Raw genomic sequence first — 133,603 nt, 5'->3', positions numbered from 1 at the left:
ACGGCTGCGTGGTCCCATGGTGTTTATTCTTGCGTACTATTGATTGTACAGATGAAAGTGGTACCTTCAGGCGCTTGGAAATTTCTCCCAAGGATGAACCAAACTTGTGGAGGTCTACAAATTATTTTCTGAGGTCTAGGTTGATTTCTTTTGATTTTCTCATGATGTCAAGCAAAGAGGAACTGAGTTTGAAGGTAGGACTTGAAATACATCCACAGGTACACCTCCAATTGACTCAAATGATGTCAATTAGCCTATCAGAAGCTTCTAAAGCCATTATATAATTCAATGGAATATTCCAAGCTGATTAAAGGTACAGTCAACTTAGTGTATGTAAACTTTTGACCCAGTGGAATTGTGTTACAGTGAATTAATTATAAGTGAAATAATCTGTCTGTAAACAATTGTTAGAAAAATGACTTGTGTCGTGCACAAAGTAGATGTCCTAACCGACTTGCCAAGACTATAGTTTGTTAACAAGAAATATTTGGAGTGTTTGAAAAACGAGTTTTAATTACTCCAACCTAAGTGTATGTAAACTTCCGACTTCAACTGTATAGTTAGAATACATGATTGGGGGCAATGGGGCACAAGGAAGGCAATGGTATGAAGGAAAGTTTGCTATTCTGGTTAGAGTACAGTATAGCCAATTAATAATCGCAAGAATATTGGTTTAAATCCACAAAATGTATACTGTGGTAGCTATAGATCATACAGCCAAAATGCTATGCACCTTGCTGTTAGGGAAAGCCATGTTAAATCATATAGGCCTAATATGGTCCTTTGGACGGTGAAGCATGCGAGAGAATAATACCGGATTTTGGTGAGAGAATTGCTGTATGCTACAAAATATTCACCATAGCTTTACAAGGCCTTTTCTGTGTGAGCAATATTTGAGATGTGCATGAGGCATTACACGACTGTTCAATCACTGGGCACTAAAGGTCTTTTTTTCTTTTTCTTACTTAATTTGCTTTAAAAGAAGTGGTATTATATTTGATTACTGAGATGCCTTAAAGTTTTTCTGCACCTATTTAATAATCTTTTGGAAACCATATTGATTATACTAATAAAGTATTTATTGTGGATCTATCTCTTGGCTCATGAATGAAGTGAGACGTAAGCCAATATCGCCCCTATGTGGTCGAAAAAGGATAAAACACGCATATTCATTTTGAAGGTAATTACTACACTTTTTGCTGTGATTACTATTTCCTATGAACATTTTTCCTGTTGTCAACATTTTCAATTGTGTTTCAAATCATTTCAATTCAAATTATGATCATCAAATGTGCTAAGGTCTATATTAGGTTATTAGGCTACCAACAATCAAACCTTCAATTATAGTGATTAAAAGGAAGGGGGGCAAGGAGTCCATAGAGAAAGCAAGAACAAGATGGGTGTCAGGAGTGGGGCAGCAGTATTATCATAAGGAGACTTATACTTGGAAAACTGAGGAGGAATAGAGGGAAAAAGAGAGGGAGAGAGGTCTAAGAGAGAGAGGGAAGAAGAGGGTGAGCTTGAGTCGGATAAAAATGGTGGGAAAAAGGGAGATGGTTTGTTGAAGAAGAATGGTAGAAAGTGTAAGCATATGGAGCTGAAGACAGGAGGAGAAAAGGAAGTGAATGAGGGTGAAGTATCGGAGGTGGTAGGTGCTGTGAAGTTATCGGAAACCGAGGTACCAACCGAGGATCAGGAAAAAGAAGAGTCTGTGACAGTAGGAGTGAAGTTTATTGTTAAAAGTGGACTCTTGCCTTTTGGCTGATCCATTTGCGGTTTCATGGTGGGTGAAAAAAGAGTTGGGTCATGTGGAATCGATGAGGGTAACCAGAAGTGGTCTAATGATAATTGTTAGTGTTTCTGTTGGGCAGAGGGAGAATGCGCTCGTAGTAAAACGAATGGGGGCAAGAAAAGTGACTTGTTTTGTTCTCAAGATAAGGGCACCAATGAAAGGGGTAATAACTTGGGTAGCAGTAAATATAAAAGTTGATCAGCTGAGGGGAAAGATTCCCGGTGTATGTAATGCTCATCGTTTGATGTGACGCAGACAGGGTGGCAAGAGTGGGGAAACAGAAGAGTCATTGTCTGTTCTTTTGAGTTTTGAAGTTGAGTCTTTGCCCGACAAAGTGAAGTTAGGATATATGTTATCCTATACAAGTGTATGTCCCGAATACATTACGATGTTACAGGTGTCAAGCTTATGGGCATGTGGCAGCAGTGTGTAAGAGGGAGGGTCCAATGTGTGAGAAACGCACAGAAGGGCATGAGACAAAGGAATGTGTAGTATTGGGGAAAGTAGTGGAATGTAGAGGTCGACCGTTTATGATTTTTCACCGCCGATACCGATTATTGGAGGACCAAAAAAAGCCGATACCGATTAATCGGACGATTTTTATATATATATATATATGTAATAATGACAATTACAACAATACTGAATGAACATTTTTATTTTAACTTAATAAATACATAAATAAAATCAATTTGGTCAAAAAAATAATAATGAAACAATTTGGTTTAATAATGCAAAAACAGTGTGGAGAAGAAAGTAAAAGTGCAATATATGCCATGTAAAAAAGCTAACGTTTAAGTTCCTTGCTCAGAACATGAGAACATATGAAAGCTGGTGGTTCCTTTTAACATTGTCTTCAATATTCCCAGTTAAGAAGTTTTAGGCTGTAGTTATTATAGGAATTTGTAAGACTATTTATCTCTATACCATTTGTATTTCATATACCTTTGACTATTGGATGTTCTTATAGCCACTGTAGTATTGCCAGCCTAATCTCAGGAGTTGATAGGCTTGAAGTCATAAACAGCGCTGTGCTTCAAGCATTACGAAGAGCTGCTGGCAAACGCAGGAAAGTGCTGTTTGAATGAATGCTAACGAGCCTGCTGCTGCCTACCACCACTCAGTCAGACTGCTCTATTAAATATCAAATCAGAACTAATTCTAATATAATAAACACACAGAAATATGAGCCGTAGGTCATTGATATGGTCAAATGCGGAAACTATCATTTCAAAAACAAAACGCTTATTCTTTCAGTGAAATACAGAACCCTTCCGTATTTTATCAAACGGGTGGCATCCATAAGTCTAAATATTGCTGTTACATTTCACAACCTTGTATGTTATGTCATAATTATTTAAAATTCTGGCAAATTAATTTGCAACGAGCCAGACGGCCCAAACTGTTGCATATACCCTGACTCTGCATGCAATGAACGCAAGAGAAGTGACATAATTTCCCTAGTTAATATTGCCTGCTAACATGAATTTATTTTAACTAAATATGCTGGTTTTAAAAAAAAATACTTCTGTGTATTGATTTTAAGAAAAGCATTGATGTTTATGGTCAGGTACATTCATGCAACGATTGAGCTTTTGTTAAATCATCACCCGTTCAGCAAAGTAGGCTGTGATTCGATGATAAATTAACAGGCACCGCATTGATTATATGCAACGCAGGACAAGCTAGTTAAACTAGTAATATCATCAACCATATGTAGTTCACTAGTGATTATGTTAAGATTGATTGTTTTTTCATAAGATAAGTTTAATGCTAGCTAACAACTTACCTTGGCTCCTTGCTGCACTCGCGTAACAGGTGGTCAGCCTGCCACGCAGTTTCCTCATGGAATGCAATGTAATCGGGCCATAATTGGCGTACAAAAATGCCGATTACCGATTGTTATGAAAACTTGAAATCGGCCATGCCAATTAATCGATCAACTTCTAGTGGTATGTGTTAATTGTAAGGGTGCCCATGGAGCTCGAGATCAGAAATGTCTCGTGCGAGAGAGGCAGATTGAGATTTACAGGGTTAGAGTAGAGCAGAAGCTGTCATATGTTGAGGCAGTGAAGAAAGTAGAGGAAGATGGGTTAAGGGGGAGGAGTGGTGAGAGTAGTAGAGACATACCAGTACAGAGGGATAGGCCAAAAAGTGATATAAGTTTCAGTAAGATTGGATTTTTAGCATTTATATTAATGGTTATCAACTGTACTGCAGGGCTGGATCAGAAGTCTCAGAATATTGAGATTGTGGTGGCAGCTGCAGAGAGGTATTTGGGTGTGTTAAGTGGTGATGTCCCACCCTTTCAGGATGATGGCATGAGGTAGGAATAAATACATTTAATTAGAGGAGTAGGGTGGTGTTCATTTTATTTCATAGAATTTTGAAATTAGTGAGTGTAGTGTTAGATGGTAGCGTATTTACTTAGTACATTTCTTTTTTCAAGCAAAGTATTAGGGAGTTGTACTCAAGTCTAGTAGGTGGCAGTAATGCAACAAATTAGATGCCAACCGCCGTTAAAACTCATAGAAGAAGAAGATAGTAATTAAAAGTTCTGTGCCAAACGAACTGGTTCGAACAACACCTGTTGATATACAGGTAACTGACTAAATTAAGGAAACACCAAGTGTCTTAATAGGGCGTTGGGCCACCACGAGCAAGAACAGCTTCAATACACCTTGGCATTGATTCTATAAGTGTCTGGAACTCTATTGGAAGGATTCAACACCATTCCTCCACGAACAATTCCATAATTTGGTCGTTTGCTCATGGTGGTGGAAAATGCTGTCTCAGGTGCCACTCCAGAATCTCCCTTAATTGTTCAACTGAGTTGAGATCTGAGATGGCCATGGCATATGGTTTATATCATTTTCATGCTCATCAAACCATTCAGTGACCACTAATGCCCTGGGATTGGGTGAATCCTATGGCAGCAAAGCCATGGTAGCCAAAATAATGGCCTTCCCAGCATTTTATACATGACCCTAAGCATGATGGGATGTTAATTTCTTAATTAACTCAGGAACCACACCTGTTTGGAAGCACCTGCTTTCAATATACTTTGTATCCCTCATTTCCTCAAATGTTTCCACTATTTTGGCATTTACCTGTTAAACCAACTGTCGTGAAAGTGCGCCCACTTAATTAGGCGTGTCGCAGTCTATCTGTATGACCTTATAGCCTACCTGTGGACGGGGGTGTTTGGTACGAGCAACTTGGATCTTTCCTCTTCATTTTCCCCCGCTTTTTTGTACAGGCGGACTGTGTGTCTCTACTCCGTTTTTTTTTTTGTGATAACAGCTCGGGGAACTGGCAGATAGTCCTACCGCGAGCAAGAGATGGGGAACACGGTAACGAGGGATGACTTCGAGTGGGTATATACGGAGCAACCGCACTGTAGTCGGAGGAAGCAGATATTAGGTAAGCAGCCCATTCTCTGTCTGTTTCAATCGCCTACTGCTCAAAAATACATTGGCCAAAGGAATGTCATTTTGTTGTCTTGTCGAATGGCATAAATGCTTGTTTACTCCTGTAAAGTCCAACAGATGCTTCCTTAGGCTTAGCCATATAGTCTAACTAGGCTATATACATTTCACAATATGGATAAGACTTTACATAGTCTCTAACTTTTTTTTAAATTAATCACTTTTTCTTTAACCATTGGTTATGCATGTTTTCACTGATTTACTCTTAATTCAATTAAGCCTAATCATATTGTACCACCAGAAAGATGCCGTTCCCATGCAATGATGAGTGATCACCATCATTCACATCCTACATCAATAACCTATACTTTATCAGTCAAGTAGTCATCAGGTATTTTGATTTCTTGGGACATGACATCCTACTATTTGTGTATTCCTCCTGTTATCTATAGCCTAGTAAATATTATCTTAGAGGCACAGGATATAGTCAAGACCGAAACTGGTGTAACCACCTGTTTGACAGGTAAGACAAGTTTTCCTTGCTAAGTAGTTGGAAACTTGGGTTCAAGGTGAGGAAAGGCAGATACTACTTTTGAATGGGAGCTTCTTTATTTGAATTATTGTGGCCATCTTGCTCTGAGGCGCTACAGACAAATATTCATACTATTAGTTAGCTTTAAGTTTATTTCCTAAATTGCAGTCCCATAATTTTGATTTGAGTGTAGCCCAATGGACAAGTCATTGTATGATTCTGTTGGCCAGTGTTAAACCTCCAATGAAATGTATTTGTATTTATGAAGCCCTTTTTACATCAGCAGTTGTCACAAAGTGCTTATACAGAAACCCAGCCTAAAACCCCAAACAGCAAGCGATGTAGAAGCACAGTGGCAAGGAAAAACTCAATAGAAAGTCAGAAACCTAGGTAGGAACCAGGCTCTGAGGGGTGGCCAGTCCTCTTCAGGCTGTGCCGGGTGGAGATTCTGAGAGTACATGGCCATTTAAGGCCAGATTGTTCTTCAAGATGTTGAAAGGTTCATCGATGACCAGCAGGGTCAAATAATAATCAGTGGTTGTAGCGAGTGCAACAGGTCAGCATCTCGGGAGTAAATGTCAGTTTGCTTTTCATAGACATGCATTCAGAGGTCGAGACAGTAGGGAGAGTTGAAAACAGCAGGTCCGGGACAAGGTAGCACGTCCAGTGAACAGGTCAGGGTTTCATTGCTGCAGACAGAACAGTTGACACTGGAGCAGCAGCACAACCAGGTGGACTGGGGACAGCCAGGAGTCAAAGGGCTGTTCAATATCCAAATAACATTTTATTTGTCACACACACTGTTAGCAGATGTTAATGCGAGTGTTGCGAAATGCTTGTGCTTCTTGTTCCGACAGTGCAGTAATATCCAACAATTCCCTAATACACACATCTAAAGGGGTGAATGAGAATATGTATATCTAAGTATTAGAGGTCGACCTATTAATCTGTATGGCCGATTTAATTGGGGCCGATTTCAAGTTTTCATAACCGGTAATCAACATTTTTTTGGGGCGCTGATTACGTTGCACTCCACGGGGACACTGGGTGGCAGGCTGACCACCTATTACATGAGTGCAGCAAGGAGCCAAGGTAAGTTGCTAGCTAGCGTTAAACTTATCTTATTAAAAAAAACAATCAATCTTAACATAATCACTAGTTAACTACACATGGTTGATGATATTACTAGTTTAACTAGCTTGTCCTGCGTTGCAAATAATCAATGCATTGCCTGTTAATTTATCATCGAATCACAGCCTACTTTGCCGAAAGGGTGTTTTTTATTTTTTATATATATATATATAAATAAAACAAGCGCATTCGCTAAAAAAGCACTGTTGCACCAATGTACTTGACCATAAACATCAATGCCTTTCTTAAAATCAATACACAAGTGTAATGTTAGCAGGCAATATTAACTAAGGAAGTTGTCACTTCTCTTGCGTTCTGGGTATACAGCAGTTTGGGCCGCCTGGCTCGTTGCAAACTGTGAAGACCATTTCTTCCTAACAAAGACCACAATGAATTTTACATAAATATGACACAACATTGAATGTTGTGCAATGTAACTGCAATATTTATACTTCTGGATGCCACCCGTTTGATAAAGTATGGAATGGTTCTGTATTTCACTGAAAGAATAAGTGGTTTGTTTTTGAAATGACAGTTTCCGCATTTGACCATATCAATGACCTACGGCTCATATTTCTGTGTGTTTATTATATTAGAATTAGTTCTGATTTGATATTTAATAGAGCAGTCTGACTGAGTGGTGGTAGGCAGCAGCAGGCTCGTTAGCATTCATTCAAACAGCACTTTCCTGCATTTGCCAGCAGCTCTTCGCAATGCTTGAAGCACAGCGCTGTTTATGACTTCAAGCCTATCAACTCCTGAGATTAGGCTGGCAATACTACAGTGGCTATAAGAACATCCAATAGTCAAAGGTATATGAAATACAAATGGTATAGAGAGAAATAGTCCTAATAACAACAACCTAAAACTTCTTAACTGGGAATATTGAAGACAATGTTAAAAGGAACCACCAGCTTTCATATGTTCTCATGTTCTGAGCAAGGAACTTAAACGTTAGCTTTTTTACATGGCATATATTGCACTTTTACTTCTCCACACTGTTTTTTGCATTATTAAAACCAAATTGAACATGTTTATTTATTTGAGACTAAATATATTTTTATTTGTATTATATTTAGTTAAAATAAGTGTTCATTCAGTATTGCTGTAATTGTCATTATTACAAACATATTAAAAAAATTGTCAGATTAATCGGTATCTGCTTTTTTTTGGTCCTCCAATAATCGGTATCGGTGTTGAAAAATCATAATCGGTCGACCTCTAAGTATATGGATGAGCGATGGCCGAGCAGCATAGGCAATGTGCAATAGATGGAATAAAATACAGTATATGCATGAGTAATGTAATATGTGGCATTGTATAAAGTGACTAGTGATCTATTAAAGTGGCCAGTGATTGGGTCTCAATGTAGGTAGCAGCCTCTGAATTAGTGATTGCTGTTTAGTAGTCTGACCTTGAGGTTGAAAAACAGCTTCTGTCTCTCGGTCCCAGCTTTGCTGCACCTGTACTGACCTCGCCTTCTGGATGGTAGCCGGGGGAACAGGCAGTGGCTCAGGTGGTTGATGTCCTTGATCTTTTTGGCCTTCCTGTAACATTGGGTGCTGTAAGTGTCATGGAGGGCAGGTAGTTTGCCCCCAGTGATGCGTTGTGCAGACTGCACCACCCTCTGGAGAGCCTTGCGGTTGAGTGCGGTGCAGTTGCCGTACCATGCTGTGATACAGCCTGACAGGATGCTCTCGATTGTCCATCTGTAAAAGTTTGTCAGGATTTTAGGTGACACGCCAAATTTCTTCAGCCTCCTGAGGTTGAAGAGGCGCTGTTGCGCCTTCACCACACTCTCTGAGTGGACCATTTTCAGTTTGCCTGTGACAAGTTCCTTGGCATACACAACTTTCCACGTTATCCACTGCTGTCCCTTCAATGTTGGTCCTGGAGGGGCAAAGCACATCTGGTTTTCCTTCTTTTCTTATAAGGGACTAATTTCTGGTCATACAAACCAGGTGAGTGCAATTAACTGACTGGTAGAAACAAACCAGAAGTGCTTTTGCCTTCCTGGACAGGAATTGAACCGCTCTGTTTAGATGTCATAACACTCTAAGGAATCAATAACTATTTACATCTGAAATCAGCTGCATTATAATATTAAGTCTGTCACGAGAGACCAGTGTAAAAGTAATACTGTGCCTCAATTTATTTTTATTTTTTTCCCTCCCTCTCCACAGCCAAGCACCCAGAGATCAAGTCTTTGATGGGCCCTGACCCCCAGCTTAAGTGGGTGGTGACAGCCATGGTCCTAACCCAGGTGCTCTGCTGCTTCCTGGTACGTGACCTCAGCTGGAAGTGGCTAATCTTCTGGGCCTACATGTTCGGCGGTTGCATCAACCACTCCCTCACGCTCGCCATCCACGACATCTCGCACAATGTGGCCTTTGGGAATAAGGACGCTATGTGCAACCGCCTCTTTGGCATCTTCGCCAACCTACCAATTGGCGTGCCCTACTCCATCAGCTTCAAGAAGTACCATGTGGACCACCACCGTTACCTGGGTGGCCATGGACTCGACGTGGACGTCCCGACCCACCTGGAGGCTCATCTCTTCAGCTCCCCCGCACGCAAGATCCTGTGGCTCTTCCTGCAGCCGCTATTCTACGCGCTTCGTCCCCTGGTGGTCAACCCTAAACCTGTAGGCAGGCTCGAGCTGTTGAATTTAATGGTGCAGCTAGCATTCAATGCTTTCATAGTGTACCTCTGGGGGCTTAAGCCTCTGGTCTACCTGATAGCAGGTTCGCTGTTGTGTATGGGACTGCACCCGATCTCGGGGCATTTTATCGCCGAACACTATATGTACCTGAGCGGGATCGAGACGTACTCGTACTACGGGCCGCTGAACTATATCACCTTTAATGTGGGCTACCACATGGAGCACCATGACTTTCCCAGCATCCCCGGCAGCCGGCTCCCTCAGGTAACTCACTTTTCATGAAGGATAAACTGATTGTTTAGGATGAAGGTGATTTGTAAGATATTAACTAGACTTGGTTCAAATACTTAAAATCTTTCGTTACTTTGAGTGTTTGCTTGAGTCTGCCCGGAGTGCCAGATGGGCAGGGTTTGACTTTTTTTTTTCTATTTGTTTAATATGCCAGACCACATCAAATGGGCACAGATAAAGTATTTGAATTGATTTCAAAGTAACCCTGGATTGGATGTGAATTGTGATATAGGATGTGAACTTGTGTAGGATATCAATGGTGAAATGTAGCCACAGTTGTTTTCTGTTGACTAATGTGCCCTCAGTATCATTCCGTTTAGGGTAAACCCCTGGCCCTAATGATCGCTGAATCACACCAGTCACATGGCATTCAACTCTAAACCTTGCTGGCATTCCACTGACAATTGTGAAAGATTCAAGGCCCATATTCATAGTGTCTCAGACACGGAGTAAGTCACCTGTCCATATCTTATTTATATGATCTAAAAAGCTAAACTGATCCCAGATCAGCATTGACAAAGGGCAATGCTGACGGACTGACATCAAAGGGACGATGGATACCGAAAAAGTTACTGCAGTGGTGTGGTGAAACAGAACACAGATGGCTTCATCTTGACTGCTGTTATGGGTGGAAGCACAACGCTGAGCAATTAGCTGTGTGTGTGGCTAACACTATGAATAGGAGCTAAGGTCTGTATTGTTTGTGTACAGCAGTCATTAGGGAGGACTGGTGACACACAAAACAACAGTTAATGAGAACCTCGGTCTTTGTAGAGATAGTAAAAGTTGTTAGCTTCCAGTATCACAGGATCATAAGGTATAAGGAGCAATAAAGCAGTTATGGTTGTGATTAATGTCTTTTCAAATAAACTATCTCACCTAGCATAGTGGCAGAAAGTAGTGGTACTGAGGGTGCTGCAGCACCCACTGAAAACAGAGTAAATAAGAAATGTTTTTAAATGTTTCTTTGGGAGGCCTTTATTACTCCTGTATGCGTGGACAAAAATAGTCCTCAGCAGTGTAGGGAGAATATCATCAAGTTACTTATTTGTATACTTACCTTGAAAGCAGTCTATGGACAAGGAGAGACTGCAATCCACGCTTAAGGCTTGTTTACCTAGCCACTGCCAGCAGCTGTGCTAATAACAGTAAAATAAACATTTTGAACCAAGTCATTGAGCTTCACTATCTTTCAGACTGACTATCTTTCACATTGCTTTGACTTTTGTGGTTATAAAATGCAATGGGAACAAATAAGTTCACCCAAAGTACAAAGTAACTATCTCTTCAAGCAAAATAAAATGTTATAAAACTTCAGTTATGGAACAAATCCCATGATGCCTCACAACGAGCCTCTAGATATGAGTTTCAGTCATAAACTGTGGAGGAATGCTGCAGGCCCACCCCTATGTTTTCTCGCCTGGCCATAGTGGTGTTCCTATTCTGTCAATACAGTATCTAAAGCCTTGTTCAAACTGCAGAACGTAATGCTCTTTTTCAGATACGTTTTGGAATACTGACTGTCCAAACAAAGTTACAAGTGACAAAATGGGATTTTTGTGTTCAGACAGCAGTCATTTTCTGACATGGCTACTTCAGTCATGGTAGTGATGGGATGTGTGCACAGTGGTGTAGGTTGATTGGTGCTTGTGCTTCATATCACCCACAAGTTAAGGTGAACAATGCCAGCCATTGACGTTGCTCTGAATGTTCAAAATCATATCGTAAGAACACTTTTAAAGCTTCAAAGGATAAGATGATCCAACTTTCAAAAGAGGTCCTTATTGGCTAGCCAAGGCAGTCAACAAGCTAGCTCTTTAGCGTTGTAGCACATTCACAAATTTGTTTTGTAAACCATTAACAAGCTAGATGGTTTGAAATTGATCAGATTCCATTTGATTTCTGGCTGTTCAGACTGCAGGAAAATGAACAATCGGCTAGGCAATTATTTTATTTGAGTCACTTCAAACTGCCAATGTGAACATGGTTTAATAACTTGTAGGCCTACTTGTCAGACGGTCCTTTGTCTTGTCTTATGACAGTTAGACAAGACAAAGGCAGAGGCAGACAGAAATGCTAGAATGACAGGGTGACATAAGCCTCCTTATGGAAGAGCTGATCTGGTTGGTCTAGTTCTATCTTGACTTGATGACGTAGTTTGACAGCTTATACCATATTTTAGGATTGTTCACGTTAAAGTTCTGAATTTCATTCTTGTTAGGAGTGGACATTTTTAGTTTTCTGGTTACAGGCATGTAATTACATACATAAATTAAACAACTGACAGGACACAAGCGGTAATGTGTTTTGAACAATGTTCTCCTGTTATGTTTTACCCCATTTATTACTTTTGTTACTATGGGTACAGGGATATTTCACAACCTGTTTGACACGTTTTATGTTTCAGTCTCACTTTTCCTCAAACTATTGGCATCTTGAAATGACCTAGTCTCTCCCACTGGTCAAGCTAATCAAATTTAATTTGTATACTAGTTCTTTGTACAGATGGCCTTAAAAAAAACATGTATCCCACACTCTGAGTAAGCTTTGTTTAGGCCCTTCTACCTGGGGTCATGATATAAAGATATACTGAACAAAAATGTAACTGCATCATGCAACAATTTCAAAGATTTTACTGCGTTAGTTCATAGAAGGAAATCAGTCCATTGTAATGCATTAATTTAGGCCTAATCTATAGATTTCACATGACTGGGCAGGAGCGCAGCCACCTGTGTGCCCACCCACTTGGGAGCCAGGCCAAGCTAATCAGTGAGGTGTGGGTTTTTTTGTTGTTTTTTTTGCCTCAGTAGACAGACTAGCCATAGATAAGGGGCCAGTATTCATAGAGTAGGAGTGCTGATCTAGGATCAGCCCCTGTCCCGTCCATGTAATCTTATTTATTATCATCTAAAAGGCCAAACTGATCAGAACTTACTGAAATGCTTTGTGAATATTGGCTGTGTACTTGTCTGTACACTAATGGATCCGTTGATTATCATCCTCTGTGTGAGTTCTCATTGCTGTGCTATTTACTCTCATCCCTTCACATTGTAATTAAAATGAACTTTATCTCGCTCCCTCTTTTGTCCAGGTGAAACGGATGGCTCCAGAGTTCTATGATGATTTACCACAGCATGACTCATGGACACGGGTGCTCTGGGACTTTGTGTTTTGTGATTCGCTTGGACCTTACTCCAGAATTAAACGCACCTTCCCATTGGCTAAGCAAGACTAAGAGCCCATGCTCTTGATCTTCTGACCAATGATCTTCCACAAAAGTGGCTTGACAACCCAGCTGGCGGGGAGTGAAAGGCTTCTCAGTTCTTGTCCAGATCTTTTACTCTGCAGACAAGACTGGTGTGCTGGTGTCACATTCAACTCGCCAGCATGAGAAGACTCTTAACACTTTTGAATGTTATGTTACCTTAGAGATACTGTAAACTATGCAATCCAGATTTATTGTATATACTGGGTAGAATAAAAGGTACTCGGCTGATTGTGATGAATAATTGATCATAAACTTTATGGCTGTGATGGTAAATCTAAAAAGTTGCAGTTGTGCCCCCAGTAAAGTATCCTATTTGTACATTAATTTCCTGGGTCATGTTCTTTATGCACCAAATGGGATGAACTACCTGAACTTGTCCAATAACAAATATTATTTTTATTGTTCCCTAAATCCCATCTTGGATTAATGATTCACGCAGACTTCTCATTCCTAACTCACAATATTGAACTAACTTGTTATAGTATTTAGTAATTGTTATGGCTTACTGGCTTGATCTTCTAGAGTACAAATGTTACCATTTTTCCCTGATCTGTGTTGCAATAAGTAAATATGTGCCTAAGTTACAATCTGTTTCAGCTGGCTGCGCCTCAGAGAAATATGGTTGTTGACATACAATGATAAGCAAACACTAAAATCCTTTAGGCTCTTGTTTACATAATGCACTTCTCTCGTACCCTGCTTTAGAGTATTGCAGAAAGCAAATACTATTGAATAATGAGATTAAGATTGTGTAGAAAGGCCAAGCTATAGAGCACCATGAGATTGGCTCACACCAAAGTTCTAAAACCTAGAGGGGTGCAGCTATCGTTTCCATTTATTGCTTTTGTGATGACACAAGGTAGCACAATGGAGGGCTGTGGCCAGAAGTCAATTCTAATTATGTGGCTCTATACAGGGTAGGCTGTCATGGTAAATACAATTAAGACATATTTTTTTAACTGACTTGCCTAGTTTAAATAAAGCAACAAAAAAATTGTTTAATACTGTGTGTCCCAAATGGCACCCTATTACCTATATAGTGCACTACTTTTAACCATATCCTTATGGGTCTCGGTCAACAGTAGTGCACTTTATTAGGGACATGACCCAAGTGGAACTTCACCTCCAAGGTGACCCTCTCTGTTAACAGGGCTGTGTTCAGTGAGGTGAAATGTTAGAAACAATGTATAGAGTTAGTGATTCCCAATTCTACTGGACATACAAATATGTTGAACATGATACGTTTTAAACATTTTGAACGTTTCACCTCACTGAACACAGCCCTGGTAACGTCGCATAACATTCAGATAGAAAGCAGATAGGCAATCATTGTTCTATACAAGGTATTTCTGATGGGTCTGTAATGTTGCACCCTCCTGAACACAGCCCTGGTAACATACAGTATTATACAGTATCACATGCCATTCCATGTATTGAAATTAGGATTAAAATGACTTTATTATCCTGAGATTGGAACATTTATTTGGTATTTTATGCGGCACATCTTTAAAACACAATATCATAATGAAACGTCAAACATGCAGCAGCAATACACCATGCAAATAAATAAGAAGCAAGTCAATATAACATGGGATAGTTGTAACTGTACAGGTGGGAGGATGGGTGGCAAGGAGAGGAGGGACAGGCATGTGTGCCAGGGATACCATTTATTTTGAAGGACACATCAATAAGTCACCACTCCACAAAAACATACCTTTAATCAACATTGACCGTAGTTGACTATTGACCAGACACACCCTCTCCTTAATCTCTCTGCATTACCTAAAGTGGACACCAGGAGGTGGTGTTTTTAAAATAGCCACACCAATGCTGATGATTTTCAATGTTATTTTGGCCTACTGGCCAGGCACTGACTGGGTGGGGAATAACCCCAAACATATTGTCCATTCACCTTACTGTAAAATTGATGTGTTAGCGTTGATACTAGCCTGTTTCTGCTCTGTGGCAAGGTTACAACGAAGGAATTGACTAAGGCAGAAACCGAAAAGCACACTTGAATGTCATTAGCGAATCTTCACCCAGGAGTTTAAATCAACCCACATAGTACCCAGTGGGATACATCAAGAAGGGACTGAGTTTGTGTTCGGCAGGCACGTTGTTGGTGCCCTCGTGTGCCTGGCGACGGTAGTAGCGCCGCAGGGCGGGGCTGCCCGGGTGGCACTGGCGCACGTGGAGGAAGTACTCTTCGGGACGGTTGGACGTGTAGCCACAGTCCTCGCACACAAAGATCTTGGAGCGGCGCTGGCGGTAGGCGTACTGCTGGCGCACGCCATGGATCTTCCTCAGGTGGGATTCAAGGGAGCAGCGCTGTGTGAAGGCCTTGTCACATAGCTCACAACGGTACGGACGGATACCTGGTGGGAGGGGAGAAAGGGTGAGGAGAGAGTGTGGGGGGGGGGTCAAGACTGAGCAGTGTGTGTGTCTGTGTTTTCACACCTCACCTGTGTGTGTGCGCATGTGCCTCTTGAGGTCGAAGGTGTCGTTGAATCCCTTGCCACAGTAGCGGCAGGGGTGTCTCTTCACCATGCTGTGGCACTTGAGGTGACGCGTCAACATGCGTTGCAGGGGAAACACCTTGTGACACACCGAACACAGGAAGTCACCCGAGCTGGGGGGTACACGGGGGCGGGGCTGAGTGAGAGAAGGGACGCGGAGGTTAAGACACAGACACTGCTTCAATTTACTGTCAGCTCTTTCATAAGGGACTCTAGGACACATTCAGTCAAACATGGTTTTTCATGAGTTGTGAACCTCCTTTTACAGCATATCACTAAGTTTTCCAGGTTTCCTCTGAGTGATGAACACGACTTGGAAGGATGGCATTCCGAGACTATCTACCTATACATAACTGTGTTTCACAGCAACCAACAGACACCTCATAGACACCAATGTCTCATAGAAATGCAGTGGAAGTTTACCTTGGCTCGGGATGCCAGTGCCAGTGTAGCAGGGTGGTAGAAATGACGCTGGTGCTGGCCCATGGTCCGGGACAGGAGATTGGACCAATCTTGGCCCCTGTCTGGTCCAACCTCTGGTCCTTCCCCTGGTACTAGTCCTGATACTGAGGAGGGGGTAGCTGGCTCAGGCAGAACCACAGGTTTAGGGAAGTCAGGGCAGGTGACTGTTGTAGACTGCACCTCAGCATTCTCACACACTGAAAAGGTAAGAGACACACACTCAAAACACGCCTAGAAATTCATAAGAAATAACCAACATATGAGGCAACACCAGTATCAAACTGCCTGTGAGGCTATTCTATAATATTCTGTCCTCTGACAAAAACAAACCTGTAACTTCCCTACAAATGACAACAATACAACTCAAACTAAATGCAAATATGGATTGTCTGTATAAATTAATATATTATTATTATTAGGGTTTATTGAACAAAAATTATATGTTGTAATAAATACAGTAATGATCAAACAAAATAACAATGCTCCAACACACCGGAAGTCCTACAATTCAGACATCTGTGGCATTGTGTTGTGTGACAAAACGGCACATTTTAGAGTGGTCTTTTATTGTCCCAGAACAAGGTGACCTGTATAACGATCATGCTATTTATTCAGCTTATTGATATGCCACACCTGTCAGGTGGAAGGATTATCTTGGCGAAGGAGAAATGCTCATTAACAGGGATGTAAACAAATTTGTTCCAACATGTTGCATTTGTATTTTTGTTCAGTGGTTTCTCTTTCCCTTTTTTTGTACACATTTACTATTTTCTCAGATACTACTATTTACAACAGTAGTAGAAGAAGAAGAAAAATAAGAAGAATCCTTGTCTTCTTGAACAATATGAATAAACATATCCTGAACTGACCTGTTCTGTTGTCCTCTTTCCAGTCTGTCTGCTCTGGGTCTCTCCACTTCCATCCTCCACATGCCCCCTGTTTCTTCTTTTTCTTATTCAGTAGGAACGACCGTGGCATCCTCTCTCTCTCTCTCTCTCTCTCTCTCGTCTCTGTATGAATCTGCTACTTTCTGACTCTGAGGCTACTGTCAAATGCTCCTGCGTCCCACCACTTTGGTTTTGTGTTCAGCTACAGGACCATGTATCACTTTACACCCCCCTCCCCCTCCCCCCCCACTCACCGTTGGCCATCCCCTCACCATCGTGCCAATACCCTCTATCCAACCTCTGTCCAGGTAGCTCAAGAAAATCACAGCGCTCATTTCCATAACACTCATTTAGATGGTTGGGGCGGGGTGGGGTTGCGGAGGGGGGAGGCTTTTTTACTGGTGCACACCTGCGTTGACTGTGCGCGTGCGCCTCTTTTAACTGGTCCCCCACTGGTTTTGCATGCCAGGCAGTGAGAATCTGGCCTCCACATTCAAGTGGACCCTGTCATGCAAATGTGGACCCGGCTGTGCCTGGACAGAGGGCCCGGTCGGAGTAACAGGAGCACGCACAGAAGAGCCACAGCCTTTTCTTCTCCCCCCTGCTCGGATTGTCTGGTGGATTTTGGTCTCAGACAATGGCCATTTAAATGCAATAGAAAGGGCTAACTCCTCTACTGTTTGTCCTCCGTTGACTGCTCGGTTTAGAGAAACTAATAACACTTGTAAGCGTTCCATCCCCACTCATGGCTGTTGATTTATTGAGTGAATTATTCTGTAAATAGACAGGTGAATGTGGCAGGTGAATGCACAGATATTCCTCCATTCAAACCACCTCCATTCAAACTGCCATTCAGAATTCACTGGAAACAAACTGTCATTGGAATGAATGATGGAACTGAAAGGAAATTATTGGTATAAGAAATATGTTGAAAACTCCACCTAATCTACACCTTCACTAATCAAAAAAGCTTCATAAAGCTTTTACACTTATGGGAAGTAGTGAACGAGTGCACACTTCAGGAGAAATGTGATATTATTGGCACGCACCCAGTGTGTCCACCCATGTGTTAGGCTACCTTTTTCTATGTTATTGGTATCTACATATTAAGCCTAGTCCTGGACCAAAAAGTATTTCAGGGAGAGAGAGAGAGACATGGGGAGAGAGAGACAAGGGGAGAGAGAGACAAGGGGAGAGAGAGACAAGGAGAGAGAGAGACAAGGAGAGAGAGAGAGACAAGGAGAGAGAGAGAAGGGGGAGAGAGAGAGAGAGAGAGAAGGGGGGAGAGAGAGAGAGAGAGAGAGAGAGGAGGGGTAAGAGAGACAAGGGGAGAGAGAGAGAGAGAGACGGACAAGGGGAGAGAGAGACAAGGGGAGAGAGCGAGAGAGAGAGACAGCGGGAGAGAGAGAGAGACAGGGAGAGAGGGAGCGAGCGAGCGAGAGAGAGAGAGGGAAAGAGAGAGAGAGAGAGAGAGAGAGAGAGAGAGAGAGAGAGAGAGACAAGGGGAGAGAGAGACAAGGAGAGAGAGAGAGAGGGGGGGGGGAGAGAGAGACAGACAAGGGGAGAGAGAGAGAGAGAGACAGACAGACACGGGGAGAGAGAGAGAGAGAGAGAGACAGGGAGAGAGAGAGACAGGGAGAGAGAGAGAGGGAGAGAGAGAGATAGGGAGAGAGAGAGAGAGAGAGAGAGAGAGAGACAGGGAGAGAGAGAAACTTCCACAAAGCTGTGAACGATCTGAGAGACAAGGCAAGAAGGGCATTCTATGCCATCAAAAGGAACATACATTTCAACATACCAATTAGGATTTGGCTAAAAATACTTGAATCAGTCATAGAGCCCATTGCCCTTTATGGTTGTGAGGTCTGGGGTCCGCTCACCAACCAAGACTTCACAAAATGGGACAAACACCAAATTGAGACTCTGCACGCAGAATTCTTCAAAAATATCCTCCGTGTTACACGTAGAACACCAAATAATGCATGCAGAGCAGAATGTGCATGTGTCTGCTCAAACGGTCAGAAACAGACTCCATGAGGGTGGTATGAGGGCCCTACGTCCACAGGTGGGGGTTGTGCTTACAGCCCAACACCGTGCAGGACGTTTGGCATTTGCCAGAGAACACCAAGATTGGCAAATTCTCCACTGGCGCCCTGTGCTCTTCACAGATGAAAGCAGGTTCACACTGAGCACATGTGACAGACGTGACAGAGTCTGGAGACGCCGTGGAGAACGTTCTGCTGCCTGCAACATCCTCCAGCTTGACCGGTTTGGCGGTGGGTCAGTCATGGTGTGGGGTGGCATTTCTTTGGGGGGCCATACAGCCCTCCATGTGCTCGCCAGAGGTAGCCTGACTGCCATTAGGTACCGAGATGAGCTCCTCAGACCCCTTGTGAGACCATATGCTGGTGCGGTTGTCCCTGGGTTCCTCCTAATGCAAGACAATGCTAGACCTCATGTGGCTGGAGTGTGTCAGCAGGTCCTGCAAGAGGAAGGCATTGATGCTATGGACTGGCCCGCCCCTTCCCCAGACCTGAATCCAATTGAGCACATCTGGGACATCATGTCTCGCTCCATCCACCAACGCCATGTTGCACCACAGACTGTCCAGGAGTTGGCAGATGCTTTAGTCCAGGTCTGGGAGGAGATCCCTCAGGAGACCATCCGCCACCTCATCAGGAGCACGCCCAGGCGTTGTAGGGAGGTCATACAGGCACGTGGAGGCTACACACTACTGAGCCTCATTTTGACTTGTTTTAAGGACATTACATCAAAGTTGGATCAGCCTGTAGTGTGGTTTTCCACTTTAATTTTGAGTGTCACTCCAAATCCAGACCTCCATGGGTTGATAAATTTGATTTCCATTGATAATTTTTGTGTGATTTTGTTGTCAGCACATTCAACTATGTAAAGAAAAAAGTATTTCATAAGAATATTTAATTCATTCAGATCTAGGATGTATTATTTTAGTGTTCCCTTTACTTTTTTGAGCAGTGTATATCAACGAATTGTCGAGGGCACTAGAACAGTCTGCAGCACATGGCCTCACCGTACTAGAATCTGAAGTCAAATGTCTACTGTTTTCTGATGATCTGGTGCTTCTGTCACCAGCCAAGGAGGGCCTACAGCAGCATCTAGATCTTCTGCACAGATTCTGCCAGACCTGGGCCCCGACAGTAAATCTCAAAAGGTCCAAAAAAGGTCCAGTCGCCAGGGCCACAAATACAAATTCTTTCTAGACACTGTTGCCCTAGAGCACACAAAAAACGGCACATACCTTGCCATAAACATCAGCGCCACAGCTAACGATCTGAGAGACAAGGCAAGAAGGGCATTCTATGCCATCAAAAGGAACATAAATTCAACATACCAATTGGGATCTGGCTGAAAATACTTGAATCAGTTATAAAACCCATTGCCCTTTATGGTTGTGAGGTCTGGGGTCCGCTCACAAACCAAGAATTCACAAAATGGGACAAACTCCAAATTGAATTTCTGCATGCAGAATTCTGCAAAAATATCCTCTGGGTACAACGTAAAACACTTAATAATGCATGCAGAGCAGAATTAGACCAGTACCCGCTAATTATCAAATCCAGAAAAGAGACGTTAAATTCTATAACCACCTAAAAGGAAGCGATTCCCAAACCTTCCATAACAAAGCCATCACCTACAGAGAGATGAACCTGGAGAAGGGTCCCCTAAGCCAGCTGATCCTGGGGCTCTGTTCACAAACACAAACAGAACACACAGAGCCCCAGGACAGCAACACAATTAGACCCAACCAAATAATGAGAAAACAAAAAGATAATTACTTCACACATTGGAAAGAATTAACAAAAAAACAGATCAAACTAGAACACTATTTGGCTCCAAACAAAGAGTACATAGTGTCAGAATACCTGACCACTGTGAGTGACCCACACTTAAGGAAAGCTATGTCTATGTACAGACAGTGAGCATAGTCTTGCTATTGAGAGAGGCCGCCGTAGGCAGACCTGGCTCGCAAGAGAAGACAGGCTATGTGCACACTGCCCACAAAATTAGGTGGAAACTGAGCTGCACTTCCTAGCCTCCTGCCAAATGTATGACTATATTAGAGACACATATTTCCCTCAGATTACACAGATCCACAAAGAATTAGAAAACAAACCCGATTTTGATAAACTCCCATATCTACTGGGGGAAATTCCACAGTGTGCCATCACAGCAGCAATATGTGTGACCTGTTACAACAAGAAAAAGGTCAACCAGTGAAGAACAAACACCACTGTAAATACAACCCATATTTATGTTGATTTATTTTCCCTTTTGTACTTTAACCATTTGCACATCATGACAACACTGTATATATACATAATATGACATTAGTCATGTCATTATTCTTTTGGAACTTCTGTGAGTGTAATATTTACTGTTTATTTTATTGTTCATTTCACTTTTGTATATTATCTACCTCACTTGTGTTGGCAATGTTAACATACGTTTCCCATGCCAATAAAGCCCCTTGAATTGAATTTGAGAGAGGGAGAGAGAAAAAAAAAGTTATTGTGAGAAAGAGAGAGTGTGAGAGAGAGAGAGTGTGAGAGAGAGAGAGAAACAGAACTCTGTTTGGCTCATTTCACTGGACTCTGAATGGCAAATACAGCTGCAGCAGCCAGACACGAAACCCCAACATGCAAATGCCATAGAGGTCAACAGAAAAACATCCCAACACCAGAGCAAGAGAATCCTTCACCTTAGAAAGGTTTTCAATTGTCTTCACAAACTGTCAGTAGCAGAATGGGGCTAAAGAAAAAGTGTAAGCCTCAGAGGTTGCTTCAGTAAGGCAGGGGTGTCAAACTCATTCCATAGACATCCGACTGTCTGCTGTTTTTTGCTTTTTCATTTCAAATAAGCCCTAGACAACCAGATGAGGGGAGTTCCTTACTAATTAGTGACCTTAATTAATCAATCAAGTACAAAAAAGGAGCGAAAACTCGTCCCTCCGTGGAATGAGTTCGACACGTGCTGTAAACAGTGGTGGAAAAAGTACCTCAATTGTCATACTTGAGTAAAAGTAATAGAAAATTACTTAATAGAAAATTACTGAAATAAAAGTGAAAGTCACCCAGTATAATTCTACTTGAGGAAAAGTGTAAAAGTATTTGGTTTTAAATATGCTTGAGTATCAAAAGTAAATGGAATTGCTAAAATATAGTTAAGTATCAAAAGTAAAAGTATAAGTAATTTCAAATTCCTTATATTAATCAAACCAGACGGCACAATTTTCTTGTTTTTTATTTACGGATAGCCAGGGGCACACTCCAACACTCAGACATAATTTACAAACTAAGCATTTGTGTTTAGTGAGTCCACCAGAACATAGGCAGTAAGGATGACCAGGGATGTTTTCTTGAAAAGTGTTTGAATTGGACAATTTTCATGCCAAAATGTAACGAGTACTTTGGGTGTCAAGGAAAATGTAAAAAGTACATTGTTTTCTTTAGGAATGTAGTGAAGTAAAAGTAAAAGTCGGCAAAAATGTAAATCCTAAAGTAAAGTACACATACCAACAAAAACGACTTACGTCATACTTTAAAGTATTTTTTTGAAACATTCACATAATGGTTGTACAACAGTCATCATGCCTGACTTTATGTATGTGTGAGAGAAAAAAAATGTTCCATGTAGTTGAATATGTCATTCCTACAGGCTCCTGTAGACAGGTTTGACAGACATTCCACTGGGCACAGACGTAAATTCAACGTCAAATTTCTATTTAGGCCTACGTTTGATTGGACATTTCCGAAACTTCTTTACGTTGATGACTTCTTTCAAATCAAATCACTTTTCCACTTTGATTCAACATCATCAGAAGGAAAAATCTAGATTTGTTTTGTTAAAATGACGGTGAAACAAAGTTGATTGAAAAGGTTTGCGGGGATGGCTGCCTCTTTCAGACAACCAGAAGACTGTTGACTGTACTGTGTCCTGATGTCCTCCAGAGCTGCGCTGTAACTGTATGCAAATGTGTGATGCAGCATGCAAATCAATAGGAGATCCACACCAGAGGGAGAGAGAGAAATAAATCCACTGAAACTGATTGCTCTAAAATGCATTTGAAAATGTTGCCATATTTCCTATTTCAATTCCATTATTAATCAATTAAATTATTAAACTTGTATGACACTTTTGTGTGAGAACAAGCCTACTACTGCTACATAGCCTCAATCAGGCAGAGATCACACATGCACTGCATTTGCACGTCAGTAGATCGTCTCGTGTGTGAGATGTGTGGACCAAGTCGGTTTAAACTTATTGGTGACGATGAAAGACATAAAAGACTCAAAGAACCAGCACAGATACGCAGATACTACACTAGGTCTTATTTGCATAGTTAAATTTGCGCTGACCAGTCTGAACACGAAGGAAAGAGAGGGCATGTTTGACTGTTAAATATCTGTGTCTGCGGTGTGAGCCACGCCCGTAGCTAATTATTTTACTGAAAGGGATGAGAAAGAGAACTACATAGGTGACACCAGAGAGTGTGTGTGTGTGTGTGTGTGTGTGTGTGTGTGTGTGTGTGTGTGTGTGTGTGTGTGTGTGTGTGTGTGTGTGTGTGTGTGTGTGTGTGTGTGTGTGTGTGTGTGTGTGTGTGTGTGTGTGTGTGTATCACCATTTCAAAAGACATGCCAAAGAATGATGGTGCCTATGTTGTCAACTTTGTATCTGTAAAAGCGTTTTTTTAAATAAGAGTTCACAATACTTCTTATATCTTGTTCAGTTAATCATGATCATAGGGATGGATTACCACAAGATGAGTAGTCACAATGACATGCAATTTTCAGTACAATGCTAACCATAGGGCAAGGAAGGGTGACTGCAAAAACGGTTATGCTACCCATTGTTGCTATTTTGAGATCAATACGATACAAAACCTTAATTGACATGTATATCTCAATCAATACCTGAAATATATTTGGGGAGAAATGAATGAATGAGCTGTAGTGTAGTAGCATTTATACTCCTTGCCAGTAGATGCCGCCACATTGTGTCCATTGTTAGGACTGCAGAGGAGCCTTTCATTTACCCGGAAGTATTTGGTATTTTTCGCGCAACGTTTTCAGTCCGAAAGAATTTTCTCCTCATTCATTCAGAACACAAATAACACCAATTCACAAACATGTAAGTTCAAGAGTGCAGTTGAGTATTCATTTAATGTATCAACTAAATGCGTTTGTTTTGCAATGTGTGCTGGGATTTGGTTGTAATGAGCTTGCTCAAAGTTTACTGAATCGTTCTTATACAGGCTAGCTAGCTAACGTTAGTGTGCTTGAATCTGAATTGCTCACGTTAGCTGCAAGTTATAGAGAGCTAGCTCGCTAACCATTATTGATAGCTAAACAAAATAATGAGTTAAGGTTTAACTTTGTTACTCTTTCCCTTTGACCTCATCATTATGCAGTTTTTTTGTTTAGTCTGATGTATTTTCTACAATTATTTATCGACTTTGGGTCCTTGAAAAGAGCTATATAAATCCCATGTTATTAATATTTTGCACATTTGAGTTACCTAACTAATACCTATAGCTAGGTTTTAGATTATGCGTTTGACACATGTTATTTGGTCTTTGTAGGAGTTTGCTGAATAAACCCAAGTCTGAGATGACTCCAGAAGAGTTGCAGAAACGAGAGGAGGAAGAATTCAACACTGGACCACTGTCTGTGCTCACCCAGTCCGTGAAAAGCAACACACAAGTCCTCGTCAACTGCCGCAACAACAAAAAGCTACTTGGACGAGTCAAAGCCTTCGACAGGTAATGAATTGAATGAATAACTGAAAATGGCAGAAAATAAACTACTTTTCCATCACCTTCCAGATCATGACCTCATGTCTTGTTTGGATTATTCGATTACTTGGTTCCCAAAACCCATTTCAATTAGCGTGTACACTGAACAAAAATATAAATGCAACATGTAAAGTGTTGGTGCCATGTTTCATGGGCTAAAATAAAAATCCCAGAAATGTTGTAGGTGCAACTAAAAGTGTATTTCAATCAAATTTTGTGGAGAAGTTTGTTTACATCCCTCTTAGTAAGCATTTCTTCTTATTCAAGATATTCCATCCACCTGACAGGTGTGGCATATCAATAAGCTGATTTAACACACTCATTACATAGGTGCACCTTGTGCTGGGGACAAGGCCTCTTTAGAATGTGCAGTTGTCACAACACAATGCCACATATGTTTAAAGTTTTGGGGGAGCATGCAATTGGCATGCTGACTACAGGAATTTCCACCAGAGCTGTTGCCAGAGAATTTAATGTTAATTTCTCTACCATAAGCTGCCTCCAACGTTGTTGTCAGTACGTCCAACCAGCCTCACAACCGCAGACCACGTGTAACCACGCCAGCCCAGGACCTCCACATCTGGCTTCTTCAACTGCGGGAGGGTGCTGGGGAGTTTCTGTCTAAAGCCATTTTGTGTGGAAAAACTCATTCTGATTGGCTGGGTCTGGCTACCAAGTGGGTGGGCCTATGCCCTCAAAGGTCGACCCATGGCTGCACCCATGCCCATTCATGTGAAATCCTTAGATTGGGGCTTAATGAAGTGGCCCTAAAATAAAGGGCCTTTATATAAACTGTAACTAAATTGTTGCCTGTTGCGCTTTATATTTTTGTTCGGTATAATTTCACATTGTCTTCTCTCTATGTAGGCACTGCAACATGGTGTTGGAGAATGTGAAGGAGATGTGGACAGAGGTCCCGAAGAGTGGCAAGGGGAAAAAGAAGTCCAAGCCAGTGAACAAGGACCGGTACATCTCTAAGATGTTTCTGAGAGGGGACTCTGTCATTGTTGTGTTGAGGAACCCTCTTATCACTGGGACTGGGGGGAAGTAGACTGACATCTCACCCAAAGTTTGTACCACACTGGGTCATAATAATTAGTACACACCGTCCCGCCCCGTTTTGGTCAGTTTTCTTCTGTTTGGTTTCTAATGAATACTACCCTGCTTTAGCTGAGAAACTGCAAGAGCAGGGCCATGTTCATCAGGGCACAATGTTGTGGAATGTTCAAGCCCCTTTTTAGAATGAGCAATCGCATCAATCTAAAATGTTCCACAGCATTTGTCAAGTACATGAGATTGTTTTAGTCACTCGGTCTTTTCAATCTGTTTGCTCTCCACACCAGGGCTGCGTTCAACAGGCCACAATGTTGTGGAACATTTAGATATAAATCTACAATGTGGAACAAACATGCGTCTCTGACATCTAGAATAAGGAATCACGTCAGCTCTATTCATTACATTTCTATATTAAACGTTCCACAATGTTTGACTACTAAACGTGGCCCTGGGTCAAGTTCTGTAGGCATGACATGGAGAAACTTTTTTAGTAGTAGTGGTGGTATTTCTCGAACACTTTGTTTTCCATTTTTAAGTCTTATATATTTCTGCTTACTGAATTTGGCTCAGAACTCGATTAATCATGGATATTGGATCTCTTTCAGTAAGGCCCAAGTTTTCAAAAAGTGCTCTGCAACAGGACATCAACTAAATCAGAATTTATTTCTTCCAACCTGTTAGAGCTGAGAGATTAGTTTGACCATATGTGACCTTAAGTTGCCCTTTTGAACATGACCCCTCTGTTTATGTTATGATTTAATATTGTTTGATATGATTCCAACATCCAACACACATAATGGAGACAAATTAATATTATTGGCTGATCTTGTCATAGTTTTTCAAACTGCTGAATTTTGTACTCAAAGCTCCAATCTGATATCGGCCTGTTTTATTATTGAGGCGGTGATAAAATTCCTACAAGGAACATATTGTTTTTTTCTCTTTGTTTAATATTTTAATAAACAAATGTTTTTGTTCTATATCTCTGAAAGCCATGCATTTAATGTAAATGAAGAAAACCTGCAAAACTAGCCATCTTGTGTGGAAGTCGCTTGATGGCCATGCTAGAAAGGACAAAATGGTTAAGTACACAGTGTACAAAACATTAGGAACACTTGCTCTTTCCATTAGACTGACCAGGTGAAGGCTATGATCCCTTATTGAGGTAACCTGTTGAGTTCACTTCAATCAGTGTAGATGAAGTGGAGGATACGGGTTAAAGGATTTGTAAGCCTTGAGACATGAATTGTGTATGTATGCCATTCAGAGGGTGAATGGGCAAGACAAAATATAAGTGCATTTTACCAGGTATGGTAGTAAGTGCCAGGTGCAATGGTTTGATTGAGTCAAGAACTGCAACACTGCTGTGTGTTTCACTAAACAGTTTCCTGTGTGTATGAAGGAGATATTGACAACTGTGGGAAGTACTGGAGTCAACATGGCCAGCATCCCTGTGGAACGCGTTCGACACCTTGTAGTCCTTGCCCCAACGAATTGAGGCTGTTCTGAGGGCGAAGGGGGCTGCAACTCAATATTAGGAAGGTGTTCCTAATGATTTGTACACTATATAGAGTCTAAACTGTTGTAGGGAATGTTTAACGTTATTGGTTAACATCACATTTGTGGTAAAAGTAACACTTGGGTCCTTGTAAAGCCAGGAAATGGATGAGTCTCTCAGCCTTGAGCACAGTACAGCATGCAGAATGTGATATTTCAATGCCCTCTTGTGGTGGGCTAATCTGCATGATATCACTGAGGATGTCTTACTAATGTTAGGTTTTGGTATACAGTACAGAAAAATAGACTAACAACACCACCACTCTTGTCAAGAGGGCGCAACCACATCTACTTTCTAATGGGGCTGAATAAATTCTGCATGCCTCCCCGGTTCCTCCAAATACAGTACTACCGAATCACTATCGAGAGCGTCCTGACCGGTTACATCACGGCCTGGTACGGGTTTTAATCCATACAAGACAGCAAGGCCCTCCAGTGGGAGGCTAAGATGGCCCAGTACATCACTAGAACCGTGCTCCCACCCATCCAGGACATCTACTCAAAACGGTGACTGAGGAATGCTCGCAGCATCATCAAGGGCTCCACACACGAGCTGCTCTCTCCTTTACTGTCGGGCAGATGGTCTCGGAGCATGAGGTCTGATACCAACAGGCTCAGAGATTCTATCTACTGCTGCTGAACAATTGAAATGGACTGACGCTGCACCTTAGCACACATGCATTCATGAACACACACATTTACAGTTGAAGTCGGAAGTTTACTTACACCTTAGCCAAATACATTTAAAGTCAGTTTTTCACAATTCCTGACATTTAATCCTAATAAAAATTATCTGTCTTAGGTCAGTTAGGATCACCACTTTATTTTAAGAATGAAATGTCAGAATAATAGAGAGAATGATTTATTTAAGCTTTTATTTCTTTCATCACATTCCCCGTAGGTCAAAAGTTTACATAGACTCAATTAGTATTTGGTAGCATTGCCTTTAAATGGTTTAACTTGGGTCAAACGTTTTGGGTAGCTTTCCACAAGCTTCCCACAATAAGTTGGGTGAATTTTGGCCCATTCCTCCTGACAGAGCTGGTGTAACTGAGTCAGGTTGCCCACCAATTTTCTTTAGGATTGAGATCAGGGCTTTGTGATGGCCACTCCAATACCTTGACTTTGTTGTCCTTAAGCCATTTTGCCACAACTTTGGAAGTATGCTTGGGGTCATTGTCCATTTGGAAGACCCATTTGCGACCGAGCTTTAACTTCCCGACTGATGGCTTGATGATGCTTCAATATATCTACATAATTTTCCTTCCTGGTGATGCCATCTATTTTGTGAAGTGCACCAGTCCCTCCTGCAGCAAAGCACCCCTACAACATGATGCTGCCACCCTTGTGCTTCACGGTTGGGATGGTGTTCTTCGGCTTGCAAGCCTCCCCCTTTTTACTCCAAACATAGCGATGGTCATTATGGCCAAACAGTTCTATTTTTGTTTCATCAGACCAGAGGACAATTCTCCAAAAAGTATGATTTTTGTCCCCAGGTGCAGTTGCAAACTGTAGTCTGGCTTTTTTATGGCGGTTTTGGAGCAGTGGCTTCTTCCTTGCTGAGCGGTCTTTCACGTTATATCGATATAGGACTCGTTTTACTGTGGATATAGATACTTTTGTACCTGTTTCCTCCAGCATCTTCACAAGGTCCTTTGCTGTTGTTCTGGGATTTATTTGCACTTTTCACACTGTTGTGTCTTTGGCTATGCTGGATTAAGTGATATGACATGCTATTCTATAAAATAATTTCTCTGTAATTAATATTACCTGATTGAGCTAATCATGTAAATGTAATTAACTAGAGAGTCGGGGCACCACAAAATAATATTTATAGAGCTGTTATCTTCCTAATAAACTCTTAAAGACCTAGTAATATTTTACATCAATAGCAGTCCATATTAATTGTCACCTTAATTCAGTCTCATCTGAAAGTTGTACATTTTTGGTTATCTTCGCGAACCCTGGCTAACAAGTTGAATCAGCGATACAAAATTGGGTTTAATTATTTATTTACTAAATACCTAACTAATCACACAGAATTACGCATTCACATAATTAATCATAACTTGATTACAAATTACGTCATAAAGGAAAACGTCCCTAGCAGGCGGAACAGATATGACAGCTTGTTACACAAAAGAAAAGGGGCTGGGTTTGAGTGAAAGAGCGGGAAGACTGAGGAACAAAGGGCGAAGCTGTGCTATTGTAAATACAGTATCTTATGCATTCTAGATTACTGCCCATTTGGAAAAGGAAAATGCAATAAATATTTACTCTGAGCTGCGCTTCAGTAGGTTGGTGGTAGATGGAAGGCCGTGTTGCCAAATCGAGTCCTTTGTCCTTTGAAGAATGTCTCTGGTGGTCAATTGGATACGTTGTAGTAACGTCGTTGTGTGATAGACGGGGTACTCTGTCTATTCCTTCCTAACCCTCGTTTGCAGCTGCTGTTGCTAACTCAACGGCTAGGAGATATCACTTCTGCAGTGAATACGAGTTCAAAGTTCATACCTTTCGCAACCAAAGCTCACGCTGATGTGGCTTCGTTCTGTAGTTATTATCGGACCGTCGTCCTCACTGTTCCTCGGAACAGGAGGTTATATTGTCATCAAGGCTTTATATAGGAAGGGAGAGGAGGGTGTGTTTGAAACGTTTTATAGCCCATGTCCCTTCGCAGGGGCGGGCCACTGATTGAGCAGAGCCCTACCTTATGAAAACCCAAATCTCACATTTTAGAAGCTAAAATCACATTTCATCCCATCACGAATAATTTCATATTCAAACATTTAAATTAAACAACAATTCCATTTGAATCAGATAACTCTGATGTGTAGACTTTCCACTGTAGAGTTTGTCATCTTATCATTGATGAGAATGTCTCAGATGCAAACCGAACTGACATCATATTCATTAAGTACCACCGCATATGTTCAATTGGTCAGATGACCAGAATATAGTTCATTTCCCCTCACCTTCTGATGTTCGCAGAATCTCTATGTTAACCAAGGGTTTTGCAAATGTAGCATTAGTAGGATAGAGAGAGGAAAAAGGGGGGTAACAGGTATTTATGACTGTCATAAACCTAACCCCAGGCCAACGTCATGACAACACCAAAGTACATTCATCTCTAGGACACAGAACACATCTCCTTCCTGAGCAGTATGATGGCTGCGTGGTCCCATGGTGTTTATTCTTTCGTACTATTGTTTGTAGAGATGAATGTGGTACCTTCAGGTATTTGGAAATTGCTCCCAAGGATGAACCAGACTTGTGGAGATCTACAAAAAAAATTCTGAGGTCTAGGCTGATTTATTTTGATTTTCCCATGATGTCAAGCAAAGAGGCACCGAGTTTGAAGGTAGGCCTTGAAATACATCCACAGGTAAACCTCCAATTGACTCAAATTATGTCAATTAGCCTATCAGAAGCTTCTAAAGCCATTTCATCATTTTATGGAATTTTCCAAGCTGTTTAAAGGCACAGTCAACTTAGTGTATGTAAACTTCTGATCCACTGGAATTGTGATACAGTGAGTTATAAGTGAAATAATCTGTCTGTAAACAATTGTTGGAAAAATTACTTGTGTCATGCACAAAGTAGATGTCCTTACCGACTTGCCAAAAGTATAGTTTGTTAACAAGAAATTTGTGGAGTGGTTGAAAAGCGAGTTTTAATGACTCCAACCTAAGTGTATGTAAACTTCCGAATTCAACTGTATAGACATTCATTCTACACACACATCACAACTTCTGCTACACATGTTATTATACTGCTTAATTTATACACTTGCCCCCAACCTTCCCCAATACAGGTGTAAATGTTGGACTATAAATTGTGCATTCCTGTATTATAATAAATGCTAACATGTTTATTCTATTCTAATGCCATTTACTTTGTATTCTCATATTTTATTATTTAGTGTTGCATTGTCGAGAAGGAACCTGCAAGTAGCATTTATTTGGACGATGTATACCATGTGTATCCCGTACATACAACTATGGAACCCTAACCTGTTCACCGGACGTGCTACCTTGTCCCGGACCTGCTGTTTTCGACTCTACCGCTCCAGCAGTCTCTAACTCTGAATGCTTGGCTATGAAAAGCCAACTGACATTTACTCCTGAGGTGCTGACCTGTTGCACCCTCTACAACCCCTGTGATTATTATAATTATTTGACCCTGCTGGTCATCTATGAATGTTCAAACATTTTGGCCATATACTGTTATCATCTCAACCCGGCAAAGCCAGAAGAGGACTGGCCACCCCTCAGAGCCTGGTTCCTCTTTAGGTTTCTTCCTAGGTTCTAGCTTTTCTGGGGAGTTTTTCCTAGCCACCGTTCTTCTACATCTGCATTGCTTGCTGTTTGTGGTTTTAGGCAGGGTTTCTGTATAGCACTTAGTGACATCGGCTGATGTTAAAAGGGCTTTATAAATACATTTGATTGATTGATTGAATACAATTTGAACATATTTTTACAATTTTTACCATATCACTTTTTAGAATGTCAATATATAGCCTAATCATTGGACAAATGTAATTTCAGTAAGTATTTCCCGTTTTTGAAGTACCCATGCATAAATGACCCAATTTGTCAGTAAACAGGAAGGTTTTTTTTGTGTGAAGATGTCCGGGAAAGGATATGAAAGCCTCAAATTTCAAAACTCTGAAAACACTGTTGGTGCAATACATTTGACATTTGCTGCAGAGCATAGCCATAGACATTTGTTGGCACGACAATGTTCTCGTTCGTGGCTACACAGTCTCCCATCTCTTTTCCCCATATGTGACTTCATTTCAGGCTTGTAAATTGTACTTTGATCTCATTCTCATTTAGGGCCAGTAAGTGACAACTAAAATGCTAACTTCCCAATGGGAAATGGATTTCCATAGTATGTTTTGCCAACATAAGCATCCTTCTATTTTTATATGTTCATGTTGAGTAGTAATAGGCCTGCCTATCACTAACCCTGATCCTAGAGTGTGCATGCACGTATTGTTCCACCTCTAACCTGATTCAACAAGACCCTGACTATTTGAATCAGGTGTGTTTTAGTGCTGTACTCTCCTAAAATTCTACAATAAAGAATACATTCTCTACCTTAACAATTGTTTTAATTCCAAAAAACATGGCAAGCCATGGGTGAAAAAGCTTATTTAGGCCAGGGAAAGTCTATTTGAACCCAGTCTGTAATACCTACACGTTTTAACTAGACAACCATAGTCCCTGTGCCCAAGAATGCCAAGGTAACTTGTCTAAATGATTATCACCCCGTAGCATGCACATTTGTAGTCATGAAATGCTTTGAAAGGCTGGTCATGGCTCACATCAACACCATCATTCCAGAAACCCTGGACCCACTCCAATTCGCATACCGCCCCAACAGATGCAATCTCTATTGCACTCCACACCGCCCTTTCCCACCTGGACAAAAGGAACACCTACAGTATGCGAGAATGCTGTTCACTGACTACAGCTCAGGATTTAACACCATAGTGCCTTCCAAGCTCAGGACCCTGGGACTAAACACCTCCCTCTGCAACTGGTCCCTGGACTCTCTGACGAGCCACCCTAAGGTGGTAAAGGTAGGCAACAACACATCCGCCACGCTGACCCTCAACATGGGGGCAACTCAGGGGTGCGTGCTTAGTTCCCTCCTGTACTCCCTGTTCACCCACTATTGTGTGGCAAAGCACAACTCCAACATCATCATTAAGTTTGCCGACTACAAGATGGTGGTAGGCCGCTTGGTATGGCAACAGCTTGGCATCTAACCGTAAGGTGCTACAGATGGTAGTGCATATGGCACAGTACATCCCTGGGGCCAAGCTCCCTGCCATCCAGGACCTCTATACCAGGCGGTGTCAGAGGAAGGCCCTAAAAATGGTCAGACTCTAGCCACCGAAGTCATAGACTGTTCTCTTTGCTACCGCACAGCAAGTGGTACCGGAGCACCTAGTCTGGGACCGAAAGGCTCCTGAACAGCTTCTATCCCCAAGCCATAAGACTGCCGAACAGTTAATCAAATGTCTACCCTGATTATTTGCAGGACCCCATTTTTATTTGCACGGACTTTCTTGCACTGGCTCTATGCACACTTACTGGACTCTACCCACACACTCACACATACTACACTGACACTCCAATACACACACACTATATATGCTCACACACCTAAAACACACATGCACATTTACGCCACACTCACTCTTTCACATATGCTGCTGCTACTCTCTTTATTATCGATCCTGATTGTCAAGTCACTTTTACCACTACCTACATGTACATTACCTTGAATACCTCAACTATCTTGTACCCTTGCACATTGACTCAGTACTAGGACTCCTGTATATCATCTCCTTATTGTTATTTTATTGTGTTAGAATTTTTGGCTGACTTTTCTTACTTTATAACTCTGCATTGTTGGGAAAGGAAGGCTCATAAGTAAACACGTCACGGTAAAGTCCACCTGCTGTATTCAGCGCACGTGACAAATACAATTTGATTTGAATAGGCTCAAATGAACAGCAACAATGGGCTACGTGGATGGGCGTTCAGATCAACGCGAAATCTGGCGCCACGTGAAAGAAAATAGTTCCCCATTCAAATCGTAGCCCCTTTAGCACGATCCAAAACAATCTCTGCCTCTGTTTCAGGAGTAAACTTCAGTAGTCGAATAGAAGCGGTGTGGCCTGAGGAGGGATGGTGATAGGATTTGACAAGCTTGCCCCACTACTCCATTCAGTCATCCATTGAAAGATGTTCCTTTGAATGAGGGGTGTACTCCGATTCTGTTACAAAGGTTTCGTGTGTTGCAAAACGTTTTGCTACAGAAATCGTTTACTCCAAACTAAAAACCTTTTGTAACGAAAACGAGAGTTTCTAGTTGACAAATTCAGGTAGACCCCCTCCCCGTTTAGGTCCATTTGCTCGGTTTGCTTCCGTTTGGTTGTTAAACGGTAAATGGCCTAAGTCTATGGCCGGTGGTGCAATCATTATTCCAAAACGTTTTGCCACGGAAACTTTTTACTCCAAACGGAAATACCGCGAGAGTTTCCATTGGACAAATGCATGTAAATCCCTCCCCATTTCGTTCTGTTTGGTTCCTAGTGAATACACCCCTGGAAATTGTCGTGGTGTGTGCTGCTGTCTATTTCGCCCATTCGTGCACAGCCCGATTAGGGTGGCTAGATTGATACATGTGTGTATCACATCTTTACCATCGTTATATCTTATGTCTTCTATTTTTCTACACCGGCTTCTCATCGGAAACCAAACATCTAGCTTGGGAGAGAATATTTGCAGTCTCGCCAAACAATGAGGTAAGGGCGTGGAAAATCTGATCTGTGCACTTGCCTGTTTTGTTTCGATATTCTATAATGTTACAATTTCGCGTTTGCAACCTTGATGTTAATTGTCATGATTCTTTTTTTTATAAAGGAACACATTGTATCCTCACAATGGTAGAATGTCCCGTGTCATTTATTTTTTATTCTCAAAATGACAAAATGTTCAACAAAAGAGGCTACGAACATGATTTATGGTTAGGCTATGCACATGTGGGGCATAGCATTAGCAAAACAGTAGACTACCGGTGTTTTATACCTATCTGATAAAACATGACCATACCCAGGCTTCTGCAGATGTAGGCCTATTTATCATATTTAGACGACTGGTTATAGCCCGCCCCCATACATTGTAGTTTGTAGCCTATCTCAAGGGGAAATATTTGCAATGTCACATTTTCTCCAGTAGCCTAGATTCTCGCTTTCAGCCAAGTTATGGTCCAAACGTAAGCTTCTTATTATACAAAATTCTGATTTAAAAACAACTCGCTGTGGCACTTCGCTAACTCAACTTCTTGAAGATGTTGACACTGAGAAGACACTATGGCCTTGATAATAGGATGTAGGCCAGGGATCATCAACTAGCTCTTGATCATTCATGACTCTCCGTTCCATTACATTACACATATGAGTCATTGGACGAAGGCATTTTCTTTAGGGGGGAGTTTTAAGAATCACGACGCTCGGTCTGAAGATCGCTTGAGGTATGGTTTTTGGAAACCATATCAGCAATAAGTCATTTTTGAAAACAAAAGGTTACCTTGATACACACCTTTTTATAGGGTCAGGGTTCCCACACCGCAATATGTTCATCTTTAAAGCGCTTGTTTACGGAAAACAGACGACTACTTGTGCAATTAGCTACCTGCATCTCCGAACTCCTGTGTGTAAATAGAAGAGACTCCACAAACGTGTTGTCACTGAGAAATACTTTCGGCTGAAACTGTGTTGAAACAGTAAGTGTGTATTTTGCACTTGTGAAATTATTTAGATGTTATATGAAAGTAGATGGATTTGTTTATATATCCGTACCACAATTGAGAATCGGTTCACGTTTAGATGGTGTGTTTTGGCTTCCGGAGAGCCAATTCGACGCTTTAACAGAACCTGTAATGTCCTTGAACTAAGAAGTATCGTTAGGCACATTTAGTCCAATATTTGGTTAATCATCAACTAGATTCAGCCGAAGGTCGATTTTTTTCTTGATTGGATGGTCAGGGGTCAGAACATAATTACAAATAACTTGTACTCAACAAAGAGTGCCCAAACAAATATAATATTTGACTAAAACATAATCCTTTCAAAACTTGCGTACATTTGTATACGATCATCTTTATTTCTCTGTTCTGCGTGAGAATACTTTGGAACAGATTTCCTAAATTCAATTCACTTTGAACCAGGGAGGTCACTAGGGCCTGGCTTTCGTGGCTTTAGCCCGAAATAATTTTGGGTCAGCCCAGAATCTTTGGCTCTCCTGCTATGGTGTAAAAAATAATGATTGCGCTTAGTTCATTGAGCTATGGTTCCGTGAAACTCCCAAATTCATCCAACCTTTATAATCCGCCACTTTTCAGAATGGTGCCATGTCTAGCAAGATCACTTAATGATTCATTAGTATTCTACATAACAAACCGATTATAATAGCATGATAATGTTCGGCTACTCTTATACTAAAACACCACGTAATTTATTGTGCTGAAATGTTGAATATGCTTTGATTGAAACAATACAGGTGGCTGTGTTAAACTCCATCTTCTCTAACATTCGATTAAACCGTAGTTAGGCTGATTAACCTACATCATTCAAGAGGATCGAAATGCATATTTCCATGAAATTGATTGGGATCAAATGGTTGGCATTCATGCAGCATGGACGTTTCACCTGTACTACTTGAAGAATTTGAATTCAAGATTGACAGTGATCACGTATAAATAAGGTAGGCCTAATTTTGTGTTTTAGGATTTAAAAAATTGAAAATTTTCATTGTGCCACGTGTGGACATAGGCAATAGTGCAATTTGGATGTATGTATTGTGCATTGTATGTATATTCTAAAATTATTTTATTCAATAGGTTACATGTCGGCACCAACATTCATTCAGAAATTATGATGTAATAATAATAAATACTTATGCTCTGGTAGGCTACCAAAACAAACAGCGCTTCACCACTGGTTATAATAAATGTCAATAATAATAGATGTAAAACAATTGCCACGTGTGGTCAACTGATCATTCCAGCACTGTTTTGATTGGGACAGCATCATTGCACTACTTTAGGACAGGCATGGGAACTCGACTTGATAAATAAATCAATGTCAGATTTTTGTTTTCACTTCATCTCCGTTTGGATATTTGGTTTTAGAATTAGGCTGGGAAATCTTAGCTAAGTTGAGGTGAGTGATCATTAGTCAAACAATTAAAAGCAATGCAGATCTTCTCTACACACACATTACACCTATAGCCTACCCAATGAGCTTCCCTGATGTTTTCCTTTTCTAATTCATTTCAGTCACTTAGCCTACTTATGCAAATACACATTTTTACACTATTCCCATATGCTATTCAAGTCATCTGACATCTTTGTTGGCTAGGCTACTTGCTCATAGATCATTAAAAATATTATTGTAACAGTAGGACAACCAACTAAATAACCTCCATATGGGGTTACTGACCACAATCCATTGAATTTAATAATAATAAGTGTTGATTATTTGGCCTTGTGGAAAATTGCTGTAGATTGTGTTTTGTCACATTGCGAGCGCATAGCCCTACAGTCGGGAGTCCCGCAATTGGGCAGCCCGCGTAGCAAATATCAAGCATGCTGATTGTTGAGATGTGGTTGTCAGTGAACAGCAGGTGGCCGCTGAAAGGTCTTTTGCAATATTTCAAAATACAATTGCGGGAAAAAACAGTTTGGATATGTAAGTGCCAATGGAAAGTTGGTGGACTAATTTCCTCATATTTTGTCCACTCTATTCATGGGCCTATGCTATTGGTTGCACTTAAGAAATGGGTCATTCATTTTATTGATCTTAGTATGTCAATGTCAAAGTAACTTGTAATTTTGGTCATTTGTGTGGTGTAAAAGATAATTTTGTAATGTAATATGACGTCGAATTGCAGGAAATTATTTTTAGAAAAGGCCATTTTTTTTCTTGGACCTGCAAACCCCTCAGACTCTGGTCTTCAGGACTGATCCCCAAATGTTATGAAACTCTGGTGACCGTCCTGCTCGGAGCTGATTTGCTGGTGTCTTTTATAAAAATAAAAACATATTTAAATTTTTTAGCTCTGGGAACTTGGGGTGCCAAATAAAATCGCCCGCAGGCCACCTGTTGGGCAACCCTGATGTAGGCTATGATAACATCATAATGCTAGTGTGTAGGATTACTGCAGGGTATGTGCAATTGCTTTTCTTACACTTAAAGTATTTCTTCACAACGGGAGAGACTAAATGCATTTGCGTTGTTATACAGAAAGGAAATGGACGTGTCACTGTGCAGTGTGCACCTATCCAAGCCAGAGTGAGTGAGATGAGTGTGTATCTCCCCCATAAGGTTGGACCTCAGAGGTCAGGTCATCCTTTAGAGTTCATTACTATCCCAGCAGCTGTGGTGTAATGGTGTGAGCAGAGACCCTCTCTCAGCCAGCTATAGAGGATGAATGCAGAAGCCTAATCCCTGAGGTATCAGCGGAGAAGGCCCCAAAGCTCCCCACCAGAGTGGGAATCAGGTTCCATTAACACTCATCCTTGATTACATGACATCATGTGCAGACTAATGTCATAACCCCCAGGAAATGCTGCCAGTAAATGAAATTCAACCTGATGGACATGTCAATAGATAAAGTAGTGGATGGATGATAACGCTGTCTGAGAAGCAGGTATCCTGTGATAGGGACAGTTTCCTGGATACAGATTAAGCCTAGTCCTGGAGAAAAAAGCTTGCTCAATTTGAAATAGTCCAGGACTAAGCTTAAACAGCGTCCAGGAAACAGTCCCAAATGTCAGATTTAGTCAACCATCTATCTACTGATGCAAAGTTTGCATCTGCTGTTTTCAAGAGAGGGGAAGAAACCTAAAAGGAAGGAAGTACAAAGGGTGAAACAGGCTGAGAGAAGAACTCATGCTAATGTATAAATGTTAAAGTTACATTACTTACAATATAGTAAACTATCCCATATGACTCAAATGATCACTTTGCCATTTAATAAATGCTTCATAAACTTGACTGAAGAGGATGTATGGCAAACAGACAGATGGGAAAGGATGAGGAACGAAAGGCTGATTGTGAGAGATGTCAGCACATTAACATCACTTCAAGCTGCAGAGTCTTTCAGTATGTGGCTGTCAGTGAGGTGACCGTGGTTAGTCACACACATTAAAAATAGCTGTCACTCATGCCTTTCCTCAGGACTGGTGGCTCGCTCTCTCACCCGCACACACACCTCTGCAGTACAACAGACAGACACAGTCTCACATGCCACTATACACTATTATGGACACACAAGCACACAAAGGGTGGGGGACATTTCTGTCCGAGTTGATACAACTTTTCCAGTTATTTCTGAAGTCATGAGCCAGGGCTTGAAGGTGTGAGGCGCTTGAATTCTGTCTTTCTATTTTTAAATACATCTTGCTTCTCTATTTCTGCCTATGTGTATGAGTGTCTCGGTGCCTTCGGTTTTTACGTTATTATAGTGATAGCCTTTATACTTGTAGCTAGCAAGGTGAAAAGACACTAGGCTATTACTCGCTATCCATTATAGGGATATACAGAAAGCCTGTCTTTCTTGAATTGTAAATTTAGGTTGAAGGTGGAGCTGTGAGTGTTTGTATAATGCTCTATAGGTTGGAATATTTTGTCTCTATGCATTTATTTGTTTTCAGAGTGAAGTCAGACAGTCTGTGGCTGAAACACTGTGTCACCCAGGCCACATTCATAGTTGGCAATAGGAGTTGGCTAAACAGCACGAACAGACCAGTGACCGGGCTAGAGTGAGTCAGGGTGTGAGTTGGCTCATTTAATGCTAGCTTTGGTTCCTCTTTTGGGGGTGAGCCTCAATACTCAGAAGTGGCTTCATCTCCTTGTCTCCTCTACTTATTCTGCACTGATCTGAAAGTATTTGAGAGGCGTAAATGCAATATGATGGATGACCTGCCAGGGTTGTGTTCAGTACGCCACGCAGCAGAAAACATTTAAAAAACGTTTTGCAACAGAGAACTCAAATGAGAACTACTTATTGGATATATCCAGGTAGTCTATCTCTGTTTCAGTCCACTTTCTTCCGTTTAGTGCATAAAAAACACTAACCAGGTATTTCTAATCCATCTTTCTGAAATGCAGATAAAAGGAAGGAGCTAATGAAAGGAAACATCTTTAAATTATTACAAACGATCTTGGAAACCTCTACAAAAATATCATGATCTTTGACTCACCCTTTTAGAAGAACGATGGTGGCCAGCTGGTTTCTGTTATCTCAGGGCTACAACTAATGACAACCATACACATCAATCATAATATTTTATGACACCCACCTTCTAACCTTCTTCACCTTCTAACCCACCTTCTATATATCCCCACTTGTAATATAAATATATATTTATTTGAAAGCAATTTTGGTGCATTGTATTAACTTTGGTTTATTACAAACAATAGACCATTTCCATGGTCTATAACCCAACCAAGCCGCACTGCTTCTTAACACAGTGCGCATCCAACCCGGAAGCCAGCCACACCCATTTGTCGGAGGAAACACAGTGCACCTGGCAGCCTTGGTTAGCGTGCACTGGGCCCAGCCCGCCACAGTAGTCGCTGGTGCGCGATGAGACAAGGATATCCCTACCAGCCAAACCCTCCCTAACCCGGACGACGCTAGGCCAATTGTGCGTCGCCCCACGGACCTCCCGGTCGCGGCCGGTTGCGACAGAGCCTGGGCGCGAACCCAGAGTCTCTGGTGGCACAGCTGGCGCTCTGGAGGCCCTCATTTCTATGGTCTATTGATGAGGTTTATGACTAAAGTGCATGGAGATGGAATTTCCTTAACCTAGAGGCAGGCATATGACTATCCGGTTTATGACATTGAACAAAAACAACAACTCAATATTAGGAAGGTGTTTTTAATGTTTGGTTTACTCAGTGTGGTTTGTTTTATATTTATAAGAGCTGATAAGAGCTAACCCAGTGTGTTTGAAAGCATTCCCCATTGAACAAGGCTCTGGAGTGAAATGTCCCCTAGTAGGTACAGATCTAGGATCAGATCAGATCTGGACCTAACCTTTACCATCAGTGGGGAAAATGCTTAACTCACTCAAGATCAGCATCTAGGCAACTTCACCCTAATGCTCACCCAGTGTGTTTGATAGCATTCATTACCCTAGTGAGCAGGAAGTTGCAGTGGCACCAACACTGAATTTGTGTCTACACTCCACTCATCGCATGTCTCATTCTGTAGCCGCTCCATCAATTATTTTCACACCTCTACCACCATCTGGCAATGTCTCTGTGTCTCTGTCAACTAGTGTCTGTCTCTCAACTAGTGTCTGACTGCTTGCGTGTGCGCACATGAATGTGTACTTCCTGTCTAAGCTTAGACACGAAGACAAAACTGTGTGAAAGTGATGATAATATTATGACCTCTCAGTAGCATACAGCACATTTGGCCTTATATGTACTGAGCAGAACGCTAAATCTGTCAGTACTCAAAGATCAAGTCAACACTGTAGTTGAGTCAGGCTCCCTGATTTACAGTCTCTGTATTTTAGGGTACATTGAGAGAACTGAAAGTAAGCCCTAAACACACTTGCCGCTATTCTTAGACACGTTCAATAGCTTTAGTGGCTCTGCTATTGTATGTGGGTGTTTCAATTACCTGTGTGTCTTTGTTTGTGTGTCTCTGTCAGACTTTCTATGCAGCACTGGTGTGTTTGTGTGTGACCTGTGTTTGTTGTCACTGCTGCAGGGCTGGACACACACACACACACACACACACACACAGTGTCCACAGGCACCATGGGTTCTGTAAACAAACTCAACCCCTGATACAGAACAACTCCTAGAAACCAAGAGAGGTGGAGGGAGATGTGGGTGAAGACAGGGAAAATGGGTTGAGTTGAAAGGCACACACACACGTGAGGAACAGGAATTTGCACTGCCTTTAGGTAGACCTGAGCATCAGATACTGTTTTTAGTCTTTAACCCTTTCATATCTGACTGCATATTACAGTTGACTTTTGTCACATTGTTGTTTTTCAGATAGCCTTTTAGTTAAAGGGTGTCGCCGAAACAGTTATGCAGTCATGTCATCATTTTTCATTAAAGAACCTTCAGAATTTAGGTTGATGTCATAATGTTTTTGTTTATCACTGTACTCAATCAAATGCCTGTCAGATAATGTAGCATGATAGATGGCAGAACTTCTCTGCCTAATTGAGGTAGATTTAAATATGATTAAATCCCACCACCTCGGAACATAATGCCTTCTGTGTGTGCCTGTGTGCATGCTTTTTGGGTGTTTTTTTTTGGGGGGGGGGTGCATATCCTGGTGTACATTTGACATTTGGACCTTTTGTCTGTGTGTATGCCTGTGTGTTTGCAGTGTGTGTGCCTGTGTGCATGCTTTTTGGGTGTTTTTTGTGGGGGGTGCATATCCTGGTGTACATTTGACATTTGCACCTTTTGCCTGTGTGTATGCCAGTGTGTTTGCCTGTGTGTATGTTTACACTGTGTATGCCTGTGTGTATGTTTACACTGTGTATGTTTACAGTGTGTATGCCTTTGTATATGCTAGTGTGTTTGCAGTGTGTCGATAGGCAAGCCAAGGGCACTGAGCCAGACCATATTAGGCTGCAGTTTGTGAGAGCAGGAAGTGTTCAGGGCTCGGATTCCCCGGGAAGTCGGGGATTGTTTCACGTCTCACACTGCCGCGGAGGAGGAAGTAGCTGAGACTTTCTCACACGCGTTACTGTGGTGACGCCGCATGTGACCTTGCATGGTAGCAGAGTCTGAGAAAACGAATCCACAAAGGCACACTCTGAAAGAGATTATCCAGTACATTTGTATACTTGTTATCCAGTAGTGGACTATACCCGAAGATCCGATCTGGGACCCGAGCGGGTCCGGATCAAGGGTTCTAAATAATGTCACGGGTCGGATCTGACGGTTCTCTGGTATGTGTAATTTTATTTATTTTTGTATTTTTCTCCCCAATTTCGTGGTATCCAATTGTTAGTAGTTACAACTCCCGTACGGGCTCGGGAGAGACTAAGGCCTTGCGTCCTCTTAACACAGCGCGCATCCAACCCGGAAGCCAGCAGCACTAATGTGTTGGCGGAAACACCGTGCACCTGGCGACCTGGCTAGCGTGCACTGCGCCCGGCCCGCCACAGGAGTCGCTAGTGCGCGATGAGACAAGGATATCCCTACCGGCCAAACCCTCCCTAACCCGGACGACGCTAGGCCAATTGTGCGTCGCCTCACGGACCTCCTGGTCGCGGCCGGCTGCGACAGAGCCCAGGCGCGATCCCAGAGTCTCTGGTGGCACAGCTAGCGCTGCGATGCAGTGCCCTAGAACACTGCGCCACCCGGAAGGCCCTGGGTATGTGTAATTTTAACGGACTTATCCTGAAGGACCTGTACAGATACGTACGTGACTGATACAGTTGTGAGAGAGAGAGAAGTTGTATAATTTATGCTGCTGCTCTTGCTTTTCACGAGAGTGGCACGTGTAGCTTGTTGATGTTGGCCAATCATAAGTCATCAAAGCTGCAATAGGCTACAGTCATAGAGCATCAAGTTAGGAGATGCCTAATCAATGGAAAATGTTATTAAACGTTCAAGTAGAAGGATAGGCTACAATGAACAAGAGCCAACAGGTAGGTTGCTACTTAATATTCTGAATGGAGTTGTTGTTTGTAACTGTGTAGGACGAGAAACTGCATGTTGCTTCAATTAGCCTAGCTAGCTAGCATAACTAGCTTCTCACGATTTTGATGCAGTCAAGACTGGTACTATGTAATCATATTGGATGATAAATAACCTAGCTACTGTATGGCAGCTATTAGTCTACTAAAGTGTGAGTCGGCTTGGTTGGTTGGTGTATCATCTCTCCCGCCGTCCTCCCTGCTCACCGCGTCACTCGCTCACACTCACAGTAGCCTACACACACAGCATGGCCCCTCGCCCCTCTCTACCTCCTCTCCCTCAAGCTTTATCAGCTCCGGTTAATAAAGTTGCTTCCTTCACTCAGATCCCACCTGGTGTGGATCCGACCAGGTCTATACGGAATGGATTTAGTTGTCCTCGAGTCCGTTAGGAACGGGTGTCCTATATTTAGTGTATGCATATTGGGTCCGGGTGGGAAAGCCCCAGGCACATTTCGGAACAGGTCAACATTTTTGGACTAGAGGTTAAGGCCTCTAGTTCTTAGGGCCGGGACGATACAAGTATTGCGATATTCGTTTGTATCGTGGCAAGGAAACAAAACACAGAGGATTTAACTTCTTTAGGAAAAACATTATGTTGTCATCCAGAGTCACGTATTTATTTCCCAAGCTATAGCGTACCATATTTTACATACAGCAGGTTTTAAAGGTCCAATGTATAAATATTGCGATACTGATATCTTCCCGGGCATAGTAGTTCTCAAAGTAGTGTTCATGAGCCAAAAGTGGTCCCTGGAAATTGCCTACACACACACACACACACCCCTTCAAAATAAAAATCAAAAATGTATTTATCCTTTATTTAACCAGGTAGGCCAGTTGAGAACAAGTTCTCATTTACAACTGCGACCTGTCCAAGATAAAGTAAAGCAGTGCGACAAAAACAACAGACTTACACATGGGAAAAACACACGTACAGTCAATAACACAATTGAAATATCTATATACAGTGTGTGCAAATGTAGTAAGATTAGGGAGGTACGGCAATAAATTGGGCATAGTGGTGAAATATTTACAATTTTGCATTAACACTGGAGTGATAGATGTGCAGATGATGACGTGCAAGTAGAGATACTGGGGTGCAAAAGAGCAAAAATAAATAACAATATGGGGATGTGGTAGTTGGGTGGGCTATTTACAGATGGGCTGTGTACAGGTGCGGTGAGCTGCTCTGACAGCTGATGCTTAAAGTTAGTGAGGGAGATATGAGTCTCCAGCTTCAGTGATTTTTGCAATTCTTTCCAGTCATTGGCAGCAGAGATGAGTGGATTCAGTTATTTCAGCCACACCAGTTGCTGAAAGGTGTATAAAATCGAGTGCACAGCCATGCAATCTTCATAGACAAACATTAGCAGTAGAATGGCCCGTACTAAAAAGCTCAGTGACTTTCAACGTGGCACCATCATAGAATGGCACCTTTCCAACAAGTCTGTTAATCAAATTTCTGCCCTGCTAGAGCTGCCCAGGTCAACTGTAAGTGCTGTTATTGTGAAGTGGAAATGTCTAGGCACAACAACGGCTCAGCCACGAAGTGGTAAAAAAATTGCCACTCCACCAATCAGGCCTTTATGGTAGAGTGGCCAGACAGAAGCCACTCCTCAGTAAAAGGCACTTGACAGCCTATTCGGAGTTTACCTCCCAAAAAATGAACGGCAGGGACTGGGAGACTAGTCAGGATCAAGGGAAAGATAAACAGAGAAAAATACAGAGAGTCTTGATGAAAACCTGCTCCAGAGCGCTTAGGACCTCAAACCGGGGTGAAGGTTCACCTTCCAACAGGACAACGACCCTAAGGACACAGCCAAGACAACGCAGGAGTGGTTTCGGGACAAGTCTCTATTTCCTTGAGTGTCCCAGCTAGAGCCCGGACTTGAACCCGATCGAACATCTCTGGAGAGACCTGAAAATAGCTGTGCAGAATGGGAGTAACTCCCCAAATACAGGTGTGCCAAGCTTGTAGCGTCATACCCAAAAAGACTCGAGGCTGTAATCGCTGCCAAAGGTGCTTTAACAAAGTACTGAGTAAAGGGTCTGAATACTTATGTAAATGTGATATTTCAGTTTTTTTTATTTTATACATTTGCACTAATTTGTAAAAACCTGTTTTTGCTTTGTCATTATGGGGTATTGTGTGTCGATTGATAAGGAGAGAAAAAAAACATTTGAATCCATTTTAGAATAAGGCTGTAACGTAACAAAATGTGGAAAAGGTCAAGGGGTCTGAATACTTTCCATGCTGTCACTCAAATGGCCTGGCCCACGTGGGGGAAAATGTCGCCGCACAGCTTCCAGAAAAATGGTGCTGAAAAGTCACTCGTGATCGTATCTGTTTACTGTAAAACATTGCTTCGTAAGCTCTTTTAGGCGTCCTGAAGTTCCTCGTCTTGCTCTTACTGCCATAAAGCAACATCGACAATTAAGCAATGTCCACAACAGTGCATTAACTGCACTCAAAACCCAGATATGGGCGATCTCATTATTTCCTTGTCGGAGATGACTGAATTAACTCCTTCCCTCTTTCTTTCCCTCCACACACTCCCTGTTTCTATCTCTCTTCATCTCTCCTCTTCCTTCATCTCTTTATCTCTCTGCCACCCTTTCCCTGTTCATCTCTCTCTCTCTGTCCCTCTCATCTACCCTTCTATTCCTTTCCCTCTCTCCTCCATCTTTCTCTCTGCCCCCCCCCCCCCCCCCTTTCTCTCTCAGTGAGTCCAGTATCTGCCAGGCGCGGGCCACGGTCATGCTGTACGATGATGCTAACAAGCGCTGGGTGCCAGCAGGCACAGGGGGCCAGGCCTTCAGCAGGGTCCAGATCTACCACAACCCCGTAGCCAACACATTCCGAGTGGTGGGACGCAAGATTCAGGCCGACCAGCAGGTAACTAGTGTACACACACACACCATGAACAGAGAAATTCCTAGGAGGCACTGTCAGATATTCGATTGAGCAAAATGGCTGTTTTGTTTTACTTTTTTTAAGCTTTCACATCTTTCATCAAGTATTTCTGTCCGACTCCTCACTAATCAAACTACTGGGCACAGATGTCAATTCAATGTCTTTTCCACGTTGGTTCAACATCATTTAATTGAAATGATGTGGAAACAATGTTGATTCAACCAGTGTATGCCCAGTGGGTATCTATAATGGCTACAACAGCTGTTGTGAGGTTGGGAGGAACCACTATGGTGGCTCATCAAGATCAAACACATTTTACAGTATATACTGTATTAAAAATTTAAATCTGATGTCTTGACTCAATAAATATTCAACCCCTTTGTTATGGCAAGTCTAAATAAGTTCAGGAGTAAAATTTTGCTTATCAAGTTACATGGACTCTATCTGCAATAATTTGTTTTTAACATAATTTGGAAATGACTACCTCATCTCTGTACCACACATACAATCATCTGTAAGGTCCCTCAGTCAAGCAGAGAATTACAAGCATTAATTCAACCACAAAGATCAGGGAGGTCTTCCAATGCCTCACAAATACGGGCACTGAATATCCCTTTGAGCATTATGGAGTTATTAATTGCACTTTGGGTGGTGTATCAATACACCCAGTCACTACAAAGATACAGGCTTCCTTCCTAACTCCGTTGCCGGAGAGGAACGAAACAGCTCAGGGATTTCACCATGAGGCCAATGGGGACTTTAAAACTGTTACAGAGTTTAATGGCTGTGAGAGGAGGACACTGAAGGTGGACATACAACATTGTAGTTACGCCACAATACTTCCTAATTGACAGAGTGAAAAGAAGGAAGCCTGTACAGAATAAACATTTTCAGAAACATGCATCCTGTTTGCAACTACGCACTAAAGTAATACTTCAACATAATGTGTCAAAGCAAATCACTTTTTGTCCTGAATGCGAAGTGTTATATTTGGGGCAAATTCAATACAACACTTTATTCAGTACCACTCTCCATATTTTCAAGCATTGTGGTGGCTGCATCATGTTTTGGGTATGCTTGTAATCGTTAAGGACTGGGGATTTTTTCAGGTTAAAAAAAGGAACGGAATGGAGCTAAGCACAGGCAAAATCCTAGTCGGCAAGCTTGGTTCAGTCTGCTTTCCACCAGAGACTGGGAGATGATTTCACCTTTCAGTAGGACAATAACCTAAAACACAAGGCCAAGTCTACACTGGAGTTGCTTACCAAGAAGAGAGTGAATGTTCCTGAGTTATCTGGTTATAGTTTTGACTTAAATCTGCTTGGAAATCTATGGCAATACCTGAAAATGGTTGTCTAGCAATTTTCAACAACAAATCTGACAGAGCTTGAATAATTTGGAAAATAATAATGGGCAAATGTTGCACTATCCAGGTGTGGAAATTCTTAGACTTACCCACAAAGTTGATAATAACATGAAGGTTTTTTTTATGAATGTTTTACAAATGTTTGAATTTTTCTTGAACTTTGAAATTAGAGTATTTTGTGTAGATTATTGACAAAAAATGACAATTAAATCTATTTTAATCCCACTTTGTAACACAACAAAATGTAGAAAAGGTCAAGGGGTTAGAATACTCTCTGAAAGCACTGTGTGTATATTTACACATTTACAGTACCAGTCATAGTTTGGACACCTTCTAATTCAAGGGTTTTTCTTTATTTTTACTATTTTCTATTGTAGAATAATAGTGAAGACGACAAACTATGAAATAACACATATGGAATCATGGAGTAATACTTTAGATTCTTCAAAATAGCCACACTTTGCCTTGACTTTGCACACTCTTGGCATTCTCTCAACCAGCTTCACCTAGAATGCTTTTCCAACAGTCTTGAAGGCGTTCCCACATATGCTGAGCACTTGTCGGCTGCTTTTCCTTCACTCTGCGGCACACAATTGCCCCAGCGTTGTCCGGGTTTGACCGGTGTAAGTCGTCATTGTAAATAATAATTTGTTCTTAACTGACTTGCCTAGTTAAATAAAGGTTCAATTAATAAAACTCCAGGCTGTATCACAACCGTCTGTGATTGGGAGTCCCATAGGGCGGCACACAATTGGCCCAGCATCGTCCGGGTTTGGCCGGTGTAGGCAGTCATTGTATAAGAATTTAAGATTTACACAGCCTGGAGGTGTGATTTGGGTCATTGTCCTGTTGAAAAACTAATGATAGTCCCACTGAGCGCAAACCAGATGGGATGGCATATCGCTGCAGAATGCTGTGGTAGCCATTTTGGTTAAGTGTACCTTGAATTCTAAATCAATCACAGACAGTATCACCAGCAAAGCACCCTCACACCATAACACATCCATGCTTCACAGTGGGAACCACAAATGCGGAGCTCATCCGTTCACCTATTCTGTGTCACAAAGACAAGGCGGTTGGACAGATTTCCACCGGTCTATTATCCATTGCTCTTGTTTCTTGACCCAAGCAAGTCTTTTCTTCTAATTGGTGTCCTTTAGTAGAGGTTTCTTTGCAGCAATTCTACCATGAAGGCCTGGTTCACGCAGTCTCCTCTGAACAGTTGATGTTGAGATGTGTCTGTTACTTGAACTCTGAAGCATTTATTTGGGTTGCAATTACTGACGCTGGTAACTCTAATGAACTCATCCTCTGCAGCAGAGGTAACTCTGGGTCTTTCCTGTGGCAGTCCTCATGAGAGCCAGTTTCATCATAGCGCTTGATGGTTTTTGCAACTGCACTTGAATTGACTGACATGTCTTAAAGTAATGATGGACTGTCATTTCTCTTTGCTTATTTGAGCTGTTCTTGCCATAATATGGACTTGGTCTTTTACCAAATATGGCTATCTTCTGTATACCACCCATATCTTGTCACAACACCACTGATTGGCTCATTTAGGAAGGAAAGAAATTCCACAAATGTAACTTTTAACAAAGCACACCTGTTAATTGAAATGCATTCCAGGTCATGAAGCTGGTTGAGAGAATGCCAAGAGTGTGCAAAGCTTTCATCAAGGCAAAGTGTGGCTGCTTTGAAGAACCTCAAATATAAAATAGTTTTATTTGGTGACTACATGATTCCATATGTGTTATTTCATAGTTTTGATGTCTCTATTTTACAATGTAGAAAAGAGTGAAAATAAACACCCTTGAATGATTAGGTGTGTCCAAACTTTTGACTGTTACTGTACATACATATGAACACATACACGAGACAACAATGCGGTGCTTGGAGGGTAACATTTTTACTACTGGTCTGGAACCTCTTTGGAGAGTCTGACTGACTTGAACATTATTAGACAAACTGATCTGTAAATCTTGTGAGTGTTGCTATAACACCATATGGGAACCAGTCCCCTTGGTGCTTCCTTGCCCTGTCACACTCAGAGATTTGTAGTTAGGCTTTGTCATTTGTCTGTCTGCTGCAGACCGTGAACATGCAGCCATCAGCCTCTGCTCCTTGAGGTTAGTGTCATTAGTATAGTTTGGGTTGTATGTGTCAGATGTCTTCCTCTTTCTCTCTGGCTTCCCTATCTCACTTCTGTTTACTGTGTGTAAACTATCTCACTTCTGTGTGTACTGTGTGTTTACTGTGTGTCACACTAGGGTAGTGGAGGACGCACACTAAGACGAAAGAGACCTAGTGTAGCCTAGCCTAACTTGAACCAACTTTTAGTTAAGGTTTATCCTAGCCTAGCATCTTAGCACAGTTTACAAAAGCTCTATTGCTTTGGAAAGGACAATGGAAGGGTCCACACTACTACTAGCACAAGTGACTAGAGAGACTTAGCCCAGCATATTAGCACAGTTTCACTAATAGCTCTGTTTTCAAATGCACCTCCGCTTCACTGATTCCACAGATGGGGCCAGGCAGGTCACCCGTGATACAAGTCAGTATTCAACGTCCATTCATGTCTGAGGACGTTGGGAGGAGATATGGAAACTGGACACTAGCGGAAACAGTGAGCGCTGTTACCTTCAAGTAGTGTTGTGGATGGGTATAAGCATCTGCCTCTGGTTCAAAAGGTTGCATGTTCAAATCCAGTGATAGAAAGTTATTTTTCAAATATTTATTCTAAGCATATTCTAAACCTTACCCATTAACCATTCAGAGTTAATGGCTAACCTTAAGAATTTTGCAGCAATTACAGCTGCAAGTCTCTATAAGCTTGGCATATCTAGCCACTGGGATTTCTGCCTATTCTTCAAGGCAAAACTGCTCTAGCTCCTTCAAGTTGGATGGATTCCGTTGGTGTACAGCAATCTTTAAGTCATACCACAGATTCTCAATTGGATTGAGGTCTGGGCTTTGACTAGACCATTCCAAGACATTTAAATGTTTCCCCTTAAACCACTTGAGTGTTGCTTTAGCAGTATGCTTAGGGTCATTGTCCTGCTGGAAGGTGAACCTCCGTCCCAGTCTCAAATCGCTGGAAGACTGAAACAGTTTTCCCTCAAGAATTTCCCTGTATTTAGCGCCATCCATCATTCCTTCAGTTCTTACCAGTTTCCCATTCCCTGCCGATGGAAAAACATCCCCACGTCATGATGCTGCCACCACCATGCTTCACTGTGGGGATGGTGTTCTCTGAGTGATGAGAGGTGTTTGGTTTGCGCCAGACATAGTGTTTTCATTGATGGCCAAAAAGCTCAATTTTAGTCTCATCTAACCAGAGAACCTTCTTCCATATGTTTGGGGAGTCTCCCACATACTTCTCCACAACTTTGTCCCTGACCTGTTTGGAGAGCTCCTTGGGCTTCATGGTGCTGCTTGCTTGGTGGTGCCCTTTCCTTAGTGGTGAGAGTGAATACATATGCACGCACCACTTTTCAGTTTTTTAATTTTTTTAATAATTTTTTGAAATTAGTTATTTTTTTTCTGCTCCATTTTAGTTTTACTATTTTAATGTCCATTACAAAAAATAAAAATCCATTTAAATTACAGGTTGTAATACCAAAGGGGAATGAATAGTTTTGCAAGGCACTGACCGTAGCACTAGTTGAGCATGAAGGGATACAAGGATTAAACAATTTTGAAATACAAGGTACAAATACAATCTAGGTTCTCTCTCCAGTGTTTACTTACCTACACATGCTATATTCCACACACATTCTCTCAGTGAATGCATACTCTCATTCCACTCATAGTTTCTCATTGTCTTTTACTTCCTGCCTGACACTCCCAGGTGGTGATCAACTGTCCAATCGTCAAGGGGCTGAAGTACAATCAGGCCACAACCAACTTCCACCAGTGGCGGGACGCCCGGCAGGTGTGGGGGCTGAACTTCGGCAGCAAGGAGGACGCCACCCTCTTTGCCAACGGCATGATGCACGCCCTGGAGGTGCTGAGTGCTCTCGGCGACTCGGGTATGACCCACAATATAGGACAAAAATACAATGCATACCAAAAATATATATCGACAAATAAATGAACGTGAAACGCATTTTGTTTGTTCACTGTGAATTTTAAATAAATTGAACGGAAGGTCGCTCGCCTGTTATTTCTTTCTTGCTGCAATCAGTGATCTGTAATCCACAGTAGGGGAAACTGCACCACTGTGCTCCTCACCACCATTGTTATTGTTATTATTATTATTTTTTGTCGAAGCGGAGGTGAGGAGCGTCGCGCAACGTGATATATATATATATATTTGTTTACAGTGATGTCAGAGGAGGAAAAACAGTATTTGTTGTCTGCACCCACTTCTTCTAATATCGCAAACGAACGTGGCTGTTTCACCATTAAGGATTCCAGCCTTTACCTAACACCATTGGATAGATTTTGTCAGAAAGGGAGAAGGGAAAGATACTTAAAAAATGCATTTAAACAGGACCGCTAAAATACACATTACTCACTCACTCGTTGTCTTTTTCTATCCTCAGGATACTCCTCTCTCCCTCGCCCTGTCCAGAATGGACCCTCCCCAGAGGAGCTGGAGCAGCAGAGGAGGTACCATTCACATGATTTTAGGGTTTCTTCAGGTGCTGAGTAGTACAGCACCAAATATAAGTTCTCTATAGCTCCTGGTTAATAATGTTCCTGTTGCATACCAACTTACCCACATCTTCATATTGGTTGTGCACAATTATTGATGCCATTGATTATGTGAAGTGCACCAGTCCCTCCTGCAGCAAAGCACTCCAGGTATTTCCGGTTTGAGTGTCTGCCTATGGGAAAGGAAGAGCAAAATGGAGTCGTGATCAGATTTGCCGAAGGGAGGTCGGGGGGATGAGAAACAGACGCCTCACAAGTCCTCAACTGGAAGCTTCATTAAATAGTACCCACAAAACACCAGTCTCAACGTCAACAGTGAAGAGGCGACTGGATATGGATATGGTGAAGCCAACATCTCAAGACATCAGTCAGGAAGCTAAAGCTTGGTCACAAATGGGTCTTCCAAATGGACATACTTCCAAAGTTGTGGCAAAATGGCTTAAGGACGGGCCTTCCGGGTGGCGCAGTGGTCTAGGGCATCGCAGCGCGGAGACTCTGGGTTCACGCCCGGGCTCTGTCGCAGCCGGCCACGACCGGGAGGTCCGTGGGGTGACGCACAATTGGCCTAGCGTCGTCCGTGTTAGGGAGGGTTTGGCCGGTAGGGATATCCTTGTCTCACCACGCACCAGCGACTCGTGTGGCGGGCCGGGCGCAGTGCACGCTAACCAAGGTAGCCAGGTGCACAGTGTTTCCTCCGACACATTGGTGCGGCTGGCTTCCGGGTTGAGAAGCAGTGGCTTTTGTGTTAAGAAGCAGTGCGGCTTGGTTGGGTTGTGTTTCGGAGGACGCATGGCTTTCGACCTTCGTCTCTCCCGAGCCCGCACAGGAGTTGTAGCGATGAGACAAGATAGTAATTACTAACAATTGGATACCACGAAATTGGGGAGAAAAAGGTGGTCAAATAAAATGAATGGCTTAAGGACAAAGTCAAGGTGTTGGAGTGGCCATCACAAAGCCATGCATCGTCTGTGGATCTGTTGGGGTGGTAAGTAAATTGAAGTGGGTCTAGGGTGTCCAGTAAGGTAGAGGTGATATGATTCTTGACTAGTCTCTTAAAGCCGTTCATGATGACAGAAGTGAGTGCTATGGGGCGATAGTCATTTAGTTCAGTTACCGGGTACAGTTTTCTTGGGTACAGGTACAATGTTGGCCATCTTGAATTGGCCCAGCGTAATCCGGGTTTGGCCGGGGTCGGCCGGAGTTGTGAATAAGAATTTGTTCTTAAAACGGACTTGCCTAGTTAAATTAAGGTTACACACACACACACACACACACACTGGTAGAATTTACGCATGTCCCCATTACCAATAAAACATAATCAAAACCTATTTCTTTAACTTGAACTTTGTTCATTTTGTTCAGTTTCATTCTCAACCAGGATTTCATCATACATGTCAAGCAGTGAAGTTTCAGCTATCCATGTCCAGCTGTATGTAACATTTCACGGTGACCCTGTTTCTTGTCTGCATCGAAGTAGCGGTCGTTTTACTGAGCATCAAGCATGGTGGCGACACAGTATAGAGGCTCAGAATGCCACCGACTCGCTTGTTCACAGTAGAGTACTTTTGCAAGTTTACTTGTCGACGCTCTGCTGTCGGACTCAGCATGTTCATGGGGCTCACATCGTTGGTCCAAATGTCAGTCGTGAAGCTAATAGCAGTGTGTTTCAATAATACTGTGTAACTCCGGTAGGGCATCTGAAAAATAGCGCATACTTGGTAGTGTGTACCAATGCTCGATCATTTGTCGAAAGCCAACATCCATCATCCATGACAGAGAACATTGCATATGGCCTTTTTGTTTTCTTCCTTTGAAACTTCGAAATAGAGCCACACCGCAGACTTTGGGTGCTAGGTTAGGAATACTGTGTTACACGTGTAGCGCTGTATTTTTTTGTGGTGTCATTACGTCATCTACCTACATTATATAAACTCGCAAAAAAAGACGTCTTCACACTGTCAACTGCGTTTATTTTCAGAAAACTTAACCTCTCTAGGGTATGTGGGGCGCTAGTGTCCCATCTGGCCAACATCCAGTGAGATTGCAGAGCGCCAAATTCAAATACAGAAATACTCATTTATAAAAATTCAGAAAACAAAACATATTTTACATAGGTTTAAAGATGAACTTCTTGTGAATCCAACCACGGTGTCAGATTTTAAAAATGATTTACGGCGAAAGCATACCGTACGATTATTTGAGAACACAGCCCAGTTGACAAATTATTACAAACCGTAACCAGCCAAGCAGAAGCATTTCAAAACTCAGAAATAGAGATAAAATGAATACCTTACCTTTGTGATTTTCATCTGGTGGCACTCAGAAGACATTCATTTACTCAATAAATGTTCCTTTTGTTCGATAAAGTCTCTTTATATCCAAAAATCCAATAATCCACAGGCTCAAACGCAGTCAAAACAGGCAGACAAAAAATCCTACTTGTATCCGTAAAGTTCATAGAAACATGTCAAATGATGTTTATATTCAATCCTCTGGTTGTTTTTAGTCTAAATGATCTATAATATTTCAACCGGACAATAACGTCGTCAATATAAAAGGTAAACAAGAAATGCACTCCCTCGGGATTGCGCATGAAAAAGCTCTGTGACACGTCAGGGTCCACTCATTCAGACTAGCCTTACTCCCTCATAAGAATACAAGCCTGAAACAATTTCTAAAGACTGTTGACATATAGTGGAAGGAAGGCATAGGAACTGCAAATGGAGTCCTAAGTCAATGGATACTGTAATGGCATTGAATAGAAAACAACTACAAAAACAAAATACTTCCTGAATGGATTTTTCTCAGGTTTTCACCTGCCAAATCAGTTCTGTTATACTCCGACACCATTTTAACAGTTTTGGAAACTTTTTAAAGTGTTTTCTATCCAAATCTACCAGTTATATGCATATCATATCTTCTGGGCCCGAGTAGCAGGCCGTTTAATTTGGGCATGCTTTTCATCCAAAATTCAGAATGCTGACCCCTACTCTAGACCTCTTACAGCTACCCCCCTACTTTTAAAAATTTCTGCCTGAAGACATAACCAAATCTAACTGCCTGTAGCTCAGGCCCAGAACCAGGGATATGCATATTATTGGTTTCATTTGAAAGACAACACTCTGAAGTTTGTGTAAATGTGAATTGAATGTATGAGAATATAACACAATAGATCTGGTTTAGATAATACAATGAAAAAAACATACCTTTTTTATTTTTATTGTTGTATCATCTTTAAAATGAACAAGACAAAACAAACATTCAGATAGGATGATGGGGACAATTTCAGTGAAAAATATAAGAGGGCAACAGTACTTGTGCAAAGTTTCAGAATGGTAACTTCCAAAATGAGTGTGCTACATGACATTTATCATGAAGTCACCCAGGTGTCCCACACAAGTAGCCCAAATGTGGCCAAATTGGTGAAGTTATACATTTTGAATGGAATAACTATATACAAAATACCAAATGATATTCTAACACCCCGCCCCCTCCCCCCCTCAAATGAAAAAAATATATATACATTTACAAAATAACACTTTCCATGCTTGGAAGACCCTCAGTCCTCTACACAATATTGTGCTGCTGATGCCAGGTGCCATAGCAGTCTCTTTCTGCTGTAAAGCAGAGGGTCACCAAGCATGTGGTGCAGGTGATGGGGGACTTCATTTTGCAAAGAACACATCGACGTCTCCATGCTGTGCCCTTTTGGCCCTGAGTCCTCAACAGCCTCAAATAGGCTATTTCATGTGGGGGTGGGGTGGAGCGGCAGACACACGCATCTCGGCCATACTCCCTCTAATCCACAATATGTGTATATATACACACACAAACATAGGCTATGGGTCATACACATACATACAAACATAGGATATGGGTCATACACATACATACAAACACCCCTACCCACAATGTATAGCCAACGTGTACTTTACACATTTCATTAAATTTTTATATATTGCTACTAAAAAAAATTAAAAATCGCAAATAATATTTTATATTATTAATTTCAAACATGAGAAGAACTTACCAGTCCAAAACGATGTCCTCTCCGTTCCAAAAATATTCCTCCATTTGGGAAGCAAAGCTATGCTAGCTAAATGAATCGTCCTCCAACAATCTCTCACTTTCCCGATCAATTTCTTCTAAAATTGTGTGTACATCTGTATATCTAGACTTAGATTTAGCTTTCCCTGACTTAGTCGCCATACTGATTGATATATAAACAGCTGAAGATGCGCTTTACCAAAAAAGTGCTGTGCGAAACATGCGCGGCTCCTTCCAGTATGAATCTTCAATGGCGAATGACCCTCTTTACGCCGGAGTTTACTACATGGGTTGGTCTTCCAACTCATAACCATTACATATTGCCGTTTACCTCAGCTCATTAGCTATCGACCAAGCTAGATTTCAAGACGATCAGTGGACATTGGGTTAAAATACAGTCAATCAGCGAAACAGCGGTCATATCATTGGTGCACAATGATGGCATTACTTGTCTTCAAAACGGTTTCTTTCAGTCAATATGTCCTACGAAATGACCCATCACGTTTGGTTGTGTTACAAACAACCAGTTGATTGCAATGAAACCAAACATGACTGGAAAAGTCACGTTTAGTGTGTGTGTGTGTGTAGTTACATCGAATGTGTCGTTAAATTGAATGAGACGGCATTCACGACACAAGCGGTTCACAAAATGTTTCGTGTTAGGCTATAAAAATGGATTCGTCCAAGGAAGATCGTCAAAGGTAAACGATGTATATTGCAGTTTGTGATTTTGTTATGCCTGTGCTGGTTGAAATAAATTATGGGGCTCTGTCCTCAGATAATCGCATCGAATTCTTTCGCAGTAAATCCTTTCTAAAATCTGGCAACGCAGTTGGATTAGCAAGATTCTAGGCTTTCGAAACATGTGAGACACTTGTATTTTCATGAATGTTTAATCCCATTAGTGGGATTAAATTAGACAACATACAGTGATCGCTACATAAATAGAGCGATCACCGTATGTTGTCGAATTTAATCCCACTAATGGGTTCGGTGCGCAGAGAGGTTAAAGTGTAAGTATTTGAATGAACATAACAAGATTCAACAACTGAGACCAAAACTGAACAAGTTCCACAGACATGTGACTACAGAAATTGAATAATGTGTCCCTGAACAAAGCGGGGGTCAAAATCAAAAGTAACAGTCAGTATCTGGTGTGGCCACCAGCTGCATTAAGTACTGCAGTGCATATCCTCCTCATGGACTGTACCAGATCTTGCTGTGAGATGTTACCCCACTCTTCCACCAAGGCATCTGCAAGTTCCCATACATTTATGGGGGGAATGGCCCTAGCCCTAGCCCTCACCCTCCGATCCAACAAGTCCCAGACGTGCTCAATGGGATTGAGATCCGGGCTCTTCGCTGGCCATGGGAGAACACTGACACTCCTGTCTCCACCTCCAAATCGATCCCACTCCAGAGTACAGGCTTCGGTGTAACACGTATTCCTTCGACGATAAACACGAATCCAATCATCACCCCTGGTGAGACAAAACCGCGACTCATCAGTGAAGTGCACTTTTTGCCAGTCCTGTCTGGTCCAGCAACGGTGGGTTTGTGCCCATAGGCGACGTTGTTGCCGGTGATGTCTGGTGAGGACCTGCCTTACAACAGGCCTACAAGCCCTCAGTCCAGCTTCTCTCAACCTATTGCGGACAGTCTGAGCACTGATGGAGGGATTGTGCATTCCTGGTGCAACTCGGGCAGTTGTTGCCATCCTGTACCTGTCCTGAAGGTGTGATGTTCGAATATACCAATCCTGTGCAGGTGTTACACGTGGTCTGCCACTGGGAGGATGATCAACTGTCCGTCCTGTCTCCCTCTAGCGCTGTCTTAGGTGTCTCACAGTACGGATATTGCAATGTATTGCCCTGGCCACATCTGCAGTCCTCATGCCTCCTTGCAGCATGCCTAAGGCAAGTTCAGCAGATGAGCAGGGGCTCTGGGCATCTTTCTTTTGTTGTTTTTCAGAGTCTGTTGAACGGCCTCTTTAGTGTCCTACGTTTTCATAACTGTGACGTTAATTGCCTCCCGTCTAAGCTGTTAGTGTCTTACCCTTCCACAGGTGCATGTTTATTAATTGTTTATGGTTCATTGAACAAGCATGGGAAATTGTTTAAACCCTTTACAATGAAGATTTGTGAAGTTATTTGGATTTTTACTAATTATCTTTGAAAGACCGGGTCTCGAGAAAGGGCCGTTTCTTTTTTTGCTGAGTTTAGGTATACACGTCAGCTTTAAAATCGGTTTTTCACATCGGCATTAAACTAGACATCAGGCCGATATTGGCATTTTTTTTGCTAATATCGGCCGATTCCAATGTACTTACTGATATATCGTGCATCCCTACTCACAACCATTTAAAATGTGTCTGCATCCCCATTGCGTTCGCACAACTAAACAATTGACTTGAGTTTGTTTTTTTACTTTCACACACTGTCCATATGCGTTCCATGGGAGTTGTGCTTTATGTCATCACTGAAGGTATAGTGTTGAAGCCATTTAAAATGTATTGAAATGTGTTCGAAACCTGTCTCTACAGTACATTAGGAAAGTATGTACATAGCCTTATTCTAAAATGTATTAAATCGTTTTTTTCCCTCATCAATCTACACACAATACCCCATAATGACAAAGCAAAAACAGGTTCTTAGAAATATTAGCAATTTTTTTTTAAACTGATATCACATATAGTACCAGTCAAGTTTGGACAGACCTACTCATTCAAGGGTTTTTCTTTTATTTTTATTGTTGTCTACAATGTATAATAATAGTGAAGACATTATTCCGCCGCCATCACCTCATGTTTCTGCATGATTATGCACGTCCCCATGTCGCAAGGATCTGTACACAATTCCTGGAAGCTGAGAATGTCCCAGTTCTTCCATGGCCTGCATACTCACCAGACATGTCACCCATTGAGCATGTTTCAGATGTTCTGTTTCGACGTGTACACCGGCGTGTTCCAGTTCCCGCCAATATCCAGCAACTTCGCACAGCCATTGAAGAGGAGTGGGACAACATTCCACAGGCCGCAATCAACAGCCTGATCAACTCTATGTGAAGGAGATGTGTCTCGCTGCATGAGTAAATGGTGGTCACACCAGTAACAGCCTTGTTTTCTGATCCATGGCCCTTTTTTTTCTTCTTTTTTTTCTTGAGTGAGCCCACATTTTTTTTTTATTATTATTTTTTTTTTTTTTTTTTACAGCTATCTGTGACCAACAGATGCATATCTGTATTCCCAGTCATGTGAAATCCATTGATTAGGGCCTAATGAATTTATTTCAATTGGCCTATTTTAAATTCCTTATAAAAACTGTAACTGTTTATGTTGCATTTATATTTTTGTTCACTATATTTACATGATTGTTTTGGGACAGTCATTCCATAACATAAATAAAGTATTTCATTTCCTTGTTTACCACAGCAAATGTAGTGGCAATGCAGCCTACCCTACACATTTTATGAATGGAATATATATTATTAAAAAAAAAATCAAAAAAATTACAATGTAATCCATTAATGATTTTCTTTGTCTTAATAATTATATGGCCATTTCTGATCAAGAGAGGAAAAATACATGTTCCGTAACTGTAGGCTACACATTTGACATTTTAAACTAAATCATGATTGTGTTGTAGGCTTTTTTATGTAACTATTTGGCAATAATTCATTACAACTGAAATAAAGTATTTCTTGTGTACCACAGGAATCTATTGTGGAAATGTATCCTACACATTTTATGAATAAACTCATGTTGGTGCAGCCAGCCTCTTATACATTTTTAGTTTCCAATTAATGTAATCCATTAATTACAATTTGTATTTAAAAAGTATCGTAATTTCTTATCAGGACCTGGCCGGATATCCCTGCACTGTCCATATTTGAAATGTTTAACTAAACCAGGTCAATCGTGATGGGTTATATAAACTGTGTCCGAATACCCATATTAACATACTACATACTTAAAGAGTATATACTATTAGTTATAGTTTAGTTTATACTTTAAACGAACGGTATCCTTTCAGTTGAGCGTACTATTGCTTTGCCTGTCTACCAGAAGTTGATGCTGTTGCTATGCAACCTCTTGCTAGCTTGTTAGCATAACATATTTTATGGTTTTAGGTGTGTTCATAAATTAAATCTGGAGTTCCGGAGTGCACAAATCCAGAACGTTGTCAGATTGTCCGTTTGTAAATTCGGAGCGTTTCGCTTTCGGAGCATACACTGGACGCTCTGGCCGAGGAGTAGGGTTGATCGGATTCGAGTGTTCTGACCTCACAATGGCAGTCAAGCTCCCAAGCTAACTGGCTAACGTCGGCTAGCTTGCTAGCTACTTCCAGACACAAATGAGAGAACACCTCACTGACCATTTGACTTGCCCTAGCAGAGCTGGTTAGGCAGTTTTCATGTTATCCAGAGCGTTGGTGACTGTAACTGTGCTGCTGGCAACAATTTAATTACGCTTGTTTTTGTCGATGTTTACTGACACCTGCCATATTCAAATATTCAACGGGTGTTGAGCGTTCGTAAATCCATCAGTTATTCTGCGCTCTGGCACACTCAGACAAGAGTGCTCTGAAATTGGAGTAGATAGCCAGAATGAACCATGTCCATTGAGAACTCACAACGACTAATACCCCCTAAGAATAACGTGAAAACGTGAATAATCAAATCAATAAACATTGGGTTGGTAGTTAGCTTTATTTTCCGCCATTTTCTTCAAATCTGAAAACGTTGTGAAGCCAAGCCCATTATCTGAAGAATTGCATTATGGGCCCTAAAAGCATGGAAATAGTGTCCACTGCTTGTATACTTTGTATTTTGGTGAATTTAGTACGACATCCTAGAACTTTAGGCATACTAACTATATTTATGTCACAAATAGTACTGTTAGTGTAGTTAGTAGGAGTATTCAAAAACCGTTATCTATATTTTTTTATAAATTAAAATGTAGTCTAAAGCTTTTTCAAATAGCACACATAGGCCTACTACTCCCCTGTTCTTAAAATAAGTATTTTACATGCATCAGCCTAAATGTCCAATTCTCCTGATAGGTTAACTCATTGGGGTGGGAATAAAGATTCTAGACAATAGCTTCAGCTGTCTGGTATCAACAGAAGATCAGCTTAATCACTAGTTTATACTTGTGGGTTTTTCGTTTTAGTGAAGCTTATTTTAGCATGCTGGTGCATGTAATCTCCCTTTAGCACTGGTTTTCTTAAAAGTATACTAACACGGTGCTCCATGACAAGTTCTGTGTCTTTGTTGCAATTCTCCTATTATGACTGTCACTGACATCTAACCCTGACACTAACGCAGTCCGGTTCTGTGTGGCTCAGTTGGTAGAGCATGGGCGCTGGGTTCAATTTCCTAATGTTAGTGGCTTTGTATAAAAGTGTCTGCTAAATGGCACAATAGATTCTACAGTACCACACACTAACGCACTCTAATCTACAGTGCCACCCGGACTATTTACATTAACACCCCCCCCCCCCCCCCTTTATTTTTACACTGCTGCTACTCACTGTTTATTTTAGTCACTTTTTACCCCAGCCTACATGTACAAACTAACCTGTACCCCCGCACATTGACTCGGTACCGGTACCCCCTGTATATAGCCTCGTTATTGTTATGCAATTTTGTGCTACTTTAAATTGTTTACATTTTATTTAGTAAATATTTTCTTAACTCTATTTCTTGAACTGCATTGTTGGTTAAGGACTTGTAAGTAAGCATTTCACAGTAAGGTTGTATTTGGTGTGTGTGACATATAATTTGATTTAAAACACTAATCTACAGTACCACACACTAAGTTATAATAGTGATCTTACATTGTACATGGGTGGTATGGTGTGTAGATGATGTGAAGATAATGTGTAAATAATATGCAATCATGAGTCTTTAATTTTTTGTGTGTGCGTGTATACACCTTTGTGTGTGCCTGTTTATACAGATGTAGGATCTTAATTTGATAACCCTGTTGCAGGAGAACTTTCTGAAGTTCCATTTTGAAATTTCAGGCTTTATTTTCCCATACGATAATCATTTGCATTTCCTGTTGCTGCTGGATTTTTGTCCTGCTGTATCAAACTGGCTCAAATGAAAAGCTCCTACATCTCTGTGTGTGAACATTAACCGATATAAAGAACCCTGTCTGTGTCTCTCCCCTCGTAGAATGGAGCTGCAGAGGCAGGAGCAGCAGGAGAGAGAGAGACAGGCCGCAGCCATCCCTCCTACAGCCCCACCCGCCCCGCATGCCCCTCCCTCAGCCCCCGGTGGACCCCCGCCTCCCCCAGCCCCGCCACCACCCCCAGGCCCCCCACCTGCTGGCCCTCCACCCCCACCTGGCCCCCCACCACCCCCTGGGTCCGGGGCGCCACCTGCCCCACCTCTGCCAGGAGGAGGGGGGGATGGAGGGGGTCTTGGTGATCCCGGTGGACTAGCTGCTGCCCTAGCAGGAGCCAAACTACGCAAATCCACGAAGGTGAGACCAGTGTCAGACGTTTTCTAGGTAGTCTTCATTGCAGTCATGCTGTGCATATGACCAGATCTGACGAGGCCTGGAGAAATATTTAACGTCTCAAGAGTCACGTCAATATCATATAGAAAATCTTCTTTGAATTGTGCAGGCATCGAACCTTCAAAAAAGACCTGGAACGCATCTCTTTTACTCGATATTCCATTGTTGATGCATGTTGAAAATTCAGTTCACCTTGTTGATTCAGTGAGTCGAACAACTTTCAAATGCATCTTTTCTTCCACCCTTTTCTTGAGGTAATCCCTGGTCTTTAAGTGCATGGATATACTGTAGATGAAGACGTGGTTTCCGCCTTTCTCAAATCTTAGTCCCAGATTAGTGATTTCTTCAAGGAAGGTAGGAAAGAAGGGTGCATTTTAAAATATTGAAACTGAGCCTCTCTCTCTCTGTAGGAAGATAGTGGTGCGGCGGCACTTCCTACATCGGGAGGAGGAGGAGGAGGAGGTGGTGGAGGAGGAAATCTGATGGGGGAGATGAGTGCCATCCTGGCCCGACGGTGAGCCACTGTCTCAGTCTTTGTTAAATGTGGGCCTGGACGTGTGTGTGATGTGTTAACGTTGTGTGTGACGTTTACGATCATATGACTGTGCATGTGTGTGATTGCTGAGGCTTAGACCTCTTCTTCATTGTGTGTCTTTGTATGCAGGAAGAAAATGTCAGATAATCCAGGCGCAAAGAAGGATGAGCCCGGCAATGTAAGTCTCCTGTCAATGATCTTTGTAGAGACAACAATCCTCCTCTCATAAATCCTTAAAGAGATTCTCCGGTAATTGCGTACTACGTCACGTATGCGTACCACGTTATTACTCTCTGTCTCTGCTGTGTCAACTGAGCCTTTGGGCCTGCCCTGTAACTTCACTGGATTACGCTGGGCAGACCTCTTGCTAGCTGTCACTCAAATGCAAGTGGTTGAAGCTCATAGGCTGGAACTCGAATTGCTATGGGGCTGGCCCACGTGGGGGGCAATGTAATGAAAATGGCCCGAGACAACTTCAACAAAAGTCTCTTTCACACTAGGGATTTCGTGGCTAACTGAGGTAAGCAGTAATTCTGCCCATAGATTATGTATGTATGAACTAGACATTGGAAGAGAAGGAGGCCCGCACAGCGTCAAAAAAAATGTTTTAAATCCAAAACTGAGGCTTGAATGCAAACTAGACCTTGACACATCCAGCCCAAAGCGGGAGGTTTAAAAAACGTAGGCTAATGCAATTAGCATGAGGTTGTAAGTAACAAGACAATTTCCCAGGACATAGACATATCTGATATGGGCAGAAAGATTAAATTCTTGTTAATCTAACTGCACTGATCAATTTACAGTAGCTATTACAGTGAAATAATAACATGCTATTGTTTGAGAAGAGTGCACAATTTTGAACATAAAGTTATTAATAAACAAATTAGGCACATTTGTGCAGTCTTGATACAACATTTTGAACAGAAATGCAATGGTTCATTGAATCAGTCTAAAACATTGCACATACGATGCTGCCACAGAGTGGCTCAAATCTAAATTGCATCTGGGCTGGAATAATACATTATGGCCTTTCTCTTGCATTTCAAAGATGATGGTACAAAAAAAATACAAAACATTTGGTTTTTTTTCTTCGTATTATCTTTTACCAGATAAATTGGGTTATATTCTCCTACATTCCTTTAATATTTCCACACATTTAAAAGTGTTTCCTTTCAAATGGTACCAATACTATGCATATCTTTTTTCAGTGCCTGAGATACAGGCAGTTATATTTGGGTATGTCATTTTAGGTTAAAAATCTTTTTAAAAAGGGGCGGATCCTTAAGAGGTTTTAAGCAGTGGTGGAAAAAGTACCCAATTGTCATACCCTAGTAAACGTAAAGATACTTTTTCTTTAGTTATTTTTTATTAAGGTAAGTCACCCAGTAAAATTCTACTTCAGTAAAAGTCTAAAAGTAGTTGGTTTAAAATATACTCAAGTATCAATAGTAAAAGTATAAATAATTTCAAATTCCTTATATTAAGCAAACCAGATGGCACCATTTTCTTAATTAAAAAATATTTACGGAAAGCCAAAGGCACACGCCAACATTCAGACATAATTTACAAACGAAGCATGTGTGTTTAGTGATTCGACCAGATCAGAGGCAGTAGGGATGACCAGGGATGTTCTCTTGATAAGTCTGTGAATTGGACCTTTTTCCTGTCCTGCTAAGCATTCAAAAATAACGGGTGTCAAGAAAATATACTTTTTACTCCATGCATTTTCTTTAAGGAATTTAGAGAAGTAAAAGTAGTTAAATATATATAAATAGTAAAGTACAGATACCCCCCAAAAATACTTTATACCTCTGCTTTTAAGAATGTGTGTGTAAGCTGCAAGTCAAGTCACACTATGGTTAAAAACATATGTGCATAGTAAAGGGATGACACAATGTAATTTTCTTTCTCTGTGATTTTAGGAAGACTCCTCAAAGTCCTCAGGCCAAGGTGGTGAGTAGATCCACTGAAGTCTTCAGTCCATTCTTTTTGTGTTTGACTCAGCATGTACCTGGGAGCTGTTCCAGAAAGCAGGATCAATGAGTTGGCCCGCTAACTGTTTCAAAAATGGCTGAATACATACATACATACATACATACATACATACATACATACATACAGTTGGAGTCGGAAGTTTACATACACTTAGGTTGGAGTCATTAAAACTCGTTTTTCAACCACTCCACAAATTTCTTGTTAACAAAGTATAGTTTTGGCAAGTTAGTTAGGACATCTACTTTGTGTATGACAAGTCATTTTTCCAACAATTGTTTACAGACAGATTACTTCACTGTATCACAATTCTAGTGGGTCAGAAGTTTACATACACTAAGTTGACTGTGCTTTTAAACAGCTTGGAAAATTCCAGAAAATTATGTCATGGCTTTAGAAGCTTCTGATAGGCTAATTGACATCATTTGAGTCAATTGGAGGTGTACCTGTGGATGTATTTCGAGGCCTACCTTCAAACTCAATGCCTCTTTGCTTGACATCATGGGGAAATCAAAAGAAATCAGCCAAGACCTCAGAAAAACAATTGTAGACCTCCACAAGTCTGGTTCATCCTTGGGAGCAATTTCCAAACGCCTGAAGGTACCACTTTCATCTGTACAAACAATAGTATGCAAGTATAAACACCATGGAACCACGCAGTCGTCATACCGCTCAGGAAGGAGACGCGTTCTGTCTCCTAGAGATGAACGTACTTTGGTGCGAAAAGTGCAAATCAATCCCAGAACAACATTAAAGGACCTTGTGAAGACGCTGGAGGAAACGGGTACAAAAGTGTCTATCTATATTCACAGTAAAACGAGTCCTATATCGACATAACCTGAAAGGCCGCTCAGCAAGGAAGAAGCCACTGCTTCAAAACCACCATAGGAAAGCCAGACTATGGTTTGAAACTGCACATGGGGACAAAGATCATACTTTTTGGAGAAATGTCCTCTGGTCTGATGAAACAAAAATAGAACTGTTTGGCCATAATGACCATCGTTATGTTTGGAGGAAAAAGGGGGAGGCTTGCAAGCTGAAGAACACCATCCCAACTGTGAATCACGGGGGTGGCAGCATCATGTTGTGGGGGTGCTTTGCTGCAGAAGAGACTGGTGCACTTCACAAAGTAGATGGCTTCATGAGGAAGAACATTTTGTGGATATATTGAAGCAACATCTCAAGACGTCAGTCAGGAAGTTAAAGCTTGGTCGCAAATGGGTCTTCCAAATGGACAATGACCCCAAGCATACTTTCAAAGTTGTGGAAAAATGGCTTAAGGACAAAGTCAAGGTATTGGAGTGGCCATCACAAAGCCCTGACCTCAATCACATAGAACATTTGTGGGCAGAACTGAAAAAGCGTTTGCAAGCAAGGAGGCCTAAAAACCTGACTCCATTACACCAGCTCTGTCAGGAGGAAGGGGCCAAAATTCACTCAACTTATTGTGTGAAGCTTGTGGAAGGCTACCCGAAACGTTTGACCTCAAGCTAAACAATTTAAAGGCAATGCTACCAAATACTAATTGAGTGTTTGTAAACTTCTGACCCACTGAGAATGTGATGAACTAAATAAAAGCTGAAATAAATCATTCTCTCTGATATTATTCTGACATTTCACTTTCTTAAAATGAAGTGGTGATCCTAACTGAGCTAAAACAGGACATGTTTTACTTGGATTAAAATGGCGCCGGAAGAAATGGCAGCAGTTTTACGGACACCCAAACAATTGTGCTATTATGTGGGGGTTTCTCGCGTTATTTGAAACTTATTTTGTACATAATGTTTCTGCAACCGTATCTTATGGCAAAAAAAGAGCTTCTGGATGTCAGGACAGCGATCACTCACCTCGGATTAGACAAAGATTTGTTCTTCAACAAACAAGAGGCACAAGACATTCTCCAAACATCCGGCAGGGCCGACATCCCCGTTATTTGCAAGAGGAAGCGACGCAGGTGTAGAGGACAAAGAGCTGGATGCCTGGTCAGGACCCGGAAAAGGTGAGTGGGAAAGCTGCCGTTACCGTCAATACTACTCGCCAACGTGCAATCATTGGACAATAAACTAGAAGAGGTACAATCACAAATATCCTACCAACGGGACATCAAAAACTGTAATATCCTATGTTTCACGGAATCGTGGCTGAATGACAACATGGATATTCAGCTAGCGAGATAGAACATCACTCTCCGGTAAGACGAAGGGGGGCGGTCGGTGCATATTTGTAAACAACAGCTGGTGCACGAAATCTAAGGAAGTCTCTAGATTTTGCTTGCCTGAGGAAGAGTATATTGTGATAAATTGCAGGCCACACTACTTGCCTAGAGTTTTCAGCTATACTTTTTGTGGCTGTTTATTTACCACCACAGACAGATGCTGGCACTAAGACCGCACTCAGTCAGCTGTATAAGGAAATAAGCAAACAGGAAACCACTCACCCAGAGGAGGCTCTCCTAGTGGCCGGAGACTTTAATGCAGTGAAACTTAAATCAGTTCAAACGAGTTCACCTGTACTCCACACACAGAGATGCGTACAAAGCTCTCCCTTGCCCTCCATTTGGTAAATACGACCACAACTCTATCCTCCTGATTCCTGCTGACAAGCGAAAATTAAAGCCGGAAGCACCAGTGACTCTGTCTATAAAAAAAGTGGTCAGGTGAAGCAGATGCTAAACTACAGGACTGTTTTACTATTACAGACTGGAACGTTCTTACAGTCACTGTGGGGACTCTTCCGATGGCATTGAGGAGTACACCACATCAGTCACTGGCTTTATCAATAAGTGCATCGAGGACGTCGTCCCCACAGTGACTGTAAGTACATACCTCAACCAGAAGCCATGGATTACAGGCAACACTCGCACTGAGCTAAAGGGTAGAGCTGCCGCTTTCAAGTTGCGGGACTCTAACCCGGAAGTTTACAAGAAATCCTGCGATGCTCTGCGACGAACCCATCAAACAGGCAGAGCGTCAATACAGGGCTAAGACTGAATCATACTACGCCGGCTTCAACGCTCATCTTATGTGGCAGGGCTTGCAAACTATTACAGACTACAAAGGGAAGCACAGCCGCGAGCTGCCCAGTGACACGAGCCTACCAGACAAGCTAAATCACTTCTATGCCTGCTCCGAGTCAAGCAACACTGAGGCATGCATGAGAGCATCAGCTGTTCTGGGCGACTGTATGATCACGCTCACCTTAGCCGATGTAAGTAACCTTTAAACAGGTCAACATACACAAGGCTGCGGGGCCAGACGGATTACCAGGACATGTGCTCCGGGCATGTGCTGACCAACTGGCAAGTGTCTTCACTGACATTTTCAACATGAGTTGAACATGATTGAGTCTGTAATACCAACATGTTTCAAGCAGACCACCATAGTCCCTGTGCCCAAGAACACAAAGGCAACCTGCCTAAATGACTACAGACCCGTAGTACTCACGTCCGTAGCCATGAAGTGCTTTGAAAGGTTGGTAATGGCTCACATCAACACCATTATCCCAGAAACCCTAGACCCACTCCAGTTTGCATACTGCCCAAACAGATCCACAGATGATGCAATCTCTATTGAACTCCACACTGCCCTTTCCCACCTGGAGAAAAGGAACCCTTATGCGAGAATGCTATTCATTGACTACAGCTCAGCGTTCAACGCCATAGTACCCTCAAAGCTCATCACTAAGCTAAGGATCCTGGGACTAAACACCATCTGCAACTGGATCCTGGACTTCCTGACGAGCCGCCCCTAGGTGGTGAGGGTAGGTAGCAACACATCTGCCGCGCTGATCCTCAACACTGGAGCTCCCCAGGGGTGCGTGCTCAGTCCCCTCCTGTACTCCCTGTTCACCCACGACTGCATGGCCAGGCATGACTCCAACACCATCATTAAGTTTGCAGATGACACAACAGTGGGTAGGCCTGATCACCGAAAACGACGAGACAGCCTATAGGGAGGAAGTCAGAGACCTGGCCGGGTGGTGCCAGAATAACAACCTATCTCTCAACGTAACCAAGACTAAGGAAATTATTGTGGACTACAGGAAAAAGAGGGCCGAGCACGCCCCCATTCTCATTGATGGGGCTGTAGTGAAGCAGGTTGAGATTTTCAAGTTCCTTGGTGTCCACATCAACAACAAACTAGAATGGTCCAAACACACCAAGACAGTCGTGAAGAGGGCACGACAAAGCCTATTCCCCCTCAGGAAACTAAAGATTTGGCATGGATCCTCAGATCCTCAAAAGGTTCAACAGCTGCAACATCGAGAGCATCTTGCCTGACTGGTTGCATCACTGCCTGGTACGGCAATTTCTCGGCCTCTGACTGCAAGGCACTACAGAGGGTAGTGCGTACGGCCCAGTACATCACTGGGACTAAGCTGCCTGCCATCCAGGACCTCGACACCAGGCAGTGTCAGAGGAAGGTCCTAAAAATGGTCAAAGACCCCAGCCACCCAAGTTATAGACTGTTCTCTCTACTACCGCATGGCAAGCGGTACTGGAGTGCCAAGTCTAGGACAAAAAGGCTTCTCAACAGTTTTTACCCCCAAGCCATAAGACTCCTGAACAGGTAATCAAATGGCTACCCGGACTATTTGCATTGTGTGTCACAAATGACGCGTTTCTGAAATAGCATTGTTTTTAAGATATATAGACTTGAAATTAGCATGGTATAATTGACTCTACAACCAACAACCCATATCCAAGTTTAGCTTTCTAAAATCAAAAGAGATATAGTATTTTACTGCTTATCAAAGTTAGCTGGTTAACTTAATAATGGTCCTGTTTTCTGGAACACTCCACTGATCTTAAAATTATGTACAATGCATTCGGAAAGTATTCAGACCCCTTCACTTTTTCCACATTTTGTTTCGTTGCAGCCTTATTCTAAAATGTAATAATTTTATTTTTATTCCTCATCAAACAACACACAATACCCCATAATGACACAAATAAAACAGTTTTTTTATACATTTTTTTGCAAATCTATTAAAAAAAATAAAAAAATACCTTATTTACATAAGTATTCAGACCCTTTGCTATGAGACTCGAAATTGAGCTCAGCTGCTCCTGTTTTCATTGATCATCCTTGATGTTTCTACAACTTGATTGGATTCCACCTGTGGTAAATTAAATTGATTGCACATGATTTGGAAAGGCACACACCTGTCTGAATGCCAAGTATCACGTCTGGAGGACACCTTGCACCGTCCCTACGGTGAAGCATGGTGGTGGCAGCATCATGCTGTGGGGGATGTTTTTCAGCGGCAGGGACTGGGAGATTAGTCGGGATCGAGGGAAAGATGAATGGAGCAAAGTACAGAGAGATCCTTGATGAAAACCTGCTCCAGAGTGCTCAGGGCCTCAGATTGGGGTGAAGGTTCACCTTCCAACAGGACAACGACCCTAAGCACACAGCCAAGACCACGCAGGAGTGGCTTCGGGACAAGTCTCTGAATGTCTTTGAGTGGCCCAGCCAGAGCCCGGACTTGAACGCGATCGAACATCTCTGGAGAGTCCCGAAAATGGCTGTGCAGCGACGCTCCCCATACAACATGACCACTTGAGAAGAATGGGACCAACTCCCCAAATACAGGTGTGCCAAGCTTGTAGCGTCATACACCAGAAGACGCAAGGCTGTAATCGCTACCAAAGGTGCTTCTACAAAGTACTGAGTAAAGGGTCTGAATTCTTCTGTAAATGTGATATTTCAGTTGTTGTTTTTTAATGCATTTGCAAAAAATCTAATCTGTTTTTGCGTGGTCATTATTATTGTGTAGATTTGAGGGGGAAAAACTGTTTAATTAATTTTAGAATAAGGCTGTAATGTAACAAAATGTGGAAAAGGTGAAGGGGTCTGAATACTTTGTGAATGCACTGGAAGTCTTATGTTTGTACACATTTAACTTGAGACAGCTAGTGTAGTGTCCTGGGTCATATTCATTAGGTACCAAATTAAAGAAAACACACCAAAACGGGGAGGGACTACCTAAACCTAGTTTTCCATTTTATTTTGCTACAGTGTGCACTAATGAATACAACCCAGATCTCTTTGCCTCATATTAATGATCTATCCTTTGTCTGATTTGAGCTGTGAAGCACTGGTTAGCCTTTTTACTGAATAAAGTATAATATAAACATAAACATAATATAGATTTTGATGTTTCATCATTTTCATGATCTACTTTTGCCATGACAGACACCCTCAGGAGACCGTGGGAGAAATCCGCCACCATGCCAAGGTAGGCAATTCACCCGTCTGTTGAATGTCCACACAATAAACACCAACACGCTGTCTCGCATACCTGTGGTGCAGGAAATTACAGTCCCCCCAGTTTAATTCACTACAATAACTGTTTTTATGTTTACTATGGAGAGACAACTGTGTGGGCACAAATTCCATCTGTGACCCCCGTGGAGCCAGCCCTGCCCCTCTCTATCCCATCTTTCTGGCACTGTAAAGAGAGAGTGTGTTTGAGAGAAAATCTTGCATGTCTCAAACAGGACTAACTCAACCACCAAGACCCAGGTGCAGGAGAGCAGCCCAAGCCCCACCACCTCTGCCCTTCCTCCCGTTCCCCCTTCTCCAACCTCTACCCCAGTGTCCAGGTACCCCCTATTCCCCCCCCCCCCCATCCTTTTCCCTTATGCCGGGACTCCACGTCTGTCTGCTGCTATGCTACAGTCCCACTAGTAGTGCTGAGCAATGAGTGCTTTTTGAAGTCTATTTGGATTCAATTATGGAAAAATTATCAGTTTTCTATTTTTTTATTTTATTTAATGCACTATGCATTATTTTGGTTGCAAATCTGGGTATTAATTTGATTAGGTGGTCAGAAGTCTTATTGTTTGGGGGTTAGAAGCTGTTTAGAAGCCTCTTGGACCTACACTTGGCTCTCCAGTACCGCTTGCCATGTGGTAGCCGAGAGAACAGTCTATGACTAGGGTGGCTGGAGTCTTTGACAGTTTTTAGGGCCTTCCTCTGACACCGCCTGGTATAGAGGTCCTGGATGGCAGGAAGCTTGGCCCCAGTGATGTACTGGGCTGTTCACACTACCCTCTGTAGTGCCTTGTGGTCGGAGGCCGAGCACTTGCCATACCATTCAGTGATGCAATCAGTCAGGATGCTCTCGATGGTGCAGCTATAGAACCTTTTGAGGATCTGAGGACCCATGCCAAATCTTTTCAGTCTCCTGAGGGGGAATAGGTTTTGTTGTGCCCTCTTCACGACTGTCTTGGTGTACTTGGACCATGTTAGTTTGTTGGTGATGTAGACACCAAAGGAACTTGAAGCTCTCAACCTGCTCCACCGCAGCCCCTTCGATGAGAATGGGGGTGTGCTCTGTCCTATTTTTCCTGTAGTCCACAATCATCTCCTTTGTCTTGATCACGTTGAGGGAGAGGTTGTTGTCCTGGCACCCCGCGGCCAGGTCTCTGACCTCCCTATAGGCTGTCTCGTTGTTGTCGATGATCAGGCCTACCACTGTTGTGTCATCTGCAAATTGAATGATGGTTTTGGAGTCGTGCCTGGCCGTGCTGTCATGAGTGAACAGGGAGTACAGGAGGGGACTGAGCACACACCCCTGAGGGGCCCCAGTGTTGAGGATCAGCGTGGTGGATGTGTTGTTACCTACCCTTACCACCGTCAGGAAGTCCAGGATCCAGTTGCAGAGGGAGGTGTTTAGTCCCAGGGCCCTTAGCTTATTGAGGAGCTTTGAGGGGACTATGGTGTTGAATGCTGAGCTGTAGTCAATGAATAGCATTCTCACATAGGTGTTCCTTTTGTCTAGGTGTTAAAGGGTAGTGTGGTGTACAATAGAGATTGCGTCATCTGTGGATCTGTTAGGGCGGTATGCAAATTGGAGTGGGTCTAGGGTTTGTGGGATAATGGTGTTGATGTGAGCCATGACCAGCCTTTCGAAGCACTTCATGGCTACAGACGTGTGTGCTATGGGTCGGTTTTCATTTAGGCAGGTTACCTTAGTGTTCTTGGGCACAGGCACTATGGTGGTCTGGCTAAGACATGTTGGTATTACAGACTCGGACAGGGAGAGGTTGTAAATGTCAGTGAAGACACTTGCCAGTTTGTCAGCGCATAATCGCAGTACGCGTCCTGGTAATCTGTCTGGCCCTGCAGCCTTGTGAATGTACATGTCCTGGTAATTCATCTGGCCATGTGGCCTTGTGAATGAACGAACTCACTCCTCTGCCAGTCCGTGGTGAGTAATCGCAGTCCTGATGTCCAGAAGTTATTTTCAGTCATAAGAGATGGTAGCAGCAACATTATGTACAAAATAAGTAAAAAAAATAAGTTACAATCGGTTGGGGGCACGTAAAACGTCAGCCTTCTCCGGCGCCATCTTATCAATCACTTAGATCATATATTTCCCGGTTCGTGAAGCAACTGCTTTCTATCCCTTTCAGTCTCGCGTTCTCTCTTCTCTCAGTCTCTGTGGATTACTCTGTACAGACCAGACAAGTTTAAGCATGCATGCAATGAATTATGGTCATTGCAGTTAATTGACACGTTTTCAAAGCTAAACTATGTAGAATATTGGCCTGTTGGAAACTACAACTCCCTACTATCTCGCAAGTGTTCAGGCTTGATATAATTTATCTCTAGAGAATCTCTGCATTGACCTCACAGAAAAAAAAGGAACAAAATGGAATTCGAACCAACGTGCGTCAACTAAACTCAGCAAAAAAATAAACATCCTCTCACTGTCAACTGCGTTTATTTTCAGCAAACTTAACATGTGTAAATATTTGTATGAACATTCAACAACTGAGACATAAACTGAACAAGTTCCACAGGCATGTGACTAACAGAAATGGAATAATGTGTCCCTGAACAAAGGGGGGACAAAAATTTTAAAAAGTCAGTATCTGGTGTGGCCACCGGCTGCAATAAGTACTGCAGTGCATCTCCTCCTCATGGACTGCACCAGATTTACCAGTTCTTGCTGTGAGATGTTACCCTACTCTTCCACCAAGGCACCTGTAAGTTCCCGGACATTTCTGGGGGGGAATGGCCCTAGCCCTCACCCTCCGATCCAAAAGGTCCCAGACGTGCTCAATGGGATTGAGATCCGGGCTCTTCGCTGGCCATGGCAGAACACTGACGTTCCAGTCTTGCAGGAAATCACACACAGAACGAGGAGTATGGTTGGTGGCATTGTCAAGCTGGAGGGTCATGTCAGGATGAGCCTGCAGAAAGGGTACCACATGAGAGAGGATCCCGCTCCTGAGTACAGGCCTCGGTGTAACGCTCATTCCTTCGACGATAAACGCAAATCCGACCATCACCCCTGGTGAGACAAAACCGCGACTCATCAGCGAAGAGCACTTTTTGCCAGTCCTGTCTGGTCCAGCGACGGTGGGTTTGTGCCCATAAGTGACGTTGTTGCCGGTGATGTCTGGTGAGGACCTGCCTTACAACAGGCCTACAAGCCCTCAGTCCAGCCTCTCTCACCCTATTGCGGACAGTCTGAGCTGAAGGGTTTGTGCATTCCTTGTGTAACTCTGGCAGTTATTGTTGCCATCCTGTACCTGACCCGCAGGTGTGATGTTTGGATGTAACAATCCTGTGCAGGTGTTGTTGCACGTGGTCTGCCACTGCGAGGACGATCAGATGTTCGTCCTGTCTCCTTGTAGCGCTGTCTTAGGCATCTCACATTATGGACATTGCAATTTATTGCCCTGGCCACATCTGCATGCCTCCTTGCAACATGCCTAAGGCACATTCATGCAGATGAGCAGGGACCCTAGGTCAGCAGAAAGGCCTCTTTAGTGTCCTAAGTTTTCATAATTGTGACCTTAATTGCCTACTGTCTGTAAGCTGTTCGTGTCTTAACGACCGTTACGCATGTTCATTAATTGTTTATGGTTCATTGAATAAGCATGGGAAACAATGTTTAAACCCTTTACAATGAAGATTTGTGTAGTTGTTTGGATTTTTACGAATTATCTTTGAAAGACAGGGTCCTGAAAAGGGGACGTTTCTTTTTTTGCTGAGTTTAGTTGTTTAATAACACAAAATGTTGGTTTATCGCTCAGCACTACTCACTAGGTGTAGGTTGAAGTTCCCCCTAGCAGTGATCTTGGGTCATTTTCCCCACTCATGGTTAATTTTACGATTGGGGGTGGGAAGCTGATCCTAGATCTGTACTTAGAAGTTTCATCCTGGAGTGAACTGACACTGACACCTGATTCTAATCAAATGCTTGATGATTGATTGGTTGAATCAAGTGTTAATTAGTGTTAGGGGAAAATACAGTGGGGCAAAAAAGTATTTAGTCAGCCACCAATTGTGCAAGTTCTCCCACTTAAAAAGATGAGAGGCCTGCAATTTTCATCATAGGTACACTTCAACTATCACAGACAAAATGATAATTTTTTTCTCCAGAAAATCACATTGTAAGATTTTTTTATGAATTTATTTGCAAATTATGGAGGAAAATAAGTATTTGGTCAATAACAAAAGTTTATCTCAATACTTTGTTATATACCCTTTGTTGGCAATGACAGAGGTCAAACGTTTTCTGGTATTTTGGCCCATTCCTCCATGCAGATCTCCTCTAGAGCAGTGATGTGTTGGGGCTGTTGCTGGGCAACACGGACTTTCAAGATTTTCTATGGGGTTGAGATCTGGAGACTGGCTAGGCCACTCCAGGACCTTGAAATGCTTCTTACGAAGCCACTCCTTCGTTGCCCGGGCGGTGTGTTTGGGATCATTGTCATGCTGAAAGACCCAGCCACGTTTCATCTTCAATGCCCTTGCTGATGGTAGGCTTTGTTACTTTGGTCCCAGCTCTCTGCAGGTCATTCACTAGGTCCCCCCGTGTGGTTCTGGGATTTTTGCTCACCGTTCTTGTGATCATTTTGACCCCACGGGGTGAGATCTTGCATGGAGCCCCAGATCGAGGGAGATTATCAGTGGTCTTGTATGTCTTCCATTTCCTAATAATTGCTCCCACAGTTGATTTCTTCAAACCAAGCTGCCCACCTATTGCAGATTCAGTCTTCCCAGCCTAGTGCAGGTCTACAATTTTGTTTCTGGTGTCCTTTGACAGCTCTTTGGTCTTGGCCATAGTCGAGTTTGCAGTGTGACAGTTTGAGGTTGTGGACAGGTGTCTTTTATACTGATAACAAGTTCAAACAGGTGCCATAAATACAGGTAACGAGCGGAGGACAGGAGCCTCTTAAAGAAGTTGTTACAGGTCTGTGAGAGCCAGAAATCTTGCTTGTTTGTAGGTGACCAAATACTTATTTTCCACCATCATTTGCAAATAAATTCATTAAAAATCCTACAATGTGATTTTCTGGGGGGGTTTTCTCTCATTTTGTCTGTCATAGTTGAAGTGTACCTATGATGAAAATTATAGGCCTCATATTTTTAAGTGGGAGAACTTGCACAATTGGTGGCTGACTAAATACAGTGCCTTGCGAAAGTATTCGGCCCCCTTGAACTTTGACCTTTTGCCACATTTCAGGCTTCAAACATAAAGATATAAAACTGTATTTTTTTGTGAAGAATCAACAACAAGTGGGACACAATCATGAAGTGGAACGACATTTATTGGATATTTCAAACTTTTTTTAACAAATCAAAAACTGAAAAATTGGGCGTGCAAAATTATTCAGCCCCCTTAAGTTAATACTTTGTAGCGCCACCTTTTGCTGCGATTACAGCTGTAAGTCGCTTGGGGTATGTCTCTATCAGTTTTGCACATCGAGAGACTGAATTTTTTTTCCCATTCCTCCTTGCAAAACAGCTCGAGCTCAGTGAGGTTGGATGGAGAGCATTTGTGAACAGCAGTTTTCAGTTCTTTCCACAGATTCTCGATTGGATTCAGGTCTGGACTTTGACTTGGCCATTCTAACACCTGGATATGTTTATTTTTGAACCATTCCATTGTAGATTTTGCTTTATGTTTTGGATCATTGTCTTGTTGGAAGACAAATCTCCGTCCCAGTCTCAGGTCTTTTGCAGACTCCATCAGGTTTTCTTCCAGAATGGTTCTGTATTTGGCTCCATCCATCTCCCCATCAATTTTAACCATCTTCCCTGTCCCTGCTGAAGAAAAGCAGGCCCAAACCATGATGCTGCCACCACCATGTTTGACAGTGGGGATGGTGTGTTCAGCTGTGTTGCTTTTACGCCAAACATAACGTTTTGCATTGTTGCCAAAAAGTTCAATTTTGGTTTCATCTGACCAGAGCACCTTCTTCCACATGTTTGGTGTGTCTCCCAGGTGGCTTGTGGCAAAATTTAAACGACACTTTTTATGGATATCTTTAAGAAATGGCTTTCTTCTTGCCACTCTTACATAAAGGTCAGATTTGTGCAATATCCGACTGATTGTTGTCCTATGGACAGAGTCTCCCACCTCAGCTGTAGATCTCTGCAGTTCATCCAGAGTGATCATGGGCCTCTTGGCTGCATCTCTGATTAGTCTTCTCCTTGTATGAGCTGAAAGTTTAGAGGGACGGCCAGGTCTTGGTAGATTTGCAGTGGTCTGATACTCCTTCCATTTCAATATTGTCGCTTGCACAGTGCTCCTTGGGATGTTTAAAGCTTGGGAAATCTTTTTGTATCCAAATCCGGCTTTAAACTTCTTCACAACAGTATCTCGGACCTGCCTGGTGTGTTCCTTGTTCTTCATGATGCTCTCTGCGCTTTTGACGGACCTCTGAGACTATCACTGTGCAGGTGCATTTATACGGAGACTTGATTACACACAGGTGGATTGTATTTATCATCATTAGTCATTTAGGTCAACATTGGATCATTCAGAGATCCTCACTGAACTTCTGGAGAGAGTTTGCTGCACTGAAAGTAAAGGGGCTGAATAATTTTGCACGCCCAATTTTTCAGTTTTTGATTTGTTAAAAAAGTTTGAAATATCCAATAAATGTCGTTCCACTTCATGATTGTGTCCCACTTGTTGTTGATTCTTCACAAAAAAATACAGTTTTATATCTTTATGTTTGAAGCCTGAAATGTGGCAAAAGGTCGCAAAGGTCAAGGGGGCCGAATACTTTCGCAAGGCACTGTACTTTTTTGCCTCACTGTATATACATAAATGACCAGGATTGGGAAACAGTGCTTTAGGGCCTAGCAATTCTCAAGTTCTGGCCATGTCTTTGGTACTCTCTGTTTTTGTATTTTCGGTCTTGCTGAGATTTTAAAAAGTATCACAGGAAAAGCGCAAGAGATGGTTTCAGTAAATTGTATTTTTTGCTGCCGCCTTGCTTTGAGCTGTGTGTGTCTTTACTATGTCTTCTGACTAAGCGTTTCTGTCCAGCTTCTGCTAATGACAGTACCCTAGTCCAGAGGACGGTCCAGAAACAACCCTCTATACACCCTAGGCACTGGTATAGATTTGAACGGATTGGATATATATAAGCAATATGGGGAAAATACCACCTAGCTTACCAGAAGAGGGCAAGGTGGTGGAACGACCATATTACTTATACTTATCCAGTTTTTTCAGATCTACGTCAAATGCCAAAGGGTTAGGGTATGTTTCTGGACTGGGGTTTCAAGTCACCACTTGAGTAAAACAATTCTCTCTCCCTCAGATGTGGAAACAAAACTGATTAACTCAAGGCCAGTGGCTATGATGAAATTCAATCTGGTGTACTAGTGCTTGGTTGGAACAAACCATTGCAACTAATGTAGGCAAATTTGACCCATTCAGTGAAATGGTTTGAACCTCCAATACTAAAAATAATACACTGACCATTGAAAGTACTTAAGTTTCTATGTTGGTACAACAGTCTGCAGCTTTCCGTTGCGCTTCTGCTGTTAATGGTGACAAGATGGCTGATCCGTGGCTCCTGTCAAGATCGCCATTTGTTGCCATGGCAGCACAACAACCCGCCACTGTTGCCCGAACTGAGCTTCCATATCCTTGGGGTTTGTTGTTGCCCTCCCTCTCTCTGCCCATCTTTCCATTCACTCCTTTTTTCATTCTCCCTCTCCTCACGCCTTTCTCTCTCTCTCTGTATCTCTATCTCTCTCTCTCTGTATCTCTCTCTCTCTCTCTCGCTGTATCTCTCTCTCTCTCTCTCTCTCTCTCTCAGGATGAAGGCAGTGAACAGTACCACGGACAGCACAGGCAGTGAAGACACAGAGATGGAAAGAATCAAACAGGTGAGCTCCACCATTACCTGTTAATGTTGTTTAAAGGATTATTGGTATGTAGGCTAGAGATAACAGGGTGGCCATTGCTCCCCCACTGATGGTGTCAGATGAGGATGACTATTGGCATCATCCAGGCTGAATCACATCCAGCCGTGATTGGGGGTCCCATAGGATGGCGCACAATTGGCCCAGCATTGTCCGGGTTTGGCCAGGGTAGGCCGTCAATGTAAATAAGAATTTGTTCTTAGCTGACTTGCTTAGTTAAAGGTTAAAAATACATTTAAATAGTCAGTTAACACTATTTCATTTTTTGTATTTGTGGGAAAGCAGGTGTTCTTGGTTTCAGAGTATATGCTTAATTGATTGGCGATGATCAGAATGATAATGACTGTGATGATGAAGATAATTTGTGTGTTTAGGACATCCTTGAGGAAGTGAGAAAAGAGCTCCATAAAGTGAAGGATGAAATAATCTGTGGTGAGTTCCTGATTTGTCCATCCATTTCAAGGAGCACTCCCTAGCTTGTATGTCTTTAGCAGTACAGTCAATAAGAATCACAATACAATGTTGCTCCAGCCGCAGTAGTATATTCATATGCCTCTAACACAGTGGAGGCTGCTGAGGGGAGGACGGCTCATGATAATGACTGGAACGGAATCAAACGCTTTCAACCCATGTGTTTGTTGTATTTCCTAACATTCCACTTATTCCACTCCAGCCATTACCATGATCCCGTCCTCCCCAACTAAGGTGCCACCACCCTCCTGTGCTCTAACACTACATACAGTGCATTCGGGAAAGTATTCAGACCGCTTAACTATTTCCACATTTTGTTACTTAACAGGATTATGGATTTAAAAAAATGTTTAATCAATCTACACACAATACCCCATAATGACAAAGTGAAAACAGGTTTTTCGAAATGTTTGCAAATGTGTTAAAAATAATGAACAAATACCTTATTTGCATAAGTATTCAGACACTTTGCTATGAGACTCGAAATTGAGCTCAGGTACATCCTGTTTACATTGATCATCTTTGATGATGTTTCCACAACTTGATTGGAGTCCACCTGTGGTAAATTCAATTGATTGGACATGATTGGGAGAGACACACACCTGTCTATATAAGGTCCCACAGTTGACAGTGCATGTCAGAGCAAAAACCAAGCCATTAGGTTGAAGGAAATGGCCGTAGAGCTCCGTGACAGGATTGTGTTGAGGCACAGATCTGGGGAAGTATATCAAAAAATGTCTGCAGCATTGAGGGTCCCTTAAATATAAGAGGTTTGAAACCACCAAGACTCTTCCTTGAGCTGGCCGCCCAGCCAAACTGAACAATCTGGGGAGAAGGGCCTTGGTCAGGGAGGTGACCAAAAACCCGATGGTCACTCTGACAGAGCTTCAGAGTTCCTCTGTGGAAATGGGAAAACCGTCCAGAAGTACAACCATCTATGCAGCACTCCACTAATCAGGCCTTTATGGTAGAGTGGCCAGACGGAAGCCACTCCTTAGTAAAAGGCACATGAAAACCGGCTTGGAGTTTGCCAAAAGGCACCGAATGACGCTTGGCATTCAGGTTTTATCAGACCAGAGAATCTTGTTTCTCGTGGTCTGATAAAACCTGAATGCCAAGCGTCACATCTGAAGGAACCCTGGCACAATCCCTACTGTGAAGCATGGTGATGGCAGCATCATGCTGTGGGGGATGTTTTTCAGCGGCAGGGACTGGGAAACTAGTGAGGATCAAGGGAAAGATGAACAGAGTAAAATACAGAGAGATCCTTGATGAAAACCTGTTCCAGAGCGCTCAGGACTTCAGACTGGGGCGAAGGTTCATCTTCCAACAGGACAACGACCCTAAGCACACAGCCAAGACCACGCAGGAGTGTCTTCGGGACAAGTCTCTGAATGTCCTTGAGTGGCCCGGCTAGAGCACGGACTTGAACCCGATCAAACATCTCTGGAGAGACCTGAAAATATTTGTGCAGCGACGCTCCCCATCCAACCTGACAGAGCTTGAGAGGGTCTGCAGAGAAGAATGAGAGAAACTCCCCAAATACAAGTGTGCCAAGCTTGTAGCGTCATACTCAAGGTTGTATTCGCTGCCAAAGCTGCTTTAACAAAGTACTGAGTAAAGGGTCTGAATACTTATGTAAATGTGATATTTCTGTTTTTATTTTTTATAAATTTGCTGGGGGAAAAATAAACTCTTTGTGCTTTGTCATTATGGGCATTGTGTGTCGGTTGTTGAGGGAAAAACGATTTAATCCCTTTTAGAATAAGACAAATGTAACAAAATGTGGAAAAATCCAAGGGGTCTGAATACTTAAAGTATTTTATTTTATATTATTCTCTCAATTCACATATTACGAATCATATATTTTGACTTTTTATATAATGACTAATTCACAAGACAATGTGTAAGGAATTTTGGTGCCTTTCTCTTTCTCATGAATTCCCTTCCTCTTTCTCTTTCAGCATTTATCCAGGAGCTACAAAAGAGAGGACCAGTATAGTCTCTCAACATACAGCCACTGGGGGGGGGGGGGGGGGGGGGGGAGATATGGAGGGGTGGATGGCTCATATATTTCCTTCAATGTTACACACACACATACCTATACATTTAGGACTGTACCAATCGGCAGTCTTCCAAACTTTTTTAGGGGCTGTTTTTCTTGTTTGTCTTATGGTTTCAAGAGCTATGCTGTGCTGTGCTTCTCTCTTGCTCCACCATCACTGCCTACCTTACTCTACTCTCTCCCTGCCTCCCAAGTCAACGCCCATATCTTACCTGGACGTATCTAGCCTTACTTTTCACTAGTGCGGAGCAAGGTTTGGCTCAGTTCGCATTTAAGGCAGTCAACTGAAATTCCAATTCAATTATTGAAAAAAGGGCATCTAATTTCAATCACTTCTCAATAAACTGAAAAGGAGAAGCTATTTATGTCAAGTTTTACACATTTTGGATTTTAAATTCACTTTCTGAATTTACTGACTTCAATTCGAATTGAGCCCAAACCTGATGCAGAGAATTCCGGGAATACCGTCAACCACACCATCGATACACAGTACATTGTCAACAGTCGCACATTTCAGTCTCACACCAACCCATCTGTGGGGAAACGGTTCAGCTGCAGCGGTTGACCACACGGTGGAGCTGTGAAACAGGAGAATCGGATCAGAGGGCCTGCCTTTTTCTGTAGTCTCTGTACAACCCCGGAACAGTCGGAACTACAAATCCCAGCTTGCAACAATAAGAGAGATCTGGTTAAATATATGTCTGTCTGTCTACTGCACCTAATAGGAGTAGGGTGAAGTTGTTCCTAGACCCTGATCTTGGGTCAGTTTTGCATTTTCTCCACTTATGTTTAAGTTTGGGGGAGAGGAAGCTAATCCTAGAACTGTACTTAAGGAAACTTCAACCACCTTATACTGCCACCTTATACTCTAATAGCGAACGGGTTGCCAACTCCTCTGAGCTCTTGCTACACCTCACATCAATTGTTTGTTTTTTCCAAACTCAGGGATTAGAGGAAGCATATCAGTTAGTGCTAGATAGGACCGTCTGCAACAGGTCCTATACTAGTCACCATGCCCACTTCTCCTTAGCATTTAGCACAGAGGATCGCAGCAGACCACCTATGGATGACAAACAGGTCCAATCCCAAATCAACCCCTACCCCCTACAACCTTTGCCTCCCTTCTTCACTAGTTGGGTTGTGAGAAGATTGGATTTGTGTAAGCAATATGGCATCCAACCAATCAGAGCATGTTGAAACTATTACCATATTACTTATGTCTATCTTATCCTTTCAGATCTCCACAAGTGCATAGAGTCAGGGGTTGATTTTGGTATACGGTGACAATTCTCACCTAGTCACAGAAACAGAATGATTAGAATGGGCATTATCTTCTAAAAGCAATTAGCTATTGCTGAAAGGATCTTAGATTATTTTAATTGTATCTATTTAAGAATGAAGAATGAATTCTTAAGCACTCCAATGTCCGTGACATTTCCGAGCTCCCTGTGCAGCACATCCAACAGGTTGCCAACCATATCCATTTCCCAAGGACATGGGGAACCATGCCTGTTCTGTCCATTCTTTTTCTACACTCCTAACACTGCCTACTCTTCTAGTAACCGCATAAGAAAAGGGGAGAGAGGGGAGAGGAGGAGAGCAGGTAGGGGACTGTACCTGGTATGATTCTGCTGCAGTGCAGGTAACTGCAACATATCACAGTGCGACAGGGAATCTTACTCGACTTTGTATGTTCTTATAAAGATACTTAATACCCATTATGTTAGCCGCCTCTGTGGCCTCGTCCGATAGAGATGCCAATCTTCGCTAATGCAAGTCTGCCTCACCTCCTGAGCACTCTTACAATCCTATAGATTAAGCTAAAAAAAAACGTAGTACTTAAAAAAATCCTTATGGTTTTCTATTTCCATTGGAAATTCTGTGGTAATGAAAATAGAAGCCCACTGGGCAAAAACTGGTTGAATCAACGTTGTTTCCATGTCATTTCAACAACAACAAAAAATCCATGAGGTTGAGTCAACATGGAATACTGATTGGATTTGAAAAAAATCATAAACTTAAGGGAATTTTCTTTTTCTTTTACCCAACTTTTTGTCTAAATCCAATGACATGGTGACATTTGTTTATTTCACTTTGAATTCACATTAGTTGACAACTCAACCAAATGTAAATCAAAACTAAACATTGAAATGAAGTATGTTCCCAGTGGGAGGAATCTTGATTTATTTTTAGATACATTATAATTGTTATTTTGGATTTATTGAAGGTGATTTTCTATTATTAGAGTGAAGGATTTTTACACTGAAATGTTGTGTGAGAGAAAATGCTGTAAAGACACTGGATTGGAGATACCTTTCTGGTCAAATACAGCTGCTTCTTGAATCAAACTGTGGTTTGTCTCATCTGTTGGTTTGGGGTGGGGGGAGAGACCATAAGGGAAGTATTTAACATTAAGCGTCATGGCATCATCGGGGGAAAATCTAACCTAAAGATAATTACTACTTGATATAATATAAGGTGGAGCATATTGAGAAATGGCTGGAGCTCAAGTAATGTAACAAACAATATTCTACAGACCCTATTGATCTAGCACTCAAGTCTATATGTGGTGTTATTTGTTGGATGAATGTGGTCTAAATACCCAGCAGTCCTTTCTAGTCCACACATTTCATTGGTCCCAATGCAGTACACTGTAGGTCTATAAATTACATATTGTCTTTATAGAGAAAAAAAGCTATGCCAATGTAAAAGTGTGGTTGGGAATACTTAGCAGGGTCTGTAGACTTAGTATATGGTGTCATTTAATGGGACTCTGAATAATACGGAGAGTTGCTGGCCTTTTACTGTGGTCAAATAGCTTAAAATGGGGTGCCTGAACAATTTGGTACAAATTTAGCACTGTACAGGAAAAATGTGTGGTCTGTGGGAGGTCTTTGTGCATGCAGGAACAGTAATGTATGCTTTTTTTTAGAGAGAGAATAGTGTAGGAACACAAAGAATAAACCAATATCACAATATGCCTTGCTCATATCAAACGGAATCGATATATCAAATTATCGATATTGGTGCCAACCACCACTAAATCACTTCATAATTAAGCATATAGCTTCATTTCATCCGTCTGCTATATTGTTCAAGCTTAAAACCTTAACTTCTTTCAACTAAGTAATTTCCTCCGGTAACTCATGTAAAATATGCTATGCCATTGTGAGAAAGTGTATTCACATTGCCCTCTCATAAGACTACTTTAGAGAACAAGCGCGCATAAACACCACAACTGAAGTTCTCAGCGGTGTAAATAGGCCTCCCATGGGAACTTTTTTTTAACCTTGTTTCTGAATGGACCTCTCCCATTTGTCACGAGTTAACATAACACACCATTGTTTGGAGTACGCCTGAACCCTCCAAACGTTTCCTCATCTGGCAAAACACATTTCAGTGTATCCTTGCTTATGTCAACCTTTCCAGTTAACTGAATCAGATGAGCAGCATTGTTCATAGAGCTTGCGATTTCCTCATCTGATAAACCTCTACCCCAACTTTCTGTCTTTAAGTGGTAGTATTCATTTCCAAAATGTTGGGTGTCAGATTTGATTGAGCTGCACCACTGACACTCCATCATATGAACTATAGCTATATCAGGGTGAAGATAAGAAGCAGGTTCTTTAGCCTCAAGTGTGTACATTTTGCATATTAAGTTGGCAGTCTGAGGGTCTTCTCTGAGCACTTGACATTCCTTAATTTAAACTCATTTTACATTGGACAAGAGCATCTGCTATATGACAGAGTGATTTACAGTTGGTGCATTCGTCTTAAGGTGGCTAGGTGAGGCAACCACATATCACAGTCATAGCAAGCTACTTTTTTTGGTGAAAATGTACTAACAGCAAGGTCAAAGCAAGTGGGGGGTGGGTTAAAGTGTGAGTGTTCGGTTGCCAGAGATGCGACCTAGTTGTTCAGTCTTTTTGTTCTGTATCTATGGACGCGACTCAGTCGTTCGTTCTAGGTGTGCTATCTATCATACTGGCAGGCAACGTTCTTATCCCTTGCTTGCCAGCTTGCCAACTACGGCTAACTTACAGTCACGTCAAACATTACAGCAAAGTATCTGCATTTGCGTTTGTTTAAGCTGTTTTCTAGTGACATTTATTTGGATGCATCCATAACAATGAGCTCATGATGCGCGATTTCGACTGGCGTAGAAAATGTGCTCTCTCCTCAGGACACTGTTTTCATGAGGAGCTAGCCATTGTTAGGGTTGCGTAAATTCGAATCTGGTATCAGGATAAATATAACAATGAGTCACCGATTGTATACTATGTATTTTTTTATTAGCTAAGTAATAAATGGCAAATGCAACTTTCGTATATACGGGCTCACTGTAATACCACGCAGGGCAGAACAGAGAACTGACAGGATGTATGTAAACAGTATTCTTTATACTGTGATAGGCCAACAGACGGGTTGGAACTATGTCTATCACAGTAGAGGCTGGGCGTGGTTTAAACTTGCCCAGCCTATCGCAGGCGCTCAGGTGGGTCCCCGCTTCTTGGAGTCCTCCCTCCGTCGATGTATAGATTCCTACTGTTCTGGTATCACCCCCTAGTTATAACAGTTGCTCAGTTCCTGCTATTGTGTTGTTCAGTATTTTTCCATCTCAGTTAAACCTCGTGATGACCACCCCTCCCTATCACAACTTTGTAAGATACAGCAAGTCACACCATGTGCTCAATATTGTTACATACACACACAAGGACAAAGCATCTGCTGGGCTGTTATCTACAGTTTTGCAACATGCAGGTCACACCATGTTACTCAGTTCTTGTCACACACAAACAGGCAAGTAGCAAGCAGTTGTTTAATCTCATAATGATGCTCCAGTGCACAAATGCAGACACCTCACACAACCAACATCAGATAATATTTAATCATATATATGCTAATGGCTATAATGTAAAATACAGAATCCAACACCAACAACACAGCTAACACAATCACTTCAAACTGAAGCTGGAAAGAATGCAATCTAGCGGCACTTCGTTTTGTTTTACCTGTTTTCTATTGATAGTTCTTTGTATATATCCATAAAAATTATGCTGATTCATGATTTCGACTGGCTGAGAAAAGCTGCCTGCCTGTCTCATCCTGACTCCCGACACGTTCACATTACTATGGAACAGCTGGGGATTGAATTTGAATATTGAAACAATGTGGGTCTAATCCTGAATGCTGATTGGTTAAAAGCGCATTCCAGCCAGTGTCGATTCCACAAGCTAAATCTATAACGTTAAAATGCCTATTTACTCTGTTCCATCTGATTGCGCAATCCACTGCCTCATCAGCCCAGTCAGGTAAATTATAAACTTGATCTCCACTATAAAAAGCATCTAGACATCTTTTAGACTAACATTTAGTTTTCAACTTTGCTGTTTGTCTCTCCGACATTTGCAACATGGTTTCAACTCTCAAATTCAATCTCCAGCTGTTTGGAGGATGGCACTGGTGTTGTTAGGCAAACCGTGCCAATATATCCTCCAAACACCTGCGTCGAGGGCATTATCACTTTTATACAATGGATTACTAACATGTTAAAATAATGATTGACAGATCTTCATTAAAAACTTTATTTTGATTTATTTATTCATACTATTTCATCCTTCCACAAGATATAGTACCGAAACAAATCTAGGGTTGCTACCCAAGCCGGCTAGTCTTTCGTTCTATTGGTTCGGTTGCCAGAGACGTGACCCAGTCCTGTCTTTTTGTTCTGTATCTATGGACAGAACAGTTCTACATGTTTCATTGTCATGCTGGCTGGAAACGTTCTTATTGTTAGCTACAGTCACGTCAAACAGTGCAGACAGTAGCTGCATTTGCATTTGTTTAAGCTGTTTTCTAGTGACATCCATAACAATGAGCTAATGAGGCGCGATTTAGCCTGGCATAGAAAATGTGCTCTCTCCTCAGGTCACTGTTGTTCAGGGGAGCTAACCAAAAACACAGCTAACACAATAACTTCAAACTGAAGCTGGAATGAATGCAAACTAGCTCCACTTCGTTTCGTTTTACCTTTTTCAATTTACATTTCTTTGTATATATACATACAAATGATGCCAGCTGATTCATGATTCCAACTGCCTGAGAAATACTGCCTACCTGTCTGTCTCATCCCGACCCTACATATTCATTACTATGAGACAACTAAACGGCTTCGATGGCCAAATTTGCCTCTGGACCAATCCCAATTGGTATTCTGTGCCCACTCGCGATCTCTCTTTGGTTACGCATTCTTGGAATAGCACAACAGCATAACGGTCCGGGCGGCCCATGCTGTGCTCTGTGAGCAGTTCCTTACGTTCTGGTGTCAGTCGAGGAATGAAAATGTCAGGGTGAACTGATGAACTGCCTGTCGGAAGTGGAGTTCCGGAGCTTACATGGATTGGCATGAATTGTGACTCCATCAACTCTTCCCTCGCCCTCTTCAACGAGCCATTCTCTGTCTGACTCTCCACCAATGCGGCCTGGCACTCTGTCAATGCCACCTGGCTCTGGACCAATGCATCAGCCGTAGCCCGTATCTCTGCCCTCAGAGAATGTTTCTCTTTCTGCTGGTCTACCTTCAATGACTCGATGTCAGTTTTCAAAGTTTGAATCTGCTCCATGTGCAACTTCATCAGCTGAGCGGAATGGTACTGCGCTGGGCCCCCATCAATCATAGCCTATGATAGAAACAGTAGATGCATTAGCTCACTCAATCTTAACAATCTTAAGTGCCTGTTCTACACAAACGCTGCATACACAAACACGTTTTTAGGAATCTAGCAAAACTCACCGCTTTCTTTGGAACCATGCGTTTTTTCATTGGGTCGAAACTACAGAACAAGAACACACATGGTTAATGTTCTGTAAAACAAAAAGCCTACAATACCTTCAAAAACATATGTTTCATACCGAGCCTTATTCTTATAAATCCACCCAAGTTTCTTCAACTGTCTTCTGACTGTGATTAGAGCAATGTTGATGTTGTGCTGTGATGCCAGCAGATTCCTGATCTCCTTCGCCGATCGCTCATCATCTTCATCAATCAGTGAGTAGATGGCTTGAATAGTCTTGCTGGAAATGATATACAATCTAAACATGTGCAGCATACAGTAAAGACTAACAGTAGATGTATTTAAACATGTTTAGCATTATTAGGAGTACTGCAGCCATACTCTCTACCTGTTCATTTTCCTGGGCTTTCGCGTTCGGCGTAAAACAGGCATCTGGCGATAGTGTTTTCGAATAGCACTGTCCGTGACTGTAATCCCCAAATCTAACAGTATTTTTGAAATGTCCTCAGTAGATTTTCCCTTCCTCCTGAAAGCCCTAATCTGATCACTTAAATGAATAGAGATCTTGGTCATGGTGCTAAGTGCTACAGTATAATCAAAGTGCATGAGGACAGCAGGTAGGTTGGTACGTAGGACTGGATCCTGAAAGTGAGGCCAGTGGGAGGTCTGTTGTATACTAATGTCCTATTATACAACTGGTGGGTCTAATGCTGATTGGTTAAAAGCGCATTTCAGCCAGTGTCTATTCCACAAGTTACCACCAGCTAAATCTGTGACGTTAAAATGCCTATTTACTCTGTTCCATCTGACTGCGCAATCCACTGTCTCATCAGCCCAGTCAGGCAAGTTATATAATTGATCTCCATTATAAAAAGCATTAAGACATTATCTCACATTTATTTTAGACCAACATGTAGTTTTCAACAGCAGATATTTGTTTAAACATTGGCTCCTGTCTCTCTGACATTGGCAACATTGTTTCAATATTCAGGAGAAGACAGGCAGGCAGCGTTTCTCAGCCTGTCGAAATCATGAATCAGCGGGCATCATTTTTATGGAAATATACAAAGAAATGTAAATTGAAAAAGTTAAAACGGAATGAAGTGCATCCAGTTTGTAGTCTTTCCAGCTTCAGTTGGCTGTGTTGTTAGCTTGCTCCTCTGAACAGTGTCCTGAGGAGAGAGCACATTTTCTATGCCAGGCGAAATCGCGCCTCATTAGCTCATTGTTATGGATGTATCCAAATAAATGTCACTAGAAAACAGCTTAAACAAATGTAAATGCAGCTACTGTCTGCACTGTTTGACGTGACCGTAAGTTAGCCGTAGTTGGCTAGCTAGCAAGCAATGGATAAGAACATTGCCAGCCAGTATGACAATGGAATCCATAGATACAGAACAAAAAGTCTGAACAACTGGGTCGTGTCTCTGATAACCGAACAAATAGAATGAACGACCAGCCGGCTTGGGTAGCAACCTTAGATTTGTGTCAGGACTATGCCTTGTGGAAGGATGAAATAACGTGAATAAATTAATAAAAATAAAGTTTTTAACGAAATATTATTTGACTATGTTGGTAACCCGTTGTATAAAAGTGATAATGCCCTCGAAGCTGGTGTTTGGAGGATATAGTGGCACGGTTTGCCGGCCCTCGATATATCCTCCAAACACCAGCTTCTTAGGTATTATCACTTAATTGTTAGCTGGAGTAACACCATTCCAGTTCTTCTCACCCCAAACCACGCCCCTAACACAATTATTCGTTTAATTTGGATGATTACAACTTTCAACGAGACCTGGGCTGGGTTTCCCAAAAGCATTGTAGCACTAAAATCATCTTAATTCCTTTTAAACTAAATGGAAACCCAGCCCATAGAGAACAGACAGAATGGACACCGTTTTCAGAAAGCCAGCTCTTTTTTACGGTGCTACCCGTTCCAGGGTTAGGACAGTAACCAGCAGATGACTTGAAAATGATCCCGAACCTGACCTATCACCCATCACATATTTAAAGTGATAATACCGGTGTTCGGAGGATATATTGGCACGGGTGTTGTTACCGTGCCAATATATCCGCCAAGCACACGCTTCGAGGGCGTTATGCAATGGGTTACCAACATATTCAAATAATGATTGGATATTTTAATTAAAAACTTTGTTTTTGTTTATTCATACTACGTCATCCTTCCACAAGATACAGTCCCGATACAAATCGAGGGCTGCTACCCCAGCCTGTTTGTCGTTCGTTCTATTGGTTCTGTTGCCAAAAACGTGACACACTCATTAAGTATTTTGTTCTGTATCTATGGGCGCGATCCAGTCATTCGTTCTATTGTCATACTGGCTGGCAACGTTCTTATCCCTTGCTTGCTAGCTTGCCAACTACGGCTATCTTACAGTCACGTCAAACACTGCAGCCAGAATAACAGCAAAGTAGCTGCATTTGCGTTTGTTTAACCATATAACGTTAACTAGCTCTAGTCAGGAAACAACTTTAAGCACAGAGATCTCATAAAGTCTGCTTGATTAACAAAGCATCACAGATATTTCAGGGGAAATCAGGTGACAAACCAGTTTTTGAAATGGTGAGTGATGGAACAATATTAGTTGCATATTTATTACATTTTACTAATTTAGCAGACACTCTTATCCAGAGCAACTGAGCAATTATGGGTCGCGCACTGGCCTGACTGTCTTTAACAACTAGGCTACCTTCCGCACTCATTTATACATTTGTTCCATATATAGGCAAGTCATTTAGCCGTTTTAATAAGCTATAAGGTCTCACTTCTACCATTATAAGAGTTTTGGTAATGCTGTGCCATCAATTTGTTTGAATGTATTTTCTCTCATCAACTTTGTAGGACAGTGAGGACAGATGCAGCCTGCCACTCTCCTTCCACACTGAGCCCAAACCAGAGTCACTGGTTCCTGATTGTGACAGTGGAGTCCAGTGTGCAGCGCAGGATCCAGAGATGACATCAGTAAAGGTGGAAGACTGCAGTCAAACACTGGGGCTGATTAAAGATGAGGAAGAGATTGTGAAATATATTCCTCATGGTGAGAGAAGCCTCACTCCTGCTCTGACTGTGAAAGTGCTTTATTACAAACCCTAAACTAACCATTGTCAGAGTTCACACGAGATAAACCATACCATTGGTCTGACGGTGGGGAGGGTTTCTCTCAAATGGATACCTTAAAACAGGTACATTTGACACATTTGCCAGAAAATTCACACAGGATATACAGTTGAAGTCGGAAGTTTACTGTAGAAAAGGCCCATGGAGTTGGTGGAATAATCCTTTAATTCATTGCCACTTACTCAGCTGGGCCAGGGGCGCTTTAATTAGGTCAGGTGGAAATGTCAGACAGAGCTCAACTCCATAAAGGGAGGAAATTGCCATCGCCCGAGCTACCTGCTTTCTCTTCCTTAACTCCATCTGATCCAGAAGTTCTGTGTGTCCATGAATCCATGTAAGTCCACCGACTCTGTTACCTTTCATCTGAACTATCTGTTGCGATCCGGAGAGTGGGCCATCAGTTATTGTTTATAGTTTTTACTGCGGAGCACGGCTTGGAGCGCACGCTTCAAACATAGTGTAATGTTTGACTTTGATATCAAACTAATGGGGATTATAGATTGAATAACCACTCTTTGTATTCTTTCATGATTTATGATAAATAGTTACGAGCCTAAATGACTGGAGGAGAGGGAAGAATTGTCTCCACTGGAAGGAAGAAGAGAGGAGGAGAGAGCAGCTGAGGGAAAGGTCTTGGAACAAAGGAAATATCCAGGAGCTAAGCCTGATGCAACAAAGGCTTCATCCTCAACCACCAGCAGCACCAGAAGAACCAGGCAAGCACACGTTGAGGCACTCTAGACGGAGTGGGAGTTCGACCAGTGGATACCCCTTTGGAAGTGGCCATGGCAGCCGCCATTCACTAGCCCTCAGCGATTCACAGACCGCTGTCCTACAAGAGAGGATGAAATGATTAGCTTTGGAGGAAATTGAGCGTCAGATTGAGGAGGAACAACAGGCTGACGAACGATTTTACCAATTGGATGTGCAGGCCCGTAGAGCTCTACAGGAATGGGAATTCATTGCCAAGGACCTGGTACAGCGGCGACGGCACTGTCAAGCCAGAAGGGAATTGGAGGAGGCACGGATGGTCTCATCCTTCCTGGAGAGGAACGAACAGGGAGTTGACCTGACCACCCCTCCACATGGACCTGACCTATCTGCCTTTCTTTCCCAATCTGCCCCTCTGGTACAGCATGGCACACAGTCCCCGGAGGCTCCGGGGTCAACAGCCATCATGGAGCACAGGGGACAGGCCGCTCCACCAACTCCCTCTATGCCAGTGACACAAGTTAGCATTCCTCCATCTGGACAAAGCATCACTCCTTTGCCTTTCCGCCAATTACCAACCACGGCAAATCGTTCCTCTCGTCCAGGGCCAGGCCAGTCCTCAAACATCACGTGGGAGGGCTCTCACCCAATTCCGGCTGCACCAATGGAGTGTCTGGGACAGTAGGGGACCGGCCCAATGAGGCCACAGTGGGCTCATCCGAAGTCCCGGGTTTATCCTTCACGCAACTAGAAGAGGGAGCGAACATTATGAAACTTCTAGTAGCCTCAGCCTATGGAATTCCCAGACCCAAACTACCATACTTTGAGAGCGGAAAGGAGAGTGAATTTTGCATTGGAGAGCCTACTGGGTATTCACAGTCATCTGTCAGAACACTACAAATACCAAATACTAATGGATAATTTGCGGTTTCCCAGTGCGTACTGGCTGGCCCAATCCTTTATGCACTCCGCAACACCGTACACTGCCGCTCTCCAGGCCCTGAAGGCGAGATATGGTGAGCCACGCCAGCTAGTCCAGAATGAACTAAACAACATCCTGAACACATCTCCAATTAAAATGAGAGACCATGCTGCCTTCCAAGAGTTCTCCCTGGCTGTCCAATCACTGACCTTGATGCTCCAATCCATTGAAGGAGAAGACTGGAACGAGCTTAAATGTGGTTCCCACGTGGACAGGTTTCTTAGCAAATTTCCAGTGTACCTCAGAGACAGTTTCATTGAACATTGTTTGAACAAGGGCATCCTGAGAGAGGGCTCGAGAAGCACCTATGCTCTCAGAGACCTGGCCGCATGGTTGGAGGTGAAGGCAAAGGCGAAGAGCATCGCTCACCAGGCCACAATCTCAGCCATAGCCACCGGGTGAAGGAAGGAGTTTGAACTCCAGGAGAGACCGAAAAGGCCAAATCCCACTACCATGTACTTAAATAGTGAGGCCGGGGAGGAACCCGGGAAGAAGACCCCTCTCAAGAGCAAGAACATCAAATTCCAGCCTTACTGCCCATATTGCAAAAGTAAGGGGCACTTCCTTGGCTCATGCCCCAGGGTAAAAAAGCTCACTCGAACTCAATTGAAGGCCTGGATCGCTTCAGGCGAGCGATGCTACAAGTGTGCCCGTAGCCATAAGGCGGGGAGACCTGCACATTGAGGAAACCCTGCAATTGTTGTAAGGAAATCCATCTCACCGTGTTGCATGATGTAATTCCCCAAGCACAGAAAGAGCAGAGTATGCTCATGGTAGGAGCTGCAAAGGAGGTGTACCTCAACCAGCAGAACCGGTCTCCAAAGGTCATGTTGAAGGTGGTCAAGGTCACTCTGCAAAGTGAAGGGAAAAGCATTGATACATTCGCCATTTTAGATGATGGGCCAGAAAGAACAATCATTCTCACGGCGGCCACCCATCAGCTTAACCTGGAGGGAACCCCTGAGTCTCTTAATCTCAGAACAGTGCGACATGATGTTATTCAAATGAAAGGCTCTGCTGTGACCTTTAGCATTTCACCTTCAGGAAACAGGGATGTGGCCTATAACATCACCAATGCCTTTACGGCAGATGGCTTGAATCTCGCAGAGCACTCCTGCCCGGTAAGTGTTCTACAGAAACAATATCCTCATCTACGAGGATTGCCTCTTCCTAACCTGGCCAGAGTATCTCCACTTATCCTGATTGGGTCTGACCACCCACATCTCGTCACCCCGGCTGAGCCTATACGAGCTGGACCAGAAGGAGGGCCCATTGCTGTCCATACATCCTTGGGTTGGGCTGTGCAAGGTCCAGCCCATCTACTTCTCTCCACCCAAGCTGTACAGTCACAGCAAGTCCTCTTCACCAGAAGCAATCCAGCTCCACCCCCCTGTGCAGCCACTGACCTCCTTCGGAATGTAGAGATGCTCTGGAAGATGGACACCTTCTCCAACCGGAAGCTACAGGAGGTCACCCGCTCGAGACATGACTCCGATGCATTAGACCTCCTGGAGAAGCGCACCACCACCACTGAACTGGATGGCGTTCAGAGGTACGCGACCCCACTGCTACGGGTGCCCAACCATCCTCCTCTGGCAACCACAACACGGGCTGTACTCCCACTACTGCATGGAACTGAGCGACGCCTGGTGAAGAATCCTGAGCTTGCTGAAGTTCATAACCGAGAGATTCATAACCTTGTGAAGGCAGGCTATGTCACAAAAGTGACCGCTCATGGAGAGGAGAACCCACTCAGCGAATCCTGGTATCTCCCTCACCATGTTATCCAGCAACACGGTGGGAAGTACCGACTTGTCTTCAACTGTTCATTCCAAGCTGCTGGTCAAAGCCTGAATGACTGTCTACTCCCCGGACCAACCTTAGGTCCTTCCTTGCTCTGTGTCCTTCTCCGGTTCCGGCAGCACTCTACAGCCATCAGTGGAGACATTAAAGCCATGTTTCATCAGATTCGTCTGCTGCCTTCCGACACCACACTGCTCCGGTTCATATGGCGAGATATGGAACGAGACACAGAGCCCACCATCTATGAATGGCAAGTACTCCCATTTGGCACCACCTGCAGTCCTTGCTGTGCCATATACGCTCTGCAGAGACACGCACGGGAGCACCCAGACAGTGACCCAGAGGTATGGGATTCAGTGGAAAATGCCTTCTATGTGGATAACTGCTTACAGAGCTTCCCATCCACGGTTGAAGCGAAAGCACTCCTTGATAAAGTACGGAATCTCCTGTCCAAAGGGGGATTTGAGGTCCGATAGTGGGCTAGTAACAGAGCGGAGGTTATCCAGCACCTCACGCCACAAGCTAGGTCCAGTAGCAGTGAACTATGGCTATCGCAGTCTGGTGCTAACCCAGAAGAGCCCACTCTAGGACTGAGATGGAGCTGCATACCGGATACCCTGGGGTACAAGCACCGCTCAGCCCTGAGTACCAAAACCCCCACTCTGCGTACCATCTATCGGACCCTGGCCAGTCAATACGATCACCTTGGGTATATCCTGCCATACACAACCCGGGCCAAAGTCTTAGTCCAGGACCTGTGGCAGACCAAGAGGTACTGGGATGAACCGATCCACCCGGCTGACCTAGTGGAACGATGGATCTGTTGGGAAACAGAGTTATCGGAGCTCTCTGAAGTCCAAATGCCAAGATGTTATGTACCATCCTGTGCTGGCCAACTGGGATCATGCCTGGAACTGCATGTGTTCTGTGATGCTTTGGAGCGAGCTTATGGGGCGGTTTCCTATCTAAGAGTGGAGGAAAGGCAGGCCACACCCATGTCTCCTTTGTCATGGCCAGGTCCAGGGTCGCACCCAAGAAGCAGTTGTCAATGCCTAGGCTGGAACTCAGTGCTGCCCTTTCCGGAGCTCAGTTGGCCTCTACCTTGCGAGCCGAGCTCACCTTGCCATCTCCTGGAGTGATTCGACCACTGCATTGACCTGGCTCAAGTCGGTGTCCTGCAGGTTTAAGGTGTTCGTCGGAACTCGCATTGCGGAAATCCAAGACCTAACAGAAGTCCAGGACTGGAGGTATGTTGATAGCATAAACAATCCTGCTGATGACGTTACTCGCGGTAAAACCCATAAGTTACTGGCTCAACCCCATCCCTGGAGCTTGGGACCAGCATTCTTGTCTCAACCAGAGAACGGGTGGCCGACAGCCCCCAGGCGTGTGGCCCCTCCGCAACCAACTGAAGCTCATGAGTTAAGGAAGTCTGCCCAATGCTACAGCATCTCTACGGAATCAACATCAGCTCTCCCTGACCTAGCACAATCCCAAACACTGCCAGATCTGATCGCCGCCACAAACCAGACCTCAGATGGGGTGGCTTCTATACCCACCTCCCTTGCGGCAGAGACGCCTACTCCTCCAGCATGCACAAGCAGTTAGCTTCCCTGAGGAGCTAAAAGCTCTGAAAGCCGGGTAGGGAAGTTGCTAAGGAGAGCTGTCTTCTCTCTCTCGCCCCAGAATATGATGAAATCCTTGGAGTGATCAGAGTCGATTTTGGACCCCGATGCTATCCACCAAATTATCCTTGACTCCAGACACCCTCTTACCAGCCTCCTCATCAAGAGTTATGATGAGAGGCTTCTCCACCCAGGGCCAGAGAGGGTCTATGGGGAGATGAGGCGGAAGTACTGGATAATTGGAGGACGAGGAGCCATTCATAAGCACCAATGCGCCTGCGTAGAATGTCATAGATGGCGGGCCGGAGCCAAAATGGCAGATTTACCCCCTGCTCGCTTGCGCCTCCTCAAACCACCCTTCTGGTCAACAGGAGTGATTGCTTTGGCCCATTGATGATCAAGCTTGGTCGTCGAGTGGGAAAGCACTGGGGCATTCTATTCAAGTGTTTGACAACTAGATGTGTCCACCTGGACCTACTGGAGAGTTTGGATACTGAAGCCTTCCTCATGGCCCTACGGCGGTTTATCTCCCGACAGGGGAAACCCAACGAGATCCTGGCTGACAGAGGTACAAACTTCAAAGCAGGAGAAGCCAGATTGGAGGAAGCTTTCCAAGCCATGGAACCCAGCCTTCAGGATCAGCTGATGGACCAACAAATCTCATTAAAATGTAACCCCCCAGGAGCTCCTCATTGTGGAGGAACATGGGAGCGAGTGATTAAATCTGTAAAGACGGCCTTATGAGTCGTACTGGGGGACCAAACTGTCACTGAAACTGTCTTGAGGACCGTCCTGATAGAGGTGGAAGGGATACTGAACTCCAAACCCTTGGGATATCTCTCTGTAGACATCGCTGACCCCGATCCGGTTACAATAAAGGTAAAATAAAGTGTGGAATTTAACACATTTCCGGAGTGGCTGTAGAAAAGGCCCATGGAGTTGGTGGAATAATCCTTTAATTCATTGTCACTTACTCAGCTGGGCCAGGGGCGCTTTAATTAGGTCAGGTGGAAATGTCCGACAGATCTCAACTCCATAAAAGGAGGAAATTGCCATCGCCTGATCTCACTGCTTTCTCTTCCTTAACTCCGTCTGATCCAGAAGTTCTGTGCGTCCATGAATCCACCGACTCTGTTACCTTTCATCTGAACTATCTGTTGCGATCCGGAGAGTGGGCCATCAGTTATTGTTTATAGTTATTTCCGCAGAGCGCGGCTTGGAGCACACGCTTCAAACATATTGTGTATTGGGAATTGTCAATGATCACGGCCCTACGGATCCTCATAGGCCAATTATGCAATCGATATGGTTAATATGTAATGAAATTGATTACATGTACACATGAAGACAATTGAAAGGGTGAAATGAGAAGTGTCATTGTTTGCTAACTGATCGACTTCGATATCAAACTAATGGGGATTATAGATTGAATAACCACTGTTTGTATTCTTTCATGATGATGATAAATAGTTACGAGCCTAAATGACTCACGGATGATTACTATAGGACTTCTTAATGAACTGGATTGTTGACTTCCCTAAATATGTTAATCATGAATGATTGGTATGATATGATCTTTGGGATGATGAATTTGATCGGATACATGTCATTTGTTTCCTTTGTTATGCAGCACAGACTACTCAGTAAATATACCACTTTATGGTTAAAGGAATTCCTGCCTCAGTCTCATCCATTCCTCTGTCACCTGGCACGTGACCACCTGTTCACCTTCACTGTCAGTCATCCTACCTGTCCAGCTACCCACACAGATTCCACTAATCTTTCATTTACATACACTTAGGTTGGATCCATTAAAACTCGTTTTTCAACCACTCCACAAATTACTTGTTAACAAACTATAGTTTTGGCAAGTCGGTTAGGACATCTACTTTGTGCATGACACAAGTAATTTTTCCAACAATTGTTTACAGACAGATTATTTCACTTATAACTCACTGTATCACAATTCCAGTGGGTCAGAAGTTTACATACACTAAGTTGATTGTGCCTTTTAAACAGCTTGGAAAATTCCAGAAAATGATGCCATGGCTTTAGAAGCTTCTGATAGGCTAATTGACATCATTTGAGTCAATTGGAGGTGTACCTGTGGATGTATTTCAAGGCCACCCTTCAAACTCAATGCCTCTTTGCTTGACATCATGGGAAAATCAAAAGAAATCAGCCAAGACCTCAGAACGAAAGTTGTAGACTTCTACAAGTCTGGTTCATCCTTGGGAGCAATTTCCAAATGCCTGAAGGTACCACGTTCATCTGTACAAACAATTGTACGAAGTATAAACACCGTGGTACCACGCAGCCATCATACCTCTCAGGAAGGAGACGTTTTCTGTCTGCTAGAGATGTAAGTACTTTGGTGCGAAAAGTGCAAATCAATCCCAGAACAACAGCAAAGGACCTTCTGAAGATGCTGGAGGAAACAGGTACAAAAGTATCTATATCCACGGTAAAAAGAGTCCTATATCGACATAACCTGAAAGGCCGCTCAGCAAGGAAGAAGCCACTGCTCCAAACCCGTCATAAAAAAGCCAGACTACAGTTTGCAACTGCACATGGAGAAATGTCCTCTGGTCTGATGAAACAAAAATAGAACTGTTTGGCCATAATGACCATCGTTATGTTTGGAGGAAAAAGGGGGAGGCTTGCAAGCTGAAGAACACCATCCCAACCGTGAATCACGGGGGTGTCAGCATCATGTTGTGGGGGTGCTTTGCTGCAGGAGGGACTGGTGCACTTCACATAACAGATGGCATCATGGGGTAGGAAAATTATGTGGAAATATTGAAGCAACATCTCAAGACATCAGTCAGGAAGTTAATGCTTGGTTTCAAATGGGTCTTCCAAATGGACAATGACCCCAAGCATACTTCCAAAGTTATGGCAAAATGGCTTAAGGACAACAAAGTCAAGGTAATGGAGTGGCCATCACAAAGCCCTGACCTCAATCCTATAGAAAATTTGTGGCAGAACTGAAAAAGCATGTGCAAGCACGGAGGCCTACAAACCTGACTCAGTTACACCAGCTCTGTCAGGAGGAATGGGCCAAAATTCACCTAACTTATTGTGGGAAGTTTGTGGAAAGCTTCTCTAAAGGTTTGACCCCAAGCTAAACAATTTAAAGGCAATGCTACCAAATACTAATTGAGTGTATGTAAACTTCTGACCCACTGGGAATGTGATGAAAGAAATAAAGCTGAAATAAATCACTCTCTACTATTATTCTGACATTTCACATTCTTAAAATAAAGTGGTGATCTTAACTGACCTAAGACAGGAACTTTTTATTAGGATTAAATGTCAGGAATTGTGAAAAACTGAGTTTAAATTTATTTGGCTAAGGCGTATGTAAACCTGAGCTGCAAAGATTAGACTCTAACAAACACTTAATTCTCACCTTATAGGTGAAGTTGAGGGAGTAAAAATTATTAAATAAAGAAACTGTTCCACACTTGTAATCTCATTGTTCTTCATGAAGAATGGTAGACTACTACTAGTGCCCAACTGGTTGTCTCGCCTGGGCTTTGACTAGACCATTCCAAGACATTTAAATGTTTCCCCTTAAACCACTTGAGTGTTGCTTTAGCAGTATGCTTAGAGTCATTGTCCTGTTGGAAGGTGAACCTCCGTCCCAGTCTCAAATCTCTTGAAGACTGAAACAGGTTTCCCTCAAACATTTCCCCGTATTTAGCGCTATCCATCATTCTTTAAAATCTTTCCCAGTCACAACCGATGAAAAAGATACCCACAGCATGATCCTGCCACCACCATGTTTCACTGTGGGGATGGTGTTCTCAGGGCGATGTTTTGGGTTTGCTCCAGACATAGCGTTTTCCTTGATGGCCAAAAAGCTCAATTTTAGTATGATCTAACTAGAGTACTTTCTTCCATATGCTTGGGGAGTCTCCCACAAGCCTTTTGGCTAACACCAAACATGTTTGCTTATTTCTTTCTTTAAGCAATGGCTTTTTTCTTGACACTCTTCCGTGAAGCTCTGTGGAGTATACGGCTTAAAGTGGTCCTATGGACAGATACTCCAATCTCCGCTGTGGAGCTTTGCAGCTCCTTCAGGGTTATCTTTGGTCCCTTTGTTGCCTCTCTGATTAATGCCCTTCTTGCCTGGTCTATGAGTTTTGGTGGGCAGCCCTCTCTTGGCAGGTTTGTTGTGGTGCCATGTTCTTTCCCTTTTTTAATAATGGATTTAATGGTGTTCCAGGGGATGTTCAAAGTTTCAGATATTTTTTTATAACCCAAACCTGAACTGTACTTCACATCTTTGTTCCTGACCTGTTTGGAGAGCTCCTTGATCTTCATGGTGCCGCTTGCTTGGTGGTGCCCCTTGCTTAGTGGTGTTACAGACTCTTGGGCCTTTCAGAACAGGTGTATATATACTGAGATCATGTGACAAGATCATGTGACACTTAGATTGCACACAGGTGGACTTTATTTAACTAATTATGTGACTTGTGAAGGTAATTGGTTGCACCAGATCTTATTTAGGGGCTTCATAGCAAAAGGGGGAAATGCATATGCACGCACCACTTTTCCATTTATTTGTTCAATTTATTTTTTAAACAAGTAATTATTTTCATTTCACATCAACAATTTAGACTATTTTGTGTATGTCCATTACATGAAATCCAAATAAAAATCAATTTAAATTACAGGTTGTAATGACACAAAATAGGAAGAATGCCAAGGAGATGAATACGTTTGCAAGGCACTGTATGCGCAATATACCATGGCTAAGGGTTTACTACAACTCCATTGTATATTTGGCCTTGTGTTTTAGGTTACTGTCCGACTGAAAATACAATTAATCTCAGTGTCCGGTGGAAAGCAGACTAAACCAGGTTTTCCTGTGCTCATCCCCAGAATCCTTTCACATGTCTATTTTCAAAGGATAATGCAGACAGACAGACAGACACACAGACACAGAGAGAGAAAGAGAACAACTTTCTGCAACTATGAAAAACTCTGCCATAGCCTGTAATAAAAGCAAAAGCATTTATAGCATCAGAGAATCTCTAAAGTAGGGGCCATCTCTGATAGCTATAGAACCGCAGAGACTGTCACAAATTGTAGCTTTTAATGACCTATCAAACTCAATGACTTAGAGGTGAAATATATCAAATGTCTTGGTTTTTTAAAATGTGTATTTCATCACCTGCCGAATTAAAACCTCAAATAGCTCTGAAGCTCAATTGGACTCTGCCCCAAGTACCGTTAGCCGGAGCCCAGTATAATATGATTTTGCCGGACTCGGAAAGAGCTCGGCCCGCATGAAGCTCCGAGTCCATGCCGAGTCCTCTGAGTTAAAGTGACTATGCATAGATAATAAACAGAGAGTAGCATCAGCGTAAAAGAGAGGGTGGGGGGGACAATGCAAATAATCTGGGTAGCCATTTGATTAGCTGTTCAGAAGTTTTATGGCTTGGGGGTAGAAGCTGTTAAGAAGCCTTTTGGACCTAGACTTGGAGCTCCGGTACCGCTTCCCGTGCAGTACCAGAGATAACAGTCTATGACTAGGGTGCCTGGTGTCTTTGACCATTTTTTGTGCCTTCCTCTGACACCGCCTGGTATAGAGGTCCTGGATGGCAGGAGGCTTGGCCCCAGTGAGGTACTGGGCCGTACGCACTACCCTCTATAGTGCCTTGCGGTCGGAGGTCAATCAGTTGCCATACCAGGCATTGATGCAACCAGTGCTCTCGATGGTGTAGCTGTAAAACGTTTTGAGGATCTGAGGACCCCAAATCTTTTCAGTCTCCTGAGGGGGAAAAGGCTTTGTTGTGCCCTATTTATGACTAACTTGGTGTGTAATAGTGTAGTGCGGACAACATTTAAAAAAGGTTGGTGAAGCAACAGCTGTGCTGGAATGCGAACAATATTGGTGTCAATTCTGATGGTATGGAGCGGGAAGATGAGGGTCAAGGACCGGAATGGTCGGTAGTGGAAAGACATAGGAAGAAGAGAGATCATGATACAGAAAGCAGTGGAGAGTTTAGTAAAGAAAGTATAACGAGGGCCAAGGTAGGAAGCAAGAGTTGGAAAGTGGTGATAGTGTTTGATGAGACCACAGGGCCACATTTACACCCTATCTGACTAACTAATGCAGTAGAGAAAGAGATAGGTGAAGTCAAACTAGCTCGGTTTTTTGGAAATGGTAGATTGCTCATATTTTGTGTACGCCAGGCTCATCAAGAAAAGATTTTGAAAATGGAAAAGCTTAATGGGATGAAGATTAAAACGCCATGTCCCTGGTGCTTATGCTAGATTGGGGGGAGTCATCATCGGGGTCCCAATATCTATGCCTATAGATGATATCAATTAAAATGTGAATGGAGGAAGAGTGATTGAGGCCAAAAGATTGATCAGTAGGAAAGAAGGTCAAAGAAGTGAAAGTCTTATCAGTGCTGCTGAGGTTTGAGAAGGTTAGGCCTGGGAAAGTACAGATAGGATTCCTTAGTTTCAATGTCAGAGAATTTGTCCCGTCCCCATTGCAGTGTTTTACATGCCAAAGAATGGGACACGTAGCTGTTCAATGTAAAGGAAAGAAAATATATGCCAAGTGTGGAGGGGAACATGATTACGGTGAATGTGGGAGCAATGAGAAAGTTATGTGTTGACATAGTGCAGCATTTGGTGGATGTCAGGTGCATAGAGAGGCTCAGAGATATAGAATGAGTCATGATGTATCGTATGCAGAGGCTGTAAGACAGATTGGTTACAGTGTGGCATGATGGCGCTTTCATCGCTGCTCCTGTATTAAGTGGACCTAATGTCGGGGCTGGTGTTTCTGATGGTCCTGGCATGTTTTGGAGGCCCGCTCAGAAATCTTGTGCTCATGGATGTGCGGTATCAAAGGACACTTTGATAATGAATAAAGTTGACTTCATAGCTTTTATTGGTAAGGTTATCAATACGACTCGGGTTGTGGAAAGCAGTAATTGCAGGTTGAAGGTGCATGTGGAGACGGCTCTAAAAAATAAAGAATCTCTATCGCAGTAATATATTGGATAAAACACTGTTTCTGTGCCTTCTTCAGGGTAATGTAATGAACGCTTGAACCAGGTTATGTAAACAAACTGTGCAATTAATGCAACCAATGACAATAATGAGGGTGTGTGATAATTCTTAAATTGATTAGAATTGAGTGAAACTGTTAAGACAATAGTTTACAGCATATTGAATATATTGTTATATATATATATGATATATTGTTAACATATGGAAACATAATTAGATATTGTACATAATATTACCATCAACATACATTGATTCATTTAATTTCACATATATTTAATTGTTTCCAATTTCATTATGCATAATAAGCCTCGTCAACAGGGGGAACATATTGGGTGTACGCTGATAAGCTGTAGAAAGAATATATTAATTTGTAAGATTTAAAATATTTAAAATAATTGTTCATAAGAAGGGCCTGAGCTCAAAGTCAATATTCAGACCACTAGGGGTCAATGTTTTTAGACAGGATATCCAGTAGGCCTCCCTCTGTAGTAGTAAGATCTCAATGTTACCTCCTTTCCTTGGTAGAGCAACATGCTCAATGCCTGTGTATTTGAGGGAGGAGAGAGGACAGTTCGCTTCAACAAAGTGAGCTACTACTGGATAGTCAGTGTTCTTACTCCAGATTGAGCTGCAGTGTTCAGCAATGCGTTGATTTAATTGTCTTTTCGTTTGTCCTATGTGTAGGGTTTCCCGCATGAACAGGTGATGAGATAGATTACTCCCTTTGTCTTGCATGAGATGATTTTTCAACCTCTATGTGGGTGTCTGAAGAAGGATGTTTTTGTAGTGCTATTGGACTGTGCACATGGAATGAGTGTCAAGAGTGTCTGAGTGGGCTCATGTGGAGATGGCAAAAGAGATATTGGGGGTAACAGATGTTACTGTTGAAATGGTTGTTGACATCCTGAACAATCCTAAGGCTGGAGTGTTTCAGCATGATATAGATATAGTTTAATAGGGTTGGGGAGGGGTTTTGGGGGAGGGTGTGGTAGAAGTTAGTAGGGATTTATTTTGTTTTAGTAAATCTTTTCATGGTAGTACAGAATTGGGAAGATCATGATTGATCGTACATTCCAGCACAGTAGGTGGCGGCATGCACTTAAACGATTGTTTGAGGACCCCATTATATCATAGAAGAAGGGCTTCTATTATATCATAGAAAGTGGACCCCCATTATATCATAGAAGCAGGGCTTTCTCCAATAGAGCTCCATTTTTATGGAATGGTCTGCCTACCCATGTGAGAGACGCAGACTCGGTCTCAACGTTTAAGTCTTTATTGAAGACTCATCTCTTCAGTTGGTCCTATGATTGAGTGTAGTCTGGCCCAGGAGTGTGAAGGTGAATGGAAAGGCACTGGAGAAACGAACCACCCTTGCTGTCTCTGCTTGGCTGGTTCCCCTCTCTCCACTAAGATTCTCTGTCTCTAACCCTATTACAGGGCTGAGTCACTGGCTTACTGTTGCTCTTCCATGCCGTCCCTAGGAGAGGTGCGTCACTTGAGTGGGTTGAGTCACTGACGTGATCTCCCTGTCTGGGTTGGCGCCCCCCTTGGGTTGTGACCTGGCGGTGACCTTTTGTGGGCTATACTCAACCTCTCAGGATGGTAAGTTGGTGGTTGAAGATATCCCTCTAGTGGTGTGGGGGCTGTGCTTTGGCAAAGTGGGTGGGTTTATATCCTGCCTGGTTGGCCCTGTCCGGGGGTATCGTAAGATGGGGCCACAGTGTCTCCCGATCCCTCCTGTCTCAGTCTCCAGTATTTATGCTGCAGTAGTTTATGTGTCGGGGGGCTAGGGTCAGTTTGTTATATCTGGAGTATTTCTCCTGTCTTATCCGATGTCCTGTGTGAATTTAAGTATGCTCTTTCTAATTCTCTCTCTCTTTCTCTTTCTTTCTTTGTCTCTTTCTTTCTTTTTCTCGGAGGAGGACCTGAGCCCTAGGACCATGCCTCAGAACTACCTGGCCTGATGACTCCTTGCTGTCCCCAGTACACCTGGCCATGCTGCTGCTCCAATTTCAACTGTTCTGCCTGCGGCAATGGAACCCTGACCTGTTCACCGGACGTGCTAACTGTGCCGTACCTGGTATTTTCAACTCTCTAGAGACAGTAGGAGCGGTAGAGATACTCTGAATGATTGGCTATGAAAAGCCAACTGACATTTACTCCTGAGGTGCTGACCTGTTGCACCCTCGACAACCACTGCGATTATTATTATTTGACCCTGCTGGTCATCTATGAACATTTGAACATCTTGGCCATGTTCTGTTATAATCTCCACCCGGCACAGCCAGAAGAGGACTGGCCACCCCTCATAGCCTGGTTCTTCTCTAGGTTTCTTCCTGGGTTCTGGCCTTTCTAGGGAGTTTTTCCTAGCCACCGTGCTTCTACACCTGCATTGCTTGCTGTTTGGGGTTTTAGGCTGGGTTTCTGTACAGCACTTTGTGACATCAGCTGATGTAAGAAGGGCTATATAAATACATTTGATTTGATATTCACTAATGATAGCCTGGTGGAGCCTACCCATAGAGTGATTACGCCCTCTGCTGGCGAGGAGACATCAGTATAGGCAATCATTAGTATATTCATATGTTGGCTTCACTTACATGTAGGCCTATAACATGTTATAGGATATGCATTACAATAATCCTCCATCACGTGAGAAACTATGGTTAAAGTGCACCTTTGCATGGTGCCACCTTGGAGCGATGACAATAACAATATCCTACAGGACTTCTATTTGACCAATCTGTAAGGGTCTTTGTTTTTTTACAACATATGATAAACTTACAACATGGACCTCTTATCTTTTTTCCCTTAAAAGCACATGGATATGTGTGAAACAGATACACAAAAACGGGGGATTTTGTAATATATTCGAAAACTTATATGTTGTCTAATGTTAGTAGTAGCTAGTAGCCTAGTCAATGATTCATCAATGCAATATTGGCACAAGATATTTTAGTTTTTTAAGATCTTTAATAGGCTGATGTGTCTAGGCTTGGTAATGGCAAAAGCTGACAGTTAAGAAAATTCTAAAGCCCTTAGAAGTCCTCTCCACCACTCCTAAATTAAGAGCTCTGTTAGAGGCATGTTGTCATTTCAGCGTTCACTAAATAAAATAAGATTGATTGATAAACGTAAGACTGGTAAGAAATCTTTATACTATTCGATAATCCTTTTAATTTACTTTAATTGTAACCGATATACAAGACTATAGTTCTTTAAATAATTGAACGGACACAGGAGCTTCCATTCATCAAAATCCCCAAATGTGTTTCATGAATGAAAAAAAAGTAACAAAGCACATTGCATTTGGTTATAGGCCTACTGTAATTCATGATGATACTTACTTTTAATTTGTGAAATTTCACTTCAGACACTTTCCAGATGCTGCAATAGGCCACTGGGAATTCAAATGTTGGGAAGTTTGTGGCGAACGTGCGCAAAGGGAGAATTTGTGAATTACTTTCAGAAAATGTATTACACTTATGGGAAAAATGACAGAATTCTGATAAGAATTGCTCCTAAGTGGCAAAGTTATCATTAGGCTGCTTTGTGAATATACGGATTAAGACTTTAGGCTCACCACAGAACATTACTTACTATCAGTCCTCAAAGGACTTGGGACTTGTAGTTTTCCATTTACTCTCAAATAACAACCCCATCATCTCTAAATCTACCACACACTATGTTAAACAATTAAGATCAGATGTTTTATTTGTTTTTTAATCAAAGTTATATATCTTCATAATAAATACTTTGTGCTGTTGTGCCCTCTATCAATATAAATAGCAAAATATAATGTCACATTTCCTACACCTAAATGTAGATTTCCCCCTTAATTCTTCATTCTAATCAAAGCATCTTAACAATAATTGTATTTTTTAAGAAATAATCCGCACAACAACAAAAAACAATACAGTTGAGAATTCTTATTAAAAGAAAACATTTTCAAACAAATCTGAATTCACAAAATAATAAAAAAAATAATAAGAAGAACGTAAAAATAGGCGGATTACGATGAACTGTGTCCAAGGGCCATAGATGCTAAAGTCACACAAAATGTCAACTACTGATGTGAGGTGAGTGTCAGGGGACACAAAGTGCTAGCTGTTGTGTGGAGAGAAGCAAAAGAAGCTGATATTATTTCCTTCCCCTCCTTCATTGGCGTGGCGATCTTCGAATATTCATGTGAAATTCCACGCAGTGTCGACGTGAACACATGCCCTTGTTTATTAAATTTCCTTAGCATTTTTAAAAATAAAAACATGAAATATACAAACAGTCCATTTTTTTAGGCCAAAAATGTGTCTTAAACGTTGTGGTGTACATTCAGGAACATTCATATTGAAAGTGGAAAAAAAAGAAACTATAAGAAAAAAAATCTGTTTAATTGGCTATAATTATGAACAATATAAATTACCATTACAGTTGAACATATGTTACAAAGTATGTTGTGAATCTAGCAGTCCAATATCCCTGCCAAAGTGGTGTGTTCTCATAATTTCTCTTTTGATGGGATCCAAATGTAGGGTCCTGAATGCTCCTCTATCACCATTTTGCAGTGGTTATAAATGTCTTCTAAGGTGTCTCCTTGAACAAGGGCTGCAAAACAAGGGGATACATTCAGTACAGGCAGATCTAACCATTTATAAATTATTTTCTAATAGAAGGAAATCTTTTTTTGTCATGTACATACTGTTCGTGATAATAATAAATTGCATCCATAGAACACATTGTGGTCCCACAGGTTAAGGTTGAAAAAGTCACTGCAAAAGATTAAAACATTCTGCTAACACCTGCTCTTTTGGTTTTTACTGCCGTGGTTTAGTTCTAATAGTTCCTAACCATACAGCAAATGAGGGTATAATTTGTCACCATAAAAGGTGAATGAAGGGCATTATCCAGGCAGGCTTGTAATGCTCATTCACATATGCAGAATTACAGTAGGGATCTGTTTAATCATTGAAATGATGAACATCAATAATTCCCATCTAATTGTAGGATCTCCATGTAGGCCAATTTCTTTGTAATCCACAGAGGCTTGAGAAATGAGGCCCCAGGACTGAATACATTAACAACGGTTGAGACTACAACTTTCACATCTATTTTGTCTAAAAAGAGGAACATTGTGCATCTTTACTCATGGATACTGTACCTGTGAAAAACTCGCCAAACTCCTGCTCCAACTTCATGGCCCGGTCAAATGTCTTCCTGGCCTGCTCTTCTGTTAATCTCTTATTCATCTCCCTGGGAACAAAGGTTTGTTGTGAGGCATCAGAGACCATGGGGCAGTTTCCTGGACACAGATTATGCCTAGTCCTGGACTAAAAAGCAAGCTCAATCTGTGTCTGGGAAATCAGTCCCAAAGGTTCTAATCTCTGCAACTACATTTCCACATGTATGGACTATGAATTACGTTCATTAAGTTAATGTGGTATTTGTCAATTCAACTCCCATTTCCACTTAATTGCCTGATTTACCCCCTCCCCATTTAAAAATATATTCTGCACTCAATTTAATGATGTCAGCTCCTTCTCCTGTATTGGATATCCGTAATAAACTCATCTGCTATGTAATATTTTCATGAGTTAGGATATGAGAGAACTCACATTAATGAATCAATGGACCTAGGCTTTATAAAGATGGCAATGGGGTAGAGTTGTGCTACTTGTAGTCGTTTTATGGCATTCCCTGACACGTCCAGTATGCAGTGTTTACCCTGCTGACAGAGGAAAGAGACAGTTTATACACGTACATACTCTATACAGTATACACTGAGTGTACAAACATTAGGAGCACATTCCTAATATTGAGTTGCATCCCCTTTTGCCCTCAGAACAGCTCCCTTTATCTACACTGATTTGAAGAGTAGCTGCTACTTTTGCAACAGCTAATGGGGATCCTAATCAAATACCAAATACCAAATTCGTCAGGACAAGGTGTCAAAAGCATTCCATAGGGATATTGGCCCATGTTGACTCCAATGCTTCCCACAGTTGTGTAAAGTTGGCTGGATGTCCTTTGGGTGGTGGCCTATTCTTGATACACACAGGAAAATGATGAGCGTGAAAAACCCAGCAGCGTTGCAGTTCTTGACACATACCGGTGCGCCTACCGTTCAAAGGCACTGACATATTTTGTCATGCCCATTCACCTTCTGTATGGTACAAACACAATCCACTCTCTCAACTGTCTCAAGGCTTAAAAATCATTCTTTAACCTGTCCCCTCCCCTTTATCTACACTGATTTGAAGTGGATTTAACCAGTGACATCAATAAGGGATCATAGCTTTCACCAGCATTCACCTGGTCATTCTATGTCATGGAAAGTGCAGGTAACCTTAATGTTTTGTACACAAAGTGTATATCATTGAATTTACATAATGTCCTTGATTGAGTCAAATAACTGTTTCTGACATAATACTTTATTAGAAGAGGTATTTAACACATACAAAGGAATAGATATGCTTGGAGACCATGGTTGTCCTTTTAGTTACTTGTCCTTTTAGTTATTCGTCCAATAAGACACAAAGACCCACATTTTAAAATTCTGAAATTGGTCTAATAAAATAAAAATATTGGTATGATCTTTTTGTGTGGTTACATCACACATTTTGTCTGGATTAAATATAGATCAACACAATGCTACAACCACAGAGTTAAATGGAACCTGAACAGTGTTAAATATGAAAGTGTATTTTCGACCAGCAGAACATTTTTGTTAGTTAATGCATAGGGGTCGATATGTATTAAGGTAGTAGTAGGGTTAAGGTTAGGTTAGGTTAAGGAATTAGGAATTATGTTAGATATAGTTTCAGTGGGGCCTCCTGAGTGACTCAGCGGTCTAAGGCACTGCATCGCTGACACCGGTCGCCAGTTGAACAGTGTTTCCTCCGACACATTGGTGCGGCTGGCTTCTGGGTTAAGCTGGCGGGTGTAAAGGAGCGCAGTTAGGCGAGTCATGTTTCGAAGGACGCGTGACTCCACCTTCGCCTCTCCTGAGCCCGTTGGGGAGTTCCAGCGATGAGACAAGATCGTAAAATACAACAACAACAAAACGTTTCAGTGAAGTTAATTAAGGAAATGGTTATGGCTTGATCACACTGGTAGCACTTTTGCGCAAAAGTTCAACAATCACCTTCTGCTACCATTTCTGTCAAGCTGTCGACGCATACAGTTTGACGCACACGTTCAATAAATCCAATGTATGCACCACACAGAACATTTCCATTGGAAATTAATGTACTTCTGTTGTACCAAAATGCAATAACATTGTCGGTGTGATCGAGGCATTAGGAAAAGCCATAAAAGTTAACATTGGATTAGCGCACCGCCGCCTGACACCGTTATTCTTCTGCCTGTTGAAACACACTGTCTAAATACAGTATATCTCAATGACAGTGACACTCACCCTCTCAGCCACATATTTGACCGACTGAACACTGGTTCCATATAGATTGTCGTTGTACTGGCCCGCCTCAATGAACTTGTGCTCTTGGATGTCCTGCTCCATCTGCTCTCTGGACATTACAAAATGGTAGTCCCGCCCATCGACCTCGTAGTCCCTCCTCGACCGAGTGGTATCTTTGATGCAAGAGGAGAAGACAATAAGCTAAAATAATACAGAAAGTACAATGTAAAGGGAGGAAACTGTTTAACTGAATGTGCAACATTTTGATGAGCGAGTTATAGAGGGGGCAGCGTATAGTGATCGGTTGAACAATTTAGAAGTATCTCAGAAGGCACTACATCCCACACTTCGAACACACCGATAGAGTCCTTGCACAAAATAGTACGCAGCATCATCTGGATATGTGTGCAACAAAAGTTCAACATTCACCTTCTGCTACCATTTCTGTTAAGCCGTCTACACATACAGTTTGATGCATAACGTTCGATAAATCCAAAGGATGTACCACACAGAACGCACTGCAACCGCCTCTGTAACGCAATGCTGCAAGGCAAACGCAGCGTTTCATTGGAAACGAATGTAATTCTGTTGTACCAAAATGCAATGACGCTGTGGGTGTGATCGAAGCGTAGTACCTTTTATTTGTATTATAGTTACATAGGCAGGTACAGTGTGACTACAGTATAGATACTGTACATAAACGCAACTATTATACCAGTTTGTGTAAACAAACTAATTATGCACTGAAAATGTTTCAAAATACCATGATAGTGTTTTGAAAGCATAAAAAGTAGTGCACCTAAGCTAAGATCTGGTGTTTGCAGGGTGATTTGAATGTAAACCCAGTATGTTACTGATACTGTAAATGTGCATTTTGTTCAATCTGATGTGTTATGGTAAATGTGTAAAATAGGGAAATCTAGCGATTCCACTGGAAATCTATAGATTCTCCATCGCACTGTTAAAAATGTATAGATTTAATAGTGAGAAGGGAAATTTCCCCATTCCCCACAATGAATCTGTACATCTCCTGGTAACTATGTGTAGAGAGGCATTTGGAGTATTTTAAAAATGTCAATACTGCAATTTCTACTCTAAGTCCATTTTCAATCTACTACTTACAACAGTGTGGAACATATTCTACTTCCTTTCACTACATTGTATTAACCAATAATTTAGTTACACTACATTCTGTATACCAGCAACTAAGGGGCTCACTTACCTGGCTGCCCTGAACAGTTAGCCGCTTTACATGGTTAAAAAAATAGATGGAATAAAAAGATAAATCAATTAAAACAAACCAAATCAAAACAATGACGATCAAAATAAAAATATGACATCAAGCAGACAGTGGTGTGGACAGTTCTTTGAAATATACATTAGTATGAAATACTATCATTATACTGAAAAACTGTATTTAAAAGGTCATATAACTCAAACAATTGTTTGTAAATATTCCTCATTAAAAACTGGGTGGTTCGAGCCCTGAATGCTGATTGGCTGACAGCCATGGTATATCAGACCGCATACTACGGGTATGACAAAACATTTATTTTTACTGCTCTAATTACGTTGATAACCAGTTTATAATAGCATTAAGGCACCTCGGAGGTTTGTGGTATATGGCCAATATACAACAGCTAAGGTTCTGTGTCCAGGCACTCCACGATGCGTTGTGCCTAAGAACAACCCTTAGTTGTGGTATATTGGCAATATACCACACCCCCTCGTGCCTTATTGTTTAATTATACCATGGAATTGTTGAATACTCCTTTCTGATTGGCTTGAAGGGCATTATAGAGCTACTCTAGTGGATGTTGAACACATTTCTACCAGCAAATGAACACATTTCTAGTGACAAATGTATTCAATTATAGCCATGGTATAAAAGGGATAATCAACTTGAGGCTCTATGCGATCTCTGGAAAATAATGCAACTCTGTGGAAGGTCAGATCCACGACGCGCTACACACCTTCCACGTTGTTCATTATTTTCCATAGAATGCATAGCCCCTCGTTGATTATTCCTTACTTAGTCAACTTTTAATACTGTCCCAAAAATCCACGTTTTCAAGATTATTTTCATTACATTACATTCAGTCTCCTGATTAACAAAATCAAACAGGAGCAAAAACTCTCATAAGGATCCAAAACTTTTTCAGGAATGAATCATAGGCCTGCTATTAGGACCGCTTTAACGAAGTATGTATAATACCAATCAAAGAACCCAACAAAACATGTATGGGGGGAAAATTAATAGCTTTGAATCAAACACTATAACAACATAGCAAATAAAGAAGATGGGTATAAAATAAAACTACAATGGTATATTGGCAGCACGGTGGAATTTATTAGGGAGAGCTAATCACAAGGGCACATGATCACACAATGTATTCTTGATGCAGCAACTGTGTCCACCCTGAGACAGCCTGGTAGACTGGGGCCATATGTATCAAGCGTCTCAGAGTATAAGTGCTGATCCAGGATCAGGGGCCAGATTCACAAAACACTACTTACGAAAAAAAATAAGTCCATAAGATAGTTTGTAAGTGCAATTCCTCAAAATGTTCTTAGGAATTCATCGTTTTCTGAAGAGCTTCGTAAATATCTTTCCTAAGAACTATCTTCTTATGTGGCATTGACATTAGCGACGAGCTTGAAACCAATAAATAAGCTTATGTGACAGGGATGATAGATATAATAAAGTTTAAAAAACAAAGTTTATTTTTCACACATTACAGCCGTCAGACTAGCTACTGTATATCAACACAAAAATGGATAACCAAGGAAAGCGCAAAAAAACAAGAGCTTGAAGTGATGGTGGAGGAAATAGCAGCCAGGAAAAGGTTGCTGTTGGGGAGACTCGATGACTGAAGGGTCATTGCAGAGACCAAAAGAGAGGATGGGCGAGAGTGCCCAAGTCTGTCTCCACCGTCGGGGGTATAGCAAGGGACAGTAGTCCAACATCAAGTCGGCTGCTAAGAAGGGAGAAGCAGGGAGTTGAAGAAGACTGGATGGGGGGAGGGGTATCAACCATTCATGTGGACCAGCTGGAGGAGAAGGTTTTGTCCATGATAGGAGAGGCAGTGGTAGAGGGACTGCGTGACCGGTAAGAGCTAACGCATAACAACATTAGCCAACATAGTTAACGACATTAACGTTAGCTAAGTTAGCCATGTTCTTCTTTGCAAATTAACAAGCTAACGCTAGCTATTTAATACTTCTAGAATATTGTTAATTATTATTGTTCATTTAAATGTCCGGTAGCCAACTGTGTCTGTGGCAGTGGCGCAAGAAAACATTCATGGTTACAAAAGTATCCAGTTGTCACAAGACAAGGGTTTAGCTGTCCTAAAGTTGAGTACATTTTCAAGAATATCCTAAAACATTATTTTCAAGAATCCCATTTCTTCTTAACTCTTTTCATAGGAAGAAACATAGGAAAAAACGTATGAACATTTCCAATAACTTTATTGAGGAATAGCAACTTTGCTTAACTTTCTTCATAAGTCTATACTTAAGGTGAAAATGGCAGTTAAGAAGAAATGTATTCCAAAGAAGGTTTTGTGAATCTGGGCCCAGGTTCCCCCTGTCCATGAAATCTTATCAATTTTGACCTGAGGCAAAACTGATCCTAAATCAGCGCTCCTACTCTGAGAAGCGTTATACATACGGCCACTGGTCTCCTTGTGATGGTAGAGGGACTTACGTGGCACGCAGGAGCCAAATTTGTCAGGGAATTCGGATATCAGGTCGTCGTTGATTCTGTCTTTCATTGGTCCAAGGATTATGACGGGTCTGGCGTAATTAACTGTAAGATAAAATGTGTCAATCAACTCATTTACAGACATAATAGGTTATAACTGTGCACTGAGTATTAGTCTCCACAGTAAATGTGGGCAAGCAATTTCACTACAACATGGTTGAGCTATATCTGAGCAAGCCAATGCGTACTAGTGCCAGAGAGGTTTTGATGTCTAGAGACTCAACAAGCGATTACTTCCTGTAAATAACTAGTACGGAAGAACTTTCCAGAATCTTCCTCGCAGGAGTTACAGGAAGTAATCAATTGTTTTGTCTCATTTTTAAAACCTCTGTGGTGCTTGTACACACTGGCGTGCATAGATATAGTGTGACAATGTGCAAGCGGCTAATGTTTCACTGACTGAAATAGTGCATTATCAAGGACCACTCTGGTAAAAGATTGGAAGAGGACTCACTCTCTTGTCGAATGACAGGCTCATAGGAGAGAATCACGTCCTCTTGACTCCCTGGTGACATAAAACAGTAACTAAAATAGTTACTATAAAACAGAAAAGTTACTAAAACGGACATTACATGCATGTTCATGCTTATTCTCTTGACCAAGTGTTCCAAGACAGGAGAAATGTCAATCTGGATGAATAAAGAAGTTGGAAGTTGGTTGGAACCGGTTCAGGGAACAGAACCGAAAACCTTTTATATTTTTTTTGGGGGGGACAGAAACGGAACCGGGAACGAAAGTGATCCATACGGTTCCGGGAACTGAACCGTTATTTTAAAAGGATGGGAACCGGATAATAATGTTATTTTACGTTCCAGGCATTTTTATTCTAGTCCCACAAAAAAAACACAACAAAGCGCCTATGCAAAGCCCTCACTCTATCCCTTATAAATCTATTATAGTGTCTGCCTGCATGGTGAAAAAAATCGTTGCCAGTGTGTGTGTGCGTGTTTAGGCTACCTGCCCCTCCCCCTCAGAAACATAGGCTACTGTACTGACGTTTTAATGCCCAGAGCTTTAAGCCTCCTCTTCAACCCTCACTCGCTCTCTCCCCACCTGACAAATTTCAGTCGCATCTTGCGCCATAGGCCACACTTGTCTTTCCAATCAGCATGTGAACAACTAGCTTGTCTGCTGTATTCACACTGATTGGTGAAGTAATTTAATGAGCTAAATGTAAAAAAACGTTGATTTACAGGTTAAAAAAGGAACAGAACGGAACGATATAAACCAGTACTTTTTGGGGATTTGAACAGGTTCAGAATTTTATTTTGCTGGTTGGAACAGTGAAAGAGAACAAAAAAAAATGTGGTTCTGTTCATAATTTTGGTTCCAACCCCTGCTTATTAGTGCCCAAATATGCCATTTTGAACCAGTATATGGGTACGAGTGTAAAGGGTTAAGAGACTACCGTAGCTAGCAAGACATGGGAGGTAAGAGCACTTTTCCCTTCCACTTTGCACCTCATATTTTCATGGGATTCAACAATACATCAAAATAGAGGAAGATCATGGATCCTAGATTACAGAGAACATAAAAAATGTACTATGTGAAATCATTTAAAGGCACAAATATACACAGCATTGACAGTACGAACACCTCAGCATGCTGGCCTAAAAATAGGTGATCACATTCAGCTGCCCAAGAGTACACCCAAACAGCTGTGTCTGTTATAGAAAGAGACAATGAACAGACTAGTTACATGATAAAAACACAAAATGTATTTCCAGACAACTCAAACACTTTTTTTATGTCTTTCTTTTTTGTGATTTGCAAACAATGTCAGAGTTAGCATGGGAGGTGACAGAAACCAAGACAATCAGGACAAAAACTGAGAGGTCATACTGAAGCATGCAAACAGGCTATCAAAATGAGTCAATAAGGGAACAAAAAAAATAAAGAGGGAGGAAACAAACACAAAGTCAAAAGAGAAATGTGTTGGGGGGAGGGGAGTGTTGCTTGACTGTACAGACAGGACCATTCCTCAACCAACTTACTCAGCGTCTTCGTCCCATACCCGTCGTCACCTATTCCTGGGATGTCCTACATGGCCGTCCCAAGAGAGCAAAGACAAGGAGACAGGGCAGGGATAGCCAGAAAGGTGGAAGGAAGAGGTAGGTGGCATTAAAGAGGGGAAACTGTGAAATCCTGAAAGGCAAGATTAGTTAGCCGAGCTCAGATCATCTGTCTCAGTTCAGACACAAGACGACCAGCCTGAACCGGTCATAACCTGTTATAAACTGTATTTAAAAATAAAAAAAGTCATATCAGATAATTGGACCACTTTGTGATAGATGATGGCCGGGGTAGTTTTTGAGGAACCACTGGTGACTGCTCAGTGTTGATCCTGATCTGAGCACCCAGACACCATCACTGCACCAGAGCCAACAGAGAGAGAAAAAAGAAAGATAGGAAGGGGACCTCCGTGAAAACCCTATCCCTGCACACGTCTCCACAATTTATATGTCACCTATATGTACCTGTGTCGATGTGTGTACCTGTGTCAGTGTGTGTACCTGTGTCAGTGTGTGTGTGTGTTCAAGCCTACTTACGTTCTGAATCACTGCCATCCTGCTCACCCAACTCCTTGTTCTTGTAGAATGGGAACTTTCGTGTAAAGATGAAGTTGTTTTTACGCTTGTCATTGAATGACTGTGGAGGAAAGAAAGCATGGGGTGGGGCAAACAGGGAGCTCTAATTGTTGTCATATTCATGCTGACAAACCAACTAGCTGCAATATGTGGGACATGAAGAAATTATGGCGTGGTCACCAGAAATGGACTACAGGACTGACATTACACTAGATGATTCATCCATCAGAGCAGGGTTGAATTATAACCTAATCATATAAATATGTTGCTTTAGCTAATTCAAATGATCATGAATTAATCATGACATTTCACAAATATCTCATTTTGTTTGTCTGTTCGATGATAACATAATAATTTGCCATCATTTACTTCATGTGCACAATTGCACCCAAGACATTCTCAAACACTTGAAAATAAAACAAAATCAGAGAACACGTGTCAAACACACAGATAAATGCCAATATGTGGTATGCCATGCAGCAAAGACGTTAACAGGATCATGCTATGACATTAGGAACATGGCTGTGATACAAATGATGTCCAACAATCATGCAGGTTAGAACTCCAGGAGGTGGAAGGATGAGATCCCATGCCATGGCTGAAAGAAATCAGGTCATTGTTGCCTCAAACTATATATTTAGATAGGCTTGTGAAGATATCAAATCCTAAATTAACAAACATATAAAGAATTATGATACGAAGGGGTCAGATTGATCAAATGTTGTGAGTGTTAAATTACAAACAAACAAAATTAAAGGAGAGAAGTTGTGCATAGCGCTGTTTGAGAAGCTAGGAGGTGGCGTGGAAGAGAAAGAAGGAATTGCAGTTGTGATGTTTATTTGTGATGAATACTCATTTGCATGCATGTGCTTCATAAATCCGATTCTAAAGGTATAATCGTTAAACCAGCAATGATCACCGAAACTGGTTCAATACCAGCCTTAACTACGTACACTTCTGTTCAAAAGTTTGGGGTCACTTAGAAATGTCCTTGTTTTTGAAAGAAAAGCAAACATTTTTGTCCATTAAAGTAACAACAAATTGATCAGAAATACAGTGTAGACATTGTTAATGTTGTAAATGACTATTGCAGCTGGAAACGGCAGATTCTTTGATGGAATATCTACGTAGGCCCATTATCAGCAACCATCACTCCTGTGTTCCAATGGCACGCTGTGTTAGCTAATCCAAATGTATCATTTTTAAAGGCCAATTGATCATTAGAAAACCCTTTTGCAATTATGTTAGCACAGCTGAAAACTGTTATTCTGATTAAAGAAGCAATAAAACTGTCCTTCTTTAGACTATTTGAGTATCTGGAGCATCAGCATTTGTGGGTTTGATTACAGGCTCAAAATGGCCAGAAACAAAGAATAAACTCATCAGTCTATTCTTGTTCTGAAAAATGAAGGCTATTCAATTTGAGAAATTGGCAAGAAACTGAAGATATTGTACAACGCTGTGTACTACTCACTTCACAGAACAGCGCAAACTAGCTCTAACCAGAATACATAGAGGAGTGGGAGGCCCCGGTGCACAACGGAGAAAGAGGACAAGTACATTAGTGACTAGTTTGAGAAACAGACGCTTCACAAGTCCTCAATTGGCAGCTTCATTAAATAGTACCCGCAAAACACCAGTCTTAACATCAACAGTGAAGAGGTGACTCTGGGATGCTGGCCTTCTAGGCAGAGATTTAAAGAAAAAGCCATATCTCAGACTGGCCAATAAAAAGAAAAGATTAAGATGGACAAAAGAACAGACACTGGACAGAGGAACTCTGCCTAGAAGGCCAGCATCCTGGAGTCGCCTCTTCACTGTTGACGTTGAGACGGGTGTTTGCGGGTACTATTTAATGAAGCTGCCAATTGAGTACTTGTGAGGCATCTGTTTCTCAAATTGTATTGGTCACATACACATGTTAAGCAGATGTTATTGCAGGTGTAGCGAAAAGTTCAACACCTGGAGACCTAATCAAGAGATGTTAGCCTATTGGGGAGACTAAAATAAGTATAGTTCAGCTATAATCCAAGGGTAAGTTGTGTATCTCTTTACTGGAAGCTTATGGACATTATTTTAGCTATAACCGTGCAAAATGTCAGTACAACTTTTCAATATTTTTGAGAAATGTGAAGAGAGGCATCTGTTAAACATTTAAATACATTTGTATGATCTAACCCTCCAAAATCTACTCGTTACTTGTAACATAGGCATGCAAAAACACTGAGGAACACGGCCAAATGTCCTGCTGTTATGTCCAAAATGGACAAAGAGTTTGAAGGATGTATGGTGATTTGGCTTCTGCAGAGGGTGGCCCAGGGACCGATATGACATTAAAGGAAAAAATAGCCTCTAATGCTTCACAAAAAAATCAAATTATACAATGTGCAATGTTTATTTAGGGTAAGGGCTGTGAGGTAAAGCTGTCAGGGAGAAGGTGCTGCTGCAGAGATGTGATGTCTTTGCCACACAGGCAGAGAGACCTCGGGCTAATGCTTTAGATGAACATACATTACTATCACAACTTCTCCTAATGCGAGGGGAAATCTGAGAAACCTGATGTGAAATCTGAAAGTTGCTCTTGATAACGTTACACATCCACATTTCACGTGTATTAAGACAAAAACAAAGGTTTAGAGGTTTAGAAGCTATTGATATATGGGGTTACAACCACTTCCATTTCAGAAAATGTCTTCCTTCAAAAGTTAAGTTGGCTTGCCAGTCCTTAGTATAAGATCTTAGCACTTACCCCTTTGGAATCGATGGTTCCCGGTTTGGCATTGAACTTCACTGTCTTTAGTCGAGCTCGTTCTTTCCTCTCAACCCTGCCAGTATCAGGACAGACACATGGACAAAAACAGTCATGCTACAGTGGGTTTTCCATTTCTCCAACGCTATCTGCTGGAATTAATTTGTTTTAAAACAATGTTTGTGCTTGTCACTCAGTTGTCATATGCAGGTGCAGCAGCACCCCCTGGTCTACCAGGTGCAGCAGCACCCCCTGGTCTACCACACCTATTGCACCTCTTGAGATGGGTTAAATGCTGTAGGCTTGGATACAGTAGACCTGTATAATCTCTCACATGAAGCCTAATTTAAAAGTTGTAGAATTACGTTTTTCTTGCAGTAAAATGATACAACAAATGTTAATTTTGTTGCTGGAACAGGAATGAAGAATATTTTTCTTTCAGCCACTCACAGGTACATTTTGCGAAAAGGTAGGGACGTAGAGTCCACTGTCCCCCAGAAGCTAACCTTTTGGTTAAGCACTTTGACGTTTAGTTTAGCAAATCCACCACTTACCTCCTCTTGCTGGGGATGACCCCCATCTCTTCGCTGTCCCCATCAGGGGTCACCCTCCGGGCCTGCCACCATTCATCGTCTGAGGCGTTGATGACATGGAGGATGTCCCCATACCTGAAGCTGAGGCCCTGGCTAGGGAGTCCACTGTCTTTGGCCTTTTCATAGTCGAACAGTGCCCTGTGAGGGAGTCAGAGGGAGACATGCTATTATAGAAAAATGACGTTAATGCCATCTATTCATGATGACTTTAACTAAGTCCAAAAGAGACCCACCTGACGTAAAGGGAGCGTTTCTGATTGGTTCGGAGGGATCCGGACCCAGAGCTCATGCTATGGTTCATCATCTGTTCCCGCAGATCATGGATTTTGGCCTCGAAACGCCCGTACTCTGCAAGTGAAAGACAACAACACCCAGGATTACAATAATGTTCTGTTTACACTCAATGTAGACTGCTCTACATTGCAAAGGAAAGGGAGGATAATCTGTTCAGAACAGTAACCTAGGTTGGCCATGGTCAAAAGTAGTGCACTGTGTAGGGAATAGGGTGCCATTTAGGATGCAACCCTAAAGGATTTTGGTGACATTTAATGTGCATCAGTAAACATTGAGAGGGAAACAAATTAAACTGCTTACATTTCAAATGGACAGAACCAATGTTTTCAACTTCTTTATATTGATTGATGATGCATGTACAATATGTATTACCATGTAAAATACACCATATATACAAAAGTATGTGGACACCCCTTCAAATGAGTGTAATCGGCTATTTCAGCCACACCTGTTTCTGACTGACAGGTGTATAAAATCGAGCACACAGCCATGCAATCTCCAAATACAAACATTGGCAGTAGAATGGCCTTACTGAAGAGCTCAGTGACGTTCAATGTGACACAGTCATAGGGTGCAACATTTCCAACAAGTCAGTTTGTCAAATTTCTACCCTGCTAGAGCTGCCCCGGTCAACTGTAAGGGCTGTTATTGTGAAGTAGAAATGTCTAAGAGCACAATGACTCAGCCGCAAAGTGGTAGGCCACACAAGCTCAAAGAACGGGACCAGCTAGTGCTGAAGCACGTTAAAACGTCTGTCCTCGTTTGCAATACTCACTACCGAATTCCATACTGTCTCTGGAAGCAACGTCAGCAAAATAATTATTCGTCAGGAGCTTAATGAAATGGGTTTCCATGGCCGAGCAGCTGTACACAAGCCTAAGATCACCATGTGCAATGCCAAGTGTCGGCTGGAGTGGTGTAAAGCTCGCCGCCATTGGACTCTGGAGCAGTGAAAACACGTTCTCTGGAGCGATGAATCACGCTTCATCATCTGGCAGTCTGACGGACGAATCTGGGTTTGGCAGATACCAGGAGAAGGCTACCTGCCCCATTGCATAGTGCCAACTGTAAAGTGGTCTGGTTGAGGAGGAATAATGGTCTGGAGCTGTTCCTGCGTTCCCGGATACTGCATTGAAGGTAAATGCTGCATTTGTCGGCTCAATCTGAAATTACCTTTACATTTAAATTGCGCTATAGTGCGGATCTTCCTCTGTCCGGATTGAATCTAGCCTTAGTGAAACTTCCCCTTACACCTTCATATTGAGTGAACACTCTGAACATACAGTATAGAAAGCTCAGATAGTTCTCCTAAATGTTGCTCTTAGAACTGCTGTGAGGCCCCTTGCATTCCCATCCAAACCAAATGTCCACAAAAACCTTCAGACATCTTCTTCTCATGAACTGTAAATCAGATTGACTCAACTCGGGTTTGTAATTCGGTATGCATAATGTAGATGTAGCCTGGTTCCTCTCTAGGTTTCTTCCTAGGTTTTGGCCTTTCTAGGGAGTTTTTCCTAGCCACCGTGCTTCTACACCTGCATTGCTTGCTGTTTGGGGTTTTAGGCTAGGTTTCTGTACAGCACTTTGAGATATCAGCTGATGTACGAAGGGCTATATAAATACATTTGATTTGATTTAGGTAAGGACAGTAGCCTATAGGAGTGCTATGGAAGCATTAAGCCACCTGGTGGCACTGTAGAAAATGTACATACTTATAGCTCTTTGCTCGTTTGATATTTGGAAAAAGGCTCAAAGCTTAAAGTCCCCCTAGCAGCCCAAATCATCCCAGTCTCTGAAGTTTCTTTAAAGCTACTGTAAAACGATTTGGATGCGAGTCAACGATTGGTGACCGTTGCTAGGTAAATCAGATGGAAAAGAGGGGATTGCAGTCTACTTGTCCACATACAATCATTATATGTGGGAGAGTAATTTGGGTGAACTATCCCTGAACTGAAACACTGCTGCAGCAATTGCCTCTACAGCTCAGAGCAGCTATGCAGCTAATGAGGCAGAGAGACTCACCTCAGCCTAAAGCCCACATGCACCTCGTACAGCAGTCAGCTAGGCAGGACTGAGAGCGCATGACCCAGTCAATCAGACTAACCTTTGGACTGAGAGAGTTCATCATCTAGATAAACAGGTATAATCAAAAGGTTTTATAAAAAATAATACTACACAAATCATCCAAAGAGGGAATCTGAGTCTTAAAGCCAATTTCTTCCCAGACACCAGAGATTTAGGGGAGAACAAGAGCAGATTCGCACAGGCTTGGCTGGCAGAGCTGTCCCTTCAATGAGAGAGATAATAATGCGCATTGCAACCAGCAGGAAAACAATGCAGAGCGAGAGACAGAAAGAAAGAAAAATATAGAAAATGATTCAGTGCTGTAACTAGATGAGGTTCTAAAACAGGTATTGTAATGTGTCAACAGAGTAGTGTCATCTGTAGAAAAACCTTTGAGTGTCTCTAAAAACATTTTTTGTAATAAATTGTAACAAGATCCATTCCTCAAGCTTTGTATAGTTTGACAAAGATGCAACTACCGTCTTAATTTGAGATGTGTCTAATCTTGTTTTGTTCCACTTAAGCTTTAGTCCCTGGAGTAAAACAAATGTTGGTACCTATACTCTTCATTACAACACAGCATGCAGAGAACAAAGCAATGCATACACACACCAACTTCATTCACAATTCTCCTCTCTTTCTCATACACAACCACACAACACAGGCACAGACACACAGCTGACTAGCACACATACCTCTCTGTGTGTGCTTCAGCTCCTCTATCCTCCTTTCTCTGCTACTACTAGTCTGTCTCACACTGGGTGCTGTCTTCCTGTCTTCTGTTCGCCTGGATACTGTATGCTCGCTCACTCAGCACGCTCGCTCACTCAGCATGCTCACTCACTCAGCACGCTCACTCACTCAGCACGCTCACTCAGCACGCTCACTCAGCACGCTCACTCACAGTCCTCTGACTTTGCCCAGTGCATCAGTAAGCAAGCCAACATGCATGGGGGAAGGAATATCTTTCTCATCTGGCAAGCTGAAGGATGGATAGAGGAGAGGCCAATTGGGAAGGTGTTTGTAACAAGGAGTATGCAGGCAGCAGTGTTAACATCCATTGGCTGCTATCCAAGTATAGTAGAGCACAATCCCCAAACACCTGCCCCCATGGGCTGAAGCTGCCTTACCATGGAAAAGAGGAGGGAAGCATCTTCCCGTTACTATCTGTCAAAATGACTTCTCGTTTTATTTCTCTGCTGCAGTACGAAAATGTATCTGGATAAGAGTGTCTGCTAAATTACTAAAATGCACAAATCAGATAAAGTTAATTGAGTGGAATGAATCCTATGACGGGTAGATTGGAAAACTAGTGGGCAGGAAGCAAATGAAGAAGGGGTAAAGAGAAAAGGATGATGCCACACCTCTAATAGTTTCTTATTCATTCATCATGCCGTTAAATACAGCAGTGTAAATCTAAGCTGTATATGCAACTGGGTAGACTATATTAGACTCCCGTCATGCCCGGAATGGCTTTAACGATAGGCAGCCTGGAAATACTTGAGTCCATATGGAATCCCTTGGATGAGTGTCAAACTCCTTACTAAAAAGTTAAAACAGAGAAATCACGCCAGATGATATTAAAATGTGCACTGATATGTTTTATCATGCCAACAGATTCTGGCCCTTGAATTCATGTACACAATTCAGACTCCATAAACGGGTGTCTTTCAGAGACACTACCATGAAGAAAACATGTAAGAAATGTATGATATAAGATTATATGATGTAATGTATGAAAGAATATTACAAAACAAGATGCCCGTTTGTGTCTATAAAGAGAGTTTATCTCTGTGTATTGCTCCCTTTAGAATCACCTGATTCAAGCCCTCAAAAAGTAAATCTGGATAGTATTAGACAGCTGCCCAAATCTATTTCACAAGCACTCTCAACACTCGGATCATGATGGAGCTTCTTTCTGACACATGCATTGAGGGGGAAAATAGTCATGGCACAACATGTTACATAGAGACAGGGTTATCCAAGATCCAAGGTTATCCAAGTAACTGAATCCTCTGTAATTTGGAAAGCTTAAAATAATAACATAAAATGCGTCAGAAATAGTAATTATAGCAACTGAATTTCCAGTCACCTAAACCATTGTCTAGGTTTCCCTAGGGAAAGGGTGTGAACATGTGCTTCAATATTAAAGGGATAATTCATCCAAATTACCCATGTTTACCTTGCCACTGTCTCCAAATGCTAGCTTTTTAGCACTTTGACACAAAACCCATGCAAGTGAATATCTCTGATTTCAGATGTGTTGGAATTTCGTCAATCATCTTTAACAAACTTTATTGAGCTACACAATACATTTTAAACACCTTGGGAGGATTTGGACATGAAACGCAGAAATCAGAAAGATTTCTCTTTCAAAACAAAAGCACTTTGATATTTTGTAAAGAATGTATATTTAGAAAATATATGAAATACATGAATAAGGGAGACAGGAATAGTAGCTTATGTGCTACCGAAAATGACTAATTTTTTTCTCTGCATGTACTTGTGTGTCATGATGACTGGGTTTGTCAGTTACCTATTTACATGTGTGGCAATAATAAAAATAAATCATATGAATAATAATAAAACAGGGACAAATACTAGGAACCAATTTACTAAGATTGTCCCTCGTTCAATGTTGGTCTCAAATTATTTTAAAGAATAAAACAAAACAAAAAAGCTTAAATAAATGAAGAATTAAACAGGCAATTAAATGGGTTGGCCTTGAGTTCAGCAAAATAAAGTGCAAAAAGTTTAAAAGAATCCAACAAAAAGAGGATGTGTAAATGGATGGATGGAGCAAGATGTGTTGATGGATGGAATAGAATGTGTAGATGGCTGGATGGATGAAATAAGATGTGTGGATGGATGGATGGATGGATGGATGGATGGATGGATGGATGGATGGATGGATGGATGGACGGAAGGATGGACGGAAGGATGGAATAGGATGTGTTGATGGATGGATGAATAGGATGTGTTGATGGATGAAATAAGATGTGTTAATGGATGGATGGATGAATAGGATGTGTTAATGGATGGATGGATGAATAGGATGTGTTGATGGATGGATGGATGGAATAAGATGTGTAGCTGGGTGGATGGGTAGAATAAGATGTGTTGATGGACGGGTGGAATAGGATGTGTTGATGGATGAATGGAATAGGATGTATTGATGGATGATGTGAGATCTTGATGCCTTACACCAGGAAAAAGCACAGTGGGCATTGGTTTGGGGCTCTGAGCTGGGGTATAGCGTCAAGACCTGAAAGACAGACTGTGACTGAAGTCTCCTACATTCTGTATTTACTACAGTTGGGTGCATTAAAATGTTTAGATGGCTGCGATTTTGTTTATCAGTGATAAACAGTTTAATATGAACAAAAACCTGTATGATATGTAGCTATTTGTAATTTGAAGTGATTTTTCATCGTTGCAAAGGCGAGAGATGCAATTGCCACTCCAATTGAAGAATGACCCAGGACATAGTATAAGAATTCGGTCACAGTCATATAGAAGGGGTGTGCATGGGTATGAGGTATGGAAGTTTACATACACCTTAGCCAAATACATTTAAACTCAGTTTTTCACAATTCCTTACATTTAATCCTTAGGCCAGTTAGGATCACCACTTCATTTTAAGAATGTGAAATGTCAGAATAATAGTAGAGAGAATTATTTATTTCAGCTTTTATTTCTTTCATCACATTCCCAGTGGGTCAGAAGTTTACATACACTCAATTAGCAATTGGTAGCATTGCCTTTAAATTGTTTAACTGGGGTCAAATGTTTTGGGTAGCCTTCCACAAGCTTCCCACAATAAATTGGGTGAATTTTGGCCCATTACTCAACAGCAATGTATTTTATGGCAATGTACTGGTATTTACTAGACAATTACAGTTCTGGCCCTTAAAAAGTTATTTTTACTTAACACTTTTCTGCAGTGAAGGTGACCCGCGGAGATCCATATAACAGCAAATGCTGTCAAATACTCACAAATGTTCCTCATTTGACCTGCTGCTGCCAAAGTCATAGGGAAAAAAGTCCTGACGTTCTTTCATTTGATTTTCAGCAATTATATTGGCAGATTGTTCAGTTTGTGAACTACATTTACATTTGCTCTTATCCAGAGCGACTAGGGTTAAGTGCCCTGCTCAAGAGCACAGACAGATTTTTCACCTAGTCGGCTCAGGGATTCGATTCAGCGACCTTCCGGTTACTGGCCTATAGCTCTTAACTGCTAGGCTAACTGCTGTCCCAACTATCTAACTTTGCAGCTGGATGTGCTCAAAACAAAAAGGCAATAGGTTCTCATTGGTAAAAACATTTCTCTGACCAAATGTACCGTGTACTGATTCTGAGGACAATCTTCGGACAAACTGATTCGTAGCAGGACAACCTTCCCAGAATACACCTTTACAGGCCCATGACTCCCGCTTACTGCAGACATCCCATGAAGTATTGCCAAAGACAACCGCTGACTTTAATCCAACATGACATGTTTTGGCACACTACTCAAAGCAACTCAATGCACCACAGGCAATGTACTGGAGATTTACAAGACGGAGATGGACAGAAAATGTCCCTTGTGGGTTATTAGTGTTTATTTGCTTTTGTGAAATTATGTCAATATTTGTCCACAGGATTTGGTTATACTAGGGCAGTGGTCGCCAACCTTTTCTGAGCCTATGCAACATTAACACAGTCTTTGTTGTTTATTTTACTCACGGTGCCGGTGCCTCTGTATCTGATCATCAGTCTCTCAGCGGATAGAGGGAGAAAGCAGCAGAGGGTCCACCTCTTACCGCCCAGGTAGCCGAGTTTGCACCTCCAGTTCAAAAGGGGACAACTTCACCTACCCGATGTGCCAGGCAGCTTAATAAAGTGTACCTACAGCTAACAGCACGAGAGAAATGTATAAAATAGGAGTGAGTATTTTTTATTGTTGGCCTTTTTACAGAAATGTTCGGCGATCGACTTGGAATGCTTTGATGGGTTGATGACCACTGTCCTAGAGTGTGTTTTGTCATTTGTCTTCCACCTTGATCATGAAGCTCAGTGATTGGCTGTTACAGCTGACACTCACCCTCGGGCCTGTACTGAGCAATGATGGTGACAGTTTGGCCCGCCCCCTTTAGTGCTGCAGCCGCTTGCTCGTGGGTGGCCCCGCGTAGGTCGATGCCATTAACCTGCAGTGACAGAAAGACACACCCATCTCTACATTAATTTTGTACTTTTTACAACTGCAAACAAAACATATCAGGTTAAATAGTGCCATCCCTCCTTCCCTCTCCCTCTCTTTCCACTCATCCCATTCACCTCAATCCATGTGTGTGTGTGTGTGTGTGTGTGTGTGTGTGTGTGTGTGTGTGTGTGTGTGTGTGTGTGTGTGCGCGTGTGTGTGTGTGTATGTGTGTGTGTGCGTGTGTGTGTGTGTATGTGTATGTGTATGTGTGTATGTGTGTGTGTGTGTGTGTGTGTCTATGTGTGTGTGTGTGTGCGTATCTGTGTATGTGTGTGTCTTTGTGCTCACTGCTCCAATGCAAGTCTGACAGTGTGAGGAAGTGAAGAGATTGGGAAGTGAGAGACTATGTGCCTGAGAGAAAGAGAGGGAACAAGTTATTCTTAGACATGAAAATCAGGCCAGAGCTGAAATGCGCCTTAACCGCCTACTATAATGAAGGTACCAAGGCCAAAGAAGGCAAGGGCACCCCAACCACAGTTTTACATCCCTTTTAATCATGCATCCAGAGTGATTTGAAAACCCACCTTACATGGTTGAAATAATAAAAATAGTGAATACAGAACGAGGTGTGTCTAACACGAGGGCCAAACCTTTAAACATGTTTTCCAAAGCTGCATCACTCCATGTCAAATTGGTGATGAGTTATGGCCACTACATGTTTGCCACTGTGCCAGTATGTGGCTTGATGCTACCCTTTTACTGCGATAGGCTACTGATCTTTCCAAGATAATTTAACTTGTACATGTTAATCAATCATTTCATCCACACAGCTCGCGAGCGTCTGCGTTTCCGAACGCTCAAAAATAACTTATATTTGAGACGCTCAACACTGGGCAGCCTTTCGCAAGTCCCGCCTCTTCCTTCTCCTAATTGGCTTTGAGGAGTATTATTTCTGTCACAAACCAATGTGGGTGCTTGGAAGAGGAACGAGAAAAGATAAATCAAAGCTAACCAACTAAAAGCTCAAAACGAACTAGGTTTCCTCTTTTATCTGTGTGTTAATAGAGGGAGTAGAGAAACACACGATTCTGAAACACACAATTCTGATTCCGGGTCAAAATTCAACAAAGATCCATGGCCTCCTGGGTGGCGCAATGGTCTAAAGCATCGCTGTGCCACCAGAGATTCTGGGTTCGAGCCCAGGCTCTGTTGCAGCCGGCCGCGACCGGGAGGCCCATGGGGCGATGAACAACTGGCCCAGCGTCATCCGGGTTAGGGAGGGTTTGGCTGGCAGGGATATCCTTGTCTCATCATGCATTAGTGACTCCTGTGGTGGGTGCAGTGCACGCTGACCAGGTCGCTAGGTGTACGGTGTTTCCTCTGACACATTGGTGCGGCTGGCTTCTGGGTTGGATGTGTGTTGTGTCAGCGTGTGTTTCGGCGGAGGCATGGCTCTTGACCTTTGCCTCTCCTGAGTCTGTATGGAAGTTGCAGTGATGAGACAAGACAACCAATTGGATACCATGAAAAAGGGAGCAATGAAAAAATTCTACAAAGATCCAGCAAAAGCTGTGCGGACTCTGGGTCCGTGGGGCTACGCACAATTGGCCTAGTGTCGTGAGGGTTTGGCCGGTAGGGATATCCTTGTCTCATTGCGCACTAGCGACTCCTGTGTCGGGCCGGGCGCAGTGTGCGCTAACCAGGTAGCCAGGTGCATGGTGTTTCCTCCGACACATTGGTGCGGCTGGCTTCCGGGTTGGATGCGCGCTGTGTTAAGAAGCAGTGCGGCTTGGTTGGGTTGTGTTTTGGAGGACGCATGGCTTTCGACCTTCGTCTCTCCCGAGCCTATACGGGAGTTGTAGCGATGAGACAAGATAGTAACTACTAACAATTGGATACCACGAAAATTGGGGAGAAAAGGGGGTAAAATTCAAAACAACAACAAACAAAAAATTTGAATTGGTGTGGATAGACAAAATCAACACGCGGTTCAAAAGTTACAGCTAGGGGTGTAACGGTTCACCAAACCCACAGTTCTGTGATTTTGGGGTCATGTTTCAGTTCAGTTCAATGTAATGCCAACCGTTACTGTAGTGTTGGTATTCCTGGTTCCATATATGATCATTACAGCCTTCAGTTAATTTAGCATTAGCATTACATTTGCACATCAATTATCTGTACAAGTTTGATTTGACGGTTTGGCTGATAGAATGAATGAATAGGCATTGGAATTTTGAGAAACAATTCATCAAATTGAATTGGCTTGTTAATCGGCCATCTTATGACATAGCAACGTTTTCTTCACAATATAGTTAGGTGCACGTAGACCAGCGAGCACACATTAAATCTGGTGTCAAAAGGTTGTTCCTAGGACCCCTAATAATAGTTCAATTTAGTTTTGAGATTACTTTGAACACATTTTACTAAATTCAACAAATAATTCCAATTACGTTCAACCTGAAAAATGTGTGTGGATATAGAAATGATCAAATCAAATAAACAGACCTATGACTGCTTGCCTTCTCATGAACAAAATAAATCAGTAAAGATGTATAGTTTTGATAGAAGGCTACAGATATACAATGCTGGCAAGCGTTTGCACTCACATGTATCGACTGTACTGTACTGTGTGTACACAAGAGTGTCTTTGTTTACAGTATACGGAAATGACTTAGTACTGGGACTGTTTCTCAGGACCATCTTGAAAATGGGACATCTCATGGATATAATCTTGCCCATTATAGTCTCAGTATATTTATGAATACATGTACATACCTGTGTGTGTGTATGTAGAAACAATATCAGTATAAATGTGTACTTCATCCTGTGCGTTTGTTGGGGTAAACTCACCGACAAGATCTGGTCTCCCCTCCGCAGCTCTCCGCTCAGGTCGGCAGGCCCTCCCGCCAGGATGAAGGAGACAAAGATGCCCTCTCCGTCCTCCCCGCCCACGATGTTGAATCCCAGGCCTGTGGAGCCCTTGTGGAGGACCATCCTCCTGGGATCCCTGTACAAACAGGTCAGATAGTACATCAGCTCAGCATCCGAGTCCGAGGGGCTTAGCATCTTGACTGTCCGTCCAGGAGAGAGAAGAAGAAGAAAGACAACCAAGCAGTACAGATGCGTTGGCACGTAAGAGCGTACAGGGCACAGTACGGAGATGGCAGAGGCCCAAAGGGGGATTGTGCTCTACTTAGATCATTGTCCCATTTCTGACTGGTTTCCTGGAGACGAGGAGCCTGCACATGAGCGTGAGGGGAAAAGTGTGCACGCACACACACACTTCCTCACACAGACACGTATGAAGACAGAGCTAGCCTCTGTCACCAGCTCCCACTGGAATAAAGTCAAATAGGAATCAGGACATTCTGAGAACACCTTCCCCAAGAACTCTTTGGAGAGATGAGACTGATTTTCCTTGCAATTCCACCAATCTACTGTGAATGGAGCACTGTCTCTGTCAAACCAACACAAAATGATCTACATAATAATATCTGTAAAGTAAAGCTAGATGGTTCTGAGTTGGTAGCCAGGTCTCTTCTTGAGTTTCTTGACAGGACAAGGACAGATCAAGTCTGGAAATCAAGCTATAGAGATGGATAGAAATGCATTTCAAACAACTTTGGTTCGTATGTGTCAAGTGTCTCCGAGAAGGAATGCTGATCGAGAATCAGGTCCCGTGTAACCTTATTCAATGTGATCGAAAAATTGCACACACCTGGGGTGTGAGTACTTTCTGAAGGCACTGACCCAGGAGTGCCTTCAGAAAGGTGTGTGCTGACTTCTTCCACATTTTGTTGTGTTACAGCCTGAATTTAAAATAACATTGAGATATTGTGTTACTGGCCTACACACAATACCTTATGTCAAAGAGGAATAATGTTTTTCAAATTTGAAAACATTTACTGAAAAATGAAAAGCTGAAATGTCTTGAGTCAAGTATTCAAACCATTTGTTATGACCAGCCTAAATAAGTTCAGTATTAAAAACGCCTAGGAACTGTTCAGGGGCAGAACGACAGATTTGTACTTTGTTAGCTCAGGGGTTTGAACTTGCAACCTTCCGGTTACTAGTCCAACGCTCTAACCACTAGGCTAACCAGCCGCACTCTGTGTGCAATAATAGTGTTCAACATGATTTTTGAATGACTACCTCATCGCTGTACCCCACACATACAATTATCTGTAAGGTCCCTCAGTCTTGCAGTGAATTTAAAACACAGATTCAAAAACAAGGACCAGGGAGGTTTACCAATGTCTCGCAAAGGGCAGATATTTGTAGATGGGTAAAAAAAAAAAAAAGAAGCAGACATTGAATATCCCTTTCAGTATAGTGAAGTTATGACTGATGTCTGAAGTCGGCTTTTGACTGAAGTCGGCTTGAAAATCTATGACAAGGCTTGCAAATGGATT

At 42.2% G+C, this 133,603-nt stretch overlaps 6 protein-coding genes across 30 annotated transcripts in view; 3 read left to right on the top strand and 3 right to left on the bottom strand.

Annotated features, from left to right (window-relative positions):
* The first annotated feature begins 5,077 nt into the window (after nucleotides 1–5,077).
* Nucleotides 5,078–14,064, top strand: LOC139419446 (sphingolipid delta(4)-desaturase/C4-monooxygenase DES2-like). The gene is made up of 3 exons (XM_071169395.1): nucleotides 5,078–5,215; nucleotides 9,067–9,809; nucleotides 12,928–14,064. The coding sequence occupies exons 1-3, from the start codon at nucleotides 5,134–5,136 to the stop codon at nucleotides 13,069–13,071; spliced, it is 969 nt and encodes a 322-aa protein (XP_071025496.1). The 5' UTR covers nucleotides 5,078–5,133; the 3' UTR covers nucleotides 13,072–14,064.
* A 1,073-nt stretch (nucleotides 14,065–15,137) lies between these two features.
* Nucleotides 15,138–16,176, bottom strand: LOC139419445 (putative transcription factor Ovo-like 1). Its single transcript, XM_071169394.1, has 2 exons — nucleotides 15,567–16,176; nucleotides 15,138–15,479 (listed from the first exon to the last, which is right to left on the bottom strand). Exons 1-2 carry the CDS (start codon nucleotides 15,841–15,843, stop codon nucleotides 15,157–15,159), a joined length of 600 nt encoding a protein of 199 aa, XP_071025495.1. The 5' UTR covers nucleotides 15,844–16,176; the 3' UTR covers nucleotides 15,138–15,156.
* A 7,843-nt stretch (nucleotides 16,177–24,019) lies between these two features.
* On the top strand, nucleotides 24,020–26,835 carry LOC139418055 (small nuclear ribonucleoprotein Sm D2-like). The gene is made up of 3 exons (XM_071167208.1): nucleotides 24,020–24,133; nucleotides 24,585–24,764; nucleotides 25,665–26,835. Coding segments are annotated over exons 1-3 (366 nt in total). The 5' UTR covers nucleotides 24,020–24,131; the 3' UTR covers nucleotides 25,849–26,835.
* A 7,685-nt stretch (nucleotides 26,836–34,520) lies between these two features.
* Nucleotides 34,521–84,791, top strand: LOC139418054 (vasodilator-stimulated phosphoprotein-like). Of its 2 annotated transcripts, XM_071167206.1 has the most exons (13): nucleotides 34,521–34,731; nucleotides 46,404–46,575; nucleotides 51,807–51,987; nucleotides 52,504–52,570; nucleotides 62,843–63,152; nucleotides 63,599–63,702; nucleotides 63,853–63,901; nucleotides 65,646–65,676; nucleotides 71,913–71,955; nucleotides 72,218–72,322; nucleotides 79,802–79,871; nucleotides 80,282–80,339; nucleotides 82,343–84,791. In XM_071167206.1, exons 1-13 carry the CDS (start codon nucleotides 34,727–34,729, stop codon nucleotides 82,378–82,380), a joined length of 1,233 nt encoding a protein of 410 aa, XP_071023307.1. In that variant the 5' UTR covers nucleotides 34,521–34,726; the 3' UTR covers nucleotides 82,381–84,791. The 2 variants fall into 2 exon arrangements, with proteins under 2 accessions (XP_071023307.1, XP_071023308.1); XM_071167207.1 differs by lacking the exon at nucleotides 72,218–72,322.
* Nucleotides 84,792–86,716: 1,925 nt separating this feature from the next.
* LOC139419444 (uncharacterized) lies at nucleotides 86,717–89,890 on the bottom strand. Its single transcript, XM_071169393.1, has 4 exons — nucleotides 89,626–89,890; nucleotides 89,356–89,517; nucleotides 89,237–89,276; nucleotides 86,717–89,123 (listed from the first exon to the last, which is right to left on the bottom strand). Exons 1-4 carry the CDS (start codon nucleotides 89,841–89,843, stop codon nucleotides 88,581–88,583), a joined length of 963 nt encoding a protein of 320 aa, XP_071025494.1. The 5' UTR covers nucleotides 89,844–89,890; the 3' UTR covers nucleotides 86,717–88,580.
* Nucleotides 89,891–108,233: 18,343 nt separating this feature from the next.
* LOC139418051 (discs, large homolog 2 (Drosophila)) overlaps nucleotides 108,234–133,603 on the bottom strand; it is a 290,161-nt gene continuing 264,791 nt past the window's right edge. For 12 of the 24 annotated variants that reach the window (XM_071167181.1, XM_071167191.1, XM_071167189.1 and 9 more), the window contains 13 exons: nucleotides 132,042–132,198; nucleotides 129,093–129,195; nucleotides 121,882–121,996; nucleotides 121,610–121,786; nucleotides 121,056–121,131; nucleotides 118,268–118,367; nucleotides 116,173–116,223; nucleotides 115,662–115,763; nucleotides 113,175–113,198; nucleotides 111,953–112,125; nucleotides 110,151–110,263; nucleotides 109,697–109,788; nucleotides 108,234–109,143 (listed from right to left, as the gene is read on the bottom strand). In XM_071167181.1, the coding sequence (XP_071023282.1) occupies nucleotides 109,037–109,143; nucleotides 109,697–109,788; nucleotides 110,151–110,263; nucleotides 111,953–112,125; nucleotides 113,175–113,198; nucleotides 115,662–115,763; nucleotides 116,173–116,223; nucleotides 118,268–118,367; nucleotides 121,056–121,131; nucleotides 121,610–121,786; nucleotides 121,882–121,996; nucleotides 129,093–129,195; nucleotides 132,042–132,198 (1,390 nt within the window). In that variant the 3' untranslated portion in view covers nucleotides 108,234–109,036. Of the gene's footprint in view, nucleotides 109,144–109,696; nucleotides 109,789–110,150; nucleotides 110,264–111,952; nucleotides 112,126–113,174; nucleotides 113,199–115,661; nucleotides 115,764–116,172; nucleotides 116,224–117,712; nucleotides 117,759–118,267; nucleotides 118,368–121,055; nucleotides 121,132–121,609; nucleotides 121,787–121,881; nucleotides 121,997–129,092; nucleotides 129,196–132,041; nucleotides 132,199–133,603 lie in introns of all 24 variants that reach the window. The other 12 variants (XM_071167182.1, XM_071167195.1, XM_071167183.1 and 9 more) reach the window with 9 other exon arrangements.

The sequence above is a fragment of the Oncorhynchus clarkii genome, chromosome 10 (assembly GCF_045791955.1).
Source record: "Oncorhynchus clarkii lewisi isolate Uvic-CL-2024 chromosome 10, UVic_Ocla_1.0, whole genome shotgun sequence".
In the NCBI taxonomy this organism is placed as follows: Eukaryota; Metazoa; Chordata; class Actinopteri; order Salmoniformes; family Salmonidae; genus Oncorhynchus; species Oncorhynchus clarkii.
This window is presented reverse-complemented; position numbering and strand designations above follow the sequence as displayed.

Bases quoted from the DNA above. Each gene is read 5' to 3' on its own strand.
- LOC139419445 (XM_071169394.1), bottom strand. From the start codon at position 15,843: ATGTGTCCTAGAGTCCCTTATGAAAGAGCTGACAGTAAATTGAAGCAG. The intron at 15,480-15,566 runs GTGAGGTGTGAA...CCCTCCCACCAG, and splicing joins GCACATGCGCACACACACAG to GTATCCGTCCGTACCGTTGT.
- LOC139418054 (XM_071167206.1), top strand. The intron at 63,153-63,598 runs GTGAGACCAGTG...CTCTCTCTGTAG, and splicing joins AACTACGCAAATCCACGAAG to GAAGATAGTGGTGCGGCGGC. The intron at 63,703-63,852 runs GTGAGCCACTGT...CTTTGTATGCAG, and splicing joins AGTGCCATCCTGGCCCGACG to GAAGAAAATGTCAGATAATC.
- LOC139419446 (XM_071169395.1), top strand. From the start codon at position 5,134: ATGGGGAACACGGTAACGAGGGATGACTTCGAGTGGGTATATACGGAG. The intron at 5,216-9,066 runs GTAAGCAGCCCA...CCCTCTCCACAG, and splicing joins TCGGAGGAAGCAGATATTAG to CCAAGCACCCAGAGATCAAG. The intron at 9,810-12,927 runs GTAACTCACTTT...TCTTTTGTCCAG, and splicing joins CCGGCAGCCGGCTCCCTCAG to GTGAAACGGATGGCTCCAGA.
- LOC139419444 (XM_071169393.1), bottom strand. From the start codon at position 89,843: ATGCACTTTGATTATACTGTAGCACTTAGCACCATGACCAAGATCTCT. The intron at 89,518-89,625 runs GTAGAGAGTATG...TATCATTTCCAG, and splicing joins AAGCCCAGGAAAATGAACAG to CAAGACTATTCAAGCCATCT. The intron at 89,277-89,355 runs GTATGAAACATA...CTTGTTCTGTAG, and splicing joins ATTTATAAGAATAAGGCTCG to TTTCGACCCAATGAAAAAAC.
- LOC139418055 (XM_071167208.1), top strand. The intron at 24,765-25,664 runs GTAATGAATTGA...CTCTCTATGTAG, and splicing joins CGAGTCAAAGCCTTCGACAG to GCACTGCAACATGGTGTTGG.